Below are 144,179 nucleotides of genomic sequence, written 5' to 3'. Positions count from 1 at the left end.
ATGTTCTAGTACTACTAATGTAAAAACTCAACTTTTCAGCAAGCTATGGAAAAAATGGTGGAACCGCCACCTTCTGAAGGTGGCGAGGCAACTATAACCGCAATGTCAGCTCTTGCTGCAGTGGGTCAGTACCTGTCCACTAACAGTCCAAAAGCACGTTCCTGCGTAATACTGGGTTGGTTGTTAAGGCAATCTCGTCCAAACTACCTCATGATCAAGATATGCAAGCTCAAAACAATGTTATATCTGCGCTCCAGACACAAGTATGTTCCCTAACAGGGACCCTTTGTGAAACAAGGACAGAGATTATGCAATGTCATCAAGATATACATGGTTTTGAAACCAGACTATCAGACATTTGCTATGTTGTTCAGGAGCCTAGGAGAAATGAAGGCGAAGGTTATGGTGCTCCATCGGACAATACATCATGAAAATGTAACAGTCATGTCAAATGAACTAAGCTTCTGAACTTCTGATGGTGCATTTATCTGCCAGACTGTTAACGTTTATGCCAACCTTCCTTTTTTTATAGTTGTAATTTGTTTTTTTGCGATTTAAAATTTGTTCTTAACGTCCAGCCACCAGCTGAAGAAAATAGCAAGCCATTTTTGTATAGTGTAGGGTTTCCCTCTATTTGCACTGGTGGCGATCTTTGACGCCTTAATAGCCTAGCGTTAGTTTAGGGCTTATTTATTTCCTAGTCTTCTTTTCCCCTGGTTTGCTAGTGGCCGCAACAACCATGGGCCATATATGGACCGTGGTAACCTTGACCCTGCTACGAGCCGTAGGATCCATGGGCCTCCTACGGGTCATCTTTAAATGGGCCTCCAACACGGCCATAGAATCGGTGGGCCTTAGGCCGTCAGATAAATGGGTCTACATGGGTGGTAAAAGGGCGTAATTGGTATCGGCCTAGTATGGTAACAGGTCGTTAACAGGCCGGAGGACAACAAATGCTTAATTCTGTCACAGGCATAACGGGTCGTTAATGGGCCAGAATATAGGACGGGCTGGAAACGGCGCAACGGGTTAACAGGCCAGAAACGAGCCGACTCTTGCCACGGGCCGAATTTGGCCCATTAGGGGCACATGCCAGTAATGGGCCGGAAGTAATCGAGTGTGGCACCCCGGCTTAGAGAAACCGGAACGCCCCGTATTCCAGCCCAGAGATCGAGGAGAAGTCTTCTGGAATACGACACTACTTAGCATAGAAAAAATCAGCTCTTTATTACAAGCTATGTGGGTACAAGGGAGATTACATCGGCACGGCGACACTACGCCTGCCACGGTTACTCCATGCAAGCAGCAGAACAACACGATGCAACAGAATAACTCTAGCAGCAGAACAACGACGACGATGATGAACTCCACTCCACAGGGACTCTGGCTGGAACGCTTATCCTAGCTCGCAAACAAGGAATCCACGATAACAAGCAATCAAATCCGGCATGACCTGCAAACTGGCATGACACGCCAGGTCAGTACATTGAATGTACTTGCAAGCTCACAATAACCAGAAGCATTCAAGACAAACAACAACATGGCAATTACAGGTTAAGCACGAATTATCATGAGATCATCAGGATAACATGGCATGAACAACATGAACATGATACCACTAGAACAATATGAGCATGGCATGAACCTATAAATCTGATGATACCAGGATGCAATATGATGACACTATATGCACCATTTATTCTGCTCGAGTTACATCGTAACCATCACATGCATCACTTACCAACCTCATACATCACACGACAACTCAGGATCAAATCATGCTTGGTATAAACAATACCGTAGTAATCATTAAATGACCACAAGGACCTTGATCTTTACCCATGATTCTCGCACACCATCACGAATATCCAACAACTTGGTATCCTCGATACCACCGTGATCATTCACAGATCACAAACGGAACCACTCTTGGCTCAACGGGTTACCACGTAACCAAACTGTGATCATTCACGGATCACATAACGAACTTATCTCATCATCGAACCAGTGTTGTTATTAATCAAGTTATTATTAATACTGTTGACCCATAGTGTGACCAACTACGAACTGGGCCCTTATCCGCGGGCATGGCTATCGATAGATTCAATATACACTCTGCAGAGGTTAGCACACTGTACCCACACCACGGAACCCATGGCCTTGCACTCCCATTCGGGTGGACCAACGGTGTTCTGACAAAACCGTCCTACTACTATGACACTCTCCCGGCCACTCCAACCAACTCCCCTTTGGGCTAAGTCATGGGTGGCCCCGTGCCTACCAAAGGCACCAACGGCCACCGTCGTGGCAAACATAAACGGTCCCAAACAGGGACAATGGATCCATACTCAACAACGGGCACACAAGGCTTATGCCGTCCTACCTGATCAGGGTAGCGCCCACGCATAAGCTTCCCTCGTTGGAGGCACTGGCGAGAGGCATGATAATAGACCCAGTTAGGACCTTCCCATAAGGCAAGCGTGGTTGCACTGGTCAACTCGATATGGTGGCACGATGACTCAGCCAACAGTTGTTCAAGTTCAATTTAATCCGGTTAAACTTGAATGCAATATGCTGAGCCATGATAAAATAACATGATGCAATTACAATGCATGAGCATGATATCAACATGAGCATGAGCGTACAACATAACTATCAACCATATCAACAATTAATCACATCCAACTGAGCATGGCATAATGACGAGCATGAATATCACAAGTACAACACTACTCATAGCATAACATGACCACTAGCATCAACAATAAATACCATGCAAGAACACATTAATAACATTACCGAGTAAACACTTAACCAACTAGTAGCAAAGGAACAATGCATATTAACAGTACTCGGTAACCGACGTTAGTCATGCACCAAAGAACATGACCACCCCAACAGGTACTATTATCAAGCATGGCAATATGAAAGTAATACTAGCAAGTAGTTCATGATAACAATGTGCAAGAAAGCATAGCATGATGGTAACCACCGATCCATAAGCATAACCGAACTAACGACATCAGTAGCAAAACAAACATACAATTATTAAAGATTCAAGTTGAAACCAAAGCTACTGCATGGCTATCATGCAAATGCTGGTTGTGGCTTGCCTGGGGATGAAGAAGGTTCTGGGAAGAAGTGTGGAATGATCGCGGACGGAATCGCCGGAAAGGTTTCTCTCCCGAAGGGGGCTAATTAGGGGCAAGGGCAAAATGGTCATTTTCAGTATGCCAAAACATAATGAAAGTGACACCAACAGAACAGTCTCGATGAGACGACGAAGTGAGCGTTGGTTTCACCTCAATCAGAGTTACGGTTGCGGAGTTATGAGGTGTAGAAGATGAGGGACCTAGCTATGAATGTTTTCATCACCAACAAGTCCCTGGCGGCTGAAAATAGAAAACGGATTTCTGAAAATATGCTTTTGGAATAGAGAAAGCGAATTCTTGGTGGCAGAAGAAGAGAATACATTCTCCAGAAGAGAAAAGGCATTCCAGCCAAAGAAGGAAAGAAATACGCTTTCAGAGTTCTGAAAGTGCATTACAAGAAACCATCTCGACTTAACATATCATGGGCCCGAGGCATGAGAGGCTTACAGGTGGGACCCAGGGGGCAGGGGCCAGGCTGGCGCTCGTCTTCTTCCTCGCTAGCTCTGCCCCGAGCGAGACAGAGACGAGGCAAGGCAAGGCGGCAGGACACGATGGGGCCGGCCGGCTCCAGCGGTCTCCGACCCGGCCGAGGGCACCGACTGGACTGCGGGGCCGCGGGGCACCCGTTCAGAGGGGAAGGGACCGCCGGGGAGGCCCGGGACAGCGGCGGCGGGCGGCGCCATGAGGGGACAGAGAGGCACGGGCGGTGGAGGAACTCGACGGTGCGGCCACTCCCGCGACCAATAGAGGGGTGGGGGAGGATCTACGGGACGTGGGGAAGCTTGTGGTGGCGACGGAAGAGAGGGAGGAGCTCCGGATGGCCGAGACGGGGTAGTGGCCGAGAGGTGGAGGCGGTGGCCGAACGTGGGGAGGCACGGCCAGAGGCGCTCCGGCGAGGGACGATGTGGTGGGGTCACTCTCGGAGACAAGGGGGACTCGTTGGACAGCTCGAAATGACGAGGGGAGGTTTAGTTTGGCCGGAACCAAGCCGAGGCCGAGGCGGCCATGGAGGATGACAGCGAACAACGGCGACTTCAGAGGGCAAATGAGGCGGGGGAGGGATGAATGGGCTGCGGAGGGGTTCGGGGGTCCTATATATATGCCCCGGGAAGGCTCTCGAGCTCACAAGAGAGCTTGAGCAGTGCTATAATGGAGGTCAGTGGCTGGGCATCGCACGGGCATGGAGCTAGCGGAGCATTTATGGCGAACCAGGACGAGGCACCGATGCAGGGCGACGCAGTCCAGCATGTGCGAGCTCCTGGACAACGTTTGAGGTCGAGAAAAGGAGGGAGTGGACAAGCATAGTGGCCGGAACAAGCCAAAGCACGCGTTTAGCCATGATGCAAGCGTGATCACCACGCGCACTGGCACAAGCGGCGCGCTTTGGCATGGCCGACCATGTCCAGTAGATAGACCGTCGTGCCTTGAGTCTAAATGAAGAAATAATTGGGTCCAGGGGCAAAGAATAGATTTGCACTTAGCTCCAAAGTAAATCAACAGAAGGTGTTTGTAACTTACTGTGGTGACACCAGCTTGGTAACATGGTAAATAATTTGTCTGGTGATGGTAACATGCTAAGGTGATTAAGATGGAAAAGTTTCAGCTCAAGAAGAGGAGTTTAGCTAGTGGTTGCTGTAGAAACCACCATAATGGACAGAATTTGAAATTTGGATGATGCACTCGTATGGATAGTCAAGTTGAGCTGAAATTGGGCATGGCCTAATTATTTTAATATATGAGGATGGCCAAAAAGTTTCATGCCATTTGGATGAACAAAAATAGCACTTTCTTCATATAGCTTTGCTCTAGACAAAAACTTGGAAAAATTGCACATGGCAAATGATGTAATGGATTGAATCAAATTTTTGTGGAGAGTGTTTATATGGATAAGAGAATTCCCTGGAAAATTTTCAGCTTAAGTGAAGCAATATAAAATATAGTTGCTTCACAAACTGAAAATTTGACCAGAAACTAATATTTGGAGCTGGGCTCACTTAGATGAGTTACATGAGCTCATATTTGGTGGAGTGTCATGATTAGATCATATGAAAGATCTTTCAAAAATTCAACTCATTTGGATATGCCTAGCTTGTACTTCCTTCACAATCATTTCCCTCGGGCAGGAACTTTGAAAAATTGCTCAGGAATATTTACTTGGCAAATTTAGTTGAATTTTAGCATGGGGCAATTATATGGACAAGAAAAGGTGTCAAAAAGGTTGGGGTCAATTGGGCAAAGATAAATGGCACTTGCTTCACAATCTGCCACTCAGGATAGAATAGGAAAATAATTAATTGAACATGATGGAAAACATGGCAAATGAAATATTTTTCCATATTTTAGGAAGATATGACCCAAAAAATTTATGAGAATTATTTGGGAATTTTGGGAGTGATGGAAATATAGGTTGCTTCACAACCTAGGGCTTAAAGGATTATTCCTTTAATAGAAAAAGGAATATTAATAAAAAGAATATTGGGTTAGGTCAAGGATGGAAATGACAAGGTCTTGGGAATATGAAAGGATCGATATGGTTGACTAGAGGGGGGGTGAATAGGCAACTACCAATTTTTAGCTTTTCTTACCAAATTAAACTTTGCATCAAAGTAGGTTGTCTAGATGTGCAACTAGGTGAACAATCTATATGATGCAACAACAACAAGCACACAAGCAAGCAAGGGAACAAACACTAAAGAGCTTGCACAAGTAAAGGTAAGAGATAACCAAGAGTGGATCCGATGAAGACGAGGATGTGTTACCGAAGTTCCTTCCTTTTGAGGGGAAGTACGTCTCCGTTGGAGCGGTGTGGAGGCACAATGCTCCCCAAGAAGCCACTAGGGCCACCGTATTCTCCTCACGCCCTCACACAATGCGAGATGCCGTGATTCCACTATTGGTGCCCTTGAAGGCGGTGACCGAACCTTTACAAACTAGGTTAGGGCAAACTCCACAACTTAATCGGAGGCTCCCAACAAGACCATGAAGCTTCACCACAATGGAATATGGCTCCGAGGTGACCTCAACCGTCTAGGGTGCTCAAACACCCAAGAGTAACAAGATCCGCTAAGGATGAGTGGGGGAATCAAAAATCTCACGGTGGAAGTGTAGACCGGGGCCTTCTCAACCACTCCCGAGCAAATCAACAAGTTTGGTTGGCTAGGGAGTGAGATCGGGCGAAAATGGAGCTTGGAGCAATAATGGGGCTTTAATGGTGGAAGAGGTAGATCAAAGGGGGGAAGAAGACACCCTTTTATAGTGGGGGGGAACAATCCAACCGTTACCCCCCACTCAGCCCCGCAGAGAGCGGTACTACCGTGGCGGCAGGGCGGAACTACCGCTCATAAGCGGTACTACCGCTCCCCCTCAGCGGTACTGTCGCGCTAGAAGAGAAGGGGCTGGGGCTGGGACCCAGAGCGGTACTACCACAGAGGCAGGGCGGTACTACCGCTCACAAGCAGCACTACCGCCACTACTAACGCAGCTAGTACCGTAAAACCCGACACGAGAAAATGCGCACTCGAGTCGAGGCGGTAGGAGCACGGAGCCACAACGGTACTGTGGCTGAGGCCAACCAGCGGTACTACCGCTTACTGAGCTTCAGCCGTACTACCGCTATACTGCAGCTGGTGCCGTAAAACCTGACACGAGAAAATGCACACTCGAGTCGAGGCGGTAGGAGCACGGAGCCGCAGCGGTACTGCAGCTGAGGCCATAAAGCGGTACTACCGCTCCGAGGAGCGGTACTGCCGCTTAGTGAGCCTCAGCGGTACTACCGCTGTGGCCCGCGGTACTACCGCTGGGTCCAGGAAAAAACACAAAGGGGAGAAAAGAGAAGCTCCAAAGAGACGGAAAGAAACGGTGGGTGTGAGAAGAACGTGTATGTGTTGATTCCACCCAAACCATACCGAAGCAGATCCCCTCTTGATAGTACGGTGACTACTACGAAACTTAGTCCACCAACAAAGTCACGAAGGAAGCTACACCGTCTTAAGTAGAGCGCCGAGGGGAAATAATCGTTTCGTGCCGAAGGATGAATATCTGAAAGAACTCAAAGCACCCGATTAGTCCGCAAATGCATTGTCATCAATCACCAAAACACCGTAGGGATAAATATGCCCTTACAATCTCCCCCTTTTTGTTGGATTGATGACAATACGGGATTTGCACAGAAACGAGTAATGACATAGAATGCAAGAGAACCCACGTCTCTAAAAATAGACGGGCTCCCCCTAGATGTTGTGCACACTAGATAAGTGCTTTGGACTACACGGCACACATACTAGGATCACGACTCCCCCTATATTTTAGAGACCAACAACCTAAGCAAGATGTATGAGAACAACATATATGATAGGATAAGCATGCAAGCTATAAGATACCGAGGTGCATAACACATAGATAAGATAACAAAGGTAGCATATGTCTTACACCATATGTCTGGAACTTAGGTCTCACAAGCACAAAACCAAACAAAACCAACAACGAGAAAGCAAACGAACGACACAAAGACACACTCGCAAACACAAATCCCTAAACTCTCTCCCCCTTTGGCATCGAGACACCAAAAAGGGCAGAGAGGGACACTACGACTCCAGGTGATGGGCGAGGAAGGTCCTGAACATCACATCTCTGCATCTTCATCGTGGGTTGAAAAGTGCTCGGCATCGGAGTCGGTCCAGTGACAGTTCTGATGAATCCAGTCCTCCTCTTCAGTGATCTGTCCCTCAGACCCACTGACAACTGTGGCTCCCAACTGACGCATGATCTCCTTGTGGCGCGTCCTGGCATTCTTCTCCGCCACATGAGTCATGTACTGACCATGGGACTCCATGCAGAAGAGCTTCTTCATCTTGCGCTTGAGCTTCTGGGCCCAAGATGGTTCTGCACTGGAGTGGCTAACGTCCTCATCGTGGGCATCAGGAGCAGCCTCACCCTCAGTTCCCATGGCAGCAGCAGCAGCAGACGGGCCCCCCGTGGCAGCAGTAGCAGAAGGACCCCCTGTGTGAGGCGCTGACCAGTTGTCCTTCTTCCTCAGACGCTTGATCTCATGTGACACCAACTCTCCAGTTTCTAGCAGCACTCTGGGATAAGTCTGTGCCCAGGCCCTCTCAATGAGCCTCATGATGAAGGGACCATAGATAGGACACTTGCGCTCAGACACGGCAGATACAAGTTCAGACCACATGACATGAGAGATATCCAGGCTCTCTCCAGTGTTTGCTTCCTTCTCATGCTGACAGAAAAGGAGCATGTCCACGAGGTAGGAGTGAACCTGATCCAGATTCCCAATGCGAGGGAAGAGAGTCTCACGGAATATGCGATGAAGAATGTCCAGATACGGACACAGCTCGTAGGTCTTCTTCTCAGTGACAGGGTGAACCTTCACAGTGCAGTAGGGCCAAAGGGCTTGCTTGTGGGTGGAAGTAACATGGCGGTGAGGACGGAAACCGACAGGAGTCTCAAGCCCGTTATCCACCACATCAAGTAACTCCATGAACGCCCGCCACTTGACAGAAAGCCGCTTGCCATTGGTCATCCAAGTCAGAGTCCTGTCGCTATCTGTTCCAAGATGGACGGTGGCATAGAATTGAGCCAACAAATCCGCATCGAAATCCTTGTTGAACTGCATGATCCTGAGAATGTTCAGCTGAGTGCACATCTGAAAGGCTTCTCCAAAGTACTCTGGATCCTTCTCCATAGCATCGGTGTCAATGGAGCGAACATCAACATAGAGATTCTTCTTGGCCTTGATCACATCAAAGTAGATGGCAAACTGAAAACGGTTCCAGAACGGACGGTTGACCAAAGTGGGTTCTTGGTCCACCGTATAGGGGTTGCGGCGACGCTTCTCCCAAAACTCCTTGCTGTTCATCTCAGTCACAGCCTTCCCTTTTGGCTTGTTGGCGGCTCGCTTCGATTGCTGAGGAGGTGGAGGAACAGTTGCAGAAGCACTTTCTGGAGGCGGTTGGGTGCTCGAGGAACCACCGGCAGGCTCTGAGGTCCGGTAGCGCTTGGAGGTGGCACGCCCGGGGTTGATACGGCGACCTTGCTGCTCGGAAATGTCATCACCTGGAGCCAAACACAAAAGGAGGCAAAACAACCAGAAGAAACGAGCATAAGCCAACAAACACAACAAAAAGATCAAGGGAAGGTAGGAGAATGATGTAAATTGGCATGCAGCGGTAGTACCATGACCTGCCCGCGGTAGTACCACCCCAAGCGGTAGTACCGCCCCAAAGGTAGTGGTAGTACCGCCCTAGGCCAAGCGGTAGTACCGCTCCAAAGGGAGCGGTAGTACGGCTTGAGGCGGATACACAGCAGTTTCAAAGCGCGAGGCGGTGAAACAGTGGTTTCCTACTACCGTGGACAGATCCGGCACTACCGGCCTACCAAATTCAAAAATATTCCTACCAAACATCAATCTAGATGATCTAGTTGCCTTCTCCAACCAACTCAAGCCTAGATTTAGCCAAAAATCTAGAGATGCAACCACCATTGCCCCTAAGCACAAGATCTAAAAGCAAGACCAAAAGAGAGAAGGAACGTGGGCAATACCGGCATCCATGGCAAGAGGACGAGGTGGGGATTGACTCCACCGAAGGAAATGGAGAGGAACGCCCCGGAGGAGGAGATCCACCGGAGCCCTTCCGCGGCGGAACGGTGCTGGAGAGAGGGAGAGGCACGAGGGGGCGAGCGAATGGGTATGGGGGAGAAGAAAACCTCCCCCTGCCCCGATAAAAACCCCTGGCCCCGCCCCGCAGCGGTAGTACCGCGCTGGGGAGCGGTAGTACCGCTCATAAGCGGTAGTTCCGCACTGGTGTGGCGGTAGTACCGCTTAGCACGGTAGTACCGTCCATCACCAGCAGTAGTACCGCTTATCAGCGGTAGTACCGCTCGCCAGCAGCGGCAGTACCGCCCAGCACACCGCGGCAACTAGACTACATGGCTTAGCTCAAAAAAAAACAGAAAACCCGCAACGAAAAGCAAAAGAACACACCAGCAAGAGGCCAAGAAACCTCTCTTCAAGAGAGGGCGGTGGCCGAAGCCACCTATGTTTGAGTCAAGAGGTATGGCGCCGCGAAGATTTTAACCTTGGGCCCATGACCAAAACTCGTCTTTTGAGCACACGTGCCATCAACAATGGCTAAAGTGAAAGACTTGATCAATTTATGCATAATGGGGGGAGGGAGAGTTCATTGAGAGAACAACACTCCCCCTATGTCCATGCCTACACCTAAACTGGACAACACATGGAGCGTGGTGGGGTGTGCACGGGTTCAAGCAACATTGCTCGAATCAATGATATTTAGCTCATGCCTTAACTCGCGAAATCTTGCTTCATCCAAGGGCTTCGTGAAAATATCTGCAAGGTTGTCATGAGTGTTGACATAGTTGAGCTCGATCTCTCCTCGCCTAATGTGATCCCGGATGAAGTGATACCGAATCTCAATATGCTTCGTCTTGAAGTGTTGCACCGGGTTGAGAGAAATCTTGATGGCACTTTCATTGTCACACCAAAGAGGCACTTTGTCACAAGTGACACCGTAATCCTTTAAAGTTTGCCTCATCCATAAGAGTTGTGCACAACAACTACCGGCCGCAACATACTCCGCTTCGGTGGACGAGAGAGACACACAACTTTGCTTTTTGGAAGACCAACTTACCAACGAGCAACCAAGGAATTGGCATCCTCCGGAAGTGGACTTCCTATCCACTTTGTCTCCCGCCCAATCGGAATCCGAGTACCCTACAAGCTTGAAGTTTGATCCTCTTGGGTACCATAAGCCAAAGTTTGGGGTATGAGCCAAATATCGAAAGATTCGTTTGACGGCCACATAGTGACTTTCCTTAGGTGCGGCTTGAAACCGTGCACAAATTCCCACACTCAACATGATGTCCGGTCTAGATGCACAAAGGTAAAGCAAGGATCCAATCATGGAACGGTATACCTTTTGATCCACCACTTTACCATTGGGATCTAGATCAAGTTGGCACTTGGTGGGCATTGGGGTGGAAGCCGGCTTGACGTCACTTAGCTTGAATCTCTTGAGCATGTCTTGAGTGTATTTGGATTGATTGATGAAGGTTCCTTCTCTTCTTTGCTTCACTTCGAACCCTAGAAAGAACTTCAACTCCCCCATGGAGGACATCTCGAACTTTGAGGTCATGAGAGCGGCAAATTCCTCATTGAAAGCTTTGTTAGGAGAACCAAAGATAATATCATCAACATATAATTGGCACACAAACAACTCCCCTTTGACCTTCTTAGTAAAAAGAGTGGGGTCGATTATCCCAACTTCAAACCCACGGTCTTGTAACAACTCGGTAAGGTGGTCATACCACGCACGTGGGGCTTGTTTAAGGCCATAGAGTGCCTTATCGAGTTGATACACATGATCGGGAAAGTAGGGATCCTCGAACCCGGGGGGTTGCTTGACGTACACCAATTCATTAATGGGACCATTAAGAAAAGCACTCTTCACATCCATTTGATGTAACTTAAAGTTATGATGAGAAGCATATGCAATCAACATGCGAATGGATTCAAGACGAGCAACGGGAGCAAAGGTTTCACCGTAGTCGATACCCTCGACTTGGGAGTAGCCTTGTGCTACCAAACGAGCCTTGTTGCGAATGATAATCCCATGGGCATCTTGCTTGTTCTTGAATATCCACTTGGTTCCAATGACATTGTGGTTCCCCGTTGGCCTTGGCACCAATCTCCACACTTTGTTGCGCTCGAAGTTGTTGAGTTCTTCATGCATGGCATTGAGCCAATCCGGATCTTCGAGCGCCTCATAGACCTTGTGAGGTTCCACACAAGAGACAAACGCGTGATGCTCACAATAATTTGCTAATTGTCTACGAGTGCTTACCCCCTTTCTTAAGCTTCCAAGCACATTCGTCATGAGATGATCCTTGGTGGAGAGCTTGGAAGCAACTTTGGCGGCACGACGCTCTAATTCCTCCTCGGTGGTGAGTTGAGGAGCGGTTACTTGATCATCTTGAGCGTCGTCATGAACTTGTTCTTGGTCTTGAACTTGCTCGGGGGAGAGAACTTGACCTTGGGCATCACTTGGTGTGTCAACACCGTCTTGAGTATGATCTTGCCCTAGGTCTTGTTCATGAGGTTGAGGGCCTTCACTTTGTTCTTCGGAAGCGTGTGGGCCTTGGGTTGGTGATGGCTCCACTTGAGTGGAGCATTGTCCTTCTCCTTCGGCCACAAGGGGTTCCTCAATGGGTAGGATGAAACCAACACCCATTCTTCTTATGGCTTGAGGAGGAATTTCATCACCTACATCACAAGTGCCACTTTGCTCCACTTGGGAGCCGTTATTCTCATCAAACTCCACGTTACACGTCTCCTCAATAAGTCCCGTGGATTTATTGAGGACACGGTAAGCATGAGAGTTTGTAGCATAACCAACAAATATGCCCTCATAAGCTCTAGCCTCAAATTTAGACAACCGAACACCTTTCTTGAGAATGAAACACTTACACCCGAATACCCGGAAGTACTTGAGGTTGGGCTTGTTACCGGTGAGTATCTCATAAGGAGTCTTGTTCAAACCCTTGCGGAGGTAGAGCCGATTTGATGCATGACACGCGGTGTTGATGGCTTCGGCCCAAAAGTTGTACGGAGACTTGAACTCCGCCATCATGGTCCTTGCCGCATCCATCAACGTCCGGTTCTTCCTCTCCGCAACACCGTTTTGTTGAGGGGTGTATGGTGCGGAATATTGATGCTTGATTCCCTCATCACTAAGAAATTCATCCAAGGTGTAGTTCTTGAACTCGGTGCCGTTGTCACTTCTTATTGTCAAGATCTTTGCATTGTGTTGACGTTGTGCTTCATTGGCAAAGTCAATGACGGTTTGTTGGGTCTCGCTCTTCCTCTTGAAGAAATACACCCACGTGTACCTTGAGTAGTCATCCACAATCACCAAGCAATACTTTCTACCTCCAAGACTATCGAAGGATGGAGGCCCAAAGAGATCCATGTGAAGGAGCTCCAAAGGCCTCTTTGAATAAATGATAGTCGTGGGAGGGTGAGCCTTCTCATGTAGCTTTCCTTCGATACAGGCACTGCAAGCACGATCTTTAGCAAAACTAACATTCGTTAGTCCACGGACATGGTCCCCCTTTAGGAGACTTTGCAAAGATCTCATATTGACATGGGCTAAACGGCGATGCCAAAGCCATCCCACATCAACTTTAGCCATTAGGCATGTCGCGGTCTTAGTGGGTCGCTCCGAAAAGTTAATCACATATAGACCGTTCTCGACATGCCCAACAAAGGCTACTTTAAGAGTCTTGCTCCACAAGAGGGCCACGGTATCGATATCAAAGAAAGTGGCAAAGCCCATGATTGCAAGTTGACGAACGGAAAGTAAATTGTATGCAAGGGACTCAACAAGCATGACCTTCTCGATCGTGAGATCATGAGAGATGACCACCTTGCCAAGTCCCAATACCTTAGAAGATGAGGCGTCACCCCACTCGACATTGGTGGGCATAGATGGAACCTTGTGCACGTCCACCACCAAGTCCTTGCTTCCGGTCATATGATTTGTAGCTCCGCTATCGAGCAACCATGATCCACCACCGGAAGCAAACACCTACAAGAGATCAATGCTTGGTTTTAGGTACCCATTTTGTAATGGGTCCTTTGATGTTAGTAACAAGGGTCTTAGGAACCCAAATAGACCATTCAATGTGCTCATGAAGAGAACCAACAAATTTGGCATAAACATGCCCATCACTAGCACGGCACAACACATAAGAAGGATTAAAATCGCCGGCTTTGTTGGGTGAGGTGACATTGCCCTTCTTGACTTTGTTCTTCTTCTTCTCCTCGGGGACACTCTCTCCCGCCCTCACAAAGGTTTGCATGAGGGGAGGAGGTCGTTTGGTCTTGTCATTCTTCTTCTTGTTTTTGGAGTCGGGGACGTACCCAACCCCTTCCTTCGCCACACCTCCCTTTTGGTTGATCAAGAGATCATTGAGGTTCTTCTTGCCTTGTATGCAAGTCGCAAGGCCTCTCTCAAGTTGCTCCTTCAACTTAGCATTTTCCTCAACAAGATGTATATGCTCACAACACGGGTTAGTAGCATTTGCATTATCAATTAAAACCATATGAGGAAAAGTTGCTTTCTCCTTAGTTAGCTTCACTTGGAGTTGATCATGAGACTCCTTGAGACTAGCGTGAATACCCTTCAAGGCCTTGTGGGCCTTGTCAAGTATATCAAACTCCTCTTTGAGTCTAGCAAGATCAACTCCGAGTTTGGCCTTCTCGGAATTTAGCACACGAGAAACAACGAGGGCATGATCATAATCTTTCTCTAACTTAGCATGATCAACGTTGTATGACTCCTCAAGAGCCAAACGAAGACCACGCTCTTCCTCAAGAGCATTGGAAAGATCCGAAATCTCATCGGCATAGTCACGACTATGCCCTTCCATCTTTGAGATGGTGTCTTCGTGAGCCTCGATCATGTCATTGGCCTCACCAAGTTGTTCCAAGAGAGCAACAAAGTGCTTCTTGGATTTTCCCTTGAGTTTGCCCATAAAGGCCTCAAACTCGTTAGCCTCCACATTAGCTCCCTCAACTTCATTAATGCTCTCCGATGGGGAAGGATGATTAATGATGGTAGTTTTGATGTTGGAGGTTACCTTGTTGGTGGCTTTCGCCATGAGGCACTTGGCGTTGATGCTCTCGTTAGGTGAGTCGAAGAGAGACACTCGTGACGTTGTGGCAATGGCGACGGAGGCCATGGCAACCGACTCATCATCTTCATCATCGTCATCATCCTCATTGTACTCTTCTTGCACAACCAAGGCCTTGGGAGGAGTCTTCTTGGTGAAGTTGTTCTTGTTGGGGAACGACTTGGCCTTGTCCTTTCGGATGAGTTTGCCACCATTGTCTTCCCTCTTCTCATACGGGCATTCCGCAACGAAATGACTCACGTTGCCGCAATTGTAGCAAGTCCTTACACGTTGCTTGCCCCTCGTGCCACTCGAGGTGTTTTTGCTAAAGTTGTTCCTCGAGTTTTTCTTGCTCCAAAATTGCCTTGAAGCAAGTGCCATGTGTTCATGATATGCATACTTTGTATCTTCGGGGTTGCTCTCCTCCTCTTCCTCTTCTTCTTCTTCCACGGTGAGCTTGGCCTTCAAAGCAAGGTTAGGCTTCTTTCCCCGTTGAGAACGGAGCACCGCATTGTCGGCGGTCTTGTCCAAAATGTTCATGGCCACAAACTCATCCAACACCTCGCTTGAGGTCAAAGTGTGGAAGTCCGGTCTTTGGCGGATGACGGAGGACATGGCCTTGTGGTAGGGCATCATTGCCTTGAGGAATTTGCGCTTGATCCAATTGTCATCCGTGTCCTTGCTCCCGTGATCTCGTAGTGAGACCGCGAGTTTGGTGACTCTCCGATAAAGCTCACGAGGTTCTTCATCTTCCTTCATTGCAAACTCATCGGCCTCATCTTGTACCACTTCATAGTTGGAGCGTTGAATGCTTGCGCTTCCCCGGTAGAGAGACACGACACAATGCCATGCATCTTTGGCCAAGGCGAAGGGACGAAGATGAGGTAGGTCTTCGGGTGGAATTGCATCTTGAATGATGAAGAGAGCATTCTCATTGAATTGATTGTCCGCGGCTTCTCGAGGAGTGAAGTTGCTTGGATCATGTGGGTAGAAACCTTCTTCAATGATTCTCCAAAGGTTAGTGTTCACATGATTTAAATGACGTTTAAAGCGGTAAACCCAAGAATCAAAATCCTCATTTTTCACAATCTTAGGAGGAGGACCGGCATGATTCAAATGAGTAGAAGGAACCGGTCCACCATACACAAGTGGTGGTTCCACATGGGCAAAGATGCCGGTGCCATTCTTGCCACTAGAAGAAGGAGCCTTTTCACTACTAGCTTCCCCCTTGTCGGGGATAGCATCCGACACCTTGTTGGTGGGATCCCCCACTTTCAACGGTGCGGTGGATAGTTTAAGCCCCTCAAGAAATTTAGTAAACATGTTTTCAACTTCGGTCGTCATGGAGGTTTTCAATGTCTCCAAGGCTACATTGAACTCCTCACGAGAGACCGAAGTTCCCCCATCGCCCGTAGACGAGATAGGATTCACACCGGAGTGTTCCTCCGCTCCGTCTACGGTATCAACCATACTCTTTGGACGGTAAAGTCCTTAATAAAGAGACGAGGCTCTGATACCAATTGAAAGGATCGATATGGTTGACTAGAGGGGGGGGTGAATAGGCAACTACCAATTTTTAGCTTTTCTTTACCAAATTAAACTTTGCATCAAAGTAGGTTGTCTAGATGTGCAACTAGGTGAACAACCTATATGATGCAACAACAACAAGCACACAAGCAAGCAAGGGAACAAACACTAAAGAGCTTGCACAAGTAAAGGTAAGAGATAACCAAGAGTGGATCCGGTGAAGACGAGGATGTGTTACCGAAGTTCCTTCCTTTTGAGGGGAAGTACGTCTCCGTTGGAGCGGTGTGGAGGCACAATGCTCCCCAAGAAGCCACTAGGGCCACCGTATTCTCCTCACGCCCTCACACAATGCGAGATGCCGTGATTCCACTATTGGTGCCCTTGAAGGCGGCGACCGAACCTTTACAAACAAGGTTGGGGCAAACTCCATAACTTAATCGGAGGCTCCCAACAAGACCACGAAGCTTCACCACAATGGAATATGGCTCCGAGGTGACCTCAACCGTCTAGGGTGCTCAAACACCCAAGAGTAACAAGATCCGCTAAGGATGAGTGGGGGAATCAAAAATCTCTCGGTGGAAGTGTAGATCGGGGCCTTCTCAACCACTCCCGAGCAAATCAACAAGTTTGGTTGGCTAGGGAGTGAGATCAGGTGAAAATGGAGCTTGGAGCAATAATGGGGCTTTAATGGTTGAAGAGGTAGGTCAAAGGGGGGAAGAAGACACCCTTTTATAGTGGGGGGGAACAATCCAACCGTTACCCCCCACTCAGCCCCGCAGAGAGCGGTACTACCGCGGGGCAGGGCGGTACTACCGCTCATAAGCGGTACTACCGCTCCCCTCAGCGGTACTGCCGCGCTAGAAGAGAAGGGGCTGGGGCTGGGACCCAGAGCGGTACTACCGCGGAGGCAGGGCGGTACTACCGCTCACAAGCAGCACTACCGCCACTACTACCGCAGCTAGTACCGTAAAACCCGACACGAGAAAATGCGCACTCGAGTCGAGGCGGTAGGAGCACGGAGCCACAACGGTACTGCGGCTGAGGCCATCCAGCGGTACTACCGCTCCGAGGAGCGGTACTACCGCTTACTGAGCTTCAGCCGTACTACCGCTATACTGCAGCTAGTGCCGTAAAACCCGACACGAGAAAATGCGCACTCGAGTCGAGGCGGTAGGAGCACGGAGCCGCAGCGGTACTGCAGCTGAGGCCATAAAGCGGTACTACCACTCTGAGGAGCGGTACTGCTGCTTAGTGAGCCTCAGCGGTACTACCGCTGTGGCCCGCGGTACTACCGCTGGGTCCAGGAAAAGACACAAAGGGGAGAAAAGAGAAGCTCCAGAGAGACGGAAAGAAACGGTGGGTGTGAGAAGAACGTGTACGTGTTGATTCTACCCAAACCATACCGAAGCAGATCCCCTCTTGATAGTACGGTGACTACTACGAAACTTAGTCCACCAACAAAGTCACGAAGGAAGCTACACCGTCTTAAGTAGAGCGCCGAGGGGAAATAATCGTTTCGTGCCGAAGGATGAATATCTGAAAGAACTCAAAGCACCCGATTAGTCCGCAAATGCATTGTCATCAATCACCAAAACACCGTAGGGATAAATATGCCCTTACAGAATGTTTTGAGGATGACAAGCCACTCTGGAAAGAAAGAAGCGGTCATCTTCTTCAATTTCCAGACCACATAGCCACGGAAAAAGAAAACTCAAGCAAAAACTTCAGAAAATCAAAAGAAAAAGAAAGGGCCAAAATTCAGGCTGTGACATCAAGGGCCGGAAAGGATCCCAAGAATGTATGGGCCGTTAGTAGGTAGAAAGCTAACACGGGCTGGAAATGAACATGTGAATCATGGGCCATTAACGGGTACAAAGAAATTTACTGTTCATTATGGGCTAGAGTCATCGTGGGCCTCTAAAGGGCCTAAAGATACGAAGGCCTCATATGGGACGAAATACGTTGTGGCCATACATGGGCCGAAAGTGAAATGGGCTGGTGTTATATTCGACGGCCCACATGACGTTGTTGGGCCTATTTCGTGTAGGCCCTGACAGGCCATGAGTTATCGGGCCGTAAAATGGGCTATTTGCGAAGAGACCGTTAATAGGCTTTTCATGGGCCAGCCTGCTATCTTTTGACCAAGTCAAACGGGTCGTCCTTTGTAAGCTAAATGGGCCAGTGGTGGGCCGTCGCACGTGTCGACATATCATTGGCGCCTATCTGACCTGCTGACAAGCTAACACATGTTTCCTCCGGCCAATCAGAATTTTACACGTGGAAATTTCCCATTGGTCCGGGCTGTTAGCGGGTTATCGGATCCAAAACTGGACCCGATAGCTTAACGGCGTCCTGTTACAGTGGATGCCACATGTCGGTCACCCTTGACGAAAGCACTTCTGTGATGCACGATTTATCATCATGGAAGTGGACACTTCTGTGATGATAATTATGGTAATGTCATGGAACACTTCTACGACAGCACAGGTATGACTATCTTGATTCTGTCATGAAATTGTCATGGATGTACATGCATGATAGAAAACGTGACCTACTGTGACAAACACGTATCATCACGAAAGTGTATTTTTTTGTAGTGATGCCAGCGGGCTAGCGTAGTACTGTATCTCGGGGAAGCTGGCTACGACATCAAGCTTGTCGACAGCGACGACTTCACGCGGGCCATGTCAGTGGTTAAGTGATCCATCCCCAACCCCTCTGGTTCAACCGCGTCGATCTCTTCGACGGCCCTGCCGCTGATCTCCTCTGCCAAGTGGTCAAGGATTTGCGATCCTTGTACGCCATCGAGCCCATTTTGTCATTTCTTAAGGACACATTCTACGGGGGCGGCTTGGGATCCTTAATTGCCAATTCAGATCTCATCGACCACGACCACGAGGAGGGCACCCACAAAGGTTCTTCCAAGGTGAAACAACCCATCTATGACATGAGAGAGCACACCATGGGTATGTGCTCTTCCAACTAGAAGGATCTCATCCATGACATGTGAGGCAACATTCTATCAGCAAATCTTACCTTTTCTAGCTTGCCAACCCATACCCTTTGTTGTAGTAGCATTTGCCGTGCGGTGCTTTAACTGTGTCGTGTTTAATTATTTCAGTTATGCAAAAATGTATTGTTCAATAGGGCTATGTGATGTTTAAGTATGAATTGTCCACTTCAGTTTCATGAATGACTATATTTGATTGTTTATAGTGAGTAGATGCCTTGTTTATATGTATTTGGTTGTTAGGTTGGTTGCAGTGAGCATTTTTCCAGTTATCGAGCAGATGCCTTGTTTATATCTATTTGGTTCTTAGGTTGGCTGTAGTGAGCATTTGTCCAGTAATCAAGCAGATGCCTTGTTTATCTTATTTGGTTGTTAGGTTGGTTGCAGTGAGCATTTGTCCAGTTTTTAAGCAGATGCCTTGTTTATCTATATTTGCTTGTTAGGTTGGTTGCAGTGAGCATTTGTCCAGTTTTCAAGCATATGCCCTGTTTATCGGTATTTTCTTGTTAGGTTGGTTGTAGTGAGACTCTGTACAGTTTTCAATGGCTATATTTGGCTGTTATACTAATCATTTATGGCTTGTTTATTTTAGTCATTCACAATGTGATGTTCATTATGTGCAAGTCAGAACCGTGGCGCTCGACTGCATCAATACCAGTTTGAACGGCTATATTTGGTTCTAGTTATGCCTGGTGTAGTTAATACATACCCTTTATTTCAGTTTTACACATTTATCCAGTGTGATGTTTAAGCATTACCTATGTTATATTCATTTTCAACAATACCAGTTTGAAATGCAATATTTGATGGTTGTTAAGCCTGTTGTCGGTAATTGCCTTCCATTTTATATCTGCTTTAACAGCATGGTGAAACCAACACATTCAAGCAATCATTTGGAGATGATGTTGTTTACCTTTGCTATATTTGTTTGATGTTAAGGTTGCTGTACTTATCATGCCTTTCCACTACTTATGCAGGACAACAACGGGAGTGGCCACCATTTTTCGCCAAGGTTAGTTTCACCCCTCGGCTTGTACTCCCCCCGTCGTTCCATAATGTAGTGCATATAGATCCAGGCCTGGACACTTGTTAGCTTCTAATATTGACTTGTTGCTTGTATGTACATATGCCCTTGGCAAGGATCCATGCATCGACCCTTTTTGCGTATGGGGCAATGAGATATTCATGAACAAGCATCAAGTGAGGAAACTGATAAGGATTATTAGCAAAAAGATACGAATGGTGGCAAGCAAATTATTTTTTATGCTCTATCCAACACAAAAGTGAGCTGTAGGATGGTAACTACAAACTCTGCAACCTTCTCTTTTTACCGTCCATAATGAGTTGTTAGACAACAATGTCTGAATATTTTTCGTTCGCAGTGGTTCCCGAAGCAGTTCACTCAAGATTACCTTGCAAAGTACATGATTGGTGGACACACAATGAAGGTTAAAGTATTTCATCCAGACTACGATGAGCATCGAGAAATCCTAATGAAGACAGTGAAGGATGGATGGGCAACCATCACAAGGGGTTGGCCTAGAGTCGTGCGCGCATTACGCATGGAGGAGGGCACAATATGGGCATTCCGCTTCACCTTCTCCAGCAACCAGAATGTCTTTAGCCACTCTCTTTACAGTCTTTAGTACAACTGTGGTTCATCATTCTTTACTTGATGCTTCTGTAGTTCTTCAATATATGTACATGTGCATCGAATTATGCATTCGTGGTTGAACCTATATTTGTAATAAACATGGTTGGATATGAAATAAGTGATTGCCTACTTTCAAATTCAAAACATGTGATTTTTAAATTAGGGATTAATTAGGGATTACACTGCACATGGTTTGCGAAAGCGAAATGTCTGTGATAGATGTAGAGATCAGACACGTTTCTAGGATCCACTACGTGTGTGATCAATCTCTAATGCACACACGGCCAACCAAGAAAACCGTGTGCGATTAACAACAGCATCGCACATAGTTCTTTCTTATTAAATGTTTGCGATGGTTACCTTATCACACACGCTTCGCAATTATGGACTGTTTGTGATGTTGTGCGCATCGTAAACGTTTGGTCATAGTAGAACATGTGCGATAGGTCGATCATCCGACGCGGGTACGACGGATGAATCGTGTGGGATGTATTCAACCTTCGCATACAGTTTTATAGCGACAACCGTGTGCGCTCTAACATTGAATCGCACACAGTCGAGGAAAAGTAAATGTGTCTGATTGTCTACTTCTATAATTGTAAACTATTTGTGATGGGTTGTGCATCGTAAACATAGCACCACAGAATACCGACCGTGATGGCAATGTGAGCACAAACGAGTAGGGAGTGTTGTATATGCATCGAGGCTCCCTATCGTTGACGGTTTCTGGGTCGTGTGGGAAGAACCCCCTACCGCAGTCACTCACTTGGTGACGGTTCAGAACACCATCGCGGAAAGGGGTTAAAAACCATTTGTATAGCACCTCGCTGTACCAATGATATGTTCAAGAATTACATAAGCACCAAATAAAGAATGATGAACCACAGTTGTATACTTGTACTATTAAAGTCGGTAAAGAAAGAGGCGAAATACATTCTGGTTGCTGAACAAGGTGAAGCGGAAAGCCCATATTGTTCCCTCCTCCGTGCAGAAGGCACGCACGACTCTAGCACATCCTTCACTGCCTTCATGAACACATCTAGATAGTCATCGTGTTCTGGTAGAAATACTTTAACCTTTGCATGCCCACCAATCATGTATAATTTGAGATGTAATCTTGAGTAAACCGCTATGGGAACCACTACAAAGGAAAAAATATTCAGACATTGTCATCTAACACAACTCATTATGGGCGTTAAAAAGAAGGCTGCAGAGTTATGACTTACCATCCTGCAGTTCATTGTTGTCTTGGATAAAGCGTAAACAAATAGTTTAATTGCCATCTTTTGACCCATTTTACTAACAATCTTTATCAGCTTCCTCACTTGATGCTGGTTGATCAATATCTCATTTCCCCATACGCAGAAAGGGTCGAACCACAGATCTTTACCAATGACATATGTACCTAAAAGCACCAACTTAATATTAGAAGCTAACACTGGTGCGCGTCGGTCCTAAACAAACGGTTTAAAACCCCTTTCCGCGATGCATTCAGAACCGTCGCCAAGTGAGTGTAGGCGATAGGGGGGTCCTTCCCACACGACCCACAAACCGTCGGGGATAGGGCCCCTACAGTACTCCTACTCGTTTCTGCTTGCATTGCCATCGCAGTCGGTATTCCGTGGTGCTACGTTTACGTTGCGCGACCCATCACAAACGGTTCACCGTTAAGAAGATTAGTTAATTGTAGTACGAGTGTCGGACAGGATTACAAAACGTCAGATCATCGTAACATCATCGTACACGACAACTATCGCACACAGTATTTTGTGGTGCAACATTTACGATGCATACTTCATCAGAAACATATCATGGTTGCGAATCGTGTACGATAAGGCAACTAACACAAACGTTTAGCTTGCCCGCACCGTTTGTGATATTGTCTGACATCGCACATGCTTTGCAAACGGCAATTGTGTGCATGCTTGCACACGTTTCCTTTCTGTGAACCATCTCCGATTATGATGCATATCGCAAATGTTTCTGTTTTACCAACCGTGTGTGTCGTAACAACTTGGAGAGTGTAATTTCATCATAATTTAATTGCTGCATTTCCAAATTGTACCGGATTTGGACTTGAATTTGAATGTATGCTACATCTTTATTCATATCCATTAGGTTCAAACAACCAATGCATTATTCGATTCATAGGTGCATATGTTCAAGAATTACATAAGAATCAAATAAAGAATGATGAACCACAGTTGTATACTTGTACTATTAAAGACGGTTAAGAAAGAGGCAAAAATATTCTGGTTGCTGAACAAGGTGAAGCAGAATGCCCATCTGTAGGATCAAAAGTATGTCTAGAGGGGGGGGGGTGATTAGACTACTTGACCAAATAAAACTTAACCTTTTCCCAATTTTAGTTCTTGGCAGATTTTAGCTATTGTTGGACAAGTCAAGCAATCATCACACAATTCAAGCAAGCATGCAAAGAGTATATTGGCAGCGGAAAGTAAAGCATGCAACTTGCAAGAATGTAAAGGGAAGGGTTTGGAGAATTCAAACGCAATTGGAGACACGGATGTTTTTCCCGTGGTTCGGATAGGTGGTGCTATCCTACATCCACGTTGATGGAGACTTCAACCCACGAAGGGTAACGGTTGCGCGAGTCCACGGAGGGCTCCACCCACGAAGGGTAATGGTTGCGCGAGTCCACGGAGGGCTCCACCCACGAAGGGTCCACGAAGAAGCAACCACCCACGAAGGGTCCACGAAGAAGCAACCTTGTCTATCCCACCATGACCATCGCCCACGAAGGACTTGCCCCACTAGCGGTAGATCTTCACGAAGTAGGCGATCTCCTTGCCCTTACAAACTCCTTGGTTCAACTCCACAATCTTGTCGGAGGCTCCCAAGTGACACCTAGCCAATCTAGGAGACACCACTCTCCAAGAAGTAACAAATGGTGTGTAGGTAATGAACTCCTTGCTCTTTTGCTTCAAATGATAGTCTCCCCAACACTCAACTCTCTCTCATAGGATTTGGATTTGGTGGAAAGAAGGTTTGAGTGGAAAGCAACTTGGGGAAAGCTAGAGATCAAGATTAATATGATAGGAATGGAATATCTTGGTCTCAACACATGAGTAGGTGGTTCTCTCTCAGAACATATGAGTTGGAATTGTGTATGTGTTCTGATGGCTCTCTCCACGAATGAAGAGGAGGTGGAGGGGTATATATAGCCTCCACACAAAATCCAACCGTTACACACAGTTTTCCAATCTCGGTGGGACCGAATCAACAAACTCGGTCGGACCGAAGAGGTAAACCTAGTGACCGTTAGAGATTTTCGGTGGGACTGACATGCAACTCGGTAGGACCGATATGGTTAGGGTTTGGGCATAATGTAATCTCGGTGAGACCGATTACACAAACTCGGTGAGACCGAGTATGGTAATAAGCTAACCAGAGAGTTGGTCAGGCAAACTCGGTGGGACCGATTTGCTCTTTCGGTGAGACCGAAAAGTTACAAAAGGGAAACATAGAGTTTACATTGCAATCTCGGTGGGACCGATTCGCTCTTTCAGTGAGACCGAAAAGTTACGAAAGGGAAACAGAGAGTTTGCAATCCCATCTCGGTGAGACCGAGATCCCTATCGGTAGAACCGAATTGCTAGGGTTTGGCAGTGGCTTATGACAAGTGAAACTCGGTGGCACCGGATAGAAAGAATCGGTAGGACCAAGTTTGGCTTAGGGTTTAGGTCATATGTGGATATGGGAAAGTAGTTGAGGGTTTTGGAGCATATCACTAAGCACATGAAGCAAGAGACTCATTAAGCAACACCTCATCCCTCCTTGATAGTATTGGCTTTTCCTAAAGACTCAATGTGATCTTGGATCACTAAAATATAAATGAAGAGTCTTGAGCTTTTGAGCTTGAGCCAATCCTTTGTCCTTAGCATTTTGAGGGTTCCACTTTCACATCCATGCCATGCCAATCATTGAGCTTTCCTGAAATAGTCATCTTGGAATAGCATTAGCTCAATGAGCTATATGTTGTTATGAATTACCAAAACCACCTAGGGATAGTTGCACTTTCAATCTCCCCCCTTTTAGTAATTGATGACAACATATAGATCAAAGCTTCAACAAATGATAATAAGCATGAAATATATCGTCGCTTTGAGAAGTATGTGACAAGTAAGAGCTCCCCCTAAATTTGTGCATATTTAAAATTTGCTTTGGACTGCAAATGCACAAAGAGTTAGAGTCATGGGTTACTCTTCCATGTCACATACATCTTGGTGGAGCGCTTAAAATGATAAGAATGAAATACATGCACTCATCACCAAGAATAGTGAATGATCACATAAGATAGATAAGATGATAATATTAAGCAAACATTAAGTGTAGCTTATGATCAAACACATGATCATCAATGTCTCACGAGCAATGACATAGTATCTCACACAAAAGCAAACAAAGTTCGAAAAACCACCAAATAAAACAAGAGAGAATAAAAGCAACACTCTCTCTCGAAGCCTACGATCTATACATTTTCTCCCCCTTTGGCAACAAGTTACCAAAAAGTTCCTAGAAAATGCATAGTGCTAAGTCGACACTCAGGCTTGATCTTCAGGTGGTGGTGGAGTCCGGAGCACTCCAAGGACGAAGCCTTCTGTAGACGTGGTCGGAGTCGAGGCTGAAGTGGACGCTGGAGCGGTGGAACTGAGGCTGTAGCTGGTGCAGACGCCTCTTCTTCTTCATCCTCATCAGAAGAATCTCTCCTCATGGAAGGCTTGCCAACAACTCTGGCAGTGGTAGTTCTGGCCCTCTTCTTTTTCTTGTCCTGGCAAATTTCTTCCTCTTCACATTCCATAGTGAGTTTCATAGTTTCCTCAGGAACAGCCTTCCTAGGCTTGGAGGTAGGAACTCTCCTAGTAGGTGCCTTTTTGTGCATTCCTGGCTTGATGGCTGCAGCTGAGCCATACTCTTTCTTGAGCACAACTCTCTTGGAAGTTGCTTCCTCTTCTGCCACATAATCCTCATCTTCTGAGTCTGAGGTTCTCTTCTTTCTCTGTCTTGTGGCAGCTTTAGGCAGATTGCTAGGGGTGCTCCTGCTGCCATCATCTGAGGAACTTGAGGGACTAGTGCCCTCACTCATCTGCACTTGCTGCTTTGACAAGTTCTGGCTATCACTTTGGTCTGACATGATGCAAACTCTGACTGCTGACCCTGTGAATAGGTTATAGATGAGATAGAGTGGATAAGCATCACAAAATGCAGAGATTTTTGCAAAAGAATAATTCAAACACTTAGTTTTAGTTTCCCACTGAAAGCATCTCGGATCTACCGATTTCTAAAACTCGGTGATACCAAAGCAGTTTTGGCACCTAAACTAGTGAACTCGGGTAGACCGAGTCATAGTTCGGTGGCACCGAGACTGCTAGGGTTTCACAGAGTTCCAAAATCGGTCACACCAATAAGTAATTCTCGGTCAGACCGAGTCTCACTTGTGCAATGGCATAAGCCAAATCGGTGGGACCGAGTTTTTCAACTCGGTGGGTCCGAGATGGTTTCGGCGGAAACCTAACCCTAAAATTTTCGAATTAAACCTAATCTACGAGTTCATTGACTGGATAGAAGTTTAACAAACGTGGCAAGAATCATGATGATCACAATGTGCTAAGAATCGGATTGGGGAATAGCACAAAGATCGAGTCCATACCCTAGTTCGGCGGAGACTCGCTACGGCGGCAACGGCGGGGTTGAATTTCCGTTGACGGCGACGGAGACCAGCGACTGGAGGCGGCTAGCGGCGAGGAGACGATCCGAAGACCAAGTTGGCAGAGCAGGCTATCGCGCGGGCGAAGGGGTTCGGAGAAATTTCCAAATTTTTGCCCGTGACTATATATAGCCCGACCCTGTCGGTGTGACCGAGTGGAACAACTCGCTGGCACCGAGATGCAAAACTGTATATAGTTGTTGCAACTCGGTGTGACCGAATGGTTCAAATCGGTTGCACCGAGATCGAAAACCTAGATCAACTTAATGATCTCGGTAGGACCAAAAGTAGGGTATCGGTCAGACCGAGAATCATAAAGAGGTTTTGGAAGTTTAAGTCTATGACGAATCGGGGACTCGGAGCGCTCCTCACACAGAGTGGTTCGAATCTGACTTGATCAAATTTTGTGATGTAGCATGAATAGAGTTTGAGACGAGAAAAGCATAGATAGCCAAAGGAGGTTCTTAGGCATTCTTGTCCCTCCACTTGGCAAAAGGAAATAAAACCAAACAATCAAAACAACAAGTGGATGTCCTCGAATGAGTAAAATATGCAACCAGCATGCTCACACAATAAGATGGCAAATGAAATATGTGACAAGGCATGCACAACCAATTCTAGCATCTATCAAGCAATTTGCGATGACAAGGTCATCTATATATGAGTATATTGACTTAGGAGTCAAGTGAGAACACTTGATCATAGGTCATACTCATCGTTTAAGCTCAAGTGGGGTTACCACTTTTACATAAAGCATTGTTGTGTTCACATCTTTAGAGTTGCTTTAGCTCAAGTCTTAGAGTAAAGCTCCCCCTAGATGTGATATCCCCCCTTAGTGGGATGAACTAACCTCGGGTTTTGTCGATGATGACTTCATGTAGATGTTGAAGATGTGGATGCTCAATGTTGATGTAGATCACTTGGAGCTATCCATTTGAGTGAATTGCACTTTCAATACCTACATGGGTTAGTCCCACAAGGAACAAACAAGGATATCCATAGACATAGAGTGATGCACACACAAGATGATGTCCATGAAAACTTTTAGGTTACCTTGTCCCTTGTCTTACCAACAAGAGGGTTTGTGACTCCTTGAACTAGTGCAAGATGTGGAAGTTGATTGCACTTGTTCTTGCCAAAATGATAAGAGTGAAGTATGTTGGTGGAGTCACCCTCAAGAACTCTCTAGTTCTTGTTCTTTTGGATCCACACCATCTTGATGGGAATCCTTGGAGTTGTAGTCGTACTTGATGAAGTGGAACTTGGAGTAGTCTTGGGAATCCACTTGACTAAGGTCTTAGGAGCTTCTTCAAATGCATCAATTTCCTCTTGAAGCTTGTCCTTGCCTTTTTGCTTGTAGACTTGTGGTGGAAGATCATCTTGAGCTTGTGTCCCCTTCAAAGAAGTATCATACTTCTCTTGTTGAGGAACAAACTTTGTCTTGGGGTATTGATCTTCTTCCCACTCAACTCCATTGGCATTGAACTTTCGTTCAAAACCAACACCTTGATTCTTCCGGTGCATTCCTTGCTTGCGCACAATTTCCTCAAATTGCTTACTCCCGGCAAGGCTTTTGTACACTCCTTTCTCTATAATTCCCTTCAATAAGCTATTTTCTTGCTCAAGTGTAACTTGGCTAAGAGAATCATTAGTGGAATCAAGAGAACTACTAGAAGCAACAATATTGGATTTAGCATGATCATTGTTACTGCTAGAGGAAGAATCTTTCTTGTTCTTGTTACTAGACTTGACTTGAGGCATGTAAGTGGATAAGAGTAAACGCTTGGCAATGTAAGAAGAACTTTTCTTGCGGAGATCATCATTGATTGCTTTTAAGAACTCATGCTCTTGCTCAAGATTGAGCTTTTCAAAGCGTAATTTCTCATGAGCTCTTAAAAGTTCTCGATGATCTTCGAAGATAGTTTCATGAGCTAACTTAAGAGTGTTTAGTTCTTTAGTTAGAGCCTCAATCTTCTCCTTATCATTGTCATTCGTTTTATCTTGATTAGCATGATTAATTGACGTTTCATCATAGTATTAATCACTAGAGTTGTCAACAAGCAAATCATCACCTAACAAGTCATCTTCATCACTATTGAAATCAACATACTCGGGGTGTGTTACCTTAGGACCTTTGGCCATGAAGCATCTTCCAATTCCTTCATTTGGTGAGTCAAATATGTCGTAGGAGTTGGTTGACACAAGTGCTAGACCGGCAACACCTTCATCTTGAGTATCTTCGGAGTCGGAGTGATAACTTCTCTCGGAGTGGCTGTCGGAGTCGGAGCCGGATACCCATTCACCAACATGAGCTTGATGTCTTCGTTTTGTGTAGCTCCTTGATAATTTTTCCTTCCTTTCCGAATCCTTGCTTCTCCGTGAGTATCTTTGTTCATAACGATCATCTCTACTCCTTCTCTCTCTTGGTGGTGATTCTTTGCTTCTTCTTTTTGGAGAATCTTCTCTTCTCTTGTAGGGAGCCGTACACTCATTGGAATAGTGTCCGGGTCTTCCACAACTGTAGCAGTTTCGCTCTCGACTAGAAGATCTTTTGTCATTGTAGGACTTTGACTTGAAGCTTCTATCTTTGCTTCTACTCTTGTAGAACTTGTTGAAGTTCTTCACCATTAAGCTCAATTCTTCATTGAAGTTTTGTTTCTCACTTGATGATGTAGGGGCTTCACATGAGGCTTTGTAGGCACCACTTGATTTGTTGTGAAGTTTCTCTTTATCCTTAAGTGACATCTCATGAGCAACAATTCTTCCAATCACCTCCGTTGGCTTGAGATCTTTGTAATTGGGCATCATTTGGATCAATGTGCACACGGTATCATATTTTCCATCCAAGGCTCTTAGAATCTTCTTGATGATGAATCTATCGGTCATCTCTTCACTTCCTAAGCCGGCAATCTCATTTGTGATGAGAGCAAGCCTAGAGTACATTTCAGCGACACCTTCACCATCCTTCATTTTGAACTTGTCAAGTTGACTTTGAAGCACATCCAACTTGGATTCCTTGATGGAGTCGGTACCTTCGTGCATATCAATCAAAGTGTCCCAAATTTCCTTTGCATTCTCAAGACGGCTGATTTTGTTAGATTCTTCGGGGCACAATCCGTTGAAGAGAATATCACAAGCTTGAGCGTTGTATTGCAACATCTTCAACTCATCCGCGGTAGCTTCATGGTTTGGTTCTTTCCCATCAAAGGAGTCACCTTGCAAACCAACACACACAATAGCCCAAACGGCGGGGTTATGTCCAAGAATATGCATTTTCATTTTATGCTTCCAACTAGCAAAATTAGTACCATCAAAGTAAGGACCTCTACAGTGATAATTTCCCTCGCTAGACGCCATACTCTCCTAGGTTGTGAAACCAAGGCTATGACCACCAAAAGCTATGGAGATCAAAGCAAATGGAGACCAAAGCTCTGATACCACTTGTAGGATCGAAAGTATGTCTAGAGGGGGGGTGATTAGACTACTTGACCAAATAAAACTTAACCTTTTCCCAATTTTAGTTCTTGGCAGATTTTAGCTATTGTAGGACAAGTCAAGCAACCATCAAAGAATTCAAGCAAGCATGCAAAGAGTATATTGGTAGCGGAAAGTAAAGCATGCAACTTGCAAGAATGTAAAGGGAAGGGTTTGGAGAATTCAAACGCAATTGGAGACACGGATGTTTTTCCCGTGGTTCGGATAGGTGGTGCTATCCTACATCCACGTTGATGGAGACTTCAACCCACGAAGGGTAACGGTTGCGCGAGTCCACGGAGGGCTCCACCCATGAAGGGTAATGGTTGCGCGAGTCCACGGAGGGCTCCACCCACGAAGGGTCCACGAAGAAGCAACCACCCACGAAGGGTCCATGAAGAAGCAACCTTGTCTATCCCCCCATGGCCATCGCCCACGAAGGACTTGCCTCACTAGCGGTAGATCTTCACGAAGTAGGCGATCTCCTTGCCCTTACAAACTCCTTGGTTCAACTCCACAATCTTGTCGGAGGCTCCCAAGTGACACCTAGCCAATCTAGGAGACACCACTCTCCAAGAAGTAACAAATGGTGTGTAGGTAATGAACTCCTTGCTCTTGTGCTTCAAATGATAGTCTCCCCAACACTCAACTCTCTCTCATAGGATTTGGATCTGGTGGAAAGAAGGTTTGAGTGGAAAGCAACTTGGGGAAAGCTAGAGATCAAGATTCATATGATAGGAATGCAATATCTTGGTCTCAACACATGAGTAGGTGGTTCTCTCTCAGAACATATGAGTTGGAATTGTGTATGTGTTCTGATGGCTCTCTCCACGAATGAAGAGGAGGTGGAGGGGTATATATAGCCTCCACACAAAATCCAACCGTTACACATAGTTTTGCAATCTCGGTGGGACCGAATCAACAAACTCGGTCGGACCGAAGAGGTAAACCTAGTGACCGTTAGAGATTTTCGATGGGACTGACATGCAACTCGGTAGGACCGATATGGTTAGGGTTTGGGCATAACATAATCTCGGTGAGACCGATTACACAAACTCGGTGAGACCGAGTTTTGTAATAAGCTAACCAGAGAGTTGGTCAGGCAAACTCGGTGGGACCGATTTGCTCTTTCGGTGAGACCGAAAAGTTACAAAAGGGAAACACAGAGTTTACATTGCAATCTCGGTGGGACCGATTCGCTCTTTCGGTGAGACCGAAAAGTTATGAAAGGGAAACAGAGAGTTTGCAATCCCATCTCGGTGAGACCAAGATCCCTATAGGTAGAACCGAATTGCTAGGGTTTGGCAGTGGCTTATGACAAGTGAAACTCGGTGGCACCGGATAGAAAGAATCGGTAGGACCGAGTTTGGCTTAGGGTTTAGGTCATATGTGGATATGGGAAAGTAGTTGAGGGTTTTGGAGCATATCACTAAGCACATGAAGCAAGAGGCTCATTAAGCAACACCTCATCCCTCCTTGATAGTATTGTCTTTTCCTAAAGACTCAATGTGATCTTGGATCACTAAAATATAAATGAAGAGTCTTGAGCTTTTGAGCTTGAGCCAATCCTTTGTCCTTAGCATTTTGAGGGTTCCACTTTCACATCCATGCCATGCCAATCATTGAGCTTTCCTGAAATAGTCATCTTGGAATAGCATTAGCTCAATGAGCTATATGTTGTTATGAATTACCAAAACCACCTAGGGATAGTTGCTCTTTCACCATCTTGTGCCCTCCTCCATGCAGAAGGCACCCACGACTCTAGTCCAACCCCTTGTGATGGCCGACCGCCCATCCTTCACGATCTTCATGAAAACATCTAGATAATGATCGTGTTCTGGCAGAAATACTTTAACCTTTGCCTGCCCACCAATCATGTAGTTTGAGAGGTAATCTTGAGTAAACTGCTTTGGCAACCACTACAAAGGAAAAAAGATTCAGACATTGTCATCTAACACAACTCATTATGGGCAGTAAAAAGAAGGCTGCAGAGTTCTTACTTACCATCCCGCAGTTCGTCGTTGTCTTGGATAAAGTGTAAACAAATAGTTTAATTACCATCTTTGGACCCATTTTACTAACAATCTTTATCAGCTTCCTCACTTGATGATGGTTCACCGATATCTCATTGCCCCATACGCAGAAAGGGTCGAAATGCGGATCTTTACCAATAACATATGTACCTAAAAGCACCAAGTTAATATTAGAAGCTAAACAACAATTACACAATGATGTAGTACAACACTCTTTTATAATATGTCTATATACATCCGTATGTGGTAGTCCATTTGAAATCTCTAAAAAGATAAATATTTAGGAATGGAGGGAGTATCTTATAACATCTAATATACTCACATATTAGATGAATTAACATCTTACATTATGGGCCGGAAGGAGTTTAGTTCATTCTTACAAATTATCTGCTGTTGTATCCACGGGTTACAATTAGTTTGAGCTAGTTCAGGCTCAAATATCCCTAAAGTATATCTAAACAAGAGGGCTAGTTTAAGCTAGTTGCATCTATAACCCACCCAAAAAAACTAGTATCCAACCCAAGAGGTGGTAATTGGAGCTAGTTCTCCTAGTGCATTTATTGTCAATCTAACCCTGCCATCCAAACAACTCTTTGGATGGATTTAGTTCAGGGTTAGTAATGAGCTAGAAACTAACTCTAACCTCTAGCTAAGTTGAGTATCCAAACAAGGTTGTGTTGTTATTGTTGCTGCTATTGCTCTTCTACGTATATCTAGACATCATTAGAACACTAATGTAACACTCTTCCTATTTGCTATGTAGCCTAGGATTACATATTTAGACATTAAGTACAGTGCATGTTGCTATGTAGCCTCAGATATATTACATATGGCCCTAGTTAACCTTGGGAAAAATGGGTTGCAGATATATTCAATTAAAAGTCTGATTCACCGATTAGTCCCTTATCAGCCACCGGCCTGTATGGTACCATCTACCGATATCCTGAATAGTGAGCAGATATAAGCCATGGGATGAAACCAACCTCGATGGAAAACAATAGTCGTTCCCAAAATTGTCCTGTGTAGGTACATCAAAAAGCATGTTAAGCACAACAGGCTAAACATCAACCAAAATTACACATGGCAGACAAAATAATCTCCAAAAGATAGCTTGAGTGTGCAGGTTTAAGCATGCTAGTAAAGCAAAACAAGTGGAAAGGTGTGCTAACTGCAACAGGCCAAACATTTAACAACAAGCAAACATGGTCATTCAAACTGGTATTGTGCCGATCTAAGTACACTGGTTATGGTTAAATAAAAATGGAAAGGCGTGTTAACTACAAGATGCAGCAAGCAAACGTAGTCATTCATAGTGGTATTGTTGAAACTAGTACTGATGAAATCGAACTACACAGTTCATACTTGCACATATAGAACATCACGCTGTGAATAACTGGAATAAACAAGGCATACTACGAACAACCAAAGATAGCATTTGAAACTGAACATATGCTAACTACAAACAACCGAACAATCAAAAAACTTTAAAAGAGGCATATGCTAGCTATAACAGCCTTAACATCAAGCAAATATACGCATTCCAATCGGTATGTTTAAAACTAGATTGATGAAATGTACTGCACAGTAAATAATTGCATATATAGAGCATCACATTGTGAACAACTGAAATAAACAAGTCATACTGCAAACAACCAGATATAGCAATTAAAACTAGACATATTCTCACTACACTACAAAAGGGACTCGACAAAACAAATCATGGGTTTCCCGCTATGAAGAGGCACGACAAAACAAATCATGGGTTTCCTTACTTGTCATGGATGGGCTCATTCCCGTGGGAAGAGCACGGACCCTGGATGCACTCCATGTTGTCGCAGATGGGCTCCTTCCCCTTGGAAGAGCACGACTGTAGGGTGCCCTCCCTGATGTCGTAGAAGGGCGCTTTCCCCTTGGAAGAGAAGTGCTACGTCTTGAGCTTGCGTTGGTTTTCTCCGAAGAGGAAGGGATGATGCAGCAGAGTAGCGTAAGTATTTCCCTCAGTTTTTGAGAACCAAGGTATCAATCTAGTAGGAGGCCACGCTCAAGTCCCTCGTACCTGCACAAAACGATAGCTACTCGCAACCAACGCGATTAGGGGTTGTCAAGCCCTTCATGGTCACTTACGAGAGTGAGATCTGATAGATAGAATATTTTTGGTATTTTTGATCTAAAGATGCAAGGTAAAAAGTAAAGGCAAAGTAAATAGCAAAACAATATTAAAGTGATGGAGATTGATATGATGAGAATAGACCGGGGGCCATAGGTTTCACTAGTGGCTTCTCTCAAGAGCATAAGTATTCTATGGTGGGTGAACAAATTACTGTTGAGCAATTGATAGAATTGTGCATAATTATGAGAATATCTAGGCATGAGCATGTATATAGGCATCACATCCGTGACAAGTAGATCGAAACAATTCTGCATCTACTACTATTACTCCACTCATCGACCGCTATCCAACATGCATCTAGAGTATAAGTTAAAAACAGAGTAATGCCTTAAGCAAGATGACATGATGTAGAGAGATAAATTCATGCAATATGAAATAAACCCCATCTTGTTATCCTCGATGGCAATGATACAATACGTGCCTTGCTGCCCCTTCTGTCATTGGGTAAGGACACCACAAGATCGAACCCAAATCTAAGCACTTCTCCCATAGCAAGAACTACCAATCTAGTTGGCCAAACCAAACGGATAATTCGAAGAGACTTGCAAAGATAACCAATCATACATAAAATAATTCAGAGAAGATTCAAATATTATTCATAGATAGACTTGATCATAAACCCACAATTCATCGGTCTCAACAAACACACAGCAAAAAGAAGATTACATCGAATAGATCTCCATGAGAGAGGGGGAGAACTTTGTATTGAGATTCAAAGAGAGAGAAGAAGCCATCTAGCTACTAACTATGGACCCGAAGGTCTGAGGTAAACTACTCACACTTCATCGGAGAGGCTATGATGATGTAGAAGCCCTCCGTGATGACGTCCCTCTTCCAGTGGAGCTCCGGAACAGGCCCCAAGATGGGATCTCGTGGATACAGAAAGTTGCGGCAGTGGAATTAGGTTTTTGGCTCCTGTTCTGATCGTTTGGGGGTACGTGTGTATATATAGGAGGAAGAAGTACGCCGGAGGAGCAACGAGGGGCCGAGGTAGGGGGCGCACCCTAGGGGGGCGCCCCCACCCTCGTGACCGCCTCTTTTGTTCCTTGGAGCAGGGTCCAAGTCTCCTGGATCACGTTCGGTGAGAAAATCACGTTCCCGAAGATTTTATTCCGTTTGGACTCCGTTTGATATTCCGTTTCTTCGAAACACTGAAATAGGCAAAAAAACAGCAATTCTGGGCTGGGCCTCCGGTTAATAGGTTAGTCCCAAAAATAATATAAAAGTGGAAAATAAAGCCCAATATAGTCCAAAACAGTAGATAATATAGCATGGAGCAATCAAAAATTATAGATACGTTGGAGACGTATCAGGCATGCCCAAGCTTAATTCCTGCTCGTCCTCGAGTAGGTAAATGATAAAAAGAGAATTTTTTATGCTGAGTGCTACTTGGCATAATTTCAATGTAAATCTTCTTAATTGTGGTATGAATATTCAGATTAGAAAGATTCAAGACAAAAGTTTATATTGACATAGAAAATAATAATACTTCAAGCATACTAACAAAGCAATTATATATTCTCAAAAAAACATGGCTAAATAAAGTTATCCCTACAAAATCATATAGTCTGGCTATGCTCCATCTTCCCCACACAAAGTATTTAAATCATACAAAACCCCGATGACAAGCCAAGCAATTGTTTCATACTCCAAGAAATTGTTTCATACTCTAACTTTTTCAAAACTTTTTCAATCTTCAGGCAATACATGAGCGTGAGCCATGGATATAGCACTATAGGTGGAATATAATGGTGGTTGTGGAGAAGACAAAAAGGGAGAAGATAGTCTCACATCAACTAGGCGTATCAACGGGCTATGGAGATGCCCATTAATAGATATCAATGTGAGTGAGTAGGGATTGCCATGCAACGGATGCACTAGAGCTATAAATATATGAAAGCTCAACAAAGGAAACTAGTAGGTGTGCATCCAACTTGCTTGCTCATGAAGACCTAGGGCAATTTGAGGAAGCCCATCATTGGAATATACAAGCCAAGTTCTATAATGAAAGATTCCCACTAGTATATGAAAGTGATAACATGAGAGACTCTCTACTATGAAGATCATGGTGCTACTTTGAAGCACAAGTGTGGTAAAAGGATAGTAACATTGTCCCTTCTCTCTTTTTCTCTCATTTTTTATTTTTTTTATTTTTTATATGGCCTTTTTTTTATTTGGGCTTCTTTGGCCTCCTTTTTTATTTTTCGTCCGGAGTCTCATCCCGACTTATGGGGGAATCATAGTCTCCATCATTCTTTCCTCACCGGGACAATGCTCTAATAATGATGATCATCACACTTTTATTTTTCTTACAACTCAACAATTATAAGTCGATACTTAGAACAAAATATGACTCTATGTGAATGCATCCGGCGGTGTACCGGGATATGCAATATGAAAATGATGAATGTGTCATGATGAACTAGATGGTGGAAAGTTGCATGGCAATATATCTCGGAATGGCTATGGAAATGCCATAATAGGTAGGTATGGTGGCTGTTTTGAGGAAGGTATATGGTAGGTGTATGATACCGGCGAAAGTTGCGCGGTATTAGAGAGGCTAGCAAGGGTGGAAGGGTGAGAGTGCGTATAATCCATGGACTCAACATTAGTCATAAAGAACTCATATACTTATTGCAAAAAATTAGAAGCTATCAAAGCAAAGTATTACGCGCATGCTCCTAGAGGGATAGATTGGTAGGAAAAGACCATCGCTCGTCCCCAACCGCCACTCATAAGGAAGACAATCAATAAATAAATCATGCTCTGACTTCATCACATAACGGTTCACCATACGTGCATGCTACGGGAATCACAAACTTCAACACAAGTATTCTTTAAATTCACAACTACTCAACTAGCATGACTTTAATATTATCACCTCCATATCTCAAAACAATTATCATGCTTCAATCTTTTCTTAGTATTCAGCACACTCAAAAGAAAGTTTCAAAAATCTTGAATACCAAGCATATTATTATTAGGCAAATTACCATGCTATTTAAGAGACTCTCAAATTAATTTAAGTGAAGCATGAGATATCAATAGTTTCTTTAAAACGAATCCACCACTGTGCTCTAAAAGATCTAAGTGAAGCACATAGAGCAAAATTATCTAACTCGAAGGATATAAATGAAGCACATAGAGTAAAATTATCTAGCTCAAAAGATATAAGTGAAGCACACAGAGAAAAATTATCTAGCTCGAAGGATATAAGTGAAGCACATAGAGCAAAATTACCTAGCTCAAAAGATATAAGTGAAGCACATAGAGTATTCTATCAAATTTTAATTCATGTATGGCTCTCTCAAAAGGTGTGTACAGCAAGGATGATTGTGGTATACTAGCTAACAAAGACACAAATAATACAAGACGCTCCAAGCAAAACACATATCATGTTGGTGAATAAAAATATAGCTCCAAGTAAATTACCGATGGAAGTGGACGAAAAGAGGGGATGCCTTCCGGGGCATCCCCAAGCTTTAACTTTTTGGTGTCCTTGGATTATATTGGGGGTGCCATGGGAATCCCCAAGCTTAGGCTCTTGCCACTCCTTGTTCCATGATCCATCAAAAGAATTCACCCAAAACTTGAAAACTTCACAACACAAAACTCAAAATAGAAAACTCGTGAGCTCCGTTAGCGAAAGAAAACAAAAGACCAGTTCAAGGTACTGTAATGAACTCATTCTTTATTTATATTGGTGTTAAACCTACTTTATTCCAACTTCTCTATGGATTATAAACTATTTTACTAGCCATAGATTCATCAAAATAAGCAAACAACACACGGAAAACAGAATCTGTCAAAAACAGAACAGTCTGTAGTAATCTGTAGCTAGCGCAAGATCTGGAACCCCAAAAATTCTAAAATAAATTCATGGACGTGAGGAATTTACCTATTAATAATCTTCAAAAATAATTAACTAAATAGCACTCTTCAAATAAAAATGACAGCAGTTCTCGTGAGCGCTAATGTTTCTGTTTTTTACAGCAAGTTCAACAAGACTTTCCCCAAGTCTTCCCAACGGTTCTACTTGGCACAAACACTAATTAAATACAAAAAACACAACCAAAACATAGGCTAAATAATTTATTTATTACTAAACAGTATCCAATAGCAAGGAATAAAAATAAAATTGGGTTGCCTCCCAACAAGCGCTATCGTTTAACGCCCCTAGCTAGGCATAACAAGCAAGAATAGATCTAGGTATAGCCATCTTTGGTAGGCAATCCATAAGTGGCTCTCATGATAGTTTCATATGGTAATTTTATTTAATTTCTTGGAAAGTGTTCCATGCCCTTTTTTAATGGAAATTGAGATCTATTATTCCCTTCCTTCATATCAATAATTGCACCAACCATTCTAAGGAAAGGTCTACCAAGAATAATAGGGCAAGAAGGATTGCAATCTATATCAAGAACAATGAAATCTACGGGCACATAATTCCTATTTGCAACAATAAGAACATCATTAATTCTTCCCATAGGTTTATTAATAGTGGAATCCACAAGATGCAAGTTTAGAGAGCAATCATCAAAATTACGGAAATCTAGTAAATCACACAAAGTCTAGGGAATAGTAGAGACACTAGCACCCAAATCACATAAAGCATAAAACTCATAATCTTTAATTTTAATTTTAATAGTTGGTTCCCACTCATCATAGAGTTTTCTAGGGATAGAAACTTTCAACTCAAGTTTTTCTTCATAGGATTGCATCAAGGCATCAACAATATGTTCGGTAAAGGCTTTATTTCGACTATAAGCATGTGGAGAATTTAGCACGGATTGCAACAAGGAAATACAATCAATTAAAGAGCAATTTTTGTAATTAAATTCCTTGAAATACAATATAGTGGGTTTAGCAACATCTAGATTTTTATTTCTTTCCATCCCACTTTCATCAATTTCATCATTAAGATCTAAACACTCCAAATTTTTAGAACGCCTTCTAGGTAAAGGAAGATCATATCCAGTTTCATCAAGATTCATATTGCAAAACAAAGATTTAATTAGAGACAGATCAATAACTTTTAGATCTTCATCATTAATTTCATAGGAATTAGAAGAACACGCTTTAATAAAGGCATCTTTGGAAGCACGCATCCTAGCGGTTCTTTCTTTACACTCATCAATTGAAATTCTCATGGCTTTTAGAGACTCATTAATATCATGCTTAGGTGGAATAGATCTAAGTTTCAAAGCATCAACATCAAGAGCAATTCTATCAACGTTCCTAGCCAAATCATCAATCTTAAGCAATTTTTCTTCAATCATAGCATTACAATTCTTTTGCGAAGAAATAAATTCTTTAATATTTGATTCAAAATCAGAGGGCATCTTATTATAATTTCCATAAGAGTTGTTGTAGGAATTCCCATAATTATTAGAAGGATTACTAGGATATGGTCTAGGATTAAAATTCCCTCTATAAGCGTTGTTACCAAAATTATTCCTACCAACAAAATTCACATCCATAGATTCATTGTTATTCTCAATCAAAGTAGACAAAGGCATATCATTAGGATCAGAGGAAACACTCTTAGTAGCAAATAATTTCATAAGTTCATCCATCTTTCCACTCAACACATTAATTTCTTCTATCGCATGCACTTTTTATTAGATGTTCTTTCAGTATGCCATTGAGAATAATTAACCATAATATTATCTAGGAGTTTAGTAGCATCTCCTAAAGTGATTTCCATAAAAGTGCCTCCCGCGGCCGAATCTAAAAGATTTCTAGAAGCAAAATTCAATCCGGCATAAATTTTTTGTATAATCATCCACAAATTCAAACCATGAGTCGGGAAATTATGTATCATTAATTTCATTCTCTCCCAAGCTTGTGCAACATGTTCATGATCAAGTTTTTTAAAGTTCATGATATCGTTTCTAAGAGAGATGATCTTAGCGGGAGGAAAATACATAGAGATAAAAGCATCTTTGCACTTGTTCCATGAATCAATACTATTCTTAGGCAAAGACGAAAACCAAGCTTTAGCACGATCTCTAAGCGAAAAAGGAAATAGCTTCAATTTAACGACATCATTATTGACATCTTTTTTACTTTGCATATCACATAAATCAATGAAGCTATTCATATGAGTAGCGGCATCTTCACTAGGAAGGCCGGCGAATTGATCTTGCATAACAAGATTCAACAAAGCAGTATTAATTTCACAAGATTCAGCATCGGTAAGAGGAGCAATTGGAGTGCTAAGGAAATCATTATTATTGATATTGGTGAAGTCACACAATTTGGTAGTATCTTGAGCCATCGCAACGAACAAGCAATCTAACACACGAGCAAACAAAAAGGCAAATAGAGAGGGAGGATAGGGAGAGAGAGAGGGCGAATAAAACGACAAGGGTGAATTGGGGGAGAGGAAAACGAGAGGCAAATGGCAAATAATGTAATGCGAAAGATAGGGATTGTGATGGGTACTTGGTATATTGACTTTTTGCGTAGACTCCCCGGCAACGGCGCCAGAAATGGCTCGTTGTCGGGAGTAAATCTTGACTTGCGCGAACCTCCCCGGCAACGGTGCCAGAAATCCTTCTTGATACGTCTTGAGCTTGCGTTGGTTTTCCCCGAAGAGAAAGGGATGATGCAGCAGAGTAATGTAAGTATTTCCCTCATTTTTTTAGAACCAAGGTATCAATCCAGTAGGAGGCCACGCTCAAGTCCCTTGTACCTGCACAAAACGATAGCTACTCGCAACCAACGCGATTAGGGGTTGTCAAGCCCTTCACAGTCACTTACGAGAGTGAGATCTGATAGATAGAATATTTTTGGTATTTTTGATATAAAGATGCAAGGTAAAAAGTAAAGGCAAAGTAAATAGCAAAACAATATTAAAGTGATGGAGATTGATATGATGAGAATAGACTCGGGGGCCATAGGTTTCACTAGTGGCTTCTCTCAAGAGCATAAGTATTCTACGGTGGTGAACAAATTACTATTGAGAAATTGATAGAATTGTGCATAATTATGAGAATATCTAGGCATGATCATGTATATATGCATCACGTCTGTGACAAGTAGATCGAAACGATTCTGCATCTACTACTATTACTCCACTCATCGACCGCTATCCAACATGCATCTAGAGTATTAAGTTAAAAATAGAGTAACGCCTTAAGCAAGATGACATGATGTAGAGAGATAAATTCATGCAATATGAAATAAACCCCATCTTGTTATCCTCGATGGCAACGATGCAATACGTGCCTTGCTGCCCCTTCTATCACTGGGTAAGGACACCGCAAGATCGAACCCAAAGCTAAGCACTTCCCCATGGCAAGAACTACCAATCATACATAAAAGAATTCAAAGAAGATTCAAATATTATTCATAGATAGACTTGATCATAAACCCACAATTCATCGGTCTCAACAAACACACCGCAAAAAGAAGATTACATCGAATAGATCTCCACGAGAGAGGGGGAGAACTTTGTGTTGAGATTCAAAGAGAGAGAAGAAGCCATCTAGCTACTAACTATGGACCCGAAGGTCTAAGGTAAACTACTCACACTTCATAGGAGAGGCTATGATGATGTAGAAGCCCTCCGTGATGACGGCCCTCTTCCGGCGGAGCTCCGGAACAGGCCCCAAGATGGGATCTCGTGGATACAGAAAGTTGCAGCGGTGGAATTAGGTTTTTAGCTCTTGTTCTGATCGTTTGGGGGTACGTGTGTGTATATATAGGAGGAAGAAGTACACTGGAGGAGAAACGAGGGGCCCACGAGGCAGGGGGGCGCACCCTAGGGGGGGCGCCCCCCCACCCTCGTGACCGCCTCTTTTGTTCCTTGGAACAGGGTCCAAGTCTCCTGGATCATGTTCGGTGAGAAAATCACGTTCCCAAAGATTTTATTCCATTTGGACTCCGTTGATATTTCGTTTCTTCGAAACACTCTGTCGGTGTCAAAAACCGGCGGATCTCGGGTAGGGGGTCCCGAACTGTGCGTCTAGGCAGATGGTAACAGGAGACAGGGGACACAATGTTTTACCCAGGTTCGGGCCCTCTTGATGGAGGCAAAACCCTACGTCCTGCTTGATTAATATTGATGATATGGGTAGTACAAGAGTAGATCTACCACGAGATCAAGGAGGCTAAACCGTAGAAGCTAGCCTATGGTATGATTGTTGTCCGTCCTACGGACTAAAACCCTCTGGTTTATATAGACACTGGAGAGGGCTAGGGTTACACAGAGTCTGTTACAATGGTAGGAGATCTACATATCCGTATCGCCAAGCTTGCCTTCCACACCAAGGAAAGTCCCTTCCGGACATGGGACGAAGTCTTCAATCTTGTATCTTCATAGTCCAGGAGTCCGGCTGAAGGTATAGTCCGGCTATCCAGACACCCCCTAATCCAGGACTCCCTCAGTAGCCCCTGAACCAGGCTTCAATGACGACGAGTCCGGCGCACAAATTGTCTTCGACATTGCAAGGCGGGTTCCTCCTCCAAGTACTTCATAGAAGATTTTGAACACAAAGGTAGTGTCCGGCTCTGCAAAATAAGTTTCCACATATTGCCATAGAGAAAATAATATTTCACAAATCTAATCTGCTGACGTATTCCATAGCGTGACATCACACCACGGCCAAGTCTTTATTCGAATCGTTTTACTGTTCTACCTCAGCGCGTTTAGCGAGGCGGTTTCCTTGGCACGTCTTGTCAAAGCAGAGATCGTGTCCCCTTATTCCGGGATTCTCATCAATACGGGTGTGGGTAACCCAACCGCGCCATTGATTATGGCACTTGGGAGATAAGCGAGTTTTACCAGGCTGGTGGGGACGCATAGTCGCGTCCGCCCATATAAGGGGATAGGGATCCACCTTTTCATCCACGCCTTCTTCCTCCTTTGCCTATCAATTTCCGCGCACTCGAGCTCCAGCGCCCAAGTCCGCACACCCCACCTCAACCTTCTCCAGCCATGTCCAGAGCGGGAGGCAAGTGGATGGTCTCCTCCGTTACGGAGGGACACATCAAAAAACTGAGGAAGGCCGGATACTTGTCTAACGACATTGCGCACCGGCTTCCAGAAGAGGGGCAGCTCATCCCCACCCCTAGGCCCCATGAGAGGGTGGTGTTCCTCCCCCATTTCCTCCGCGGACTGGGCTTTCCTCTCCAACCATTTGTCCGGGGGCTCATGTTCTACTACGGCCTGGATTTCCACGATCTGGCCCCGAACTTTGTCCTCAACATCTCGGCGTTTATCGTCATGTGCGAGGCTTTCTTCCGCATCCGCCCCCATTTCGGCCTATGGCTCAAGACTTCCAATGTCAAGCCGAAGGTGGTGCACGGCACCCAAGCAGAGTGCGGAGGCGCCATGGTGGGCAAGATGCCCAACTTCCTATGGCTCGAGGGCTCCTTCGTGGAGTCCCTAAAGGGGTGGCAGTCGGGGTGGTTTTACATCACCGAGCCGCGCGACCCTGAATGGGTCGCAGCCCCCGAGTTCCGATCCGGACCCCCTATGCGGCTCGCCTCCTGGAAAGAGACGGGCCTGTCGTGGGGTAAAAAAGGAGAGCTGACCAGACTCCAAACATGCGTCCAAACCCTGGTGGACAAGAAGCTCAAACTTGTCAACGTAGTCCAGGTTATGCTCATCCGCCAGATCCTCCCGTGTCAACAACGGGCTTTCCGCTACCGAGGATCGCGGATTCAGCACGCAGCGTCACGCTCGTGCGGTAAGCTGTTTTTACCTTTTACAGGGTATTAGTCTTTCATAATTTGACTCCATGCGGGATCTAAGCTCCCTTACCTTTGACAGGATTGGCAGGAGACCTCCGGACAGATCAACTGTCCGGCTCCTTTGCCAGAAGGCCCAGCGGATGTTCGCTTGGCGAAGCTGTTGGTTCCGGCACCCTACGTGGTGCCGGAGAAGAAGGCCAAGAAGAAGGCCACGGGGACTCGAAAGAGTGCCCGGCGCCAAGAGGTGTCGGATTCATCATCCGACGACTCCAAGGCGCACTCCTCCCATGAAGACGAGGAGGAGGAAGAAGAGACCTCTCCCCCTCCAGCGGGGGGAGGGAAGAAAAGGAAGGCCGCCCCAACCGGGGAGGCCGAAGGGTCCAAGAGGGGAAATACCCCTCCTCCGGACTACTCCACCAACGCCGACGACGACGAAGAGGAGTGGCCGCACATGGCCAAGCCCCTGGCGAGATCGTAAGTATCCGGATACCAGAGTGATTCATAGTATTCCCCCATTGCACAGCTTTTCCTTACGTCGAACATGTCTATGCAGTCCGCCCAAGGCCGGGCTCGACGAGTCATCGAGCGGCTCCCTGGATTCGTCGGATGTGAATTCGCTTCTGGCGGCTACCTCCCCCCACCCTACGGACGACGCCGAGGTGGCGTCCCAACAGGTTCCAAGCCAGGAGGAGGTGGTCCTGGAGGCGCCGCAAGGCAACCTCCCGGACTCCAGGCATGAAGGGGATATAACCCCCAAGGGCTCTAAGTCCAGCTTTGAGCCGGACACCGCGCCGGAACCTTCAACGGTTCCGGACTCCGGTAGGCATCCTCCTTCCAAGAGGAGCAAGCCTACCGAGCCGGTGACCTCCGCCCAACTGGAGGCATCGGACAATTTGCTGGAGGTGCTTAACGGCGCCTCCATCGACAAGGAGCACCGCACTATTATGAGTGCGGTGATCTAGAAGGTTCAGTCCGCCAAGAGCGGACTGACTGAAGCCTGTGCCAGCCTTCTAACAGGCTTTGAGGTAAGTAAGGAATATGTAAAAATATTACCGCATAGACAGTAGCCCCTGATGCTCTGTTTGGTGTTCGGAAAGAAAAGCCGAATAGAGGATCTAATAACATTCGCAGGAGTCTAACAAAAGTAAGTCAATATGCGTATGCAGGCTTCGCAGCTAGCATCCGCCGCACAGACAGCGGAGGTGGGCACGCTGAAGCAGAACCTCGAGCGGTCCGAGCAAGAGCTCGGCCTAGCCAAGTAGCAGCTCGAGGAGAAGGAAGGTAAGAAATACCTTATTGAAATATGTGAAAGGTTCAATTGCAAAAAGTGACAGGATTAACGCGGCTATTGTAGGAGCCACAACTGAGGTGGCGACCCTTAAGCAAGCGCTGTCCGAGGCCGAGAAGAGGGCGGCCACGGGGCGCACCGAGCGGGAGAAGCATGAGATGCAGGTTGGCGAGGTGCGGCAAGAGCTCCAGGCTCTCATGAAAAAACATAAGAGTTTGGAGCTTGACTCGAAGACGCGAGAGTCTGAGCTCGTGACGGCCATTGAAGATGCCAAGTCTGCCAAGGCCAAAGCCCAGAAGGCCCTCCAGGAGGTTGAGGCAATAAAAAAGATAGCGGCGGGTAAGGCATTCTTTATGCAAAGCAAGCACATAAAAGTGAATTACTTGTTACTTACCCAAATCCGGAGCTCTCCAGGAGCATTCGCAGACTTGCCCCATAGCGTGTTGGATGCCGCCGCCTTCTACCGAGCCGAGGAGGGAAGCTCGACGGAGAAGGTGTTCTGGTCTCAGTATGCTAAGGCCGAACACCCGGTGCCCTTAAGCAACCAGCTGAAACAGCTGGTCGAGCTCCATAAGGTGGACGAACAGGCCATGAAGGGCCTCATAGTCCGGCTGTGGCCTGGAGAGGCCATGCCTGGGAGCTACTTCGGGCTGGTGAGGTGGCTGGTGGAGGCTTATCCAAGGCTCGAAGTCATCAAGTGCTCCGTATGCATCGAGGGTGCCCGTAGGGCGCTTGCCCGTGCGAAGGTGCACTGGGGCAAGCTGGATGCTGAGAAGCTTGTGAAAGACGGGCCACAACTGGGCAAGGAGCATCGCAAGCCCGAGATGTATTATGAGGGCGTTCTGAAGGGTGCCCGCCTTGTGGCGGATGAATGTTCCATGGATGTAATTTTTCAGTAAACTCGCCCATTTTGTCCTGTGCGCTGAAAACTTGTTCATGTGTGCTAAGCAATGCTTTTTGAATTTAAAATATTACCTTCTGTGCGGCCGTTTATCAAATTTGAGAGATGGCGAGTCGTCGGCTTCTGCCCCCATGGCACGAGTGCTGGGGTGTTCGGGATAAACATGAGCGCTTTTTTTCCCATTCTTGGGTCCTTCGAGGGAGGCGCTCAACACAATGAACAAGGCAATCGGACTATAATGCTTGAACACTCTCGCTTAGCCATATAATTCTATAATTTTAAATTTCGGCGAAGCCCCTAGTGTTCGGAAGACCGAGTTCGGGGCGCTATCCACACCTAGGACGGACAAAGCCAACTCCTCGCTCTAAGCGGCATAAGTCTTTAGGGACTCGAAAACCTCTCGAACAGCGACCAGCCCTCGCCTCATCATGACGGTCAGTTTTAGCTTTCTCTACTGAGGTGCTTAGCCCAGCTCAACTGGGGCATAATCGCAGTAGTTCTCCTAGTGCTACCTTAGCCGATATAACGGAACGTAAGGTACCAAAACATAGGAGCCGGGTAAACCCAACTATTGAGCCAAGACATGATTCGGAGCCGATGCATATAATGCTATAAGTTCGGGGTGCCGCGCTTGTGAAAGTGTTCGGACTTCTCACACCGTATTGTGGGGTACTTAAGCCCCTGGTGTATTGGCCGTACCAAAGTGTACGGGTGCAACATGTCATTAATGAACATATATTCGTAAAAAAGAGTAATGCAATAATAGACGGAAGCTATGCATTGTTTATTTAAAAAAGGCTGCGATCAAAGCAGGATGATACAAATAGTGCGATAAGCAAAAGATGGGACTATCAAATATGTCCTTTCCAGGGGCGAGTTGCGGAATGTTATGCGAAACAGGTATACTGCTCGTTATAGAGACCACCTTAGAGTTCCGTAGTGCGGCGTAGCTTTCTGCTCCCCTGGTTGTTGTATCTTTTGTGCGGCAATTGTACTGCCGGACATGCCTTCCGAAGAGTGGAGTCCTGAAAGTAAGAGAAATTGAAAAAGTCGGCAGCCCCTAGTGCGGTTTAAGCCGTGTTTCGGGCGTGCCGTGATTGTGCCCCTCCCCTTTTGCCCATGGTATTTCCAGAGTGTAGTTATGTACGCGCAACACTGGTTTCGCAAGTTCGCGAGGGCTAGGGTTGGGGCCGCATTGCTACGCTTGCTCGGAACGTGCCCGGTGGTCTTGTTGTAGGTTACTCCGGGCGCGCTTGACGGTGTCCAGACGTTTAATGGCCGGACTGGAGAATTGCCTTGAGAGGCTGCTTTGTACTTCCGCTGCGATAGCCGCCGTATGCTCCTCCGTTCGGAGAGAGCATTCGGTGTTTCCATTGACCGTGATGACTCCTCGAGGGCCTGGCATTTTGAGCTTGAGGTATGCGTAGTGCGGCACCGCATTGAACTTGGCAAATGCGGTTCGCCCTAGCAGTGCGTGATAGCCACTGCGGAACGGAACTATGTCGAAGATTAACTCCTCGCTTCGGAAATTATCCGGAGATCCGAAGACTACTTCAAGTGTAACTGATCCTGTACAGTTGGCCTCTACACCTGGTATGACGCCTTTAAAGGTCGTTTTAGTGGGTTCAATCCTCGAGGGACCGATGCCCATTTTCCGCACTGTATCCTGGTAAAGCAGGTTCAGGCTGCTGCCGCCGTCTATAAGGACTCTAGTGAGGTGAAATCCGTCAATAATTGGGTCTAGAACCAACGCGGCGAATCCGCCATGACGGGTGCTAGTGGGGTGGTCCCTTCGATCAAAAGTGATCGGGCAGGAAGACCATGGGTCTAACTTTGGGGCGACTGGCTCCATCGCATATACGTCCCTTAGCGCACGCTTCCGCTCCCTCTTGGGGACGTGGGTTGCGTATATCATGTTCACCGTCCGCACTTGTGGGGGAAAACCTTTCTGTCCACTGTTGTTCAGCGGCCGGGGCTCGTCCTCGTCATCGCTATGCAGCCCCTTGTCTCTGCTTTCGGCATTTAACTTGCCTGCCTGCTTGAACACCCAACAATCCCTGTTGGTGTGATTGGCTGGTTTTTCGGGGGTGCCATGTATCTGGCATGAGCGGTCGAGTATTCGGTCCAAACTGGACGGGCCCGGAGTATTTCTTTTGAATGGCTTTTTCCGCTGACCGGGTTTAGAGCCTCTTAATCCGGCATTAACTGCCGTATCCTCAGCATTGTCGCCGTTAATGCAGCGCTTTTGCTTGTTGCGACGCGACCTGCCACTGCTATCCTTGGTATCCGAATTACCAGGGCTCTTGGTCATGTTATTGATGCGAGCTAGCCAGCTATCTTCTCCCGCGCAAAAGCGGGTCATAAGTGTCGTGAGGGCTGCCATAGATTTTGGCTTTTCCTGTCCTAGGTGCCGTGCAAGCCACTCGTCGCGGATGTTATGCTTGAAGGCTGCTAGGGCCTCTGCGTCCGGACAGTCGACGATTTGATTTTTCTTGGTTAGGAACCGTGTCCAGAATTGTCTGGCCGATTCTTTTGGCTGCTGAATTATGTGGCTAAGGTCATCGGCATCTGGTGGTCGCACATAAGTTCCCTGGAATTGTTGAGGAATGCGGCTTCCAGGTCCTCCCAACAACCAATTGATTCTGCTGGCAAGCTGTTAAGCCAATGCCGAGCTGGTACTTTAAGCTTGAGTGGGAGGTATTTGATGGCGTGTAGGTCATCACCGCGGGCCATGTGGATATGAAGGAGATAGTCCTTGATCCATACCGCAAGATCTGTTGTGCCATTATATGATTCGATGTTTACGGGTTTGAAACCCTTAGGGATTTGATGATCCATTACTTCATTTGTGAAGCATAGGGGGTGTGCGGCGCCTCTGTATTGGGCTATATCACGACGCATCTCAAATGAGCTTTGTCTACTGTGTTCGGCCCTGCCGGATTGACTATATCCGTAGTGACGATTACCGTCTCATGTCGTGGGGCGCCCACGTGATCCGTAGATTGATCTTGTTTGCCTTGCCTTGTCCTCCAATATATCTCGCAGGTCTGGCGCATTTTCCCGTGCCTTGGTATTTTTTGAGCGGCACCGGGGTGCGGCTTGAGTGAAGGGCCAAGAGGCCTCTCTGTCGCGGCCACGGGGTGGCCGGTCGGCCGCATCATGTGCTGGTGATGTAGGTTTAGGTGCTTCCTCCTCTAATCGAGGTAGCAGCCTGTGCTTTGGGTAGCTCTTGGAGGGGCGTTCGCGTTCATACTCTTCGGCCGCAAGGACCTCAGTCCATCTGTCGGCTAGCAAATCTTGATCAGCTCTAAGCTGTTGCTATTTTTTTGAGGCTGCTCGCCGTGGCCATAAGCCTGTGTTTGAAACGCTCTTGTTCAACGGGATCCTCTGGCACGACAAATTCGTCGTCGTCGAGGCTTGCCTCGTCTTCGGAGGGAGGCATATAATTATCGTCCTCAACCTCTCTGTCTGCCGCTCTCTCATGAGGGCTGGCTTCTCCATCCTCCTGTGCTGAATCTTGCTGCAGGTGGTTGTCTTCGGCACTGTCCGGGGTGTTATTATCTCCCGTGCCGGAATCACCATTTTTTCTTTGGCGGTATTTAGAGCGGCGCCATTGACGCTGGCGCTTAGGCTGCTTCTTGGAGGGGTCATCCTCCGCTGTTCCATCGCCATTGCCTTCTTTTGGGGTGTCCACCATGTATATATCATACGACGAGGTGGCTTTCCAGTGCCCTATAGGTGCTGGTTCTTAATTGTCTCCTGCATCGGCGTCCACACCGTCGATGTCTTCGGAGTCGAAGTCGAGCATGTCGGTTAAATCATCGACAATGGCTACGAAGTGGGTGGTGGGTGGGCTTTGAATTTCTTCATCATCCGCATCCCAACCTTGCTAACCATAGTCTGGCCAGGGCTCTCCTGATAAAGAGAGAGACTTTAGTGAATTCAGAATATCGCCGAAGGGCGAGTGCTGAAAGATGTCCGCGGCGGTGAACTCCATGATCGGCGCCCAATCGGGTTCGATCGGTAGGGGCGCGGAGGGCTCGGAGTTTGGAGAGGAGTCCGGCTCCTTGGAGTCACGGGCTTCGCAGAGAATAGGGCTGGTGTTCGGCTCGATCGCCGTAGAGATTGCAGCCCTCGAGGCGGTGTCTAACCACCCATCCTCGATTGGCGCAGTTGGTTCCGAATTAAGGGTCGGAGCTGATGCGGGTGCAGCCTCCAGGGCACTGTTCGGCAGCAGAGCTAGATCATGCCCATCGTGACAGTGCGGCGCGCTCGGCTGCGGCTCGAATCCGTCGAAGATCAAGTCTCCGCGGAGGTCCACTGTGTAGTTTAAACTTCCAAATCTGACCTGGCGGCCAGGGGCGTAGCTTTCGATCTGCTCTAGATGGCCAAGCGAATTGGCCCGTAGTGCAAAGCCGCCAAATATGAAGATCTGTCTGGGAAGAAAAGTCTCACCCTGGATCGCATCGTCGTTGATGATCGGAGGAGCCATCGGGCCTAAAAGTGACGACATAGAGGAACTCTCAATGAAAGCACCAATGTCGGTGTCAAAACCGGCGGATCTCGGGTAGGGGGTCCCGAACTGTGCGTCTGGGCGGATGGTAACAGGAGGCAGGGGACACAATGTTTTACCCAGGTTCGGGCCCTCTTGATGGAGGTAAAACCCTACGTCCTGCTTGATTAATATTGATGATATGGGTAGTACAAGAGTAGATCTACCACGAGATCAAGGAGGCTAAACCCTAGAAGCTAGCCTATGGTATGATTGTTGTCCGTCCTACGGACTAAAACCCTCCGGTTTATATAGACACCGGAGAGGGCTAGGGTTACAGAGAGTCGGTTACAATGGTAGGAGATCTACATATCCGTATTGCCAAGCTTGCCTTCCACGCCAAGGAAAGTCCCTTCCGGACACGGGACGAAGTCTTCAATCTTGTATCTTCATAGTCCAGGAGTCCGGCCGAAGGTATAGTCTGGCTATCCGGACACCCCCTAATCCAGGACTCCCTCACACTGAAATAGGCAAAAAACAACAATTTTGGGTTGGGCCTCCGGTTAATAGGCTAGTCCCAAAAATAATATAAAAGTGGAAAATAAAGCACAATATAGTCCAAAATAGTAGATAATATAGCATGGAGCAATCAAAAATTATAGATACGTTGGAGACGTATCAAGGAGCTGGGCTCTTTCCCCTTGGAAGAGCTGGAGAGGGTGCCCTCCTCGTGGTCGTCGTCGATGAGGTCTCACTTGGAAGCTATGGATCCCAAGCCAGAATAGCAGAACGTGTCCTTCAGAAATGACAAAAGGGGCTCGATGGCGATGTAGAATGGCAAATTGTTGACAGCGAGCCAGAGGAGATCAACAGCGGGGCCATGGATGAGATCGACGGTGGTTAAACCTGAGGGGTTGGGGTGGGCCACTTAACCTATCAGACAGCCCGCCTCAGGGCGTCGCTGTTGATGACCTCGATGTCATACCGGCGGACGAGACATGCCCGCATACTCTAGCCCGCTGCTTGAGTGCCTGCCGCCAGTAATGGTCGTCAGCTTCCTCGGCGATGTCGGGCGAAGAGATGGCTATACACCTCTTTTGGGCCAGTCGCTCCTCGAGCTCCACGGGAAGCGTAGCCGGGCTGAGGCTGCGATGCTCTGGAGTGGGCGATGGGGATGGGGATCTGTGGGTAAGGGGCGTTTGGCAGGCGTCATCTAAGAAACTCAGGGCGCCCTGGATATGGAGATCGGTGGGTAAGCTGCACGCACTACAAAAAAAGACACATCCATGACATTTTGGGCCGAACGAATTTTTTTTCTATCATACATATGACACTTCTATGACGATAATTGTGTCAAAACCCGGTATCATCATAGATGTGGTGGGCTCCTACTTCTATGACAAAAATCATGACAGAAAATGGGCTTTTTATCCTGGGCGGGCCGGAGACGCAGCTGCATGACATTCTTTGGGCCGTCCATGACGGAAAAAACCGTGGTAGAAGCAAGGGCGAGGAAAATTTCGGGGAGTTCCCGGTTACGGTGGGAGGTCGGGGGCTGAGCGATGCACGTTTCTCTCGTACACGTACGCGCGTGTGTGCGAGGCGTTGGCTCTAAATGAACCCGAGCGAGGCGTTGGGCTCTAACTGAACCCGAGAGATTGCACTGCAGGCTATGCGTTATTGAACCCGAGCGATCGATCGGTGGCTGTTAACTGAACCCGATCGAGCGATTCCTTCGCTACTGCTGCTAACTGAAGCCGATCGATTGGATGAACAGTGAGCGTTGGGGGGGGGTGGATGAACAGTGAGTGGTGGCGTTGCCTCTGGATGAACAGTACCCCGTGCTGTGGTGGAGGGCTGGATGAACAGTAGACGGTGGAGGGGTGCCCGTGGAGGGGTGGTTGAACAGGACCTCGTGGTGTGGAGGGCTGGATGAATAGTAGATGGTGGAGGGGTGGTTGAACAATAGCCGGTGGAGTAGCGCGCGGTGGAGGCTAGATGAACAGGAGCCCGTGGAGGCTGGAGGAGGTCGACGGTGGAGATGAACAGTATCCCGTGGAGTCCCGTTTTGCGGTACGCCACACCCCTCCCGATGAACAGGACCCTCGTTTCGACCGTAGGAGGTCCGTTTCATCCGTTTTGAGGTACGCCACACCCCTCCCGATCAACAGGACCCCCGTTTCGACCGTAGGAGGTCCGTTTCCTTTGTTTTGCGGTACGCCACACCCCTCCCGACCAACATGACCCCCATTTCGACCGTAGGAGGTCAGTTTCCTCCGTTCTGCGGTACGCCAGGCCTTGTTTCCATCGCCTGTTCCGTCCAAGCCCTCCTGATGAACACGACCACGCATTCCGTTCCAACCCAGCCGGTTGGCTCCCACGCGTTCCGTTGCCTCCCGATGAACACGATGCATTCCGTTGCCTCCCCATGAACACGACGCATTCCGTTGCCTCCCCATGAACACGACGCATTCCGTTGCCTCCCCATGAACACGACGCATTCCGTTGCCTCCCCATGAACACGACGACGACGTTGTTTCTCCGTTCCGTCCCAGCCATGTACACGAGCCATGGCCGTACGTATGCGCGAGTAGGCATTCGAGACCCCGCCCGTATGTACACATACGTGGCCGTATTTTCTTTCTTGCACCCTAGTCGCTGTACGTACGTGTACATGCTACGTGTGCGCCTCTACTACGACACGTTCGCGACCAGAATGACAATGCTACGTACGCTTCGACCAGGTGGGTCCCGACTGTCAGGCACTTCCTTGCCTGCGAAGATGTAGCTGGTGGGTCCCAGCAGTCAGGGGGGCGAATCGTTTTTTTGCCTGGATGCACTTCCTTGCGTGCGAAGGTGTAGCTGCTGGGTCCCAACAGTCAGGGGGGGCGAATCGTTTTTTTTCTTTCGGACGCACTTCCTTGCGTGCGAAGGTGTAGCTGGTGGGTCCCAGCAGTCGGGGGGTGAAACGTTTTTTTTCGGATGCACTTCCTTGCGTGCGAAGATGTAGCTGGTGGGTCCCAGCAGTCAGGGGGGCGAATCATTTTTTTCCCGGACGCACTTCCTTGCGTGCGAAGATGTAGCTCGTGGGTCCCAGCAGTTAGGGGGCGAATCATTTTTTTTGCGAAATACGGTGGCCCGTCCGGTGGGTCCCCACTATCAGGTGGAGGTATAATTATTTTGCGCGTAATAAGGAGGCACTTCCTTGCGACTGCCGTGGACCCAGCTGTCAGCCTCTCCACGTACAGTCCATGTCCGATGGAAGTCGTTCCTTGACCACGTTGACCACGCCGTGCGGAGAGCACCAGGGCGGTGGACGATGGCGAGGCCTAGGAAGGGGACGACGCGGAGCCGGGGAAGACGCTGCAGTGGATGCACACGCGAAGAGGAGTATGAGGGTTCACTGGTTCGGCTGCGCTGTCGTCGCCGCAGAATAACAGGGGGTGTGGGTGAGTGGAGGGATGGCCTGGCCAGCGGTGGGAGTAGTAGGGGGCGGTGAGGCCTCCACGGCAGCACAGCCGGCCATGGGAGGCAGGAGCAGGCGGCACGACTGGTGCTGCTTTGGGCGGCTGGAGCAAAAGAAGACCAGAGGTTGAAGAAGCACGACGGCCGTTGGATTGACATCGTACGGTCACTGCAGCTAGAATCATTTATATTGACTAAGTTGACAAAGCCCTTGGTATGTCAACTTAGTAGGCCACAGGTCATCTTCCGGAATGGTGCGCCCCAGATGTCAGGGGGAGGAATCATTTTTTGGGCGGGTGAAGCTAGAATATCCGAGATTGAAGAAGAAGCACGGCATCCGTTGGATGGACATCCAACGGCCACTACTACTAGAACCGTGTGTTGACTATAAGTTGACAAAGCCTTGCATACGTGTCAACTCTGTTTTTTTAGGGGACGCGCCAACTTAGTAAGGCCAGAAGTGTGTGGCAGAGCACTTATAGCCCATTTGAGATTTGTAAGAATGTGTAGCCCATTTTTGAATTCTAATGGAATTTACTACATCCCATTTATAGTTTGTTAAAAGTACAGCCCATTTCAACCAACCGTTCAAAACAGAATTCAATAAAATTTCCCACATTTTGATGGGATCCGAAATATTTTTATCCCAAAATTTCTAGTCAGATTAAATACAATTTCAATATAAATTTGTATTACGTAAAAATCCAACGAAACATTGCGCTCACAACAATTAATGAAATTAAAATTTTCAATATCCAAAAATAACATTTTATAAAGTAATCACGTGTTTGGTGCATTTTTTTATAGTTACTGCCCAGTTTTTATAATTACAACCCATTTATTATTTCTTAAAGCCCATTTTCTTGTTAAGCCTAATGCATCCCTCCTAGGAAAGATTTGCAGCCCAGCGGGGCGGAGAATAACAACTTGACCTTGCCTGGGTATTCCTAAAAAATGTATAGCTGGGCTAGCCATTTTCAACTTGAAAAAAATTAATATCTGGGCTGGATATCTGGCCTAGGCTAGACGGGCCATAGCCCGCCCAGTTAATACCTGCAGCGATGTTTTCGTTGTTGTTCAGAGGAGAAAAATTAATATCTAGGCTAAACATCGAAAAACTCTGCAGTGCTCACACCTCAAAAACACAAATACTACTCGAGCTGCTTGGTCCTAGCTGTCGGCCGCTTCTTGTGCAATTCTCTCGTTTATTGACTACTCCCTCCTTTCCGGTTTATAAGGCTCAATTCAAAAATCTCTCCAACCAAGGTAGATGATGAGTGGTGGAATATTTTTTGTAGTTTGCAAAAGCACCCAATTAATGCTCTTGTTTTCCTCAAAAAATTATGTTTACGAATGCATTAATTGCAATGCATGCATGCATGCATAAAGTGCATGCATTGGTCATTTTTCTCTTAATACTTGCATGCAATGATTTAATGCACCATGAAGTCTGAACATGTAATGGGGAACAACCAAATTGAGTGTTATAAAATGGAAAAACTAAAATTTTGAGATAAGCCCTATAAACCGGAAAGGAGGGAGTACCACATAGGTTGACAATGGTGTGGGACCGTGATGTCAGGAAACCAGGAGGAAGCAAAATAAATTATAGTTATATATATATATAATAAGGAGGCACTTGCGTACGTGAGGCTATGGACCTGGTGGGTCCCCATTGTCATCCTCTCCAAGTAAAGTCATCTCCTCGCCGCGCGCGCTTTCCGCCCGAAACAGTCAGCGCCGCCCTCCCCGCTTCCCGGTGCAGGCGATTGCTCCGCCTTCAAACGACACAAGCGTCGTCCGTCCGTCCATCTGCCGCCCACATTAATGATACACGGCTGCCGAGGCGGCTACTCCGGCGCCACACGTCCGTCCCTCCGCCTGCCCACCATTGCTATATAAATTGCTGCGCCGGCCATAGCTGCAGTCATCCGCATCCGTTCCCTTTCTCCTGTCCACACCACTACTGCCCACCATGGCTTCCTCACGCTCCAGCGCTCTTCAGCACGGGCGGACGACGGACCACAAGGAGGTGGCAGCCATTGCTGTCGACCGGCTGGCCGGCAGGTAGCCGGAGGACAACGACGTCCCAATGGAGAACATGGTAGTCGACGATCCGGCGCCAACCCCCTCCTCCGCGCCATCCTTGACGGTGCATTGAACCATGACCATCGGCGAGGCCCATGCCCAATATATGGACAGGGTGAGGCAGATGCGTGAGGAGCAGTTCCGGGAGGCGCAAGCCGACGCCACCTACAACCACCATCTCCTCGACGAGCACCTACAGGTGGAGGAGCAAATCACCACGGAGCGGGCGGAGCAGGAGGCGCTGCTCGACTCGTACCGCTCCGCCCGCAAGGGACGCCTCGAGCGCTGGCGGTACCGCATGCAGGTGGCAGAGGCTGCGGCCGCCTACAAAGAGGCTAGCAAAGAGGGCGATGAAGCGGGCAAGGCGCTGTTTGGCGAGACCGAGGATGAGGCAGAGGACAATGCCGGCTCCGACGAGTCCCCGCTCCGCTGGCGTCGACGAGGCCCCGCAGTGCCAACAACAAGGCAGAGGACATCGCCGGCTCCGCCGAGGCCCCGCCCCACCAACAACGAGGCATAGGACACCGCCGGCTCCGCCGAGGCCCCGCCCCGCCAACAACGAGGTAGAGGACATCGCTGGCTCCACCGAGGCCCCGCCCCGCTGCCAACGAGGCCGCGCCACACAGAAAACGAGGAAGAGTAGAACACGGTAGGTCGCCGCCGCTCGGGTCCAAGTAAGGCCACCGATGCTACCCTCTGGTTGATGCCAAACTAGGTGGGTTGACCATTGACGGCCGGTTAGCTTCTTGGCGGCGACATGGAGTCGGAGAGCTGCGCTGGAGAAGAACGCTGCTTCTACTTAACTGCTGGTACAGTTGGCTGACTGACACATGGGCCCAACAGGCCACATGTCAGTTACGCAACTGCACCTGTGATACGTCTCCAATGTATCTACTTTTCCAAACACTTTTGCCCTTGTTTTCGACTCTAACTTGCATGATTTGAATGGAACTAACCCGAACTGACGCTGTTTTCAGCAGAACTACCATGGTGTTATTTATGTGCAGGAGCAAATGTTCTCGGAATGACCTGAAACTTCACGGAGACACTTTTCAGAAAATAAGAAAAATACCTGGCAAAGATGAAGTCCAGGGGGGCCACCGTCTTGCCACGAGGGTGGGGGCGCGCCTGCCCCCCTAGGGCGCGCCCCCTACCTCGTCAGCCCCCTGTTGCATCTCCGACTCCAACTCCACCTCCATATATTGAGTTTCAATGAGAAAAAAATCAGAGAGAAGAAATCATCACGTTTTACGATACGGAGCCGCCGCCAGGCCCTAAAACCTCTCGGGAGGGCTGATCTGGAGTCCGTTCGAGGCTTCGGAGAGGGGAATCCGTCGCCATCGTCATCATCAACCATCCTCCATCACCAATTTCATGATGCTCACTGCCGTGCGTGAGTAATTCCATCGTAGGCTTGCTGGACGGTGATGGGTTGGATGGGATCTATCATGTAATTGAGTTAGTTTTGTTAGGGTTTGATCCCTAGTGTCCACTATGTTCTGAGATTGATGTTGCTATGACTTTGCTATGCTTAATGCTTGTCACTAGGGCCCGAGTGCCATGATTTCAGATCTGAACCTATTATGTTTTCATCAATATATGAGCGTTCTTGATCCTGTCTTGCAAGTCTATAGTCACCTATTATGTGTTATGATCCATTAACCCCGAAGTGACAATAATCGGGATACTTACCGGTGATGACCGTAGTTTGAGGAGTTCATGTATTCACTATGTGTTAATGCTTTGTTCCGGTACTCTATTAAAAGAAGGCCTTAATATCCCTTAGTTTCTGTAAGGACCCCGCTGCCACGGGAGGGTAGGATAAAAGATGTCATGCAAGTTCTTTTCCATAAGCATGTATGACTATGTTCGGAATACATGCCTACATTATATCAATGAACTGGAGCTAGTTCTGTGTCACCCTAGGTTATGATTGTTACATGATGAACCGCATCCGGCATAATTCTCCATCATCGATCCATTGCCTACGAGCTTTCCATATATTGTTCTTCGCTTATTTACTTTTCCGTTGCTATTGCTATCATCACTACAAAATACCAAAAACATTAATTTTACTATTGTTACCTTTTGCTACCGTTATCACTACTATCATATTACTTTGCTACTAAATACTTTGCTACAGATATTAATTTTCCAGGTGTGGTTGAATTGACAACTCAGCTGCTAATACTCGAGAGTATTCTTTGGCTCCCCTTGTGTCGAATCAATAAATTTGGGTTGAATACTCTACCCTCGAAAACTGTTGCAATCCCCTATACTTGTGGGTTATCAAGACTATTTTCTGGCGCCGTTGCCGGGGAGCATAGCTCTATTCTTTGAGTCACTTGGGATATATATCTGCTTATCATTATGAAGAACTTGAGAGATCCAAAAACCAAGATCTATCCCTCAACTACGAGGGTAGGTAAGGAATTGCCATCTAGCTCTTCACTTGATTCACCTTCTGTTATGAGTAAGTTTGCGACACCTACACCTGCTTCTGCTATTCGTTCCGATATGTCGCATGTTATTGATGATGCCACTTCTGCTATGCATGATACTTATGATGAAACTACCTCTATGTCTGATACTACTATGCCACTTAGTGATTTTCTTGATGAATAACTTGCTAGGGCTAGAGAAATTGAAATTATTGAATCTGATGACACTGATGAAAGTGATGATGAAGAACCACTTGCTATACCTAAGGCTTATGTATTTGATCAAGATGCTTCTTTAGCCATTTTAGCTTGCAGAAATAGAACTGAACTTAAAAAATTATTAGCTAAATGGAGTAAGCAATCCCTAAATGATAGAATGAAACCTGACCCTACTTTGGCTACTTCACCTATCTTTGTTACTGATAAGGATTATGAATTCTCTGTTGATCCTGATATAATTACTTTGGTTGAATCTGATCCTTTTCATGGTTATGAATCTAAAACTGTTGTGGCGCATCTTACTAAATTAAATGATATAGCCACCCTATTCACTAAAGATGAGAGAACTCGCTACTTTTATATCCTTAAAATATTTCTGTTTCTCATTAAAGGGTGATGCTAAGATATGGTTTAATTCTCTTGATCCTAGTTGTGTGCGTAGTCCCCAGGATATGATTTATTACTTCTCTGCTAAATATTTCCCTGCTCATAAGAAACAAGCTGCTTTAAGGGATATATATAATTTTGTGCAAATTGAAGAAGAGAGTCTCCCACAAGCTTGGGGTATGCTTCTCCAATTACTTAATGCTTTGCCTGATCATCCTCTTAAGGAAAATCAAATACTTGATATCTTTTATAATGGACTAACCGATGCCTCCAGAGATTACCTGGATAGTTGTGCTGGTTCTGTTTTCAGGGAAAGAACACCAGATGAAGCTGAAATTCTATTGAATGATATGTTGACAAATGAAAATAATTGGACACCTCCGGAGCCAATTCCTGAGCCTATTCCTAAACCAACTCTGAAGAAGAGGGGTATTCTATTTCTGAGTCCTGAAGATATGCAAGAGGCAAAGAAATCTATGAAAGAAAAAGGTATTAAAGTTGAAGATGTTAAGAATTTACCTCCTATTGAAGAAATACATGGTCTTAATTTACCGCCTGTTGAAGAAACATATAATCCAAATCCTTCACCTATTGAAGAAACTCATGGTCTTGATAACCCGACACAGGTAGTAAAGGTAAATTCTCTCTATAGATACGATAATGCTGAAATCCCATTTACTAAATTTATGGCTAAGCAAGAAGATTTTAATGCTTATTTTGGTATACAATTGAAATACAATTCAAATATGCTTGAACACTTAGGTGATTATATGGCTAATGTTAAAGGTGAACTTAAACTTATTACTAAACATGCTTCTATGGTTACCACTCAAGTAGAACAAGTACTTAAAGCTCAAAATGATTTGATCAATGAATTGAATAGTAAGAATAATGATTATCCTATTAGAGTGGCTACTAGAACTGGTAGAATGACTTAGGAACCTTTGTATCCAGAAGGCCATCCTAAGAGAATTGAGCAAGATTCTCAGAGAAATAATATAGATGTACCTAGTTCTTCTAAAAAGAAGAAAAAGAAAAACGATAGGACTTTGCATGCTTCTAGTGATCCTATTGTTGAAACACCTGAGAATCCAAATGATATTTCTATTTCTGATGCTGAAACACAATCTGGTAATGAACCTGAAACTAGTGGTAATGTTAATGATAATGTTCATGATGATGCTCAACCTAGTAATGATAATGATATATAAATTGAACCTGTTGTTGATCTTGATAACCCACAATCAAAGAATCAACATTATGATAAGAAAGACTTTGTTGCTAGGAAACATGGTAAAGAAAGAGAAAGAGAACCGTGGGTTCAGAAACCCATGCCTTTTCCTCCCAAACCATCCAAGAAAAGGGATGATGAGGATTTTGAGTGCTTTGCTGAAATGATTAGACCTATCTTTTTGCGTATGCGATTAACTGATATGCTCAAAACCAATCCTTATGTTAAGTATATGAAAGATATCACTACAAATAAAAGAAAGATACCGGAAGCTGAAATTTCCACCATGCTTGCTAATTATACTTTTAAGGGTGGAATACCAAAGAAACTTGGAGATCCCAGTGTACCAACTATACCATGCTCCATTAAAAGAAATTATGTTAAAAACTGCTTTATGTGATCTTGGAGCCGGTGTTAGTGTTATACCTCTCTCTTTATATCGTAGACTTGATTTGAATAAGTTGACACCTACTGAAATATCTTTGCAAATGGCTGATAAATCAACTGCTATACCTGTTGGTATTTGTGAGGATGTGCCTGTTGTAGTTGCAAACATTACTATTTTAACGGACTTTGTTATTCTTGATATTCCCGAGGACGATAGTATGTCTATTATTCTTGGAAGACCCTTTTTGAATACTACAGGGGCTGTTATTGATTGCACTAAAGGCAATGTCACTTTTCATGTTAATGGTAATGAGCACATGGTATACTTTCCGAGGAAACAACCTCAAGTTCATAGTATCAACTCTATTGGAAAAATTCCATCGATTATATTTGGAGGTTTTGAATTTCCTATTCCTACTGTCAAGAAGAAATATGATATTCTTATTATTGGGGATGTGCATATCCCCGTTGAGGTAACATGGTGTTATTCGAAATTTCTCCAGTTCCATGTTATTCGGAATGAGTTCGTTAACAAGACTTGATCAACCTTGTTAGTGGATTCCTTTTGATGATCATGAGATGGATGAAACTAGAAGGCACAACCTTCTGTATCCTACTTTTACTTTCTGTTATTTATATTAAATAAAATAAAAATAAATAATTTTCTGCCTGTTATCTGATTATCCGTGCAATATAAAAATACCTCGAAAATAAAAGTTCTCCAAATGCCCTGAAAATTAAATATGATTTTTTCTAGAATATTTGAGGATTTATGGAACAAAGAACACACCAGGGGGGCCAACCACCTTGCCACGAGGGTGGAGGGCGCGCCCCCTGCCTCGTGGGCCCATGATAGCCCTCCTCCACTTATTCCTGCACCCACACACTTCATCTTCCTCCCACAAACACGAATAACCAGCTCAAGCACGAGTTCTAGCTCATCTTGCTGCCATTTCCTATCTCCTTGCTCAAAGCACCTCTCACAAAACTGCTTGGGGAGATTGTTCCTTGGTATGTGACTCCTCCACTGGTCCAATTAGTTTTTGTTCTAGTGCTTTATTCATTGCAAATTTTTGCTGCTTAGGTGACCTTGTTCTTGAGCTTGCATGTCAAATTTATATGGTTAAAAGTAGTTTTGATGCATGATATAGGCCCTAGGCACTTCTAGGAGTAGTTGTTATCAATATTATTGAGTTTGATTTACTTTTATTTTGAAGTTACTAAAAATTTCAGAATTTTTCAGAAATGATGAGGAGACTTTGGAGGGGCTCATCGAGCCAAAGCTCGAAGGAAAAGGCCCCGAAGCCTAAGTATAATTTGCCTCGCACCGCGGAGGTTCGGGCGTGTGAATTTTCTTCCGAGGATTTCTTAAGAGCAGCCGGGATTTATGAAGATTTTCATGAGTTGGCTCAAACTGCAGGCCTTACCGCTTTCCTCCACGACCAATGCGATCAGTATCTCTTTCTCACAAATAGCTTTGTGCAAAACTTTCATTTCCATTCTAGGAACTCACCACTTATGGTGGAGTTTCATTTATATGATGAGCATAAGGAGATGTCACTTTATGATTTTTGTCGGATCTGTTTAGTCCCTTTTGTGGGCAAAACAGAAGAACCACATCGTGATGATGTGGAGGGATTTATTTACACTATCACTGTAGGGGAAACAAGGAAGGTTTCCGATGCATGAATCACTAGCATACATTTTCCTGTTCTATGCTACTTTGCATTATTTGCTAGTCCTTGCTGAATTGGTCACGAAAACTATGGAAACCTGAGTATACCTGATATTATTATTTTGCACCATGGTTTATACGGTGATAACTCTTTTAGTATGGGCATCATTATTGCCAAACGGTTAAGTCTGAACCGTACCAAGGGCCCCATCTTTGGAGGCATCTATGCTACACGCCTAGCTTCACATTTTAACATACCTATTAGGCATGCTGAGAAGGAAGAAAAATTGCTGCCTCGTGTTTATCTAGATTATAAAAGTATGGTATCACATGATTTTATTGTTAATAATAGGGAAGGAGAGCTTAAATATCAATTGTTCTTTAATAAACATAATCCTGAGACTATTACCTTGCCTGCTCCTTCTTTGTTTGATTTGACTGTAGGCACGTACCTTATTCTATTGACGGCTATCCACGCCTACCGGAACCCTGCACCAGCCGAGGAGCCAGAGCCGAAACCACAATTTGATCCTTCACGACAGTCTAATTACCAGTGGGATCCGGAGATGATTGTCAGCCGGTGGCAATCTGAGCCTTCTTCTTCCTCATCACAGTACGACCCCAACAACTATTATTATGGATATCCGCCAGGCCAGCCGTGGCCATAGACCAACTTAGGCCAAAAGCCTAAGCTTGGGGGAGTACGTATTTCTCACCGACATTACATTTATGCTCACACACTCATTGCTAGATGTCGGTGCTCATACTTTTTCATTGTATCATCCATGCTAGTTTATTTTCCTTTTCATGCTTTCTTCCTGTTTGTTTAGTAAACCTTAAGTGAAACCAAAAAAATTAGTTGTAGCTTTTAATTAATTTACCTTCCCATGCTTGCAGTAGTAATTAAAAAGAAAACCCAAAAAGATTTCCTGTTCTTCTTTTGCTTGTTGGGAGCTTTCTCGTGTAAATAGTTTTATTTCTTTTCTTTTCTTTGGGGGTCGATAGGAGAAGACCATAATTAAATTGTTGAAGTGGTTCTTATATGCATTATTGTTTATCTGACAAAAGAGCCCATATTGCCTTGTCTTCTCCTGTTTATTGAATGCTTGCAGATTCCAGCTTAGTCCAATGCACATGCACTATTATTATTATTCACATCGTTCGGTCGTGGAAGTGAAAGGCAATTATGATGATATATGATGGACTGGCTGAGATGAGAAAAGCTGGTATGAACTCGACCTCTTTTGTTTTTGTAAATATGATTAGTTCATCGTTCCTGATTCAGCCTATTATGAATAAACATGTTCGCAGTGACAATTAGAGATCATAGTTTCTTGTGCCATGCTTGATTATCTATGAGTTGTAATGGTTGACCTTGCGTGCCAACATGCTATTAAAATGGTTATGATGTGGTATGATAGGGTGGTATCCTCCTCTGAGTGATTTAAGTGACTTGACTTGGCGCATGTTCACACATGTAGTTGAAACAAAATCAACATAGCCTTCATGATATTTATGTTCATGGTGGATTATATCCTACTCATGCTTGCATTCAGTGTTGATTAATTTTAATGCATGTTCATGACTATTGTCACTCTCTAGCTGGTCGCTTCCCAGTCTTTTGCTAGCCTTCACCTGTACTAAGCGGGAATATCGCTTGTGCATCCAAACTCCTTAAACGCCAAAGTTATTCCACATGAGTCCACTATACCTACCTATATACGGTATCTACCTGCTGCTCCAAGTAAATTTATATGTGCCAAACTCTAAACCTTCAAATAAATATCATGTTTTGTATGATCGAATAGCTCATGTATCAACTAGGGTTATTTGTATCTTCCATGTTAGGCGGGTTATTCTCAAGAGGAGTGGACTCCGCTTCTCACTCACGAGATAAATGGCTGGTCACCGGGATGCCCAGTCCCATGCTTTATGCAAACTAAATCAAAATAATTGCAAACAAAACTCCCCCTGGGACTCTTGTTAGTTGGAGGCACTCGTTGTTTCAAGCAAGCCATGGATTGATGCTTGTGGTGGAAGGGGGAGCATAAACTTTACCATTCTGTTTGGGAATCGCCTATAATGTGTGTAGCATGGAAGATATCGCCATCTCTTGGTTGTTATGTTGACAATGAAAGTATACCGCTCAAAATATTATTCACCTCTGTTTCAAAACCGAGCTCTGGCACCTCTACAAATCCATGCTTCCCTCTGCGAAGGGCCTATCTATTTACTTTTATGCTGAGTCATCATCCTCTTATTAAAAAGCACCAGTTGGAGAGCACCACTGTCATTTGCATTCATTACGGTTAGTTTACATTGAGTATGACTTGACTGGATCTTTTTTACCATGAATTACAATGTCTAGTCAGTCCTTGGTCTTTAAAGGTGCTCTGCATTTATGTTTTGCGGTCTCAGAAAGGGCTAGCGAGATACCATCCTGTTATATCATATTATGATTGTTTTGATAAAGTATTGTCATCCGAGCTTTATTATTATGGCTCGCTAGTTGATTATGCTATTGATATGAGTAAACTTGAGACCTATGCATTATTGCAAATGTGGTTAGTTATAATCTTTGCTGAAAACTTGAATGCTGGCTTTACATATTTACAACAACAAGAGCAAATAGAGTTTGTAAAAGTTTTTCTTTATCACTTTTAGTTTGTCAACTGAATTGCTTGAGGACAAGCAAAGGTTTAAGCTTGGGGAGTTGATATGTCTCGAACGTATCTACTTTTCCAAACACTTTTGCCCTTGTTTTGGACTCTAACTTGCATGATTTGAATGGACCTAACCCGGACTGACGATGTTTTCAGCAGAACTACCATGGTGTTATTTATGTGCAGGAGCAAACGTTCTTGGAATGACCTGAAACTTCACGGAGACACTTTTCAGAAAATAAGAAAAATACCTGCCAAAGATGAAGGCCAGGGGGCCCACCGTCTTGCCACGAGGGTGGGGGGTGCGCCCCCCCACGTCGTGGGCCCCCTGTTGCGTCTCCGACTCCAACTCCACCTCCATATATTGAGTTTCGATGAGAAAAAATCAGAGAGAAGAAATCATCGCGTTTTACGATACGGAGCCACCGCCAAGCCCTAAAACCTCTCGGGAGGGCTGATCTGGAGTCCGTTCGGGGCTCCGGAGAGGGGAATCCGTCGCCATCGTCATCATCAACCATCCTCCATCACCAATTTCATGATGCTCACCGCCGTGCGTGAGTAATTCCATCGTAGGCTTGCTGGACGGTGATGGGTCGGATGGGATCTATCATGTAATCGAGTTAGTTTTGTTAGGGTTTGATCCCTAGTGTCCACTATGTTCTGAGATTGATGTTGCTATGACTTTGCTATGCTTAATGCTTGTCACTAGGGCCCGAGTGCCATGATTTCAGATCTGAACCTATTATGTTTTCATCAATATATGAGCGTTCTTGATCCTGTCTTGCAAGTCTATAGTCACCTATTATGTGTTATGCTCTGTTAACCCTGAAGTGACAATAATCGGGATACTTACCGGTGATGACTGTAGTATGAGGAGTTCATGTATTCACTATGTGTTAATGCTTTCTTCCGGTACTCTATTGAAAGGAGGCCTTAATATCCCTTAGTTTTTGTAAGGACCCCGCTGCCACGGGAGGGTAGGGCAAAAGATGTCATGCAAGTTCTTTTCCATAAGCACGTATGACTATGTTCGGAATACATGCATACATTATATCAATGGGCTGGAGCTAGTTCTGTGTCACCCTAGGTTATGACTGTTACATGATGAACCACATCCGGCATAATTCTCCATCATCGATCCATTGCCTACGAGCTTTCCATATATTGTTCTTCGCTTATTTACTTTTCCGTTGCTATTGCTATCATCACTACAAAATACCAAAAACATTACTTTTACTATTGTTACCTTTTGCTACCGTTATCACTACTATCATATTACTTTGCTACTAAATACTTTGTTGCAGATATTAAGTTTCCAGGTGTGGTTGAATTGAAAACTCAGCTGCTAATACTCGAGAGTATTCTTTGGCTCCCCTTGTGTCGAATCAATAAATTTGGGTTGAATACTCTACCCTCAAAAACTGTTGCGATCCCCTATACTTGTGGGTTATCAACCTGCAGTTAAGTCACTGAAGCTTCTGTTCGGCTCAGCGGGACACAGGTGGGTAGCTTTGGTTAATTAATTATACCTCCAGCGCACCCCTTTTTAGTTGAAGAATGTATGAAATGTAATGAAATCTGACATGTTTATATGAAATCCGACCGTGTATGAATGGATTTATTTCGATTAGTTCGAATTCCTGTATACTGGCATTGGATGAACATGCAAAACAATACATACTAGCATTATTCCCAGGGTGATCACCTTGTTTGTAGCAGTTTCACATGTACTCCCTCCGGTCCTTTCTAGTCTGCATACAAGTTTTGTCTGCAGTCAAAGTATCTCTACTTTGACCAATCTTATACAAAAAAGTATGCACTTTCACAATGTGTGAAGTAAAAAGGAACAGAAGGAGTACAAGAAGTTTGAGCAGCTTTTTAGCGTTTCTGTACATTGCAAGCAAACACACAGGCCTGACAATTCATAGAGAACATTCAAAACAATCTATGATTATGCATCTCAGCGACTCACATGTCAGAGGCAATATTTACTTCACAACTAAAGAATAAAGAAAAAATTGATTGACGCTGCTGACAGCAAAGGGGTCCCATTCGAAAATATCAAATGCATGTGTTGCTAAAATCAATGAGAAAATTTTGACAAGGTTGTCCCATTCCAAAATATCAAATGCCTACGATTGTGGAATGGGTAGGGTTTGCCATCAGTTCGGACATTGACATGGCACCTCGTGCTAAATAAACCAGTTGTTCTTTTAGTGCAGTTCCACCAAAATCAACCAAATTCGCGCGTAGCTTGTATGATTTTGCCCTTATATGTTGCAACGCCTTGAACTTATCGATACCTCCTTTCTTGTGGTGGAAATGAATGATTTGATGTATTCATGAACATTTTGTGCAGTTCCCATTGAAATCAAGCTGAGCACCCCTGTTTGCACAAATACAAAAAAGTGATTAGTATAAAGCAAACTGTACTATGAATTGACAGTTTGAACAGGCACATACATGGTCCATGTAGAGCACACTTTTAGAAAAATGGAACTCACTAGAAAGAATCCTAGAACAACATTGTACTCGCGCATCACAGCAAAAAGATGGAGATTTGTCAGTCCTTCTGAGCTGAAGTTAGTTTGGTCTTGTGGGGAGTAATGTAACCATCCTTCAACTGCTCCTTCTGATGATAAGATAGACATGGCTTCTTCATCCTGGCATAATCGGAACTAGTCACTTCACGTACTCCATATTCTTCTTCATAGGAAGATGATCCTGTTGTGCAAAGACAGGAGGACTACTAAATGCTAGCATCCCTGTTTTCTCGAAAAAAAGGAAAGGAAATATTTAAAATAGCACATATGAAGCACTTCTCAAGGACAATACCACTTCTTCATGATAGTATCTAAACAGTTGCACAACACCAATAGAGATGACAAAGCTCAATCATATGGATGAAATCAGTGGGCGAGTACCAACCTTTGTTAGGAGGCTTATTGTGTAGAGCATACAGCTGAAGCACTTCTCCGGAACCATCTGTTGCTATCTATGGTGGTGGCCATGCTTACTATATACTCCTCGATTAGTTTAATGTTTCCAACATCTTCTTGTGCAGTTCCACTAAAATATATGGTATCTTCAAAGAAGATCCCTGTTTGCACAAGTTGAGATAATTACATATTACATTAAGAGTGGCATCAAATCAGTGGCAAAACAATTGCTCGTTCCAGCCATAGCAATAAATTAAGATGCAAAACTATATCATTACTTGTGTCATCACAGTTCCAATGCTTCATTGCAGCACTGGGAGTTGATTTTTGTTTTTCTTCCGCTTGTTCTTCCCCTTCATCACTTGGTTCAATAACAGACAAGCTTCACCTTCAATGTAAGATTTGGCATGTCAATTAGGGAGCACAAGTATAGTACTAAACTTATTTTTTTGATGAAAGTGGCAAAATACACGCCAGCAGTTGTGAAATATCCTTATCTTACCTCAATGGGATATTACGGTGCACATACAAATTGGAAGTCTTGTCTCCATTTGTGCAGTTCACTAAAATCAAGCAACATTATCATACAAGTAGCACGACATATGAAAGCACACTCCAGAATCATGTGAAAGAAGGCTAGTACTGACCTGCATGATGTGGAATTCAAACAACTCACAAGAAGAAGATCTGAACCAAATTCACCTTAACGGATAGGAAGTAAGATCTCCTCTTGTGCAGTTCCACTAAGATCAAGCAATCAAGCAACGTTGTCGGTGTGACATTTTGGTTGAACTACACAAAACACTCATAAAATAGAAGTGTTTTGTGCAGTGCAACAAAAGGTCACAATGACAACAAGGTGAAGTAGATAACCCTGTTTACACAGAGGTGCAAAGGAAACAATTAGTGGTCAATAATGGTGGATGACACAGAAGCCAACAAAAAGAAGCATCTACCTTATCTAAATGGGAAAGAAAGCAAGACAGTAGCATTTCTTAACGGTGGCATTGATTAATATTAACATAGAGATTATATTAACAATAAAATTTGTTAAACATGTAATTTGCTTTTAACTGTGGCATTGCATCAATTTTCCAGCGGCATTATTAGAGGGTGTTTGTTTACAGGGACATTTTGGTGTAGGGACTAAAAAAAACTCTGTGTCAGTCCCATCTAAACCAAATAGTAGGGACTTTTAGGACTAAAAGTGGGCATGTGGGACTAAAGAAAGAAGACCCCGAGGGAGTCTTTTTGGGACTTTTTCCAACAGTTGCCCCTGCCACGCATCACACCTTGTCTCTATTAGTTCATTACTAGGGGTAACATGGTCTTTTAGCATGTCATTTAATAACCTCTAGTCCATGTTTAGTCCATGGAACCAAGCAGGTAGGGACTAGGTAGTTTTTAACCAAACATGGCCTTAGATTAACAACAGCTAATGAGTTGCACGGGACAGTGGACGCACCAGCACCATGTGCATCTACCGATGTACTGTGGTCATGCACAGTCTATTGCAACAAAGAACAAACAACCAAGGAGCATATTTGTGTTGGTCCCAGTTTTGTTATCTTTAGACACCTTTCCCTATGTGAGCGCAACAAATCTAGTCCTGCTCAAACTCTACAGCCTTGTCCATTCCTTTCCTCTTTGAACCACATCCTAGATTTATGCGATACAACCTTCCCCACTACTTTCCCCCATTCCTTTCCTCTTTGAACCACGTCCTAGATTCATGCTATACAACTTTCCCCTTTCATTTCCTCTTTGAACCATGTCCTAGATTCATGCTATATACAACTTTTCCCACTACTTTCCCCCACTCCTTTCCTCTTTGAACCACGTCCTAGATTCATGGTATACATGTAGCTAGAGCAATGCATGTGGAGTAAGTAAATTATACCTTAAGGTTCTTGGGGCATGGTTCGGTGGGCGACGGGACGACGGCGAAGAAGAAGGGGTCGGAGGCCCTCCCGCGCCGCCGCTGGGTGGAAAGTGAACAGCTGTGCCGGTAGTCCCTCGCCGATGGCGACATCATTAAGCCTCCTTCACTTCCCGGCGGACGGATCCTGCTGGCTCTTTGAGCAGCATTGAGGGGAGAGAGAGGCCAACGAAGTCTTGTTTAGATCTGGAGAGGGCGAGAGAGTGTGAAGAGAGCAACAACTCCCTCCGTTCCAAATTACTCGTCGAAGAAATGGATGTATCTAGAACTAAAATACATCTAGATACATCCATACCTGCGACAAGTAATTCGGAAGGGAGGGAGAGGGCGAGAGAGTGTGAAGAGAGGAACTACAAGCACTGAGGCTCCAGCGTGTATATATATACTAGAGAGAGAGAGTGTGAAGCGTGCAAACCTAGAAAACATTTTGACCAGTCAAAGAATCCTCCTGGCACAAATTATGCTCAAGTGTAGTTATTGAACCCGAGACCTCAAGTTAGAAGGTGCAACGGGACCAAGGTGCGTGTGTGTGTGCATGTGTGTGTGTATAACAGCATGTGTGTGTTAGAGAGAGCAACAGATCGACCTACTCCTACAGAGAGATGTTGTGTAGTGTACGATTTTAGCCGCGAGAGTCGGTGCATCCTCTCGTTTCCGGGCGTGTCCTGTAGGGACATGCGAATAGCTGCCACGCCCGCTCCTGTCGGGGAAGCTGATCCACCAACACCTATGGGGACCGGGCCCCTTTCGGTTCGGAGGGGGGCGGAGGCCGCACAAAGAGCGGATCGAGGCAGTACACGCGAGCAGTTTTACCCAGCTTTGGGCCGCACGGATGCGTAAAACCCTACTCCTGCTTGTTTGTGTGTATTGAATTCTTGCTCAGGAGCGATGGACGCTGCCAGACCGAGCGTGAGAGTGTTCCTGATGTTTCGAACGAGCCGAACCTCCTCTACGTTGCGCCTGGGCCTCCTTTTATACTTTCAAGGGGTCACCGACAGGTGGCAACGTAGACTAGAAGGGTAAAAATGGAAAAGGATGCGGTAGGTGTAGCTACCGCTGCTGTGGACACAGTGCACCCTACCTAACTCTGACGGCAGGGGACAAGGTCATTAAATGCCCATCTGAGTTGCCTAAACAGTGCAAAACGTGACCGTTAGGAGCGCCACCGTTTGCCACGATGGCCTTCTCTTCATCTCCGCTTGCCACCGCGCACCCCTAGATGTGCAGCCTCCTGCCACGTGTGCTTGGGAGAGTCCTAGAGCGACACGTTAGCAGGTGTGCTGGAGCGTGGGCACGAAGTGGGGGTTTCCCGCGGCAAGCTCCTTGCCGCGGTCGTCGTCTTGTCGTGTTTGGGAGCTTGTTGCTCACCGGGCCTTGCCGGGACGCAGGGCGCGTCGCGGCAAGCTTTCTTGGTATGCCTTGAGTGGCCTTCCCGGCAAGCTCCTCTTGCCGGGGTCTTGTCTCTTCCCAGCAAGATCCTCTTGCCGGGGCCTGGGTTGGCCTTCCCGGCAAGCTCCTCTTGCCGGGGCCTTGGTTGGCCTTCCCGGCAAGCTCCTCTTGCCGGGGCCTTGGTTTGAGTACTTTGTTCTTGAATGGTCTTCAAGGGAACCACGGAGGGTCTTGGCGGTCACCCGGCAAGCCTTGCCGCGGGATGCTGCGACCGCCTGTGCACAAGTTCGGGGTACTAGGGTACCCCTACTCTAGTACACCGACAGGAGCCCCCGGGCCTGGGCCAGACACGGTGCCGGCCGCTGTTGGGCCAGGCCCAAAACAGTGCACGGGCACGCGCGGCCCAGGTCACGCCGCATATCTCTCCGCTCCCACCGCGCACGCCCAGAACGGCACGCGTCAAATGCGGCGTCGTGGGTGACGCGGGCGGCATGCGCGGGGCTAAGCCCCTCGAGCATGCGTCAGGCCACGATGATGGGGACGGTTCACGCCCTCCTCCCTAAACGGAGGTAGGCGTGGGGGCGTGGTGCATTTACTGGACGGGGCCGGTGCGCGGTTTTCGGGACGTCCACTCCCCGCGATCACGAGGCGGAGCGAGGCCGCCTCATCCGTCGCCTTGGTTCTGCATCCCCGCCACGCGGCTCCCATGCGCTTGGGGTCACGGACGGTGGAAGTGGGAAACTGGGCCGTCGCGAGCAGAGGCAGCGGGTTGGCCCCGACTCCCTGCTCTTCCCGTGCCTTGATTCGCTGAGCGGGGCGGCCGAGCCCGGGGTGGAAGGCTTCGGGTACTCTTCCGACGAGGAACTCCAACCCAGCGCCAAGCTCACTCTGTTCTTCAAAGGCGTGGCGGCGGCGCTCCAGCAACTCCGGGAACGGATCCCAAAGCAGTTGGCCGACGAGTCACGCTCGATTTGTGCCGGAGTTCTGGAGAAGGTGCTGGTGAAGGTGGCCTTCTGCAATCCGGGCCTCAACCTCACCAACGTCCTCAAGAGGCTGCCGGCGGACGCCGATCTTGACGCACTTAAGGCCCTCGTCGCACCCATTGTGGACAGGGTGAACGAGGTCAAAAGGGTTGACGGCGGTCGCGTAGATTAGGCCGTCCGTTTTCTTCTTTTCTTGTCGCTGCCAGTCATGTCATGGGAACACTTTATTAGAGGCGCGACAAGTTATTTTTGTAATATAACTCTATCTTAGGCAAAAAATTGCTATGTTACTTCCTTTACTCGACTCTTGGCTTTGTATGGTTCTGCCCTACACTTTCTAGGGAAACTTGCCGGTGCAGGCACCCTTGCCGCCAGCGCCGAGTGTGGAACTTCAGCAGCCTGCTGGCGGGGTCGCTACCGACAAGCAACCTTGTCGCAACTAGTTGCAGCTCACTTAAGTTGTTGAGCGGACTCGAAACAAAGTAAGGGCGCTAGCGGCTCACTTAAGTTGCTGAGCGGACTCGAAGCAAAGTAAGGGCGCTAGCAGCTCACTTAAGTTGTTGAGCAGACTCGAAACAAAGTAAAGGTGCAACTAGCTACGAGTTGGTTCCTCCGCGCACAGGTTTTCCATACAAAGCACGGTCGTTCAAGGAAAATAACTCAAAAACTTAAAAAACTGATTGCTCAAGCTTTAGCAACTTAGCTTTTCTGTCGTCTGCTTCCCGGCAAGGAGAAACTTTCTTGAACGGCCTGGTCCACACCATTATCTTCTCCTTCCCCCCCGGTAAACCTTGTGGACAAGGGAACCTTCCTTCTTTTGAGAAAGAAACAGAGAAATAAAGTAATGATATGGAGCCTTGGGCTCGTTATTGCTTACCGGGGTCTGGTGCTGCACAAAGTGTCAGATAACATATGCGAAAAAGGATTATAGCATAAAGAAAAACTGACAAGATGTGCGGGGCACATGAACTTTACTGGTGCACGGGGTCTGCGCCCGGCTTTGTACAAAGGATTACATGCAACAGCGGCAAGACTTGTACAAAAGGTGGTTGCCGGAAAAGCTTCTGGCAACCGCGCCCTACGGGTAAAACTTACGAAGATGTTCAATGTTCCAGGAGTTGCTCACCAGAATGCCATCTTCGGTCTCAAGGCGGACAGCGCCGGGCCTAGTGACTCGTTTCACCCGATAAGGGCCTTCCCACTTCGGCGTCAACTTGTTGGAATTCTTGGCAGACTGAACACGCCGAAGAACAAGGTCGCCTTCCTCGAAGCTTCTGGCCTTAACTTTGCGGCTATGGTAGCGACGCAAAGCTTGCTGGTAGCGAGCGGCTCGCACAGCAGCCTGAAGATGGTCTTCCTCAAGGAGCAGCGCGTCATCTTGTCGCATCTGCTCTTGCTCGAGCTCATCATAAGCGAGCACTCGAGGCGACCCGTAAACGAGTTCCGTGGGGAGAACTGCCTCCGCTCCGTAGATTAGAGCGAAGGGTGTCTGGCCAGTGGCTCGATTTGGCGTCGTCCTGATCGACCAAAGAACCACCGGCAGCTCCTCGATCCAGTTTCTTCCGCACTTGTGCAGCTTGTCGAAAGTTCTGGTCTTGAGGCCTCGCAGCACTTCAGCATTTGCCCTCTCCGCTTGACCGTTGCTTCTCGGATGAGCAACAGAAGCGAAGCAGACCTTGGCGCCAAGATCTTGGACGTACTGCATGAAGGTGCGGCTCGTAAATTGCGTGCCGTTGTCGGTGATGATCCTGTTAGGGATCCCGAAACGGCAAACAATCGACCTGAAGAACTTGACTGCTGACTGTGCTGTCACCTTCCTCACTGGTTCCACTTCCGGCCACTTTGTGAACTTGTCGATGGCTATGTACAAGAACTCAAAGCCCCCGACAGCTCGGGGAAAGGGGCCGAGGATGTCGAGCCCCCAGACCGAAAATGGCCAGGATAAAGGGATCGTCTGGAGAGCTTGAGCTGGCTGGTGTATCTGTTTGGAATGGAACTGTCATGCTTCACACTTGGTTACTTGTGCAGTTGCATCCTGGAGGGCTGTCGGCCAGAAGAAGCCTTGTCGGAATGCTTTGCCGGCAAGTGCTCTTGCGCCAATGTGGTGACCACATATGCCTCCATGTATCTCTGCCAACAGCTGTTGTCCATCTTCCCGGCGAATGCACTTCAATTTCACACCATTGAGTCTTATTCTGTACAGTGTGTTGTCGACAAACTTGTACATACTTGACTGTCGGGCTACTCTTTCCGCTTCTTCTTGCTCTTCGGGAAGCTCTCCTGTCTGAAGGAAACGGACAATCTGCTGCGCCCATGCTGGAGCTTGTGGCTCGACAACAAGGACTAAAGGCGTATCTGTTGCTGTGGGAACATCCGCTTCTACGGCAAGAACCTGCGGTTCGGCCGGAGCGTGATATTCCCCGGCAAGCTTGCCGGAGCAAAACTTGTTGGGAGCGTCTGCTTCAACGGAACAAACCAAGAGGTTCGCCGGAGCAGACTGCTCCTCAGCACTCTTGGCGTCGATCTTGGGGACCTTCTTGGCGGCGGCTTCGAGAAGCTCTGCCGGAAAGTAGTCACCAGAAACCAACTTCCTCTTCTTATTCTGTGCATTTGATGGTGTCACGGATGGTTGAGTCAGCTTGAGCACAAAGGTCCCTGGTTCCACAGGCAACTTTAGTGCAGCGCACTTTGACATGCCATCAGCAATGTCGTTCTGAGCTCGTGGAACGTGTTCCATTTGCAGGCCGTCAAAGTGTGCTTCTAGCTTTCTCACTTCATCAACATAAGCTTCCATCAATGGACTCTGGTAGTTCTTGTTCACTTGGCGGACGACAAGCTGCGAGTCACCCCTTACAATGAGTTTCTTGATCCCAAGGTCGGCTGCGATTCTGAGGCCGGCAAGCAAACCCTCATACTCTGCAGTATTGTTCGTTGCTTGCTCCTTGGGAAAGTGCATCTGGACTACGTACTTGAGGTGCTCTCCGGTGGGTGCGATAAGCAGCACGCCAACACCGGCGCCTTGCAGCGAGAAGGCACCATCAAAGTACATCAGCCACTCTTTGCTTGTCTCCTTGACGGGGATGCTCGTCTCTGGAATTTCTTCGTCTGGGGTTGGCGTCCACTCTGCTATGAACTCTGCCAATGCTCTGCTCTGTATAGTGGAAGTACTCTCAAACTTGATGCCAAAGCTTGACAGTTCCAGTGCCCACTCGACAATCCTGCCGGTTGCTTCTGGATTTTGCAGTATCCTCTTTAACGGAAAGCGAGTGACAACTATTATCTCATGTGCCTGGAAGTAATGGCGCAGCTTTCTCGAGGCCATGAGAAGGCCGAAAAGCAATTTTTGCACACCAGAGTACCTCGACCTAGCCCCCTGGAGAAGGGAGCTGACAAAGTAAACTGGGCGCTGCACCATCTTCTTCTGCACCTCCTTGCACGTTTGCGCAGCTTCATCTTTGTCGGGACCAGAGCTTGTCGGAGAAGCCCCCTGCTTGTCGCTGGATTCACTTGTCACGGTCGCTGGCTCATCATCCGCCTCCCTCTCCGCTACTAACGCAGCACTAACCACTTGATTGGTTGCCGCTAGGTACAGCAGCAACTTCTCTTGTGGCTTAGGTGCGACAAGTATTGGAGTGGAGGACAGGTACCTCTTCAAGTCCTGCAGCGCATCCTCCGCTTCCGGAGTCCATTTCATTGGACCTGCCGGGGCTCCCTCGTCGACGCCCATTCTTCCGCCGGCGTCCACTCTACCACCCGTTTGCTCCGGAGGCGGTGAAAGCGACGCAGACGGAACAGCTGCCTCCGAATCCTTCTTCTTCGGTGGCATGTCGATGAAGACGATGAAGATTTAGCTCGCGTGCACGCCGGATCGGGTTCACACAATCTCGACGCCCCCTACCTGGCGCGCCAAAGATGTCGGGGAAGCTGTCCACCAACACCTATGGGGACCGGGCCCCTTTCGGTTCGGAGGGGGGCGAAGGCCGCACAAAGAGCGGATCGAGGCAGTACACGCGAGCAGTTTTACCCAGCTTCGGGCCGCACGGATGCGTAAAACCCTACTCCTGCTTGTTTGTGTGTATTGAATTCTTGCTCAGGAGCGATGGACGCTGCCAGACCGAGCGTGAGAGTGTTCCTGATGTTTTGAACGAGCCGAACCTCCTCTACGTTACGCCTGGGCCTCCTTTTATACTTTCAAGGGGTCACCGACAGGTGGCAACGTAGACTAGAAGGGTAAAAATGGAAAAGGATGCGGTAGGTGCAGCTACCGTTGCTGTGGACACAGTGCACCCTACCTAACTCTGACGGCAGGGGACAAGGTCATTAAATGCCCATCTGAGTTGCCTAAACAGTGCAAAAAGTGACCGTTAGGAGCGCCACCGTTTGCCACGATGGCCTTCTCTTCATCTCCGCTTGCCACCGCGCACCCCTAGCTGCGCGGCCTCCTGCCACGTGTGCTTGGGAGAGTCCTAGAGCGACACGTTAGCAGGTGTGCTGGAGCGCGGGCACGAAGTGGGGGTTTCCCGCGGCAAGCTCCTTGCCGCGGTCGTCGTCTTGTCGTGTTTGGGAGCTTGTTGCTCACCGGGCCTTGCCGGGACGCAGGGCACGTCGCGGCAAGCTTTCTTGGTATGCCTTGAGTGGCCTTCCCGGCAAGCTCCTCTTGCCGGGGTCTTGTCTCTTCCCGGCAAGATCCTCTTGCCGGGGCCTGGGTTGGCCTTCCCGGCAAGCTCCTCTTGCCGGGGCCTTGGTTGGCCTTCCCGGCAAGCTCCTATTGCCGGGGCCTTGGTTGGCCTTCCCGGCAAGCTCCTCTTGCCGGGGCCTTGGTTTGAGTACTTTGTTCTTGAATGGTCTTCAAGGGAACCACGGAGGGTCTTGGCGGTCACCCGGCAAGCCTTGCCGCGGGATGCTGCGACCGCCCGTGCACAAGTTCAGGGTACTAGGGTACCCCTACTCTAGTACACCGACAGCTCCTAACCAGCTTAGCCCACCCAAAGCCCCTCCATCGCCCGTGCGCGCTTCCCGCCCGAAACAGTCAGCGCCACTCCAAAGAATCAGTGCCGCATTCATGCCCGGGCAGAGCGGACGCGACCTCTCACTGGCGCAAGAGTGATGGTTACTGTTGGGTCTATGTGATTTGACGGCTCATTGGTCTTTATTACTGAGGTGGTAGGACTGCTGGATGTCCCACGCTTTCGGCGAAAGGAGGTACTACTACTAGATTACAATTTTCTCCATTTTTACAGCGGAGGCGTGCAAGAGCAGTGAAAACAGGCACGCTCAATGATTACATGGCCCACCTCACACTATCACCATGCGACACCTAACTCTTTACATAGTACTCCCTCCGTTCCTAAATATTACTAGATGAGTCCCCGCGCGTTGCCGCAGAACAGCGATATATCTCTCTGCGCAAAATTATCGATTTCATAGAACTAGAAAAACTCTATAACCACATGACAAATGTGGTAGCCAAACTAAATAAACTCCCATCATCATTTAGATCATCCCACGTAAGGAAAAAAGATCAGCCAACTCCTACTGTATAATGGGATTATATTTTTCTTTTTGACATGTTAATGGGACTTAAAAGCTCACTTACATGCATGCTACCGGTGCATGCGTGCATGCAGACATGTTGATGTGATTTAAAACCCACTCACATGCATGTGCCATGGTATTTCTGCATGCTTGCATGTGGCTTAGTGCGGAGCCTCTCAACGTCTAGATCAGACGGCTATTATGGACTGATTTACTTCATCTAATGGCTACATCAATTTTGATGATGTGGCTCAAGGAGAGGATAGAGAATTCCTAGTAGTGGGGGCTAGCTATTACTAGTAGATAAGTCTTTGTAGAGATTCCACTACATACAGAACAAAATGAATGAATCTACACTTAAAATGCATCTATATTCATCCGCATGTGGTTCATGGTGAAATCTCTACAAAGACTTATATTTAGGAACGGGGGAGATGGCGTACTAAGCAAGCTTCTCCTCATTCTGCGAGTTGATGGGACACATCAAAAGTACTCCAGTGTATAGAGCCTTGCCTCTAAGGTAGGCCCCACATGGTTTGCCTCTTTTTTAACATAACACGTCAAGTCGCAATTTGTTTGTTCACCCGTGGTAGACGATCCTCACTCCACCAAGTGGACAACCAATACACGTGCCAAATTACCACATGGGATGCCTTTTTCGTGCAGAAATGAGGTCCATAGTGTACCCGCACGGGCGTGGTTGGGAAAGAGACGGGAGTACGTGCGCCGTGCATGCACCTCTTCTCTTCATGCACGTCCCCCACCTACGTGGGTGCGTGTGAGAGATACAAACCGCGTTCGTGAGTGTTTTTTGTTTTGGGGTGGGGGTGGGGTGGGGGTTGATTTCGTGAATTATTTGTGGGAATATCTGTCGATGACATCTCAAACAAAATTTTGCATGCAATGTGTGTGAAATGGAGGCCTATCCATATCATACATAGAGGGTCGGGCAATCCACGAGAAGAGAGGGAGGGGTCATAGCTATCGATAGAGTCGAAGAGAGGATCAAGTGGGTGGGTGCGAGATCGATGAAGAGAGCCATCGAAATTGTGTGTGTGTGTGTGTGTGTGTGTGTGTGCAAGTCAAAGATATAGGGCGACTGGCCTAACGGAATGTTAGAGGGCACATGTCAAGTTTGTGTGTGGCAGGGAGACATGACTACAATGCTCGATGTATCGGTGTGTGTGTGGGGGGGAGGGGGTGGGGGGAGGGGTAGGAAGAGGCCTAACTATAGAGGTAGAACGACTCATATATGTGTTGAGAAGGAGAGACCCAGCTATGTCTTGAGGGAGATCGGTCGACATCCATACATAACTGAAGGACGGAAATGAGGAGAGAGAGAGAGAGAGAGGGAGGGAGAGGGAGGGAGAGGGGTAGAGTGCTGGATGGGTGATGGAGTTGCTTCTCGAAGATGGTGGGAGAGGCCTACTAGACAAACTGAGGGTGGAACTGCAATGTTATCAATAAGAGTGGGGATGAGTTTCTGTGTGTGCCTGTGCGTGATAGATCTGTCGGGACGCATCCATGGATGATGAAGGGGAACCATGTGTTTGGTAAGCAAACCTAACTAGATCGGTAGATCAATTGTTGTTTGTCGGAGGAAGGGAGAGACACAACTAATGAGGTAGATCGATTGACGTGTGGGTAAAAACGAGTTATAAAGACCTAGCTAGCTATATGTATAGCAAGAGATCGGTCGGTGTATATCCATTTGTTAGAGGCAAATAAGGCCCAGTGAGACGGATAGATAGAGAGAATGGAGCTAGGAGGTGGTGCAAGAGGCCCAACTACTAGCTAGATACGGGGAGGAGTGTGCGGTTGTGAGATCGATGAAAAGAGGGGCGAGAGTTTACATGTGTGTCTGACCGTATGAGAGACACGAGGCAAGGACACATAAAGGAGGAGATTGAAGGTGTGTGTGTATGTTGTAGGCAGGCATCGCTGGAGAGGTTTATCGATCGGTGTGTGTCGGAAAGGAGTTGTGGAGACTCTGGGAGAACGACCTAAAGAAAAAAAATGAATGTGCCCGGTGTATAGAATGCCGAGGGAGGGGGAGGGCGAGGAGGGCGTGTGCATGCACGAGAGAAAGTTAGTGGTAGCTACAAAGGTTAGAGGATTGTGTGGGTGTAAGAGACTAACAAAGATCATAATTTGATATGAAAGCGGATTCATATATTTGAATAGGAGATCATAGTGTTTTAAACATTGCATGCATGAATATAGCGGTGATACACGTGCTGTGCACATGTTATACCATAATGTGATAATGCATGGCGTTTGCAACTCACAGCTAAATGCCGAACAATCTAAACCATACTATACATCAAACAATCTCACATTTTATTTGAATTTGTGATAATGTGTGGCGTTTGCAGCTTACAACTAAATATCGAACAATCTAAACAATACTATATATCGAACATTCTCACATTTTATTTGAATTTGTGGTAATGTGTGGTGTTTGCAACTCACATCTAAATACTTGTAGGCGTAGGGGGCGGGGCACCATACATAATGTGATAAACACATTATACATATGAGACATGGTTTAGATTATGAAGATCTAGCTAGAGCTAGAAATGTAATGTGATTTGAAATCAAAATAAAGTGGATTCAAAAAATCTAGTTCGAGTTCATATAGTACACATAGTTCATATGTAACTCGAGACTAATCATGTGGTGTGCTGTGAAGATAATACACAAACGATGGTTTAACTTGACAATAATGATGATTGTAGATCTTATTAAAACAGAGAAACGAATTCAAATGCTTTGACTTCACAACAATCATTACTGTAGATCTTATTCAAATAGAGAAACGAATTCAAATTTAGTTCATATTGAAGCGGTAGTATATACGTTTGGAATGCACTAAAACGTTCATTTGAGTAGTAGGTTGCATGCATTATACACGTAGCGAAATATTTTAATTGAACATAACATGAATTCAAAGTTTTGAATGACATTTGTAGTGCGCATTGATTTGGTACAGTACACGTTAGGCTTGTCCGGAAATTTCAACCCGCGCCTTGTTAGCCCGAAATATTTAAGATATATCTTTGTCTCGTTGTGCTCCGACAACTCCCTCCATCTCAACCCGCGCCTTGCTATTCCGAAATTACAACGCGCGCGAAAACTCCCACCTCCTGTGAAATCCCGACACGCGAAATGCCCGTGGTACCCCTGAACCGAAAGAACCGCCTCAAATCGGTGGGGGTACTTTCGTAACTTACCCCACATTTCGGACAAGCGCGTCTCTAAGCCATGGTTCCCCACTGCCATCCCATCCGCCCACCCATTCGTACACCGAGGCCGCGAAAACCCGCGACGAAACCCCACACCCTGCTCCGTCCGCCACCCAGCCGGAGCCTCTTCCCCGACGACGTCGTCCACAACAACACCTCGACGTCCCTCATCCACCGTACCGGATGAGGATCCGTCGTCGATCTCATCGTCCCGCCGGTTCAGCGACCCCGTCCTCCACCTCCAAGGAGCTGTCGCGACGTTCCCCTCGTCTTTCGCGCCACCTCCATTCCCACACCGCCGTCTTCACCTGCACCACCGGAAGAGCATCATCATCACCGTTTCCTTGGATGAAGTTGCGGCCTAATCGGCGCCACCAAAGAGGTTGTACACTAATTGCCGCATTTTCTTCTTGATTCGATCTCATGATGCTGCCGGCGCTCGGTCCCGAGCCGACACAGCGCGGCTCCATCCACGGCGGCGTCGCCGGCCACTTCCTCCACGACGTTGCTCCCTCGGCGGCGATGTCCACATCAGTAGGAGATGCTGCTGCTTTAGCTCTCGCTCGCGCTGCTGCTCTGCTCTTGCTCTCGGTCCCTTGCCTGGTCTGCTCTTGCTATTGCTCTTGCTCGCACTGCTGCTCTCGCTCTTGCTCTTGATTGCGATGCTGCTCCGATTTAGCTACCCTTCAGTCGACTGAATCGACTTTTGGGTCAGTCGATTTTCAAGGGTTGGGGTGGGGGGCTCGCCGAGGTGAAGGAAGAACCAGCCGCAGCGGGAAGGGGGCTCGCCGGAGAGGTACCCCACTATCCATCTTAGGGTTCATGATGGGGGCGGTGGTCGCACGGCGGTGGTGGGGCGTTGGTGGGGCGGTGGCGTGGGGATCGCCGAAGAAAAAGCTCGGCACGGGGGGCCTAGAGGGATGGCCGGGGCGGCGGCAGAACGGCGGTGGGGAGTGTTTTCGGGGCAGGCGGGGCGGCGCACCGCCGGCCGCGGGCGGTGAGGGGCTACTGTTTGGCTGGTGGTGGCTGGCGGCTCAGGGGGTTGGAGGTTGAAGATGAACCGCAGGCCCTTCATTTTGTATCCAACAGCTGCAAACTCGACTGACCAGAGATGAAAAAGTCAGTCAGCCGACGTGTAGCCTCACCTTGCTAGTGTGTTCAGTTTCGACAGCAAAATTCAGTTTCAACAGTTAAGTTCAGTTTCGACAGTTAAGTTCAGTTTCGACAATTAAGTTCAGAGATGAGCGGCTGATGTATTTTACATCTAGCACTTTGCAGTTATGTATTTTACGTAATGTATTGGAGATGCTATTAGAATTCCACTCAGGTTAACGTTGTTCGTTGTCTCTCTTGTCCTGCTTCAGCCTCGGCGTCGTACAACTCACCGGAGCTGCTCCAACGACGAAACCCTCCATCACAGCGGAGCAGTACCTCGGGCTCCATCTCCAGACGCCTAAGATCTTCTTCCCTCCTCCGACAGCAAAGTCAGCCAGAGCATGCTCACCGGCCAACCCAATCACGCTGAGATCGACATAGCTTCGCCAAAGAGGTTGTACACTTGTTGCATCTCTTTTTTACTCTACATGTTATATATATTGTCCACTGAGCACACGGATTTGTTCCTTTAGTGTCTCCTTGAAAGAAAAAACGTAGGAATTTTAATTTTCACTTGTCCTCCTTTTCAAATTCCTATTCATGAAGCACAAGACTAAGAGATAGTAGCATAATAGCATTATAACCGTACATTTTCTTGTGGTTTGACTTAATCTCACCATGCTTCTTTGCATCCTGTGATCTTCCAATTGTTGTGAATCAAACACCCAGATTGGCAGAAATCCTGTGTTTTTAAATTCTCTGTTTTGCACGTGCATTCCTATCCTATTCCTGTCTATTTCCTATCCCTGCATTGTTGGAATCCTCCAATTCAAACGAGCCCTTACAGAATTACTTCTCTTACAGATAGTTGTCAAAGAAAACCTTGCGTGGTTTGTCCCGCTCCTGCTGCGCCGTCGTCCACCCCAGCTCAGCTGCTCCAACGACAGAAGGGTCCAGCACAGCAGGGATCCGGCCTCCAGACTGTCTTTCGCCGCCTCAGATCTTCTTCCCCGCCGCTGGCAGCCATGAAAACTGCATTACCATCATCAACCGAGCAGATGACCTCGAGGACTACACGGGTCCGCAAGAGAGGTCGCACTCTTTCGTGTCTGCTTACGTTATGCATCGCTTAATATTACATGCTACTTTATCGTCCTGTTCACCGATTAGACTCTGAGTCAGCTCCAAACTAATGGTCAAACTTGAGTTTTTAAATGGTTGTGGGGTACATATCGGGGCCGCTATCAATAGTATCTATCTACTATCTGGTTAATCTCCGGTGTCTACTATGAGTTTCATGTTGGGTGGGAAACAAACAGTAAAGAAGCCATTATCTGTATTTTTTAACTGAAGCCATTATCTGCCTGCTATTATTGGTTTTGGGTCTATCCACAGGTTGCTACCATCACTCTGGATTTCTGCATGCACTCCTTACATAATCTCACTATGTTTTATTCCTATGCATGACAGTTATTGTAAACAATGGAACTGAACATGTAGAGCAAAAGAGACGAGCCTTGCGTGGCAATAAAATTTCATGCAGACGTCGCTCCATGGTAGGCGCAAAGGCAGCCCCCCTCCACGCATTTCGGATTGTAATCGAGAGGAAGATATCTGTTCTGAGGGGGATTCAGAAGGAGAAGACAACTCCTATTTACCCCCTGAGGTCTTCGCTCTAACTTGGCATGCTGATGTTGGTTATATCATGCATATGGTGTCTTGCATTGCTTACTTTATACATCAAATATGTCATCTGCTTAGTTTAGACATCCTTTGTGCGAATGCCATCTGTTTAGTTTATTCATCGTTTATGTGAATTATGCAACGCCATCTTGTTTAGCCAGGCATCATATATGTGAATTTTGCAATGCCATCCTGCTTAGCCAGTCATCTTATATGTAAATTATATCAGGCCATCCTTTTTTTCGTTACATATTACATTTGTCAACAATGTTAGTACATTCAACTGCTCTTCGTGTGCATCAGCCATTTGACACGGTGATGGCAAATTCTGGAGTGAAAACAAGGTCTTCAGAGCAGACTATGCTATCTGACGAAGCGCATATCTCGCTGGTTACGGATAGCTCCTCAGAGGAGGATTCAGAGACAGATGACCAGTCCTATTCCCCCCCCCCGAGGTGTATGCTCTAACTTGGCAGGGTTATGTTGCTCATATCGTGCGTATGGTGTCTCGCATTGCTATGTCATTTGATTAGTTTAGACATGCTTTGTGTGAATGCCACCTGTTCAGTGTCTAATTACCATATATGTGAATTATGCATTGCCATCTTGTTGCAAGACATTATATATGTGAATTATACAATGCTATCTTGTTGCAAAGGCATTATATATGTGAATTATGCAATGCCATGCTGTTTAGCCAATCATCATGTATGTGAATTATATCATGCTATCATTTTTTTGTATTACGTGTTCCATTTGTCGACAACGTTTGTATATTCAACTACTCTTCCTGTGCATCAGCCATTTGAAGCGGTGATGGAAGTATCTGGAGTGAAAACAAGGTATTCAGAGCAGACAATGCTACCTGCTGAAGCAGACATCTTGCTGGTTACAGAGAGCTCCTCAGAGGAGGATTCAGAGACTGATGACCAGTCCTATTTCCCCCCTGAGGTCTATGCTCAAACTTGGCAGGGTTATATTACCCATGTCATGCATGTTGTCTTGCATTGCTTAGTTTTTACATCATATATGGATTGCCATCTGCTTACTTGCTTACTATATAAATCATATATTTGAATTATATCATGCCATCATGTTTACATAGTACATACACATCATCTATCTGAATTATGGCATGGCAACCCATTTAATAAAGACATCATATAGTTATATCATCTCATCCTGTTTAGTGTTTACAGTCATCATATTTTGAATTATGGCATTCTATCCGTGAATGTATGTGAATTATGGCATGCCAACCTATTTAATAAACACATTATATAGTTATGTCATGTCATCCTGTTTACATAGTCTCATATTTTGAACTATGTCTTTCCATCTTTTTTAGTTAGCCATCATAATGTGAAATTGTGTCATGCTATCCTGTTTAGTTAGCCATCATATATGTGAAATTGTGTCATGCTATCCTGTTTGGTTAGACAACATAAATATGAATTATTTCATGCCCTCTTTTATTCCCCACTATCCATTGCACCTGTCTATCATACAATGTCTATACTTTCAATTACTTTTCTTGTTTATCAGCCATTTGAATTGGAGAGCGTGATGGCAGTATCTAAGGGAGTAACAACACGGTCTTCAGAAAAGATAGTGCTACCAGTTGATGCAGATAGAACCACGGTTGTACTTGCCCAAGGACCAGATCCACCACACATAACCCAGACTCTCGCAGATTGTACCCCTACCCAGTTGGACAGAGAACCAGCTACACCCCTTCTAACCCCAACCCCGGCAGATAGTAACCCAGTTCCAGTTGACACAGCACCGTCTCCACCACAGAGCACCCAAACACGAGCAGTTAGTAAGGGAACTGCAGTGCCCAAAGCACGAGGACCACCACTCCGAATCCCAACTCAACGCTTAAAGGAGAAGAAGATTTGTTCTCAGGTCAGGTTCTGTAGCTATGGTTCATACTCCTTTGCTCTTGCATTACTGTATTTACTCATACCAACTATTTTCAAATTTGAAGGATGGAATTGAAACTCCAATGGCGCAACAGGTATGTTTTAAACCTGTTTCTTTAACTGGTTTGCTGTTGTAACCTGCTCTATGTTGATTTCAGTTTCAATTGAATAAACAGTTATGTTCTCATGTCATGCACATTACAAGTGTTGTTATTGCTCTATAGTTACCCACACTTATATTCTGTCTATTCTGCTTTGTCTTGAACAAATATTATTTGAACTGTGTCTCTATCTTGATTTGGCAACAAAAACTAGAATGATATAGACCATAAAGTGACCATGGTACATAGATATATGTTTGTTTCATGCTGTTATCCTGTCCACTTTACTACTGAACTCATTTACCAAAATGAGTTTCATATACAACATGGTAAACATGTGATGTGTCTGCTTGTTTCTCTTTTAGAATGCGGACAAAATATTGGAGAACAGTACCGCGTTATCCAATGGTAAAGGAAGTAATGCAGATAAGGTTCAAGATAGTGAGACATCCCTGTTGGTCTCCAAGAAAGCTGATAAAAACTATCTTGACGACAGTGAGGGAACCCAAAAGTCCTGTCTTGATGTAGTGTTCGAGTTACTGGCCACTACTGCTGGCACAAGCTCTTCGAACTCGCTGCCTGAATCAGTTCGTCTTCTTGAGTCTCAACTTCAAGTTGAAAGACATCGATCAGATGTGCTGCGACAGGAAGCTGAAGGACTGAGGAAGTCCCTGCAGAATTCAGATGCATATTTTCTGGTGCAACAGCAAGCGCTGGAGGATTTAAGCGCCAAACAAGAGAAAGTTAATAAGCTTGCTAAGCATCTTGCCAACATTATGGGTACCCAGGATATTGTTTCTTGAGATCTTCTGAAGTGGTTTCAGTTCTGGATTTGTTTTGCTGTGGCATTTATTCGTTCTGGTCGCCAACTTTGATAGCCAGTGTATATAATATGCTGCTTTGTTCCCTATATTTGCACTGGTGGCGAACTTTGATGCCCAGTGGATGTAATATGCGTAATAGCTGTGATAGCCTAGCGTTAGTTGCTTGCTTATTTATTTCCTTGTTGTCTTGTTTATTTGTTTGCTTGTAGTCATTGCAGTTCTTTTTCCGCGGTTAGCTAGTGGCTGCAATAACCTAGTTTTTAAAACTAGGCCACAATAACCATGGGCTAATATTTACTATAGTGACACTGGGCCTCCTACTGGCTGTAGAAACAGTGGGCCTTCTATGGGCTGTAGAAACAATGGGCCTTCTACGGGCCGTAGAAACAATGGGCCTTCTGCGGGTCGTATGATTGGTTGGCCAAACATGGGCCAAACAGACCGCATTATGGCCGTATATGGGCTAGAGTTGGAATCGTCCGTTCATGGGCCGACCTTAACGGGCCATTGTTAATAGGCCGTATTTGATGACGCTATGAAAACGGCCCAACGTATTAACAGACCATAAACGGGCCGACTGTAACCACGGGCAGAATTTGGCCCACAAGCAGAAAATGACAGTAACGGGCCGTAAGTAAACGAATGCTGGAAATGAGCCCAAGAATAAATGGGCTCTGAGAAGGCCGAAAGATAACATGGGCTAGAAATGGCCCAACGAAATAACGGGCCGTTAATGGGTATAAAGTTATACACTGTTCATTATGGGCCAGTTTCACCACGGGCCGTTAATGGGTGTAAAGTGATACATTGTTCATTACGGGCCAGTTTCACCACGGGCCGTTAATAGGCCAAGAGTTACATAGGGCCTCATATGGGCCGAAAGACGTCATGGGCCATACATGGGCCAGAAGTGAAAACGGGCTGGAATCATATTGGGTGGCCCAGATGACGCTACTGGGCCTAATTCGTATAGGGCGTAACGGGCCTTGGGTTAGCGGGTTGTAAATGGGATATATGCGAACATGCCATTAACAGGCTTTACATGGGCCGGCCCGCCACCTTTTGACCAAGTCAAACGGGCCGGCCTTTTCACAGGAATGGGCCTCTGTTGGGCCATGCCACGTGTCGACGTATCATAGGTGCCTTCTGTCTAATGAGTGGATGACATCTGTCCCAATGATGAGCCGACACGTGTTTCCTTCAGCCAATGATGATTTTACATGTGGAAAATCCCCATTGGTCGGGGTTGTTAACGGTTTATCGAATCCAAACCTGACCCGATAGCTTAACGGCGCTCCGTTACGGTGGATGCCATGTGTCGGTCACCCTTGACGAAAGCACTTCTGTGACGCGGGATTTATCGTCATGGAAGTGGACACTTCCGTGAAGATAATTTTGGTAATGTCATGGAACACTTCTACGACAGCACATGCATGACTATCTTGATTCTGTCATAAAATCGTCATGGATGTACATGCATGACAGAAAATGCAACCTACTGTGACAAACATGTATCATCACAGAAGTGTATTTTTTTGTAGTGATGGGCAAACCGGCAGATGTTGAAGACAGAGGCCTTGCAGCGGCGGCGGCAGTGGCGGCAGGGACTTTGCTAGGGTTTCGAGCGAGGGAGGGGGTGTGTGTGTGCGTGTGTGCACACGCCTGAGGAGGTTTTGGTATGTGTGTGTGGAGGGGGGCGCGGGGTGTTTGAGGAAATGACGCGGGTACTGAAAATTTTACTACATGGGAGTCAAAGGCGGGAGTGAAATGCCGGGCTATTGAAAATTTTGATGATAGTGCATCGCACACGATCTGGAGATAACAACCGTGTGTTATGAAGCAGAAAAACCCTCGAGGCGGGCAGATATTTTCTAGGGATGCAGGCGGGATTGGGAACAAGAAACATCGCACACAGTCCGGAGATAACAACCGTGTGTTATGAAAAAGAAAAAACCTTGAGGCGGGCATATATTTTTGAGAGGGGGAGCCTCGTGGAGCCCAATGTACTGTGCGGATGTGTGCGTGACAGGTGCACTGGCGTGGCACACGGTTAGTTTGAGTGAACCGTGTCTGTTGCATCATCCGACTTATCTAATGTTCATAAATTTTGCGAAAAATGACGCAGGAGAGGGTCAGAACACGAACACACTTGCATGTGGACCAAATTTATGTATCAAAAGGGTGGTTTGATTTTCAAATACCAAATGCAACTTAGATGTGGCACCTCTCTCGCAAAGCGCACGGTATTGCTTTCCCCCACCCCCTCGTGTCGGCATGAAGGGAATCCTAAGCTATGAATGCATGCCCCCTCCCCCTCAACCGAGGTTCACCTATCAAAGTGCGAAGTAGCTAGCAGCCCCCCTCCCCGTGTCGGCACGAAGGGAATCCTAAGATATGAATGCATGCCCCCCAACCGAGGTTCACTGTACCATAGTGCGAAGTAGCTAGCAGCCCCCTCCCTCGTGTCGGCACAAAGGGAATCCTAAGCTATGAATGCATTCCCCCCAACCCAGGTTCACCTTGCAAAGTGTGAAGATGAGCTAGCACCCCCTCCATCGTGTCGGCACGAAGGGATTCCTAAGCTATGAATGCATCCCCCCCCAACCGAGGTTCACCTAGCAAAGTGTGAAGTAGCTAGCAGCCCCCTCCCTCGTGTCGGCACGAAGGGAATCCTAGCTAAGCTATGAATGCATGCCCTCCTCCCCCCAACCGAGGTTCACCCTAGCAAAGTGCGAAGTAGCTAGCATCCACCCCTCCCTCGTGTCGGCACGAAGGGAATCCTAAGCTATGAATGCACATGCCCCCCCACAACCGAGGTTCACCTAGCAAAGTGTGAAGTAGCTAGCAGACCCCTTCCCTTGTGTCGGCACGAAGGGAATCCTAAGCTATGAATGCATGCCCTCCCCCAACCGAGATTCACCCTAGAAAAGTGCGAAGTAGCTAGCGGTCATCCCTCCCTCGTGTCGGCACGTAGGGAATCCTAAGCTATGAATGCACATGCCCCCCCAACCGAGGTTCACCTAGCAAAGTGCGAAGTAGCTAGCAGCCCCCCTCATGTCGGCACAAAGGGAATCCTAAGCTATGAGCATGCCCCCCTCCCCCCCAACTGAGGTTCACCTAGCAAAGTGCTAAGTAGCTAGCAGCCCCCACCCCCTCATGTCGCCACAAAGGGAATCCTAATTAAGCTATGAATGCATGCCCCCCCCCCCCCAACCAAGGTTCACCTAGAACAGTGCGATGTAGCAACCCCCCCCCCCCACACACACACTTTTAGTCGGCGAGCCAGAGAGGCATATATCTCACCAAGATGGATCGTAAAATGGACCAAGAATAATCCACCTTGGTCGTATAACCTCTCTCTTGTTGTTGGTCAAAGTGATGGCCGTCCATGCGACCCTGGAGATGAGCTAGCTCGCCAATAATCACACAAGTAGCTAGTCCCCGAAGACAACCACTGCATGTGTGTGGCCCAAACATATGTATGGAGAGGTGTGTTTTTGAGTAACAATGGAACAACTTTGACGTGGCACCGTAATTTCGAACTAGAAATCCCCACACTAAGTGAGGGTTAGGTTGACGATGCATATGTATGTTACACCACACTTCAAGCCAACGACGGGGATTCATATATGCATGCATGCATAGTATATGCGCTCAAACTTAATTAGGTCTGAATCTCACCATGACCTATACTACGATAACACGAACCAAATGAAGAATTCTCCATGGTAACCTATCTTGTTGTTGGTCAAGGTGATCATGGATGTCCACGCGGGCCCACGAATATATAGGCTTGTCGTCGATAACCACGCGAGGGAGTGTATCATTCGAAGGCAACCACTACATGCATATGTATGGAGGTGATGCGTGCATGATTTTGAATACACCACATTGATCTGGCGCGTGTGTCAAAAATCGTACACTAGCTCCCCACACAGAGCGAGATCGGTTCATCATGGTGTCGTTGTACTAGCCACTTCGACTCGATGGGAGGGATTCATGCGTACACATGCATGTGTGTGTGCTCAAAGTGTATCATGCATGTCATCCCAGAGAAAAATAATAATCCCCTCCTATGTCAAAGTAACCTCTTTTGTTGTCAGGCAAAAATAAGTGATGGACCAAGCGGGCCCACAAATGGAAAGCATCGATATCGCTGATAACCGCTTAAGTGTGTGCGAGAGGACAACCACCACCGCTTTGCATGTGGGCCAAACATATATATGTTGAATACCCAAAATGCACGACTTTGATGTGCCACATGCCTCAAAAACCGTAAACCATGCACCCACACAGAGCGAGGTTCATATCAAGCGTACTACATATGATGGTCCCCTTCCCCCCTCTTCACCGCATACTATATGCTCCTACCGTAATATATGTACAACCCAAAAGAATCCTCATCGATGGTGAAATTAATTAATCTCTCCCGATGTAGGTCAAAGTGATGCATGCATGCATGCATGCATCGACGATGGCCTCGTGGGCCCACAGATGGTAGTGTCACACGTGAGTGTCCTAGCTAGGATATATATGCATGTGGCCAAAAAAGGTATTGTGTGATGTTTGAATAACCAATTTCACAATTTTTATATGGCACGTGCCTCAGTAACCAAAAAGTCCCGACACTGAGTGAGGTGTACTTGTTCACGGACGCATACGTATAGTATATATGCTAGTCCCCTCCCACCTCTTCGACGCGTACTATATACCACCATAACACAAACAAAAAAGATTCTACCTTGCTGGTCAAATTAACCTCACTGTCGGCTGTTTGTCAAAGTGATGGATGACAACCTCGCACGCCCACAGAAAGCGTCACACGCGAGTATCGAGTGTCGTGTAGGACAACCATCGACTGCATGTGGCAAAACATTTATGTATGAAAGGGTTGTGTAATGTTTTAAATAACGATTTCATGACTCCGATGAGGCGCTAGCCTGCCTAACAAAACGGCCAACCCACACGGTGGCTCACAACTCGTAGTGTACTGCAAGCCACCCGCCACCCCCAAACGCACACACCCACACACACACACCGCGAATCCACCGCAACTACGATGCATGTTAAATTAATTATCCCATGGTGAACATACATGTTACCAAAGGAGGGACCTTTTAATTTCAAAAAAATCACAGAGATCAATAAGATGTTTTAGTACATTGATTGATTGAGTTTCTATGGGTATAATGTGCAAAAATCAAATTTGAGCTACATGCACACGTGACATTGCACCTAAATGGATTGCAAAAACACATGTGTCTCATTGGGTGCATGTTTACTCCCCGTGCAACAAATTTCAAACATTGAGAATCTTGATTTTTAAATTCTAGTACATCCAAAACTTATTTGAAGTTCATGAAACTTATTGTGTTTTCATATGGACACCAATACAAAGTGGCATTGTACTTTTTTGTCAAATTTGAGACCAGTTTTGATGTAATCTTTATCTAATTACAGACAGGAGGTTATTAATAATTGGGAACCAATATCCCAAATGGATTATTTATTTGAACCGTGAACGTTAGACCAACAATGGATACGTGCCATGCTTCGGTTAAGCAATAAAGCATCAACATTAATCAACCAAATAGAAAAACAATATACGTACCGCCGCATGACCCGTGTGGCGTGCGAGCAGGTGTGAGTTGACGGGACACATGCGAGCAGTCCGCCGTGCAGGCAGACGGGGAGGCGTGCGTGCGGGTGTGTGAATTGACCGAGGCGTGCTCGTTGTGCAGTGTCATCGGGAGGTGTGCGAGTAGCTGTCTAAAAATTTGGCAGGCATGCCAGCAGTCTGATGCGCAGGCTCACCGGGAGGCGAGCCATCGGTTTGACCGCCGCCCGCCTCTCTCCCACAACTCCCACTACACCATATTAATGGTGCGCCCGAGCGGCCGCACCCCCATCCTCACTACGCACACACAATCCTCTCTCTCCGCTTGCATCCCCGACGCTGCTCTCAGTCCTCAAAGCCGTTAGTGTATGAGGATGCCGCCGAAACGCCCAATCGGAGGGAGTGGCGATGTGGGGCTACTAAAGCACTGAAGCACGACGTGGAGATGGAGACAGAGGTTGCCGTCATCGCCAGCGAGTTATCGCTGCACCCTAACATCGTCGACGGCGTCGAGCTTCCATAGTCGGAGGTGGAGTTCCACACCGACTCCGACGACCACTCTGGCGACGTCTCCAACGACCACTCCGGCAACGACTCCGACGACGACGGACAACCGGTTAGTCATCTATACCCAGTTATGTGGCAAATAGATCATAGGGCTTCTCTAATTACTCCTGCCTCCCCCATTTTTGGAATAGAAATCCTGTGGTTATGTTCTCCCAATCCATGAAATCTGAGTAAGTTTCGTTAGATCCGTGTAGTATATTGATTGTTTGAATGGTACAGGTGATAAGTGATTAGTTGTTTCATCTGTGCAAATGATTTCTGCTAGTAATCCGACTAGGGTTAGTGTTCGTGCTAATAATTCCTAGCCAGGACTTGACAATTGATTTTGAATGACCTACCTATGTTTGTGCCATTATTTTTGTGACGCCCCCGATTCAATCGTACACTAATCATGCACGCAAATGTGTACGACCAAGATCAGGAACTCATGAGAAGATATCACAACACAAGTCTAGATACAAATTAAAATAATACAAGCTTTATATTACAAGCCAGGGGCCTCGAGGGCTCGAATACAAGAGCTCAATCATAGACGAGTCAGCGGAAGCAACAATATCTGAGTACAGACATAAGTTAAACAAGTTTGCCTTAAGAAGGCTAGCACAAACTGGGATACAGATCGAAAGAGGCGCAGGCCTCCTGCCTGGGATCCTCCTAAACTACTCCTGGTCGTCGTCAGCGGGCAGCACGTAGTAGTAGGCACCTCCGGTGTAGTAGGAGTCGTCGTCGAAGGTGGCGTCTGGCTCCTGGGCTCCAACATCTGGCTGCGACAACCAGGTAGAAGGGATAGGGGAAAAGAGGGAGAAAGCACCCGTGAGTACTCATCCAAAGTACTCGCAAGCAAGGAGCTATACTACATATGTATGCATTGGTATCAACTGGAATAAGGCTATTATATGTGGACTGAACTGCAGAAAGTCGGGATAAGGGGGGATAGCTAGTCCTTTCGAAGACTATGCTTCTGGCAGCCTCCGTCTTGCAGCATGTAGAAGAGAGTAGACTGAAGTCCTCCAAGTATCATCACATAGCATACTCCTACCCGGCGATCCTCTCCTCGTCGCCCTGTTAGAGAGCGATCACCGGTTGTATCTGGCACTTGGAAGGGTGTGTTTTATTAAGTATCCGGTTCTAGTTGTCATAAGGTCAAGGTACAACTCCGAGTCGTCCTATTACCGAAGATCACGGCTATTCGAATAGATTAACTTCCCTGCAGGGGTGCACCACATATCCCAATACGCTCGATCCCATTTGGCCGGACACACTTTCTTGGGTCATGCCCGGCCTCGGAAGATCAACACGTCGCAGCCCTACCTAGGCACAACAGAGAGGTCAGCACGCCGGTCTAAATCCTATGGCGCAGGGGTCTGGGCCCATCGCCCATTGCACACCTGCACGTTGCGTACGCGGCCGGAAGCAGAACTAGCCCCCTTAATACAAGAGCAGGCTTACGGTCCAATCCGGCGCGCGCCACTCAGTCGCTGACGTCACGAAGGCTTCGGCTGATACCACGACGTCGAGTGCCCATAACTGTCCCCGCGTAGATGGTTAGTGCATATAGGCCAGTAGCCAGACTCAGATCAAATACCAAGATCTTGTTAAACGTGTTAAGTATCCGCGAACACCGACCAGGGCTAGGCCCACCTCTCTCCTAGGTGGTCACAACCTTCCCTGTCGTTTCGCCACAAAGATCCACACAAAGGGCCGTTGGGACAAAGGTCCTTTTAGCCCCCAATCCATGAATCACTCGCGGGTGCTCCACAAGCCGACCCGACTTTAGTCACCACATGTATCATGTATAAAGTATATAGTATATACCCGTGATCACCTCCCGAGTGATCACGGCCCGATAATATAGCATGGTAGACGAACAAGAATGTAAGGCCACTGATGATAATCTAGCATCCTATACTAAGCATTAGGATTGCAGGTAAAGGTAACAACAGTAGTAGCAAGGACAGGCTATGCATCAGAATAGGATTAATGGAAAGCAGTAACATGCTACACTACTCTAATGCAAGCAGTAGAGAAAAGAGTAGGCGATATCTGGTGATCAAAGGGGGGGGGGCTTGCCTGGTTGCTCTGGCAAGAGAGAAGGTTCGTCAACTCCGTAGTCGTACTGGGTAGCAGCGGCATCGGTCTCGGTGTCTAGCAGAAGAAGAGGGGGGAAGAAACAATGAATAAAATGCAAACAGATGCATGACCATGCATGACAAGACAAGTAACGGTGCTAGGGGTGCCCTAACGCGGTATGAGGTGATACCGGTGAAGGGGGGAAACATCCGGGAAGGTATCCTCGGTGTTTCGCGTTTTCGGGCAGAGGAGCCGGAGGGGGAAAGCTACGAGTTCGATAGGTTAGGGAGGTGGGGCGGACGAACGGGTTGCGTATCCGGAATCGTCTCGTCGTTCTGAGCAACTTTCATGTACAAAGTATTTTCATCCGAGTTACGGATTAAAAGATACGATTTTCTAAAGATTTAAATCATTTTCTGATTTTAATTATATATTTAATTCCAACATTATCCAAAACAGTGTGTGATGACGTAGGCATGACATCAGAGTGATGTCAGCAGGTCAACTGGTCGGTTGACCAGTCAAACCAGACAGGTGGGTCCAGTGGGACCCACATGTCATTGTCAAGGGCCTTAACAGAGTTTTAAAACTAACTAAAATGGGTTAATTAGTGGGTGGCCCCAGCAGTCAGTGTCTAATTAGGTTTTAGTTAATTAACTTAATTAATTAGTAGTTTATATATTTGTTTTTATTTGTTTTATGGCATGGGGCCCGCATGTCAGTGGCAGTAGCTGCCACGTCAGCGAAGTTGCCTTGGTCAACATGGCCAGTTGGGCCCCCAGGCCCACAGGCAGCGACCCAGGGGTGGGGCCCGCCTAGCCACGTCGGCGGACGGTGCCGGAGTGACTCCGGTGACCCAACAGAGGCGGCCCCTCGCCGGAGTTGGCCGGAACCGCGCTACGGGGCACCAAATCAGGCGTGGCCAGGCTCTCTGGAACGGCCTCTTCGCGCCGCGTCCGATGGAGGGGAGCACGACAGCGGGGGTGGCCGGAATGGTCGCCGGCGACGAGCGCGACGGGCTGCTGTTCGGGCGCGGACGAAGACGGCGACGCAGCGCGCTTCGGGGCGAGCGGGAAGGCTAGGGTGGAGCTGCGCAACACGCTGAGCTCAAAGGGCTCGGCCCCGTGACCATTTGGTCACCGGAAGGGCGCCGGCGACGCGCGAAGGCGGCGGCGTAGTCGGGAGCTCGAGGAGAGTGGAGCTGGGGCGAGCTAGCGAAGAAATTGAGATGTTGGGGAGGATCTACGCGGCATGAGGAGCGTAACCGACACGAGCCCGTGACCATTTGGTCACCGGAGACTCGTCAGCGACGGGGTCCGCGGCGGAGTGCTCGGGTGCTTCGGCGGCAGCGAGCTAGGGCGTGCAAGGTAGCTAATGGAGATGGGCGGGAGATGGGGAGCTCACCGTGCGGCACGCAAGATGGCCCTTGGGAGTTTAGTAGCCGGAGAGTCAACGGCGCTCGTCGGAGATGCGTCGGGGATCCGAGGAAGAAGACGAGGTTGGGGCAGCGTTCGATGGTGCTCGGCGTCCTGCGTCTTGACGTGGAGGCGTAGTCGAGGGAGGCGGAGCGAGCGGACGCGTCGGAAGGGCTTGGAGGTCGCGGTGGCCGCGAGTACTACAACGGCGAGGCCATGGCGGCGCTCGGTTGCGGTGGGGAACGAGGGGGCGAGGTGCGGTGGCTCTGGAGGGGAGTGGGAGGTGCAAGAACCGAGGCGAGCGTGGGGGTGAGTGGGAGGAGAGACCGAGGGGGCGCGGCGTGGCGACCTTATCCCCTCGTCGTCGCCGGCGAGAGGGTGCGGCGGGGACGCGCCCCTGTTCTGACCCGGGTCGGGGGAACAGGGAAGGGAGGCGGCAGGGGGAGGCGGGCCAGTTCGGCCGGATGGGCCAGGTGGGTTAGCTGGGCCAGATGGCCCAGGAGGGTTTGGGGGGTTTTCCTTTCTCTTTCTTTCTTTCTTTTCTTTATTTTTTTCTTTTCTGTTTTATTTCATTTTAAAGTATTTAGTCTTTTACTAAAAATGTGTTTTCTGCACCATAATTACCTTTGTAATATTTGGCGCACTCCGAACATTTTAGTTTTAATATTTGAAAACTTTTATTGCTTGCTTGATTTTGAATTTGAATTTTATTCGGTTTCGAACTAACGCAAGATTAGCATCAGTAATCGAAGTGACGTGGCGTCATTAGCAGAGAATTACTGTAGCTTAATTATCCGGGTGTCACAATTCTCCTTCACTACAAGAAATCTCGTCCCGAGATTTAAGAGGGGGTCTAAAGGGAAAAGGTTTGGTTACGAAATTCTAACGAATCTTCTCGGTCTTGGTTGCTCTTCTCGAAGAGGTCAATCCATAGTATGTATGTCTTCATTCCTATGCACCAATGCATCATGAGGAAATTGTCGTCCTTCCTTCGGGAACTTCACCGTACTTACGAAAGGATAAGAGGGGAAAAACTCTATAAGGACGGATCCCAACAAGATCAAGCATCAGACGGTTAACTCAGGGAAGAAGCATAAGTATCTCTCGATTTGAAACTTAAGAAGATATCGAGAGCAAAGTAAGAAGGTACCATGAGAAGTTTCAAACGGGTAGGCAATCGTACGATGCCTAATCAAAAGGTGAAAGGGTTTCAGGGCAACGAGGATAGGTATTGCGCCTCATACCAGATTAGATCACTAGACAGGTGGTCCGTGAATTACTTACAAAGTCAAGCGCGAGGAACAACCTTGGGAACAGGTGGTGTACAGGAGAGTCAGGTTTCGATCCTGTGGAACTGTGGGTTATGGGCCCGCCATGTGGGATAAAAGTAGGAGTGGTGACATCTTGCATGGTCATGATAGCAAGGCATGTCAGAGGGTAGCCAGCCAGTTATGTCGGCAACGATGTCGGTACCAAGGGCGAGGGACAAAGAGAACCATTTTCCTGCTCGTTGAACGAGGTGGACCAATAGGCAAAGTTCTCGTCCACCGGTGGTTACCAGAATGTCAATAATAATAGTAACAGGGTCTTACTGACAGAGTTGTACACTGCGGTGCTTATAAAAGCAGTGACGTATTACTGCTTAGATCATATAAACCTCAAGAAGGTTAAACAGAACAATGGAAAGGAAAATGTGATTATCAGATAAAACAGATCAATGGGAAGGCAAAATGTGTTTAAACACATATTTCAGGGGTATATCCTTCCCAAGAACAAGCAGAGTATGATATCCAAGACCGGATAGAAGGTAGAAAGCCACTTAAGTAAGGGGGAGGAAGCTCATGATATTACCCATACAACGGTGTTTGGATAATTGAGCAGGAAACATTTAGCATTAGCTTCAATGTACTTGTTGAAAATCGGAATACCATAGACATGCTTCGAGATAGCATTGACATGGTCAAAGGGTGAAGATCAGACTCTGGAGACACAAAGGATCCATCAGGAATAACTTGAAGAATAGGTCTTACAATTTCCTCATGGAAGAAGGGATAACCTTCCTGAAAAGGAATCTATAACAACAAGTCCTCCGGCCAGGTGTGATAGGCATGGCCCCACCTTACTGATATATCAGGACCAATGTAATAACTCTTGGAAATATGTTCCAACCATCATATCTGACCGAGATTCAGATCTGATTGGTGCCAGGATGCCTCAGACTCAGGATGCCTAAGAAGAAAAGGTGCAACACAATTGACAAGGCGACAATGTAAGATTCTCGGGAAATGTACTATGGAAGCAAGTTCCAAAACAAGAGTTCATCATTAAAATCAAGGGGAGAATGAAGAGGTGGCTGATGAACTCAACGACGATTCATTGAGATTTTCAAAAGATGGATTTCCACACTTATGTGAACAAGGAGTCAACATTTGTCGGACCAAATGATATAAGGATGTATGCTCGAGGAAAACATACACAATTAAGCATTGGTTGAAAAGTGCACCCAAAATATGGTCTTAGGTAGCATGATCAATGTTAGAAAGGCGATTCAACAACCAATAGTCTAAGAATGAAATATCAACCATTAACTTGAAAGCAATAGGGTGCTCGAGACACGAACAAGTTTGTGTTGAACGGAAGGCAATAAAGTGGTCAATGATAACACAAATCATCGAGGACAAGGAGGGTACTTCTCATCATGAATTCAATTAATATCTTGGAAGGGGTCAAAATGTTGATGATGATCACGACAAATCTTGTCGAGAGGCTCCATGAGGATGCAATCGCTCAGCGATGACATCAAGCCAAGGGAATGGTGAAGCAAAAGGTTATTATAACCATAGATAAGATGCGATCTCAGAATTCAGAGTTGTTTCTCAAGACAAACAATATGATGGTGAAGGTTTGATGTAAGCTTAGAGCACTGTCGGGATTGTGTCCCGAGGATGAAGGGCATAGGTAGAATGGTCAAGCAGTCAGCCTGACGATGATGATGTAGTCAATCAGCTGGGAATGACACCATCGAGTACAAACTCGTAAGCATTGAAGATTACTAAGAGTTGTTGAATCGCAGTGCAGACTCGATTCAGTTATCGATGTCTTTGAGTGTTAAATAACTCAGAGCCCACGAAAAATTGGAATCAATGAGAATGTAGCACTAGATGAAGAACTCGTAAGAAGTTATGTAGTTCCATGATAATCTTGAGATACCAGGGGGTAATACTCGACGTCAAATCAAAGTAGAGGTTGGACTGGGGTATTACTCCGCAGAAGACAAGTGCTTAAACTTGCACGAGAAATGGTATTTAAAGGAGAACATGGTCGAAACCATGATTGCAAAAGGCCAGATCCCAGATATAAGATGAACTTATACCAAAGGAATAATTAATTTAACAGAAGCTTTAATGATAAGATCTACATCGTGTCCATGGGCATGAACACAGGGTTCAAGGTCGACTCCCACTTGTTCAACGCATAACCTTTCATTCACCTCTCGTATTTCAAAATTGACATTACTTGTTGAAAGTTTTTACCTGGTGCAATACCAGATAAGTATGACCCGTGAAATCTTTTGGGTTCACACGGTTTTAGAGCAGGTATAGGTTCAACCCATAGGGGCATCTTAGGAACATATACCACAAGCTTCAATCGTAAATACCACCAGCTCAAAAACAAAGCATGGTTGAGAAAACAGAGGATACAATTTACCAAAGGCATTATGTATCCAAGGAAAAGGCTCATAAGCTTATTGAATATGAAGGACGTTGTCAGATAAAATCCAACAAAGGATCTGGTGGTCCATAAGGGATCTGATGTGAGCATCGGTACTCAATCAGAAGAAGAAAGAATGCAAGGAGATAAGATTATAGAAACAACTGACTAACTCAAAGCTCAAATGCAAAGGAATTATGAATTCCAAGACAAGGGATCAGAAGCAATGCTCTGATTAGGGATGGATAAGTTGAATAGCCTTAGGGGTTAAAATCGATGGCAATTTGGTTGGTCGAGATCCAGCTCATGTTTAAAATGACGTCTGAGCTGGAAGGACAAAATGAAAGATCTGATTAAGGATTGCGATCATTCACTACATATTGATTCAACAGACTCAAACTGATAATGACTAAGGATGCCAATAAGATTACCGGACTTATGAGGTTAATCATAATGCAAGCAAGCAAGAATTTCAAGAGCAATAGGCTGTTGAGGATTTTCGGAGATCGAATGGTATTTTGAAGACTTTCGTGAAATACATGTATCCACTGGGGATGAGCGGATACTTGATAAGTGCGAGAAATTATTCGTAGGATTATCCAGGTTGCAAAGAACTGCAAGGGCAGTGGGCACAGGGTATTATCGGAACAAGAGAGAGAATTTCGGGGTATCTTGTAATAACAAGATTAACTGGGAATAAAAGTAAGGGTGTCAGGTGTAAGTATTTATCCATAGGGATATTTTGGTGGTAGGGGATGGCAAAAGCAATGGGCATAAAGTCTCGAGAGAACAACGGAGAGTATCTTTGGAATCCTTCGGTACAGCAGGCGATCATCTGTAACAAGGGGCTCTCCGGGAGAAAGTATTTCCGAGAACCTAAAGTCAGTTTTGTTTTTTAGCAAAATCATTTAACCCGAATAGAAGAGAGGTCAGAGTTCCAGAGTATAGATGAGGAATAAAAGATTCTAATACCACCCAATGGCGACGTGGGCCCGTAAGCCGCACAGCCATGTTAGTTAAAAGTTTTGCAATGACTAGACTCAACTTCGGCCAAGGAGTTTGGAAGAGGGATTCCTACAAGCAGTCGGCTCTGATACCAACTTGTGACGCCCCTGATTCAATCGTACACTAATCATGCACGCAAATGTGTACGACCAAGATCAGGAACTCACGGGAAGATATTACAACACAACTCTAGACACAAATTAAAATAATACAAGCTTTATATTACAAGCCAGGGGCCTCGAGGGCTCGAATACAAGAGCTCAGTCATAGACGAGTCAGCAGAAGCAACAATATCTTAGTACAGACATAAGTTAAACAAGTTTGCCTTAAGAAGGCTAGCACAAACTAGGATACAGATCGAAAGAGGCGCAGGCCTCCTACCTGGGATCCTCCTAAACTACTCCTGGTCATCGTCAGCGGGCAACACGTAGTAGTAGGCACCTCCGGTGTAGTAGGAGTCGTCGTCGAAGGTGGCGTCTGGCTCCTGGGCTCCAACATCTGGTTGCGACAACCAGGTAGAAGGGATAGGGGGAAAAGAGGGAGAAAGCAACCGTGAGTACTCATCCAAAGTACTCGCAAGGAAGGAGCTATACTACATTTGTATGCATTGGTATCAACTGGAATAAGGCTATTATATGTGGACTGAACTTCAGAAAGCTGGGATAAGGGGGGGATAGCTAGTCCTTTCGAAGACTACGCTTCTGGCAGCCTCTGTCTTGCAGCATGTAGAAGAGAGTAGACTGAAGTCCTCCAAGTATCATTGCATAGCATAATCCTACCCGGCGATCCTCTCCTTGTCGCCCTGTTAGAGAGCGATCACCGGTTGTATCTGGCACTTGGAAGGGTGTGTTTTATTAAGTATCCGGTTCTAGTTGTCATAAGGTCAAGGTACAACTCCAAGTCGTCCTGTTATCGAAGATCACGGCTATTCGAATAGATTAACTTCCCTGCAGGGGTGCACCACATATCCCAACACGCTCGATCCCATTTGGCCGGACACACTTTCCTGGGTCATGCCCGGCCTCGGAAGATCAACACGTCGCAGCCCTACCTAGGCACAATAGAGAGGTCAGCACGCCGGTCTAAATCCTATGTCGCAGGGGTCTGGGCCCATCGCCCATTGCACACCTGCACATTGCGTACGCGGACGGAAGCAGAACTAGCCCCCTTAATACAAGAGCAGGCTTACGGTCCAATCCGGCGCGCGCCACTCAGTCGCTGACGTCACGAAGGCTTCGGCTGATACCACGACGTCGAGTGCCCATAACTGTCCCCGCGTAGATGGTTAGTGCGTATAGGCCAGTAGCCAGACTTAGATCAAATACCAAGATCTCGTTAAACGTGTTAAGTATCCGCGAACACCGACCAGGGCCAGGCCCACCTCTCTCCTAGGTGGTCACAACCTGCCATGTCGTTTCGCCACAAAGATCCACACAGAGGGCCGTTGGGACAAAGGTCCTTTCAGCCCCCAATCCGTGAATCACTCGCGGGTGCTCCACAAGCCGACCCGACTTTAGTCACCACATGTATCATGTATAAAGTATATAGTATATACCCGTGATCACCTCCCGAGTGATCACGGCCCGATAATATAGCATGGCAGACGGACCAGAATGTAAGGCCACTGATGATAATCTAGCATCCTATACTAAGCATTAGGATTGCAGGTAAAGGTAACAATAGTAGTAGCAAGGACAGGCTATGCATCAGAATAGGATTAACGGAAAGCAGTAACATGCTACACTACTCTAATGCAAGCAGTAGAGAAAAGAGTAGGCGATATCTGGTGATCAAATGGGGGGGGTTGCCTGGTTGCTCTGGCAAGAGAGAAGGGTCGTCAACTCTATAGTCGTACTGGGTAGCAGCGGCGTCGGTCTCGGTGTCTAGCGGAAGAAGAGGGGGAAGAAACAATGAATACAATGCAAACAGATGCATAACGATGCATGACATGACAAGTAACGGTGCTAGGGGTGCCCTAACACGGTATGAGGTGATACCGGTGAAGGGGGGAAACATCCGGGAAGGTATCCCCGGTGTTTCGCGTTTTCGGGCAGAGGAGCCGGAGGGGGAAAGCTACGAGCTTGATAGGTTAGGGAGGTGTGGCGGACGAACGGGGTGCGTATCCAGAATTGTCTCGTCGTTCTGAGCAACTTTCATGTACAAAGTATTTTCATCCGAGTTACGGATTAAAAGATATGATTTTCTAAAGATTTAAATCATTTTCTGATTTTAATTATATATTTAATTCCAACATTATCCAAAACAGTGTGTGATGACATAGGCATGACATCAGAGTGATGTCAGCAGGTCGACTGGTCGGTTGACCAGTCAAACCAGACAGGTGGGTCCAGTGGGACCCACATGTCATTGTCAAGGGCCTTAACAGAGTTTTAAAACTAACTAAAATGGGTTAATTAGTGGGTGGCCCCAGCAGTCAATGTCTAATTAGGTTTTAGTTAATTAACTTAATTAATCAGTAGTTTATATATTTGTTTTTATTTGTTTTATGGCATGGGGCCCGCATGTCAGTGGCAGTAGCTGCCACATCAGCGAAGTTGACTTGGTCAACATGGCCAGATGGGCCCCCCAGGCCCACAGGCAGCGACCCAGGGGTGGGGCCCGCCTAGCCACGTCGGCGGACGGTGCCGGAGCGACTCCGGCGACCCAACAGAGGCGGCCCCTCGCCGGAGTTGGCCGGAATCGCGCTACGGGGCACCAAATCGGGCGCGGCCAGGCTCTCTGGAACGGCCTCTTCGCGCCACGTCCGATGGAGGGGAGCACGACGACGGGGGTGGCCGGAATGGTCGCCGGCGACGAGCGTGGCGGGCTGCTGTTCGGGCGCGGACGAAGACGGCGACGCAACGCGCTTCGGGGCGAGCGGGAAGGCTAGGGTGGAGCTGCGCGACGCGCTGAGCTCAAAGGGCTCGGCCCCGTGACCATTTGGTCACCGAATGGGCGCCGGCGACGCGCGCAGGCGGCGGCGTAGTCGGGAGCTCGAGGAGAGTGGAGCTGGGGCGAGCTAGCGAAGAAATGGAGAGGTTGGGGAGGATCTACGCGGCATGAGGAGCGTAACCGACACGAGCCCGTGACCATTTGGTCACCGGAGACTCGTCGGTGATGGGGTCCGCGGCGGAGCGCTCGGGTGCTTCGGCGGCAGCTAGCTAGGGCGTGCGAGGGAGCTAACGGAGATGGGCGGGAGATGGGGGGCTCACCGTGTGGCACGCAAGATGGCCCTTAGGAGTTTAGTAGCCGGAGAGTCGACGGCGCTCGTCGGAGATGCGTCGGGGATCCGAGGAAGAAGACGAGGTTGGGGCAGCGTTCGATGGTGCTCGGCGTCCTGCGTCTTGACGTGGAGGCGTAGTTGAGGGAGGCGGAGCGAGCGGACGCGTCGGAAGGGCTTGGAGGTCGCGGTGGCCGCGAGTACTACGGCGGCGAGGCCATGGCGGCGCTCGGTTGCGGTGGGGAACGAGGGGGCGAGGTGCGGTGGCTCTGGAGGGGAGTGGGAGGCGCAAGAGCCGAGGCGAGCGTGGGGGTGAGTGGGAGGAGAGACCGAGGGGGCGCGGTGTGGCGACCTTATCCCCTCATCGTCGCCGGCAAGAGGGTGCGGCGGGGACGCACCCCTGTTCCGACCCGGGTCGGGGGAACAGGGAAGGGAGGCGGCAGGGGGAGGCGGGTCGGTTCGGCCGGATGGGCTAGGTGGGTTAGCTGGGCCAGATGGCCCAGGGGGGGTTTGGGGGGTTTTCCTTTCTCTTTCTTTCTTTCTTTTCTTTATTTTTTTCTTTTCTGTTTTATTTCATTTTAAAGTATTTAATCTTTTACTAAAAATGTGTTTTCTGCACCATAATTACCTTTGTAATATCTTGCGCACTCCGAACATTTTAGTTTTAATATTTGAAAACTTTTATTGCTTGCTTGATTTTGAATTTGAATTTTATTCGGTTTCGAACTAACGCAAGATTAGCATCAGTAATCAAAGTGATGTGGCGTCATCAGCAGAGAATTACTGTAGCTTAATTATCCGGGCGTCACAATTTTCTTCAAGATTGGTCTGTACATAGACAATTGTGCTTAAAAATCGAACCATAATCTCTGGATATGTACAAATAAATAGCCATAAATTCCTAATCATACTTCACGGCATGTAATCAGTGATTTGATGCCAAATTTGTTTTACTATTTGTATAGGTGTTGTCTGACGATGTGGACAGCGAGGATGAAGATGTCTAGAGGAGGTACAACAGGCAAATCCTAAGGGAGGTTTATGCAGGATTGCATAACACGCGTATTAGGACCTGGAACGGTGGCTATGGATGCCCATTTTGCAACCAGAAGATTCATGACGCGTATCTAAGTGTTCTAGCGCATGCAAGAGGACAGGCTGTTGGCTCCTTTAAGCAGAAGTATTCTCGTAGGGTGGCGCACGGTGATAAGTCTCCGTCGTATCTATAATTTTTGATTGTTCCATGCCAATATTATACGACTTTCATATACTTTTGGAAACTTTTTATACTATTTTTGGGACTAACATATTGATGCAGTGCGCATTGCCAGTTCCTATTTGTTGCATGTTTTTTGTTTCGCAGAAAATCCATATCAAACGGAGTCCAAAGGGGATAAAAACTGACGGAGTTTTTTTGGAATATATGTGATTTTTGGGAAGAAGAATCAACGTGAGACGATACCCGAGGGGGCCACGAGGCAGGGGGCGCCCCCCAGGGGGTCAGGCGCGCCCTGGGCTCTCGTGGCCACCCCGTAAGGCAGTTGGTGCTCTTCTTTCACCGCAAGAAAGCTAATATCCGGATAGAGATTGTGTCCAAAATTCAGCCCAATCGGAGTTACGGATCTCTGGGAATTTAAGAAACGGTGAAAGGGCAGAATTAGGGAACGCAGAAACAGAGAGAGACGAAGAGACGAATCCAATCTCGGAGGGGCTCTCGCCCCTCCCATGCCATGGAGGCCATGGACCAGAGGGGAAACCCTTCTCCCATCTAGGGAGAAGGTCAAGGAAGAAGAATAAGAAGGGGGGCCTCTCCCCCTCTCTCTCGGTGGTGCCGGAACGCCGCCGGGGCCATCATCATCACCGCAATCTACACCAACAACTTCACCACCATCATCACCAACTCTCCCCCCCCCTCTATGCAGCGGTGTAACCCCTCTTTTACCCGCTGTAATCTCTACTTAAACACGGTGCTCAACGCTATATATTATTTCCCAATTATGTATGTCTATCCTATGATGTTTGAGTAGATCCGTTTTATCCTATGGGTTAATTGATGATCGTGATTGGTTTGAGTTGCATGTTTTATTATTGGTGTTGTCCTATGGTGCTCTCCGTGTCGCGCAAGTGTGAGGGATCCCCGCTGTAGGGTTTGCAATATGTTCATGATTTGCTTATGGTGGGTGGCGGGAGTGACAGAAGCACATACCCGAGTAAGTAGGTTGTTTGCGTATGGGAGTAAAGGGGACTTGATGCCTTGTAATGCTATGTGTCGGTGTCAAAACCGGCGGATCTCGGGTAGGGGGTCCCGAACTGTGCGTCTAGGCCGGATGGTAATAGGAGGCAAGGGACACGAAGTTTTACCCAGGTTCGGGCCCTCTCGATGGAGGTAAAACCCTACGTCCTGCTTGATTAATATTGATGATATGGGTAGTACAAGAGTAGATCTACCACGAGATCAGAGAGGCTAAACCCTAGAAGCTAGCCTATGGTATGATTGTTGATGTGTATCCTATCCTACGGACTGAAACCCCCCGGTTTATATAGACACCGGAGAGGGTTAGGGTTACACAGAGTCGGTTACAATGGTAGGAGATCTGAACATCCGTATCGCCAAGCTTGCCTTCCACGCCAAGGAAAGTCCCTTCCGGACACGGGACGGAGTCTTCAATCTTGTATCTTCATAGTCCAGGAGTCCGGCTGAAGGTATAGTTTGGCTATCCGAGCACCCCCTAATCCAGGACTCCCTCAGTAGCCCCTGAACCAGGCTTCAATGACGACGAGTCCGACGCGCATATTGTCTTCGGCATTGCAAGGCGGGTTCCTCCTCCAAGTACTTTATAGAAGATTTTAAAGACAAAGATAGTGTCCGGCTCTGCAAAATAAGTTTTCCACATATTTCCATAGAGAGAATAATATTTACACAAATCTAATCTATTGGCGTATTCCGTAGTGCGACACACCACGGCCAAGCTTTTATCCGAGTCGTTTCATTATCCCACCTCAGTGCGTCATGCGAGGTGGTTTCCTTGGCACGTCTTGTTTAAGCAGAGATCGTGTCCCCTTATCCCGGGATTCTCATCAATACGGGCGTGGGTAACCCAACCGCTTCTAAGACTCCTAGATCATAGGCAAGTCCAAACGGACATGGAGAGGACACTCGATATCCACCCTCTTTATAAAGGGACGAGGCCTTTTATTTTTCCCTCCCGTGCTCAATCGAATCCTTCCCCCACCTCAAGCTCAAACGCCCAAAGTTCAGGTCAGGTGCTCCGAACCTTTAGCTATGTCCGGATCTAGCCTTCAAGGTTGATGGGTGCCTTCTTCCGTCACGGAAGAAGACGTCAAAAAGTTGAGGGAGGCCAGATATCTGACCGCCAAGATTCTGCATCGGCTGCCTCCCCGGGGGCAGGCCGTCCCCTCCCCTGAACCCAACGAGAGCGTCGTGTTCGTCTCCCACTTCCTCCGAGGTCTAGGCCTTGCATTGGATCCTTTTGTCAGGGTCTTGATGTTTTACTACGGGCTAGATTTCCATGATCTAGCTCCGGACTCCTTTCTTCATATCACGACATTTATTGTTGTGTGCGAGGCCTTCCTCTGGGTTACCCCTCACTTTGGCCTATGGCTCAAGACCTTTGAAGTAAAACCAAAGATGATCGAGGGGCAACATGCGGAGTGTGGAGGCGCCTCAATACACAAGATGACGGGAGCTGCATGGCCCAAAGGTTCCATTCCAGAGGTGTCTGAATTATAACAACAGGAGTGGTTCTACATCACGGCTCCTAGAAGTGCCAAGTGGGCGGCCGCCCCTGTCTTCTGCCCGGGCCCTCCAGCACCGCTGATGTCATGGATTAGCAGAGGATTGAGTTGGGGTCTGGCCAAGGACGTGCCTATACTGCAAAGCCGCATTCAAGATCTCTTTAACGGAGATTTCAGTTTGGTTGCGGTAACACAAGTTATGCTGGTTCTTCAAGTCCAGCCTTGCAAACCCCGGCCTCTTTGCTTGTGGGAGTTCAATCCCGAGGGACCGTGCGCCATTCAAAATTTCCTCGGCCTGACGCATGAGGAGATGTACAAGTCATTCTTCGGACCTCAAGTGGAGTGTCCGGAAATCATCGAGGACGTGGGCCTGAGTAGCAATTGTGCCGCCGAACAGGTAAGGCGTCTTCCGACCGAGTGTACTACCTCTCCTTTGAGCGAAGTTATTTCTGAGAGTTTTCTTTTTAACCAGGACTGGCTAACGAAGGCGAAGTTGATTCGGTGCTCGGCCCCCCTCCCTGAGGGTTTGGAAAATCTGATATTGGAAAAGATGCTCTAGACCGCACCTTGCCCAGAGCCCTTGAAGGAAAATGCGGGCGGTCGCGGGCCCCAAACACTGTCCGCTCTAGCCGAGGGAGCGAGCGTCTCCATGAAGGAAGACGACCAGAAGAGGAAAAGGATTGCGTCTGGGGATTCGGCAGCCGAAGCTTCCAAACGGGAGAAGAAGTCTCCCACAGAGGGTCCTACCCTGGGGGGTGCGGTTGCCGCACAAAGTCCGCGGGGGGATCAATTCTCCCATGAGTCGTAAGTGACCCAAAATACCTTAATAGTACAGATATGTCGTCTTTTCTTCTGAGAAGATAACCACTACATGTATCTTTGCAGTTCGGGCCTTAGCCCCTCTCAAATGAGTTCGTCTTTGGGGGATCTTCTTCTAGAGATGATGGAGAGAAAAACACCTCCTCCGGACTCCTCCGCTCCAGAAGCGGGCGACCCAGAAGTGTCGTTGCGGAGGGCCTCTCCGAGTCCAACGAGGCCAGAAGATAATCCCGTCGACCACCAAAGTTCCCAGTGTCCGGCTCCTGAAGAGAGCAAATAAACGAGTCCGGCACCGTCTAGTGTGCGGTCGGATGTGCTGAGGGAGTTGGTGGGGCGAGCGGCCATCTCAGATGAACACCGTGTGCTGATGAATACGGTGGTGGAGAGAATCTTGTCCGCCGAAAGCGGATTGCATAAAGATTTTATGAGTCTACTGACAGGTTTTGAGGTACGTAAAATAATGTATGATAGTCCTGTACATGCTAAGTGTGCCCTGTGTAGATAGTAGCCCTTGAGACTCTGGTTGTCATTGGGAATGACAACGACCAGAGGATCATAATCCCAGGTAGTAACCATACTGCTTTTATGAGCAGGTGATGGAAGCTCCGGTGGCTAGCCAGACTAGCGAGTTTGCCCATTTAAAACGGCAGTTGGATGCGGCAGACGCTGACATCGAGCTTGTTAACAAAAGGCTTGACGAGGCGCAGGGTAGGTGTTATTATCTGGTAAATGCCGCATAGTAAGAGCAGCATGAAGCCAGTATATTTAACATGTTATTACTGCAGATGGAGCTACCACTGTTGAAGCCTTGCGGGCGGAACTTGCCCGAGCCAAGGAACAAGCGAGATTGGGTGATGCGGCTGCTTTGAAGGCGGCCGAAGAGTTGCGAGCCGAGAAGGCCGCGCATGGCGAGAGCCGGGATAAGACGGCTAATATGGCTGTAGAATTAAAAGCCGCCGTCGACCGTTGCCGGGCTCTTGAAAAGGAAAACCAGGCGAAGGCATCGGACCTTGAGAAGGCTGCTGCAACGGGAAAAGACCTCCGCTCTGCTATGAGGGCAAAGAAGGAGGAGCTGCGGGAAGCCAGGGATATTGTAGCCGGGAAATCCTTTATGCTGCAGAGGAAGTTCGGAGATCCACAGTATGCCCCTCTGGATCGGCTGTGGAGTTCGGAGGATGTGTATATGGATTTGGCGGCGAGCGCTGCCGATGCGGCCAAATACTTCCAGAGTCAGATGGACCGTGAAGTAGACCAGCTATTTTGGAAACAATTCCTTTCTCCCGAGCATTCGCTTTCATTGACGAACCAATTAGCCGAATGGGCCGAACTAAATAGGTTGTCCAGACTCTCCATGAGGTCTGTTGTGGATCAGCTATGGCCAGGAAGGTCGAAACCGAGCAGCTATTTCAGCTTGGTGCAGCAGTTCCTTGACGTGGTGTCGCGCATAAGTGCGATGAAGAGGTCGGCATGCATAGAAGGCGCATGAATGGCCTTTGCCCGTGCTAAGGCATACTGGGCAGAGATGGATGCTACCACTGTTGCAGCGCAGGATTCGACCATAGGTCGAAGGGCTGCTGAGCACTACTTTGAGGAAGTTCTTGAGGGTGCTCGTTTGATAGAGACCCAGTGCTCAAAAAATATTATGTTTGAGTGACATGAAATTTCATTGTAAGCAAAATGCTTTTATAAATTTTCATAAGGCTACTTTTATACTTTTGCCTAAAAGTAATGTGATGCCTCCCGGGCGGCCGTTTATGTATACATGTGTATAACCTGAAAGATTGCAGTCGTCGGCTTCAACCCCCACGCATATAATGCGGAGGTGTTTGCAGAAACACACGTTCACACTTAACCCAACGTCTTGGTCCTATTAAGGAGGTGATAGCGGAGCGAGCGAGGCAACCGGACTATAATGCTTTAACACTTTCACTTAGCCATAGGAGTTCGACAGTGGGGCTACTAGATAGCCCCTGGTGGCTCTGCACTCTCCTGATCCCGGGGTGCGTATATGCCTGGCCGGAAAGCAGCCCTTCGTTAAGGCGGAGGAATTCTAACATTCCCATGGGTCATCGAGTGGTTGACCAGTCTCGCGCTAGATCATGATAGTCAGTTTTCGGCTTTCTCTACTGAGGTGCTCGTCCGGATGAACCAGGGCACAATCGCAGTAGTTCTCCTAGTGCTACCTTAGTCGGTAAAGCGGAACGTAAGGCACCAAAACACAGGAGCCGGGCAAACCCAATATTTGACCAAAGACAATGATTCGGAGCTGATGCATATGGGGCCAAACTCGCGACGCCGAACACTCCCTAAGGTATTCGGTCTTTGTGGTATAAACCGGGCCTAAATAATGGCCTTCGTAAGAAGCCCCTTATGTCCAGGTACGTGTATTGGTCTGGCGTGGCCACATGCCAAGACGTCAGCATCCTTCTCAGTGGTGGATATGTATCAACAAGAGACAGTAAAAAAGGTTTACGCAGGGTCTTAATCTAAAAAGAATCCTTGGAGCGGGTCCCTGCTGCACGTTTGCGCCCGTGTCTCCGTTGTGCCATATCCTAGACGAGTGTGGCACAATGATCGTCTGTAAAAGAGAGGAAATTAGGTGAAAAAGGTTGTCGTGCAAAAAGATAATTGAAGAAACTATGCATAATTCAAGATGAGGAGGAATGGCCACATGGCTGCGCGCGTTGAGCCCCTTGTAAATAGGGGTGTGACCATTTATTCGGTATAAGTAGCGGCGCCGGACTCGATTAGTTGTGTCTGAGGTCTTGAGGACCTATGGGGCGCTTTGGCTAGTCCGGGCGCCTTTAGTGTGTGGCTGCCAAGGCAGCCTCACTCTCTTCGGCGCGCAGAGATCGCTTGATATTTCCGTGCACTAAAATGATGCCGCGTGGACCGGGCATCTTGAGTGTGAGGGAGGCATAGTGTGGTATTGCATTAAAGAGAGCGAAAGCTTCGCGCCCGAGCAGTGCTTGATAGCCACTTTGAAACGGAGCGATGTGGAAGGTTAAATGCTCGCTACGGAAGTTATCGGGGGAGCCGAATATAACTTGTAGTAGGAGGGAGCCCGTACAACGAGCCCCTGGGCCTGGCGTTACTCCTTTAAAGGTAGTATTGCTATGGAGAATTTGTGTTGGGTCTAACCCCATCCTGCGGATTGTATCCTGGTATATTAGGTTTAGGCTGCTGCCGTTGTCCATCAAGACTCGTGTGAAGTGATATCCGCCAATTACTGGGTCTAATACCAAGGCATCCCATCCCGCGTGTCGGATACTTGCTGAGTAATCGCGATGGTCAAAAATGATCGGTTGAGACGACCATTGGCAGGACTTCGCGGTGACAGGCACTTGGGTATATTTTCCTGGGGGTGCCGCATTGTTTTTTCCCTTGATCATGTGTCTTGCTTGGGAGGCTCGTCCTTGTCTTCACTTGGTGTATCCTCCCCCTTGTGTACGGCGTTGAGCTTGCCGGACTGCTTGAAGACCCAACATTCTCTATGGGTATGATTAGCGAGCTTGCTAGGGGTACTAGGTCCAGAATTTTGTTGAGGCTGGACGGTTCATCCCTGGTGCCTTTAGTGGGCGGCTTTTGACCTGGCCGGGAGCTTTTGAATCCGGCATTTACTGCCGTGCCCTTCGTGCTGTCTTCTTTATTCCGACGTTTGCTATTGCTGTTGCACCGTGATTTCCCGTTTCCATCTCTAACTTCAGATGTACTAGGGTCGCTGGTGCTGCATCTGGCTAGCCAGTTGTCCTCACCCGCGCAAAAGCGGGTCATGAGGTTTGTTAATGCGGCCATCATTCTCGGCTTATTTTTGCCGAGGTGTCTGGCAAGCCATTCGTCACGGACGCTATGCTTGAAAGCTGCCAAGGCTTCGGCGTCCGGACAGTCGACAATCTGGTTCTTTTTAGTGAGAAACCTATTCCAAAGCTTTCGGGCCGACTCTCCGGGCTGTTGAGTTATATGACTCAAATCGTCCGCATCCGGAGGTCGGACATAAGTTCCTTGAAAATTTGCCCGAAAGGCGTCTTCGAGCTCTTCCCAACTTCCAATGGAGCTTTCGGGAAGGCCTTTGAGCCAGTGACGAGCTGGCCCTTTGAGCTTGAGGGGTAAGTATTTGATGGCGTGGAGATCATCTCCTCGAGCCATATGGATATGAAGGATATAGTCCTCAATCCAAACCCCAGGGTCTGTTTTCCCATCGTATGCCTCTATGTTTACGGGCTTGAATCCCTCTGGAAATTCATGGTCCAGCACCTCATCGGTGAAACATAGGGGGTGTGCAGCACCCCTGTAACTGGGTGTACCGCGTTGTTCTGATGCTTGTTGTGTTGCATTGTATGCTGGGGCGCGCTTGCGTGGTCCATAGATGGATCTTGTTGCGCCGTCCTTTGGGTGCGAGCCCTCGCGTGGGTCGCGTGTTGTATTGTGAGCGGCATTGTATGCCGTTCTGTGTTGATAGAGGGGTCGTCTGTCCGACCAGGTGGTTGCTTTCATATTTGGTTGTGGGGGGTTGGAGGCCTCCTCATCGAATTCGGGTAGCAGCTTCCGCTTTGGGTAGCTCTTTGAGGGGCGATCGTCGCCGTACATTGCTGCTGTATTAAGTATTTTACTCCATCTAAATTGGAGTTTGTTTTGCGCGGCCGTGAGCCTTCGCTTCTGCTTTTTAAGGCTCCTTGCGGTGGCAACGAGCCTTTCGCGGGCATTCTGATGCTCCGGGTGCATGTCCGGCGTTATGTCGTCTGGACCATTATCCCTGATAGGATTTGTTTGTTCGGTTTGAATATCCGGATTGCCATTGTCCGGCAGCGGTTCGCCCTGCTCCAGCGCTGGGTCTGTGCGATCACTATTTCTGTCGAGGCGGGATTTGGGGAGGCGCTTGCGTCGCCGTTTTGACTGCTTTTCGAGGGAACAGGCCTTCGGTGTGTCCTTCCGCTCCTCGTCGTCATCTTTTGGTGCGTCCACCGTGTATACGTCATATGACGAGGTGGCGTTCCAGGGCCCAACAGGCGCTAGTTCTTCATTGTCTCCTTCATCGGCGTCCATACCGTCGATGTCTTCGGAGTCAAAGTCGAGCATGTCGGTTAAATCATCGACAGTGGCTACAAAGTGAGTGGTGGGTGGGATTTGAATTTCTTCATCGTCCGCACACCAACCTTGCTGACCGTAGTCCGGCCAGGGCTCTCCTAATAAAGAGAGACTTCAGTGACTTCGGGATATCATCGAAAGGCGAGTGCTGAAAGATGTCTGCGGCAGTGAACTCCATGATCGGCGCCCAATCGGATTCGATTGGCCACGCAGAGGGTTCGGAGTCCGGAGAGGAGTCCGGCTCATTGAAGTCACGAGCCTCGCAGAGTACGGGGCTGGTGTTCGGCTCAGTCGCCGTTTGGATCGCAGCCCCTGAGGTGGCGTCCAACCGCCCATCCTCGATCGGCGCAGTTGGCTCCGAACTGAGGGTCGGAGCCGGTGCGGGTGCGGCCTCCAGGGCACCGTTCGGCGACAGAGTTAGATCATGCTCGTCATGACAGTGCAGCGCGCTCGGCAGTGGCTCGAATCTGTCGAAGATCAAGTCCCCGCGGATGTCAGCCGTGTAGTTTAAACTTCCTAATCTGACCTGACGGTCAGGGGCGTAGCTTTCGATCTGCTCCAGACGGCCAAGTGAATCGGCCCGCAGTGCGAAGCCGCCGAAGACGAAGATCTGCCTGGGGAGGAAGGCCTCACCCTGGACTGCATCGCTATTGATGATCGTAGGAGCCATCGGGCCTGACAGCGACGGCACAGAGGAACTCTCAATGAAAGCACCAATGTCGGTGTCAAAACCGGCGGATCTCGGGTAGGGGGTCCCGAACTGTGCGTCTAGGCCAGATGGTAACAGGAGGCAAGGGACACTAAGTTTTACCCAGGTTCGGGCGCTCTCGATGGAGGTAAAACCCTACGTCCTGCTTGATTAATATTGATGATATGGGTAGTACAAGAGTAGATCTACCACGAGATCAGAGAGGCTAAACCCTAGAAGCTAGCCTATGGTATGATTGTTGATGTGTATCCTGTCCTACGGACAAAAACCCCCCGGTTTATATAGACACCGGAGAGGGTTAGGGTTACATAGAGTCGGTTACAATGGTAGGAGATCTGAACATCCGTATCGCCAAGATTGCCTTCCATGCCAAGGGAAGTCCCTTCCGGATACGGGACGGAGTCTTCAATCTTGTATCTTCATAGTCTAGGAGTCCGGCTGAAGGTATAGGTCGGCTATCCGAACACCCCCTAATCCAGGACTCCCTCACTATGGTTGGGTTTTACCTTAATGATCTTTAGTAGTTGCGGATGCTTGCTAGAGTTTCAATCATAAGTGCATATGATCCAAGAAGAGAAAGTATGTTAGATTATGCCTCTCCCTCATATAAAATTGCAATGATGATTACCGGTCTAGTTATCGATTTCCTAGGGACAAATAACTTTCTCATGAAAAAAAGCTCTCTACTAAAACTAATTTAGTTGTGTCTTTATCTAAACAGCCCCTACTTTTTATTTACGTGCTCTATTATCTTGCAAACCTATCCAAAAACACCTACAAAGTACTTCTAGTTTTATACTTGTTCTAGGTAAAGCGAACGTCAAGCATGCGTAGAGTTGTATCGGTGGTCGATAGAACTTGAGGGAATATTTGTTCTACCTTTAGCTCCTCGTTGGGTTAGACACTCTTACTTATCGAAAAAGGCTACAATTGATCCCCCATACTTTTGGGTTATCAAGACCTTTTTCTAGCGCCGTTGCCAGGGAGCCCGTACAACGAGCCCTTGGGCCTGGCGTTACTCCTTTAAAGGTAGTATTGCTATGGAGAATTTGTGTTGGGTCTAACCCCATCCTGCGGATTGTATCCTGGTATATTAGGTTTAGGCTTTTGCCGCCGTCCATCAAGACTCGTGTGAAGTGATATCCGCCAATTACTGGGTCTAATACCAAGGCATCCCATCCCGCATGTCGGATACTTGCTGAGTAATCGTGATGGTCAAAAATGATCGGTTGAGACGACCATTGGCAGGACTTCGCGGTGACAGGCACTTGGGTATATTTTCCTGGGGGTGCCGCATTGTTTTTTCCCTTGATCATGTGTAGTACGTTTACTGTTTTTGACTTTTGGTGGGAATTTCTTTTATTCCCCAGTGTCTTGCTTGGGAGGCTCGTCCTCGTCTTCACTTGGTGTATCCTCCTGTCACATCCCTAGCTTCTGGTGCTGTCTGGTGTGTGCATCATGTTTAAATTCAAATGAAATTTGAATTGAGGAATTTTCAAAAGCCTCAGGAAACCTCTAAAAATAACCAACAATTAAATCTTCTCAAATGTGTCCAAGAAAATGTTCCTGTTATTCCATGGAAATATTGGTAAGAGGTAAAATTTAAACCAATATTTTTGGAGTCACAGAGATAATTATTTTGGCCATTTGAATTAATCCAATAACTATTTGCTTTGGATTTATATTTAATATATATTAAATATGACTCCAATAATTCTGGAAGTTTGTGAGTGGCTTTGTATATATTTTAGCAAGCCACATAAAAATCTACAGAATTTATTTAAATGATTTAGTTGCTAAACTAAATCAAAACAAACTACAGAAAATAGAAAAAAACAAAAAGAACAGAGCCTACCTGGCGCCTACCTGTCCAGCCCAGCCGGCCCAGCTCCTCCCGCTGGCCCAGCCCACCGCCGCCCCCCCCTCCCCTGTCGTCTTCCTCCTTGCCAGGAGGACGGACACCGCGACACCGCCGCGCGCGCCACCTCCACCCTGCTCGGCCACCTCCTGCTTCCTCCCTGGCCTCCCCAGCGACGCCCCGGACGACGCCACGCGCCTCCCCGACCCCCTCTCACTTCTCCCTCGCTCTCTGGACCTCCCTCCCCTCTGCTCTCCCTCACTCGCCGAGCGCAGCCGCAGCCGCGCCACCGTAACGCCGCGGCCACCGTCTCCCCCTCGACCCCTCGCTGTGCTTGCGAGCTCCGCCTCGACCCTCTCTTCCTCCCCACCGATCCACAGCCCTCCGGAAGCCCTACATCGCCGCCATCGCCATCGTCTTCTACCTCGGACCCGCCGGCCATCTTCGTCAAATTCGCCGGCTCCGGACCGTCCCCGACCTCGCCGAGCGTCCCCTCGTCATCGCCGTGAGTCACTGACCCTCTCCCCTAACTCAGCATGCTCCCCTCCGTGCCGTAGCGCCGTTCCCCACGAGCCCGAAAGCTCACAGCCGCCGGCCATGTCGCCGTCGTGGCTACAGACGCCGTAGCTCGTGCCTGGGCGCGTCATAGCACTCGGTTTGCTCCCAGGAGATGACCCCGACCACCAGTTGGACCTGCCATGCACCAGAACTCCGAACCCGCGCTCGCCCGAACGCCGGTCGCCGCCGCGGGCCCCGTTCCGGTGAGCTCGGGCCACCTCAGCCCCTGCCGTTTGCACAGATGGATGCGGGCGACTCCCAGCTACGCGTAGAGCCCCTCAGTCGCCGATTTCGTCGCCGAAGGAGCGTTTCCGACGCCCTCCGCCGTTGCTGGCATCGCCGGCGACAAGCCGCGGGTCAACTCCGGCGGGTTTGACCCGGGGTTTGACCCCCCTGACGTGTGGGCCCAGGCGCCTGCTAGATTAGTGTTAGATTAGTTAGCGCTAATTAACCTAGCTAATGAGATAAGCCACTGACATGCGGGCCCCGCCTGGCTAACTAAGTTAGTTAGGGCTAACTAACCTGGTTAGTTGACTGAGACACTGACGTGTGGACCCCACACGTCAGGTTTGACCCTGACCGACCCCTGTTGACTTGCTGGCGTCACGGTGACGCACTGCTGACGCAGTAAATGCTTCTGGAATTTAGATAATTCTTAAATGATTTATTAATTCCAGAAAATGCCTAAAACTTCAATAAATCATAGAAAATTAACCGTAACTCCAAATTAAATAATTTATATATGAAAAATTATCGGAAAACTTCAAGGAATCCATCTGTACCATTTTCATGCATGTTAGAACAACTTATAGCTGCTGTTTAGCACAAATCAATTAAATGGCATTTGAATAATCACATATGGGGTTTAATTTGAATCTTATATTCAAACCAACTTCATTTAATCTGTTGCTAGTTGCATTAGCTCAAAACACATTCATATTGCCATGTCATGAGCATGCATCATATTGTGCATTGCATTGATTGTGTTCCTTTCTGTGTTGCCGGTATTTGTCCCCTCTCGATAGACGTGATACCGATGATGTGATCGTTGACACTGATGAAGACTCAATGTTATCTTCAGAAGTGCCAGGCAAGCAAAACCCCCTTGTTCATTCCGATACAATCCCACTCTCTCGCTCCTGCTCTCTTTTACTGCATTAGGACAACAACGATTCATCTGTTACTTGCTGCGGTAGCTGAACCCCTTTATCCTTTGCATGACCTGTCATTCCACAGTAAATAGATGAAACCCACTAGCATGAGTAGGAGTTGTTTGAGCCCTGTTGTGCCTACTCATTCATGCTTGTTTGTCATGCCTGCTACTGCTTAGAGTTGAGTCAGGTCTGATTCATCGGGGATGAATCAGAGGCGTGTGAACATGTCCTACTGTGTGTGAGCTAAGTGTGTGAACACGATTTGGTAAAGGTAGCGGTGAGAGGCCATGTAGGAGTACATGCTGGGTTGTCTCATTGAAGACGTCCTCAGGAACTGAGTTCTGTGTTTGTGATCCTTGATTCAGCTACTACCATACATTGGGCCCTGAAATATGACCCCGCTCGACTTCTTATTCACCCTAGTCCTCTGTCCAGGAGTTGCAAGTAGTTTCTGGTGTTTGTAGCTTACTGGAGGCCGTGGACAGCGCTGACCGTAGGGGTGGGCTGTGATGCGGTAGGTACGTGGCACGGTGTACCGGATGCCCGTTTGGTATCTCGGGAACCCTGTTCACATCGTTTGGGGCTGTGAGCGAAACTCCGGCCGGATCTCCTCATGGATGGAACCCGAATAGGCGATAAACCTGGACTAGAGACTTGAGTGTTTAGGTAGGTCGTGGTCTACACCCACGTCGGCTTTCGCTTGAAGTCTGCCGAGCACATGACGTGTGCAGACGCTAAGTGGTGGAAACATGTATGAAGAAGTACACCCCTGCAGGGTTAACATCATCTATTCGAATAGCCGTGTCTGCGGAAAAGGACTTCTGGGTTGCTTATATCAGTTCATAGACAAGTGAAAGTGGATACTCTAAAATACGCAAGATAAGCGTGAGTGCTATGGATGGCGTTCTCGTAGGGAGACGGGAGCGGATCCATAGTGGTGTATTGATATGGTGAATATGTGGACTCATGTGCGCCACCTCAAAAGAGTTACTTGCAGTCGTAGTTCAGGATAGCCACCGAGTCAAAGCTGGCTTGCTGCAGTCAAACTCCACCATCCCCTTTGTTGATAATGATGCATAGGTAGATAGTTCTGATGTAAGTCTTGCTGGGTACATTTGTACTCACGTTTGCCTATTTTATGTTTTGCAGAGAGACTTCGGTCTCGCTAGTAGTTCCACGTGGACTTCGACGTTTAGCTTGATACCTCAGCTACGATCTTGTGCCCTCGGCAGGATCTGATAGATAGTCAGGCTTTTCAGCCTTTTTCATTTATAGATGTCTGTACCCAGACATGATAGCTTCCGCTTGTGCTTTGATTTGTATGCTCTGATTGTTGGGTCATGAGACCCCTGTTTGTAATGTCTCGCTCCTCGGAGCCTATTGAATAAACTACTTGAGTCGTAGAGTCATTTTGTGATGCCATGTTGTATTGCACATATCGAGCATATTGTGTGTATGTTATTGAAATGCTTGGTATGTGTGGGATCTGACTATCTAGTTGTTTATCTTTAGTAGCCTCTCTTACCGGGAAATGTCTCCTAGTGTTTCCACCGAGCCATGGTAGCTTGCTACTGCTCCGGAACACTTAGGCTGGCCGGCATGTGTCCTTCTTCGTTCCTGTGTCTGTCCCTTCGGGGAAATGTCACGCGATGAATACCGAAGTCCTGTTAGCCCGCTACAGCCCGGTTCACCGGAGTCCTGCTAGCCCAGTGCTACAGCCTGGATTCACTCGCTGATGACCGACACGTTCGATGCTGGGTCATGGATGCCTGTCCCTGTAAGTCTGTGCCACTTTGGGTTTACGACTAGCCATGTCAGCCCGGGCTCCTTATCATATGGATGCTAGCGACACTGTCATATACGTGTGCCAAAAGGCGCAAACGGTCCCGGGCAAAGGTAAGGCGACACCCGTGGGAATACCGTGCGTGAGGCCGCAAAGTGATATGAGGTGTTACATGCTAGATCGATGTGGCATTGAGTCGGGGTCCTGACAGCGTTGGTATCAGAGCTTGACTACCTGTAGGATTACCAAGCCAAACTGGTCGAAGTTGAGTCTAGAAATTCTTTGGTTATATAAGGGAATTGATTGTGGGATGGAACGTAAGGCTCTTTTTACTCCTTATACCTCATGGCCTTCTGATCTGAGTCATCATCTTCTCTTCTATGGGGATTAAGAACTAGGTTATCTCTTCTTTCCATCAGGATCACGTGTTACTAATCCGTAGACTTATAGAATTGTTGGAATTAAGCCTCGTTTCAGATCCTATTACTTCCGTATGTTAATTGTTGATCTCGAGACCTTGATGTGTGGGCCCAGGCGCCTGCCTAATTAGTGTTAGGTTAGTTAGTGTTAATTAACTTAGTTAATTAGGTGAGCCACTGACATGCGGGCCCCGCCCGGCTAACTAAGTTAGTTAGGGCTAATCATATTTAGGTTAGTCACTGACCAGTGGGCCCAATCCAGTTAGTTAGGGCTAACTAACTTGGTTAGTTGACTGGGTCACTGACCAGTGGGTCCCACTGGTCAGGTTTGACCTGGTCGACGCCTTTGACCTGCTGACGTCACCCCGGCGTCATGCTGACGCAGTATATGCTTCTGGGATTTTAAATAAGTCAGAAATGATTTATTTATTTTCAGAATATGCCCTAAACTTCAATAAATCATAGAAATTCAACCGTAACTCCAAATTAAATAATTTATATATGAAAAATTATCAGAAAAATTCAAGGAATCCATCTGTACCATTTCCATGCATGTTAGAACAACTTATCACCACTGTTTAGGACAAATCAATTAAATGGCATCTGAATAATCACATATGGAGTTTGAATTTGAATCCTGGATTCAAACCAACTTCATTTAATCTGGTTTAGTTGCATCAGCACAAATCACATCATATTGCCATGTCACATTCATGCATCATATTGTCGCATTGCATTGATTGCGTTCTTCCTTGTTTGCCGGTAATTGTCCCCTCTCGATAGACGTGTACCGGCGATGTGATCGATGACACCGATGAAGAACTATATTATCTTCAGAAGTGCCAGGCAAGCAAAACCCCCTTGTTCATTCCGATACAATCCCACTCTCTCACTCCTGCTCTCTTTTACTGCATTAGGACAACAACGATTCATCTGTTACTTGCTGCGGTAGCTGAACCCCTTTATCCTTTGCATGACCTGTCATTCCACAGTAAATAGATGAAACCCACTAGTATGAGTAGGAGTTGTTTGAGCCCTGTTGTGCCTACTCATTCATGTTTGTTTGTCATGCCTGCTACTGCTTAGAGTTGAGTCAGGTCTGATTCATCAGGGATGAATCAGAGGTGTGTGAACATGTCCTACTATGTGTGAGCTAAGTGTGTGAACACGATTTGGTAAAAGGTATCGGTGAGAGGCCATGTAGGAGTACATGGTGGGTTGTCTCATTGAAGCCGTCCTCAGGAACTGAGTTCTGTGTTTGTGATCCATGATTCAGCTACTACCATACATTGGGCCCTGAAATATGACCCCGCTCGACTTCTTATTCACCCTAGTCCTCTGTCCAGGAGTTGCAAGTAGTTTCTGGTGTTTGTAGCTTACTGGAGGCCGTGGACAGCGCTGACCGTAGGGGTGGGCTGTGATGCGGTAGGTACGTGGCACGGTGTACCGGATGCCCGTTTGGTATCTCGGGAACCCTGTTCACATCGTTTGGGGCCGTGAGCGAAACTCCGGCCGGATCTCCTCATGGATGGAACCCGAATAGGCGATAAACCTGGACTAGAGACTTGAGTGTTTAGGTAGGTCGTGGTCTACACCCACGTCGGCTTTCGCTTGAAGTCTGCCGAGCACATGTCGTGTGCAGACGCTAAGTGGTGGAAACATGTATGAAGAAGTACACCCCTGCAGGGTTAACATCATCTATTCGAATAGCCGTGTCCGCGGAAAAGGACTTCTGGGTTGCTTATATCAGTTCATAGACAAGTGAAAGTGGATACTTTAAAATACGCAAGATAAGCGTGAGTGCTATGGATGGCGTTCTCGTAGGGAGACGGGAGTGGATCCATAGTGGTGTATTGGTTGGTGAATATGTGGACTCGTGTGCGCCACCTCAAAAGAGTTACATTGCAGTCGTAGTTCAGGATAGCCACTGAGTCAAAGCTGGCTTGCTGCAGTCAAACTCCACCATCCCCTTTGTTGATAATGATGCATATGTAGATAGTTCTGATGTAAGTCTTGCTGGGTACATTGTACTCACGTTTGCCTATTTTATGTTTTTGCAGAGAGACTTCAGTCTCACTAGTAGTTCCACGTGGACTTCGACGTTTAGCTTGATACCTCAGCTACGATCTTGTGCCCTCGGCAGGATCTGATAGATAGTCAGGCTTCTCAGCCTTTTTCATTTATAGATGTCTGTACTCAGACATGATAGTTTCCGCTTGTGCTTTGACTTGTATGCTCTGATTGTTGGGTCATGAGACCCATGTTTGTAATATCTCGCTCCCCGGAGCCTATTGAATAACTACTTGAGTCGTAGAGTCATTTTGTGATGCCATGTTGTATTGCACATATCGAGCATATTGTGTGTATGATATTGAGATGCTTGGTATGTGTGGGATCTGACTATCTAGTTGTTTATCTTTAGTAGCCTCTCTTACCGGGAAATGTCTCCTAGTGTTTCCACCGAGCCATGGTAGCTTGCTACTGCTCCGGAACACTTAGGCTGGCCGGCATGTGTCCTTCTTCGTTCCTGTGTCTGTCCCTTCGGGGAAATGTCACGCTTTGAGTACCGGAGTCCTGTTAGCCCGCTACAGCCCGGTTTACCGGAGTCCTGCTAGCCCAGTGCTACAGCCCGGACCCACTTGCTGATGACCGACACGTTCGAAGCTGGGTCATGGATGCCTGTCCCTGTAAGTCTGTGCCACTTTGGGTTTACGACTAGTCATGTCAGCCCGGGCTCCTTATCATATGGATGCTAGCGACACTATCATATACGTGAGCCAAAAGGCGCAAACGGTCCCGCGCAAAGGTAAGGCGACACCCGTGGGGATACCGTGCGTGAGGCCGCAAAGTGATATGAGGTGTTACCGGCTAGATCGATGTGACATCGAGTCGGGGTCCTAACAGCGTTGGTATCAGAGCTTGACTGTCTGTAGGATTACCAAGCCAAACTGGTCGAAGTTGAGTCTAGAAATTCCGTAGTTATATAAGGGAATTGATTGTGGGATGGAACGTAAGGCTCTTTTACTCCTTATACCTTATGCCCTTCTGATCTGAGTCATCTTATCTTTCCTACGGGGATTAAGAACTAGGCTATCTCTTCTTTCTATTAGGATCACGTGTTACTAATCAGTGGACTTATAAGATTGTTGGATTCAAGCCTCAGTTCAGTTTATACTACCTCTGTATGTTAACTGTTGATCTCGAAACCTTGATATTGTGCTTTTGAGTGGTTATGCCACCATTTTTGTGAATGTCTCAAATCTTTTTTGAGCATTTACAGCCGTTATGCTGTCCGAGTCATCCCAGGTTTCTAAGTAGTCTGATGCATTTGCAAATCCTTTATTCCCGTTTCAATGTTCCCATGGGCCAGATTAACCACACTAATCAGTGAGTTGAGGTACTCTGTTACCTTGACATATATGTTGGAGATATTATTATGACCCTAGGTGTCTTAGGGGATCATCTAGTAGTCTAGCCGTGATCTGTGTTCCCAGTGTGATGATTCTGGCCATCATTCTCGAAAGCATCCCGTGATGCTACTTAGTAATAGGTATTCTGTTCCTGGGTTCTTGAACCCGAGATTCACTCTACTTACTTCATGTTGATAGTGTTGCTAGTTCCTTCAGGATATTAGTAACTTTGCGATAGTCCTCGAGGTCCGTGGTATTTCCTTCTTCCAAATACTATGAACCGCTTATGGCAGATGTTTATTGGATCAAAAGATCACAATTAGAGTACTCTTGAGGAGATCTCCATTCATAAATTGTGACTCTGCCAGTCCTACCTCTCTGCATGGGTTATCTGGAAGAAATGTTGAATTCGTTCGACATGCCAAACCATGCATCCACAACTCAGAAAATCGTGTGTTCCTTTGAGTTGTCCCTCTTTAGTTGTCTACTGACCTTCGTCTATCAATTGATAGTCAAGAGTATGCGTGCGTTCGTTTATCGATGCCTATTACCCTTGTGGTCCGTCAAGCCATTCTGTCCTGAATGACTTGGAGAAACAAACTCCAGTACCTCATTGATATCTAGGATTGGGTCAAAGAAGTTGTGCTCCGCAGATCAAATTGCCAATCCAGCTTTTGGTTCTGTTCTACCTTGGAGTATTACCCCCTTCATGTCAGAATTGTCATGAGAACTGCACCAACTTTCATGAATTTTGACGTAGTAATACTTCTCACCATCATTAGTCATTCCTCGGCCATCGTGTTGATGCAACCGGAATACCGACAAATGAATTGTGATGTGTGAAATCAATACTCCCAGCAACCTCGTTGCTTGGTAGTTAAGGGACAATAATTTCATTCTTAGCGTGTTGGTTTTTGAATCATCCTTCTAAGACTGATCGTGCTACCTAGTCCTTATTTCGGTGCACCCTTCGATTGATGAGTTAGGATCTTGTCAAGTCCTCACTCATTTGATCATATCGTCTTGCCCTCAAAAGCGAGATTGTTCTCGAGCTTAGTAACATATCGGTGGTTCGTGATTTTTTGAATATCTTCTCGAAAGTATCACCAGGCTGTCACCTGACTGTTATGTTGAGCTCGTGATCAAGTTGGTTTCTTGTAAACCACCCCTTCTCCAAGAATCGGTGTTAGATATCCCTGAGCTAGTTGGTTAAGCTAGACAACAACTTGGAGAGTTGGAAGATAAAAGCTTGCCTGACTTAGTTCGTTCCAAAGGGATATTCTTGTGTAATGTGTGTTGGAGAAAGATGATATCTTCATCGATTGGTCCTTGTGATCAGTTGCTGGACCTATTGTCTTATCAATCCTTTGATTTGAGTGTGGGCTATTGTCAAATCAAATCAGTACCAACGATGCTCGTAATGTTGTCTTATTCGTGGTTGATTCCTCGAGCATACACCATTACATCTCTGGTCTGACCAATGCTACCACTTGTTCACTTAACTATGGAATTCCTTTTAAAAGGAAACCTAGATGAATTGTTGTTGAGCCCATTGACAACATCCTTGTCTCCTCCATGATTTTGTTGAACATTAAGCTAGTGTTGGAAACTTTTGAAAGCATTTGTTCATGCTAGCTCATGAAGCATATGTTTGGATGAAGGTAGTGACTTCCTTTAATTCATGTGCATCTATTGCAAGTTGCCGCCGTGGATTCGAGAAAGTCAATGTTGCTTTCTTTGGAATCATTCCAAATCAGTCATGCACACGTGCGAAGAATGCTGTGGTTTGAAGACTTGCAACCTTCAATCTATATGTATCCCTAGAACACCAAGCCACTAAATGATTTGTTCAAGGAGAAGAAGTTCCTTCATAAGAGCTAATCCGGACTTATGTAAGGACTTCGATACCCTCGTTGATGGTTCCCCACCTGAACTCGGTAGTGTTTTATTATAAGACTACCACGTGGTCATGCTTGTTCGGGACAACGTGTTCACATGTTTGTAGCAGAACCAGCTCATGTTTTGGAGCTTGCTATCGTAGTTCGCTTCCCGAGAATCTCGCGACGTCATCTCGTCGATTTGTGTTGCAAACTTTCATTTTTCTTCCTAGACTCGATGAGTCTGGAATATCCTGACACCAACCAGATCTGAATCTCAGGCAGATATAATGGTTGGAACATTTCCCAAGAACTATAATATTGGTCCCTCGATAACCGGTAAGGTGGATGTCGTGGCCAACACACCCAGCCGGAAGACCTGTTATTATAATATCTTGATTGAGGAAGTTGGCCACCTCCCCATAAGGATTTCGTAGGATTTACCTCCCTTGTTATTCCTTATGGATTTTTGTATTCCCGAAGTCCGACCTTTTACTTGATGTTCTAGATATCAAACCATATCTATGAATGGGTTACACTAGCACATCAAGGAGAACATTAGAAGCGGAGTGCTAAATGTCTCTCGGTCGATCATCCAGATTTTATTTCCTTGGCCTCACTAAGATGAAATCTGAGAAGTGTTATCTTCCTTTGCATCTGCATTGTCCATTGCTACTCATCATGGTAGTATATTGTGTTGTCAGCACCTTTGACACGGATGTTGATAAAACCTTGATGGTTATGGAAATGCTCAAGTTCTTGAGAGCACGCACAAGCGCTAGGTGTTATCATCGGCACTAACTGGGTTTGCTCTCAGTTTTCTCGGCAATGCTATGATCCTTTCAAACAGTGAATTCACTCTTTATTGTTGGTTTCTTTCCCAGTTACCAGAATCATTCCCAGCATTTGCATTTTGTTCCTAGCTTGCACCACCAATGTGCCATTCTACCATGGGTGTCTTCCATTTCCGGTGATAAGCAAATTCATCCATTACGTTGTCTTCAACAAGGTAATCCACATCATCCAAGTCCGAGTATGCCATTCTACCGACCCCCTCCAAACGATCGTTGTGAATTGCCTTAGGCTGGTATGAAGAGTTTTCAATGATCTCTTAATCAAAGGTAATTCTTTTTGCCACTTAAGGAAATAATCTACGAATCACCCTCCTCCAGGATGTTTTGTCGTGGTTTCATGGCAACTCAACTCCTCGCTACGTTGACAATCGTTTACCACCTTCTTAAGCGTGAAATTGTGGTCTACCTAGTGAACCTTCGTCATCCGTCTCTTTCCACCCCTCTTGATGTGTATCTCGTGTCTCAACCCGAGAGATGGTCCTATGTCTCGCTCCGTGAGTTGTTCGATCTTTGAGAAGATCGACCCTGCTAGAGTCTCCTTCTTTCCTCCATGTCATGTTGACATGATTTTTTTTCAAGGCAAGACTTCAAGACAATGATGGTGATCGAATCAACGTTCATTTGAAGTGCACCCTGGATCATGAAGATTATACTAGTTTGCGTTTCCCCTTCATCTTACTCTACGCTTGAATCTCGAGACGAGATTTTTGTTTAGTGGGGGTGAGTTGTCACATCCCTAGCTTCTGGTGCTGTCTGGTGTGTGCATCATGTTTAAATTCAAATGAAATTTGAATTGAGGAATTTTCAAAAGCCTCAGGAAACCTCTAAAAATAACCAACAATTAAATCTTCTCAAATGTGTCCAAGAAAATGTTCCTGTTATTCCATGGAAATATTGGTAAGAGGTAAACTTTAAACCAATATTTTTGGAGTCACAGAGATAATTATTTTGGCCATTTGAATTAATCCAATAACTATTTGCTTTGGATTTATATTTAATATATATTAAATATGACTCCAATAATTCTGGAAGTTTGTGAGTGGCTTTGTATATATTTTAGCAAGCCACATAAAAATCTACAGAATTTATTTAAATGATTTAGTTGCTAAACTAAATCAAAACAAACTACAGAAAATAGAAAAAAAATAAAAAGAACAGAGCCTACCTGGCGCCTACCTGTCCAGCCCAGCCGGCCCAGCTCCTCCCGCTGGCCCAGCCCACCGCCCCCCTCCCTCCCCTGTCGTCTTCCTCCTTGCCAGGAGGACGGACACCGCGACACCGCCGCGCGCGCCACCTCCACCCTGCTCGGCCACCTCCTGCTTCCTCCCTGGCCTCCCCAGCGACGCCCCGGACGACGCCACGCGCCTCCCCGACCCCCTCTCACTTCTCCCTCGCTCTCTGGACCTCCCTCCCCTCTGCTCTCCCTCACTCGCCGAGCGCAGCCGCAGCCGTGCCACCGTAACGCCGCGGCCACCGTCTCCCCCTCGACCCCTCGCTGTGCTTGCGAGCTCCGCCTCGACCCTCTCTTCCTCCCCACCGATCCACAGCCCTCCGGAAGCCCTGCATCGCCGCCATCGCCGTCGTCTTCTACCTCGGACCCGCCGGCCATCTTCGTCAAATTCGCCGGCTCCGGACCGTCCCCGACCTCGCCGAGCGTCCCCTCATCATCGCCGTGAGTCACTGACCCTCTCCCCTAACTCAGCATGCTCCCCTCCGTGCCGTAGCGCCGTTCCCCACGAGCCCGAAAGCACACCGCCGCCGGCCATGTCGCCGTCGTGGCTACAGACGCCGTAGCTCGTACCTGGGCGCGTCATAGCACTCGGTTTGCTCCCAGGAGATGACCCCGACCACCAGTTGGACCTGCCATGCACCAGAACTCCGAACCCGCGCTCGCCCGAACTCCGGTCGCCGCCGCGGGCCCCGTTCCGGTGAGCTCGGGCCACCTCAGCCCCTGCCGTTTGCACAGATGGATGCGGGCGACTCCCAGCTACGCGTAGAGCCCCTCAGTCGCCGATTTGGTCGCCGAAGGAGCGTTTCCGACGCCCTCCGCCGTTGCTGGCGTCGCCGGCGACAAGCCGCGGGTCAACTCCGGCGGGTTTGACCCGGGGTTTGACCCCCCTGACGTGTGGGCCTAGGCGCCTGCTAGATTAGTGTTAGATTAGTTAGCGCTAATTAACCTAGCTAATGAGATAAGCCACTGACATGCGGGCCCCGCCCGGCTAACTAAGTTAGTTAGGGCTAACTAACCTGGTTAGTTGACTGAGACACTGACGTGTGGACCCCACACGTCAGGTTTGACCCTGACCGACCCCTGTTGACTTGCTGATGTCACGGTGACGCACTACTGACACAGTAAATGCTTCTGGAATTTAGATAATTCTTAAATGATTTATTAATTCCAGAAAATGCCTAAAACTTCAATAAATCATAGAAAATTAACCGTAACTCCAAATTAAATAATTTATATATGAAAAATTATCGGAAAACTTCAAGGAATCCATCTGTACCATTTTCATGCATGTTAGAACAACTTATAGCTGCTGTTTAGCACAAATCAATTAAATGGCATTTGAATAATCACATATGGGGTTTAAATTTGAATCTTATATTCAAACCAACTTCATTTAATCTGTTGCTAGTTGCATTAGCTCAAAACACATTCATATTGCCATGTCATGAGCATGCATCATATTGTGCATTGCATTGATTGTGTTCCTTTCTGTGTTGCCGGTATTTGTCCCCTCTCGATAGACGTGATACCGATGATGTGATCGTTGACACTGATGAAGACTCAATGTTATCTTCAGAAGTGCTAGGCAAGCAAAACCCCCTTGTTCATTCCGATACAATCCCACTCTCTCGCTCCTGCTCTCTTTTACTGCATTAGGACAACAACGATTCATCTGTTACTTGCTGCGGTAGCTGAACCCCTTTATCCTTTGCATGACCTGTCATTCCACACTAAATAGATGAAACCCACTAGCATGAGTAGGAGTTGTTTGAGCCCTGTTGTGCCTACTCATTCATGCTTGTTTGTCATGCCTGCTACTGCTTAGAGTTGAGTCAGGTCTGATTCATCGGGGATGAATCAGAGGCGTGTGAACATGTCCTACTGTGTGTGAGCTAAGTGTGTGAACACGATTTGGTAAAGGTAGCGGTGAGAGTCCATGTAGGAGTACATGGTGGGTTGTCCCATTGAAGCCGTCCTCAGGAACTGAGTTCTGTGTTTGTGATCCATGATTCAGCTACTACCATACATTGGGCCCTGAAATATGACCCCGCTCGACTTCTTATTCACCCTAGTCCTCTGTCCAGGAGTTGCAAGTAGTTTCTGGTGTTTGTAGCTTACTGGAGGCCGTGGACAGCGCTGACCGTAGGGGTGGGCTGTGATGCGGTAGGTACGTGGCACGGTGTACCGGATGCCCGTTTGGTATCTCGGGAACCCTGTTCACATCGTTTGGGGCTGTGAGCGAAACTCCGGCCGGATCTCCTCATGGATGGAACCCGAATAGGCGATAAACCTGGACTAGAGACTTGAGTGTTTAGGTAGGTCGTGGTCTACACCCACGTCGGCTTTCGCTTGAAGTCTGCCGAGCACATGACGTGTGCAGACGCTAAGTGGTGGAAACATGTATGAAGAAGTACACCCCTGCAGGGTTAACATCATCTATTCGAATAGCCGTGTCTGCGGAAAAGGACTTCTGGGTTGCTTATATCAGTTCATAGACAAGTGAAAGTGGATACTCTAAAATACGCAAGATAAGCGTGAGTGCTATGGATGGCGTTCTCGTAGGGAGACGGGAGCGGATCCATAGTGGTGTATTGATATGGTGAATATGTGGACTCATGTGCGCCACCTCAAAAGAGTTACTTGCAGTCGTAGTTCAGGATAGCCACCGAGTCAAAGCTGGCTTGCTGCAGTCAAACTCCACCATCCCCTTTGTTGATAATGATGCATAGGTAGATAGTTCTGATGTAAGTCTTGCTGGGTACATTTGTACTCACGTTTGCCTATTTTATGTTTTGCAGAGAGACTTCGGTCTCGCTAGTAGTTCCACGTGGACTTCGACGTTTAGCTTGATACCTCAGCTACGATCTTGTGCCCTCGGCAGGATCTGATAGATAGTCAGGCTTTTCAGCCTTTTTCATTTATAGATGTCTGTACCCAGACATGATAGCTTCCGCTTGTGCTTTGATTTGTATGCTCTGATTGTTGGGTCATGAGACCCCTGTTTGTAATGTCTCGCTCCTCGGAGCCTATTGAATAAACTACTTGAGTCGTAGAGTCATTTTGTGATGCCATGTTGTATTGCACATATCGAGCATATTGTGTGTATGTTATTGAAATGCTTGGTATGTGTGGGATCTGACTATCTAGTTGTTTATCTTTAGTAGCCTCTCTTACCGGGAAATGTCTCCTAGTGTTTCCACCGAGCCATGGTAGCTTGCTACTGCTCCGGAACACTTAGGCTGGCCGGCATGTGTCCTTCTTCGTTCCTGTGTCTGTCCCTTCGGGGAAATGTCACACGATGAATACCGGAGTCCTGTTAGCCTGCTACAGCCCGGTTCACCGGAGTCCTGCTAGCCCAGTGCTACAGCCTGGATTCACTCGCTGATGACCGACACGTTCGATGCTGGGTCATGGATGCCTGTCCCTGTAAGTCTGTGCCACTTTGGGTTTACGACTAGCCATGTCAGCCCGGGCTCCTTATCATATGGATGCTAGCGACACTGTCATATACGTGTGCCAAAAGGCGCAAACGGTCCCGGGCAAAGGTAAGGCGACACCCGTGGGAATACCGTGCGTGAGGCCGCAAAGTGATATGAGGTGTTACATGCTAGATCGATGTGGCATTGAGTCGGGGTCCTGACAGCGTTGGTATCAGAGCTTGACTACCTGTAGGATTACCAAGCCAAACTGGTCGAAGTTGAGTCTAGAAATTCTTTGGTTATATAAGGGAATTGATTGTGGGATGGAACGTAAGGCTCTTTTTACTCCTTATACCTCATGGCCTTCTGATCTGAGTCATCATCTTCTCTTCTATGGGGATTAAGAACTAGGTTATCTCTTCTTTCCATCAGGATCACGTGTTACTAATCCGTAGACTTATAGAATTGTTGGAATTAAGCCTCGTTTCAGATCCTATTACTTCCGTATGTTAATTGTTGATCTCGAGACCTTGATGTGTGGGCCCAGGCGCCTGCCTAATTAGTGTTAGGTTAGTTAGTGTTAATTAACTTAGTTAATTAGGTGAGCCACTGACATGCGGGCCCCGCCCGGCTAACTAAGTTAGTTAGGGCTAATCATATTTAGGTTAGTCACTGACCAGTGGGCCCAATCCAGTTAGTTAGGGCTAACTAACTTGGTTAGTTGACTGGGTCACTGACCAGTGGGTCCCACTGGTCAGGTTTGACCTGGTCGACGCCTTTGACCTGCTGACGTCACCCCGGCGTCATGCTGACGCAGTATATGCTTCTGGGATTTTAAATAAGTCAGAAATGATTTATTTATTTTCAGAATATGCCCTAAACTTCAATAAATCATAGAAATTCAACCGTAACTCCAAATTAAATAATTTATATATGAAAAATTATCAGAAAAATTCAAGGAATCCATCTGTACCATTTTCATGCATGTTAGAACAACTTATAACTGCTGTTTAGCACAAATTAATTAATGGCATTTGAATAATCACATATGGAGTTTGAATTTGAATCTTGTATTCAAACCAACTTCATTTAATCTGTTGCTAGTTGCATTAGCTCAAAACACATTCATATTGCCATGTCATGAGCATGCATCATATTGTGCATTGCATTGATTGTATTTCTTCTTTGTTGCCGGTATCTGTTCCCTCCCGGTAGACGATGTTCCGATGTTGTGATCGTTGACACTGATGAAGACTCAATGTTATCTTCAGAAGTGCCAGGCAAGCAAAACCCCCTTGTTCATTCCGATACAATCCTACTCTCTCGCTCCTGCTCTCTTTTACTGCATTAGGACAACAATGATTCATCTGTTACTTGCCGCGGTAGCTGAACCCCTTTATCCTTTGCATGACCTGTCATTCCACAGTAAATAGATGAAACCCACTAGTATGAGTAGGAGTTGTTTGAGCCCTGTTGTGCCTACTCATTCTTGCTTGTTTGTCATGCCTGCTACTGCTTAGAGTTGTGTCAGGTCTGATTTATCCGGGATGAATCAGAGGTGTGTGAACATGTCCTACTGTGTGTGAGCTAAGTGTGTGAACACGATTTGGTAAAAGGTGTCGGTGAGAGGCCATGTAGGAGTACATGGTGGGTTGTCTCATTGAAGCCGTCCTTAGGAACTGAGTTCTGTGTTTGTGATCCATGATTCAGCTACTACCATACATTGGGCCCTGAAATATGACCCCGCTCGACTTCTTATTCACCCTAGTCCTCTGTCCAGGAGTTGCAAGTAGTTTCTGGTGTTTGTAGCTTACTGGAGGCCATGGACAGCGCTGACCGTAGGGGTGGGCTGTGATGCGGTAGGTACGTGGCACGGTGTACCGGATGCCCGTTTGGTATCTCGGGAACCCTGTTCACATCGTTTGGGGCTGTGAGCGAAACTCCGGCCGGATCTCCTCATGGATGGAACCCGAATAGGCGATAAACCTGGACTAGAGACTTGAGTGTTTAGGTAGGTCGTGGTCTACACCCACGTCGGCTTTCGCTTGAAGTCTGCCGAGCACATGACGTGTGCAGACGCTAAGTGGTGGAAACATGTATGAAGAAGTACACCCCTGCAGGGTTAACATCATCTATTCGAATAGCCGTGTCCGCGGAAAAGGACTTCTGGGTTGCTTATATCAGTTCATAGACAAGTGAAAGTGGATACTCTAAAATACGCAAGATAAGCGTGAGTGCTATGGATGGCGTTCTCGTAGGGAGACGGGAGCGGATCCATAGTGGTGTATTGATATGGTGAATATGTGGACTCGTGTGCGCCACCTCAAAAGAGTTACTTGCAGTCGTAGTTCAGGATAGCCACCGAGTCAAAGCTGGCTTGCTGCAGTCAAACTCCACCATCCCCTTTGTTGATAATGATGCATAGGTAGATAGTTCTGATGTAAGTCTTGCTGGGTACATTTGTACTCACGTTTGCCTATTTTATGTTTTGCAGAGAGACTTCGGTCTCGCTAGTAGTTCCACGTGGACTTCGACGTTTAGCTTGATACCTCAGCTACGATCTTGTGCCCTCGGCAGGATCTGATAGATAGTCAGGCTTTTCAGCCTTTTTCATTTATAGATGTCTGTACCCAGACATGATAGCTTCCGCTTGTGCTTTGATTTGTATGCTCTGATTGTTGGGTCATGAGACCCCTGTTTGTAATGTCTCGCTCCTCGGAGCCTATTGAATAAATTACTTGAGTCGTAGAGTCATTTTGTGATGCCATGTTGTATTGCACATATCGAGCATATTGTGTGTATGTTATTGAAATGCTTGGTATGTGTGGGATCTGACTATCTAGTTGTTTATCTTTAGTAGCCTCTCTTACCGGGAAATGTCTCCTAGTGTTTCCACCGAGCCATGGTAGCTTGCTACTGCTCCGGAACACTTAGGCTGGCCGGCATGTGTCCTTCTTCGTTCCTGTGTCTGTCCCTTCGGGGAAATGTCACGCTTTGAGTACCGGAGTCCTGTTAGCCCGCTACAGCCCGGTTTACCGGAGTCCTGCTAGCCCAGTGCTACAGCCCGGACCCACTTGCTGATGACCGACACGTTCGAAGCTGGGTCATGGATGCCTGTCCCTGTAAGTCTCTGCCACTTTGGGTTTACGACTAGTCATGTCAGCCCGGGCTCCTTATCATATGGATGCTAGCGACACTATCATATACGTGAGCCAAAAGGCGCAAACGGTCCCGGGCAAAGGTAAGGCGACACCCGTGGGGATACCGTGCGTGAGGCCGCAAAGTGATATGAGGTGTTACCGGCTAGATCGATGTGACATCGAGTCGGGGTCCTGACACCTCCCCCTTGTGTACGGCGTTGAGCTTGCCGGACTGCTTGAAGACCCAACATTCTCTATGGGTATGATTAGCGGGCTTGCTAGGGGTACTATATATCTGACATACCTGGTCCAGAATTTTGTTGAGGCTGGATGGTTCATACCTGGTGCCTTTAGTGGGCGGCTTTTGACCTGGCCGGGAGCTTTTGAATCCGGCATTTACTGTTGTGCCCTTCGTGCTGTCTTCTTTATTCCGACGTTTGCTATTGCTGTTGCACCGTGATTTCCCGTTTCCATCTCTAACTTCAGATGTACTGGGGTCGCTGGTGCTGGATCTGGCTAGCCAGCTGCCCTCACCCACGCAAAAGCGGGTCATGAGGTTTGTTAATGCGGCCATCATTCTCGGCTTATTTTGGCCGAGGTGTCTGGCAAGCCATTCGTCACGGACGCTATGCTTGAAAGCTGCCAAGGCTTCGGCGTCCGGACAGTCGACAATCTGGTTCTTTTTAGTGAGAAACCTATTCCAAAGCTTTCGGGCCGACTCTCCGGGCTGTTGAGTTATATGACTCAAATCGTCCGCATCCGGAGGTCGGACATAAGTTCCTTGAAAATTTGCCCGAAAGGCGTCTTCGAGCTCTTCCCAACTTCCAATGGAGCTTTCGGGAAGGCCTGTGAGCCAGTGATGAGCTGGCCCTTTGAGCTTGAGGGGTAAGTATTTGATGGCGTGGAGATCATCTCCTCGAGCCATATGGATATGAAGGATATAGTCCTCAATCCAAACCCCAGGGTCTGTTGTCCCATCGTATGCCTCTATGTTTACGGGCTTGAATCCCTCTGGAAATTCATGGTCCAGCACCTCATCGATGAAACATAGGGGGTGTGCAGCACCCCTGTAACTGGGTGTACCGCGTTGTTCTGATGCTTGTTGTGTTGCATTGTATGCTGGGGCGCGCTTGCGTGGTCCATAGATGGATCTTGTTGCGACGTCCTTTGGGTGCGAGCCCTCGCGTGGGTCGCGTGTTGTATTGTGAGTGGCATTGTATGCCTTCTGTGTTGATAGAGGGGTCGTCTGTCCGACCAGGTGGTTGCTTTCATATTTGGTTGTGGGGGGTTGGAGGCCTCCTCATCGAATTCGGGTAGCAGCTTCCGCTTTGGGTAGCTCTTTGAGGGGCGATCGTCGCCGTACATTGCTGCTGTATTAAGTATTTTACTCCATCTAAATTGGAGTTTGTTTTGCGCGGCCGTGAGCCTTCGCTTCTGCTTTTTAAGGCTCCTTGCGGTGGCAACGAGCCTTTCGCGGGCATTCTGATGCTCCGGGTGCATGTCCGGCGTTATGTCGTCTGGACCATTATCCCTGATAGGATTTGTTTGTTCGGTTTGAATATCCGGATTGCCATTGTCCGGCGGCGGTTCGCCCTGCTCCAGTGCTGGGTCTGTGCAATCACTATTTCTGTCGAGGCGGGATTTGGGGCGGCGCTTGCGTCGCCGTTTTGACTGCTTTTCGAGGGAACAGGCCTTCGGTGTGTCCTTCCGCTCCTCGTCGTCATCTTTTGGTGCGTCCACCGTGTATACTCATATGACGAGGTGGCGTTCCAGGGCCCAACAGGCGCTAGTTCTTCATTGTCTCCTTCATCGGCGTCCATACCGTCGATGTCTTCGGAGTCAAAGTCGAGCATGTCGGTTAAATCATCGACAGTGGCTACAAAGTGAGTGGTGGGTGGGATTTGAATTTCTTCATCGTCCGCGCTCCAACCTTGCTGACCGTAGTCCGGCCAGGGCTCTCCTAATAAAGAGAGAGACTTCAGTGACTTCGGCATATCGTCGAAAGGCGAGTGCTGAAAGATGTCTGCGGCAGTGAACTCCATGATTGGCGCCCAATCGGATTCGATTGGCCAGGGCGCAGAGGGTTCGGAGTCCGGAGAGGAGTCCGGCTCATTGGAGTCACGAGCCTCGCAGAGTATGGGGCTGGTGTTCGGCTCAGTCGCCGTTTGGATCGCAGCCCCCGAGGTGGCGTCCAACCGCCCATCCTCGATCGGCGCAGTTGGCTCCGAACTGAGGGTCGGAGCCGGTGCGGGTGCGGCCTCCAGGGCACCGTTCGGCGACAGAGTTAGATCATGCTCGTCATGACAGTGCAGCGCGCTCGGCAGTGGCTCGAATCTGTCGAAGATCAAGTCCCCGCGGATGTCAGCCGTGTAGTTTAAACTTCCTAATCTGACCTGACGGTCAGGGGCGTAGCTTTCGATCTGCTCCAGACGGCCAAGTGAATCGGCCCGCAGTGCGAAGCCGCCGAAGACGAAGATCTGCCTGGGGAGGAAGGCCTCACCCTGGACTGCATCGCTATTGATGATCGTAGGAGCCATCGGGCCTGACAGCGACGGCACAGAGGAACTCTCAATGAAAGCACCAATGTCGGTGTCAAAACCGGCGGATCTCGGGTAGGGGGTCCCGAACTGTGCGTCTAGGCCAGATGGTAACAGGAGGCAAGGGACACGAAGTTTTACCCAGGTTCGGGCCCTCTCGATGGAGGTAAAACCCTACGTCCTGCTTGATTAATATTGATGATATGGGTAGTACAAGAGTAGATCTACCACGAGATCAGAGAGGCTAAACCCTAGAAGCTAGCCTATGGTATGATTGTTGATGTGTATCCTGTCCTACGGACAAAAACCCCCCGGTTTATATAGACACCGGAGAGGGTTAGGGTTACATAGAGTCGGTTACAATGGTAGGAGATCTGAACATCCGTATCGCCAAGATTGCCTTCCATGCCAAGGAAAGTCCCTTCCGGATACGGGACGGAGTCTTCAATCTTGTATCTTCATAGTCTAGGAGTCCGGCTGAAGGTATAGGTCGGCTATCCGAACACCCCCTAATCCAGGACTCCCTCACTATGGTTGGGTTTTACCTTAATGATCATTAGTAGTTGCGGATGCTTGCTAGAGTTTCAATCATAAGTGCATATGATCCAAGAAGAGAAAGTATGTTAGGTTATGCCTCTCCCTCATATAAAATTACAATGATGATTACCGGTCTAGTTATCGATTTCCTAGGGACAAATAACTTTCTCATGAAAAAAAGCTCTCTACTAAAACTAATTTAGTTGTGTCTTTATCTAAACAGCCCCTACTTTTTATTTACGTGCTCTATTATCTTGCAAACCTATCCAAAAACACCTACAAAGTACTTCTAGTTTTATACTTGTTCTAGGTAAAGCGAACGTCAAGCATGCGTAGAGTTGTATCGGTGGTCGATAGAACTTGAGGGAATATTTGTTCTACCTTTAGCTCCTCGTTGGGTTAGACACTCTTACTTATCGAAAAAGGCTACAATTGATCCCCCATACTTTTGGGTTATCAAGACCTTTTTCTAGCGCCGTTGCCAGGGAGCCCGTACAACGAGCCCTTGGGCCTGGCGTTACTCCTTTAAAGGTAGTATTGCTATGGAGAATTTGTGTTGGGTCTAACCCCATCCTGCGGATTGTATCCTGGTATATTAGGTTTAGGCTGCTGCCGCCGTCCATCAAGACTCGTGTGAAGTGATATCCGCCAATTACTGGGTCTAATACCAAGGCATCCCATCCCGCGTGTCGGATACTTGCTGAGTAATCGCGATGGTCAAAAATGATCGGTTGAGATGACCATTGGCAGGACTTCGCGGTGACAGGCACTTGGGTATATTTTCCTGGGGGTGCCGCATTGTTTTTTCCCTTGATCATGTGTAGTACGTTTACTGTTTTTGACTTTTGGTGGGAATTTATTTTGTTCCCCAGTGTCTTGCTTGGGAGGCTCGTCCTCGTCTTCACTTGGTGTATCCTCCCCCTTGTGTACGGCGTTGAGCTTGCCGGACTGCTTGAAGACCCAACATTCTCTATGGGTATGATTAGCGGGCTTGCTAGGGGTACTATATATCTGACATACCTGGTCCAGAATTTTGTTGAGGCTGGACGGTTCATCCCTGGTGCCTTTAGTGGGCGGCTTTTGACCTGGCCGGGAGCTTTTGAATCCGGCATTTACTGCCGTGCCCTTCATGTTGTCTTCTTTATTCCGACGTTTGCTATTGCTGTTGCACCGTGATTTCCTGTTTCCATCTCTAACTTCAGATGTACTGGGGTCGCTGGTGCTGCATCTGGCTAGCCAGCTGTCCTCACCCACGCAAAAGCGGGTCATGAGGTTTGTTAATGCGGCCATCATTCTCGGCTTATTTTGGCCGAGGTGTCCGGCAAGCCATTCGTCACGGACGCTATGCTTGAAAGCTGCCAAGGCTTCGGCGTCCGGACAGTCGACAATCTGGTTCTTTTTAGTGAGAAACCTATTCCAAAGCTTTCGGGCCGACTCTCCGGGCTGTTGAGTTATATGACTCAAATCGTCTGCATCCGGAGGTCAGACATAAGTTCCTTGAAAATTTGCCCGAAAGGCGTCTTCGAGCTCTTCCCAACTTCCAATGGAGCTTTCGGGAAGGCCTGTGAGCCAGTGACGAGCTGGCCCTTTGAGCTTGAGGGGTAAGTATTTGATGGAGTGGAGATCATCTCCTCGAGCCATATGGATATGAAGGATATAGTCCTCAATCCAAACCCCAGGGTCTGTTGTCCCATCGTATGCCTCTATGTTTACGGGCTTGAATCCCTCTGGAAATTCATGGTCCAGCACCTCATCGATGAAACATAGGGGGTGTGCAGCACCCCTGTAACTGGGTGTACCGTGTTGTTCTGATGCTTGTTGTGTTGCATTGTATGCTGGGGCGCGCTTGCGTGGTCCATAGATGGATCTTGTTGCGCCGTCCTTTGGGTGCGAGCCCTCGCGTGGGTCGCGTGTTGTATTGTGAGCGGCATTGTATGTCGTTCTGTGTTGATAGAGGGGTCATCTGTCCGACCAGGTGGTTGCTTTCATATTTGGTTGTGGGGGGTTGGAGGCCTCCTCATCGAATTCAGGTAGCAGCTTCCGCTTTTTGTAGCTCTTTGAGGGGCGATCGTCGCCGTACATTGCTGCTGTATTAAGTATTTTACTCCATCTAAATTGGAGTTTGTTTTGCACGGCCGTGAGCCTTCGCTTCTGCTTTTTAAGGCTCCTTGCGGTGGCAACGAGCCTTTCGCGGGCATTCTGATGCTCCGGGTGCATGTCCGGCGTTATGTCGTCTGGACCATTATCCCTGATAGGATTTGTTTGTTCGGTTTGAATATCCGGATTGCCATTGTCCGGCAGCGGTTCGCCCTGCTCCAGCGCTGGGTCTGTGCGATCACTATTTCTGTCGAGGCGGGATTTGGGGCGGCGCTTGCGTCGCCGTTTTGACTGCTTTTCGAGGGAACAGGCCTTCGGTGTGTCCTTCCGCTCCTCGTCGTCATCTTTTGGTGTGTCCACCGTGTATACGTCATATGACGAGGTGGCGTTCCAGGGCCCAACAGGCGCTAGTTCTTCATTGTCTCCTTCATCGGCGTCCATACCGTCGATGTCTTCGGAGTCAAAGTCGAGCATGTCGGTTAAATCATCGACAGTGGCTACAAAGTGAGTGGTGGGTGGGATTTGAATTTCTTCATCGTCCGCACTCCAACCTTGCTGACCGTAGTCCGGCCAGGGCTCTCCTAATAAAGAGAGAGACTTCAGTGACTTCGGGATATCGTCGAAAGGCGAGTGCTGAAAGATGTCTGCGGCAGTGAACTCCATGATCGGCGCCCAATTTGATTCGATTGGCCAGGGCGCAGAGGGTTCGGAGTCCGGAGAGGAGTCCGGCTCATTGGAGTCACGAGCCTCGCAGAGTACGGGGCTGGTGTTCGGCTCAGTCGCTGTTTGGATCGCAGCCCCCGAGGTGGCGTCCAACCGCCCATCCTCGATCGGCGCAGTTGGCTCCGAACTGAGGGTCGGAGCCGGTGCGGGTGCGCCCTCCAGGGCACCGTTCGGCGACAGAGTTAGATCATGCTCGTCATGACAGTGCAGCGCGCTCGGCAGTGGCTCGAATCCGTCGAAGATCAAGTCCCCGCGGATGTCAGCCGTGTAGTTTAAACTTCCTAATCTGACCTGACGGTCAGGGGCGTAGCTTTCGATCTGCTCCAGACGGCCAAGTGAATCAGCCCGTAGTGCGAAGCCGCCGAAGACGAAGATCTGCCTGGGGAGGAAGGCCTCACCCTGGACTGCATCGCTATTGATGATCGCAGGAGCCATCGGGCCTGACAGCGACGGCACAGAGGAACTCTCAATGAAAGCACCAATGTCGGTGTCAAAACCGGCGGATCTCGGGTAGGGGGTCCCGAACTGTGCGTCTAGGCCGGATGGTAACAGGAGGCAAGGGACACGAAGTTTTGCCCAGGTTCGGGCCCTCTCGATGGTGGTAAAACCCTACGTCCTGCTTGATTAATATTGACGATATGGGTAGTACAAGAGTAGATCTACCACGAGATCAGAGAGGCTAAACCCTAGAAGCTAGCCTATGGTATGATTGTTGATGTGTATCCTGTCCTACGGACAAAAACCCCCCGATTTATATAGACACCGGAGAGGGTTAGGGTTACATAGAGTCGGTTACAATGGTAGGAGATCTGAACATCCGTATCGCCAAGATTGCCTTCCATGCCAAGGAAAGTCCCTTCCGGATACGGGACGGAGTCTTCAATCTTGTATCTTCATAGTCTAGGAGTCCGGCTGAAGGTATAGGTCGGCTATCCGAACACCCCCTAATCCAGGACTCCCTCACTATGGTTGGGTTTTACCTTAATGATCTTTAGTAGTTGCGGATGCTTGCTAGAGTTTCAATCATAAGTGCATATGATCCAAGAAGAGAAAGTATGTTAGGTTATGCCTCTCCCTCATATAAAATTGCAATGATGATTACCGGTCTAGTTATCGATTTCCTAGGGACAAATAACTTTCTCATGACAAAAAGCTCTCTACTAAAACTAATTTAGTTGTGTCTTTATCTAAACAGCCCCTACTTTTTATTTACGTGCTCTATTATCTTGCAAACCTATCCAAAAACACCTACAAAGTACTTCTAGTTTTATACTTGTTCTAGGTAAAGCGAACGTCAAGCATGCGTAGAGTTGTATCGGTGGTCGATAGAACTTGAGGGAATATTTGTTCTACCTTTAGCTCCTCGTTGGGTTAGACACTCTTACTTATCAAAAAAGGCTACAATTGATCCCCCATACTTTTGGGTTATCAAGACCTTTTTCTAGTGCCGTTGCCAGGGAGCAATAGCGTGGGGTGAATATTCTCATGTGTGCTTCTTTTCTTTGTCACTAAGTAATTTTTATTTAATGTTCTTAGTTGTTTTCTATCTTTAGTTATGGGTAGGAAACGCAAAATATCAAAAAAAATAGTTGTACCTACTGAACCAATGGTTGAAGAACCACTCAAAATCTATCACACTACTGAAGCTTTTTACTTCGATCATCTTCGATCCCTGTGTGCTTGTGCTGAAATCCCAACTAGCTTAGTTGAGGCCAAATATTTAGATGAACATGCTTGTTATGTGCGACACCGCTTATCTCAAAAAGGGAAACTTTTACTGGATCAAATTCATCGTTTGCAATGCTATGCTTGGAATTTATGTGAAATATATGATGTTACTTGTTGTTCTGAAAACCCTAAGAAACACCTTCCTTACCAATGTGAGTTTAGTGATAATGGAATCGTATCTTCGTATGCTAAGGGTGTTTATAATTACTATGATGTTCAAAAAATTGAAGAATTTGTTGCTTTTAAGGGTGCTTATGAAATTGGTTCTTTGATTGAAAAGTATGATGCTACTCTTTACAAATCTGAAAATTTTGCCATACTTAAATATTGTTATGATAATTATGCTTATAATGCCTATGTTAAACCATATATTGAGGACTCCTCCGTTGTCCAAGAAGAGACTAATATTTTGCAGGAGTCTATGGAAGAAGAAATTGATGAAACTGTGAGCTCATTGGATGAAAAAGATGATGAGGAGAGCGAAGAACAAAATGAGGAAGATCAGATTAGCTACCCGTTCCCACCTTATAATGAGAGTAACTCTCCAACTCATACATTATTTAATTTCCCTTCGTTCTTACCAAAGGATGATTTCTATGATGATTGTTATGATCCCGTTGATTCTTTTGAAATACCCCTTTTTGATGAACTTGATGCATGCTATGCTTGTGGCCATGATGCCAATATGAATGATGCTTATGGTGATGAACTTCCTATAGTTCCTTATGTTAAACATGAAATTGTTGCTATTGCACCCACACATAATAGTCCTATTATCTTTTTGAATTCTCCAAACTACACTATATCGGAGAAGTTTGCTCTTATTAAGGATTATGTTGATGGGTTGCATTTTATCGTTGCACATGATGATTTTGATGAATGTAATGTGCATGTGCTTGCTGCTCCTACTTGCAATTATTATGAGAGATGAATTACATCTCCACCTCTCTATGTTTCCAACACGATAAGATTGCAAGAAACTGTTTATACTATGCATTGGCCTTTACTATGTGTGCATGAATTATTCTTTTATGGCATGCCGATGCATAGGAAGAGAGTTAGACTTCGTCATTGCTTGATATATGTTGCTTTGTGCTCACTACTAAATGCGAAATCATTGCTAATTCAAATTGGCTTTGATATACTTTGGGATCCGGGTGGATCCATTACTTGAGCACTATATGCCTAGCTTAATGGCTTTAAAGAAAGCGCTGCCAGGGAGACAACCCAGAAGTTTTAGAGAGTCATTTATTTCTATTGAGTGATTTTATATAGTTTAAAAACAAGAAAATAAAGAGGGGAACCAAAAACTTTTCAAAAAGGAAAGTGAAAGTGAGAGAGACAAACATTGTTGAAGTGGGGTAGCTCTTTGAGCTTTGTTCATGCTCATGGAAACTTTGTGACTCTTGATTACAGAAACTTTTCAACAAAAATAATTATCCCCTTTTACAAGTCCATTGTATTATAAATATAATGTGCCAATATTTTCCTTTAGGATGTTTACATTGCTTGTTGGTTTGTGCGGTGCAAAACAGAAACTTTGGCTGTAGTGCACGATTTTACATTTTTTACTGGAACGTCAAACAGTTCTGAAACTTTTTGCACTGTCTTTATATTCAAATTGTTTATTTTTCCTAAGTTTGGCAGAATGTTTTGAGTAACAGAGGTATGGTGAATGTTCAGATTACTAGAGACTGTCTTGTTTAAGACAGATTCTGTTTTTGATGCATTGTTTGCTTGTTTTGATGAAACTATCAATTTATATCATTGGATTAAGCCATGGAAAAGTTATATTACAGTAGCTAAAGTGCAAAAACAAAATATGAATG

The sequence above is a fragment of the Triticum aestivum genome, chromosome 4A (assembly GCF_018294505.1).
Source record: "Triticum aestivum cultivar Chinese Spring chromosome 4A, IWGSC CS RefSeq v2.1, whole genome shotgun sequence".
In the NCBI taxonomy this organism is placed as follows: Eukaryota; Viridiplantae; Streptophyta; class Magnoliopsida; order Poales; family Poaceae; genus Triticum; species Triticum aestivum.
This window is presented reverse-complemented; position numbering follows the sequence as displayed.